This window comes from Amblyomma mixtum, chromosome 1, assembly GCF_055824585.1.
Source record: "Amblyomma mixtum isolate Tamu chromosome 1, ASM5582458v1, whole genome shotgun sequence".
Taxonomy (NCBI): domain Eukaryota; kingdom Metazoa; phylum Arthropoda; class Arachnida; order Ixodida; family Ixodidae; genus Amblyomma; species Amblyomma mixtum.
In genome coordinates this window covers 55,553,911-55,698,089 of record NC_143012.1, presented here as the reverse complement: position 1 = coordinate 55,698,089, position 144,179 = coordinate 55,553,911, and the positions used below count along the sequence as shown (strand labels likewise).

Sequence of the window (144,179 nt, the reverse complement as noted above, 5' to 3'; positions counted from 1 at the left end):
TATGTATGTATGTATGTATGTATGTATGTATGTATGTATGTATGTATGTATGTATGTATGTATGTATGTATGTATGTATGTATGTATGTATGTATGTATGTATGTATGTATGTATGTATGTATGCATGCATGCATGTGTGTGTGTGTGTGTACTGTTACGCCGCGCTGCATTGGAGTAAGAAGAAGATTGACACGATAGGCGACAGGACTAAGCTATGGGGCCTGAAAAACGCTGACCGTTCCGTGAAGTCCCCGGCCCTTGTTTTGGCCTTGTAGACAAACCCGTTCCTGTATTCGCAAAGATGTATCAATATTGACCAAATATTTAGGGGAATCCCCCAAGGTAGAGTAGATTTGTAATAAGGGAGTAATTACTCATTGACGTCCACCCGAGCGCAGCCATACGGCTACAAAGGAAAGCTATACAGCTTTCTCAGAAAATTCGTTCTGTGCGATAAAATATGTATTTATGTATGTATGTATGTATGTATGTATGTATGTATGTATGTATGTATGTATGTATGTATGTATGTATGTATGTATGTATGTATGTATGTATGTATGTATGTATGTATGTATGTATGTATGTATGTATGTATGTATGTATGTATGCATGCATGTGTGTGTGTGTGTGTACTGTTACGCCGCGCTGCATTGGAGTAAGAAGAAGATTGACACGATTGGCGACAGGACTAAGCTATGGGGCCTGAAAAACGCTGACCGTTGCGTCAAGTCCCCGGTCCTTGTTTTGGCCTTGTAAACAAACCCGTTCCCATATTCGCAAAGATGTATCAATATTGACCAAATATTTAGGGGAATCCCCCAAGGTAGAGTAGATTTGTAATAAGGGAGTAATTACTCATTGACGTCCACCCGAGCGCAGCCATACGGCTACAAAGGAAAGCTATACAGCTTTCTCAGAAAATTCGTTCTTCGCGATAAAATATGTATGTATGTATGTATGTATGTATGTATGTATGTATGTATGTATGTATGTATGTATGTATGTATGTATGTATGTATGTATGTATGTATGTATGTATGTATGTATGTATGTATGTATGCATGCATGTGTGTGTGTGTGTGTACTGTTACGCCGCGCTGCATTGGAGTAAGAAGAATATTGACACGATAGGCGACAGGACTAAGCTATGGGGCCTGAAAAACGCTGACCGTTCCGTGAAGTCCCCAGTCCTTGTTTTGGCCTTGTAAACAAACCCGTTCCCATATTCGCAAAGATGTATCAATATTGACCAAATATTTAGGGGAATCCCCTAAGGTAGAGTAGATTTGTAATAAGGGAGTAATTACTCATTGACGTCCACCCGAGCGCAGCCATACGGCTACAAAAGAAAGCTATACAGCTTTCTCAGAAAATTCGTTCTTTGCGATAAAATATGTATGTATGTATGTATGTATGTATGTATGTATGTATGTATGTATGTATGTATGTATGTATGTATGTATGTATGTATGTATGTATGTATGTATGCATGCATGCATGTGTGTGTGTGTGTGTGTACTGTTACGCCGCGCTGCATTGGAGTAAGAAGATTGACACGATAGGCGACAGGACTAAGCTATGGGGCCTGAAAAACGCTGACCGTTCCGTGAAGTCCCCGGTCCTTGTTTTGGCCTTGTAAACAAACCCGTTCCCATATTCGCAAAGATGTATCAATATTGACGAAATATTTAGGGGAATCCTCCAAGGTAGAGTAGATTTGTAATAAGGGAGTAATTACTCATTGACGTCCACCCGAGCGCAGCCATACGGCTACAAAGGAAAGCTATACAGCTTTCTCAGAAAATTCGTTCTTTGCGATAAAATATGTATTTATGTATGTATGTATGTATGTATGTATGTATGTATGTATGTATGTATGTATGTATGTATGTATGTATGTATGTATGTATGTATGTATGTATGTATGTATGTATGTATGTATGTATGTATGTATGTATGTATGTATGTATGCATGTGTGTGTGTGTGTGTGTGTACTGTTACGCCGCGCTGCATTGGAGTAAGAAGAAGATTGACACGATAGGCGACAGGACTAAGCTATGGGGCCTGAAAAACGCTGACCGTTCCGTGAAGTCCCCGGTCCTTGTTTTGGCCTGGTAAACAAACCCGTTCCCATATTCGCAAAGATGTATCAATATTGACCAAATATTTAGGGGAATCCCCCAAGGTAGAGTAGATTTGTAATAAGGGAGTAATTACTCATTGACGTCCACCCGAGCGCAGCCATACGGCCACAAAGGAAAGCTATACAGCTTTCACAGAAACTTCATAGTTAAAGAAAAATTCGTCCTGGTCCGGGGTTCGAACCCGGGACCACCGCTACACCGGAGCAGTCGCTCTACTAATTGAGCTAACCGGGACGGCAAGCTTATGGTAGCTTTCCTTTGTGGCCGTATGGCTGCGCTCGGGTGGACGTCAATGAGTAATTACTCCCTTATTATGTATCAATATTGCCACGTTGTAGTGACGGCAGTCCAGCGGTCAGGAAGACCGCAACATGACTTGCAAACGAAGCTCTTTATTTGGGCTGACTTGCACCCGCAAAAGAACTAAACAGCACGGCAGCGGCGTAAGCAACAAATGTGCTCGTCACTCGTCGAACTACGAATACCCGCCGCTAGTGGCATCGCTCAATTTAAAGGCGGCAAGGAAACTTCGAGATAACAGGTCAAGATCATCTACACGAATCTGGAAAAACGTAGATGCAGCTCTTCACGGCTGTGATCAATCGAGATTAGTCCGTTCGCTTCTCGCCTCATGAACAAAAATGATAACACCCATTTCCTGCGGCCTTGAGCGCGATCGAACGGACACTAGAATGATACATGTCAATATATTGGGTCGGTTTGGTTTATTGAGGTTTAACGTTCCGGAGAAGCTCAGGCTACGAGGGACGCCGTGGTGAAGGGCGCTGGAAATTTCGTCCACCTGGGGTTCTTTAACGTTCGCTGACATCGCACAGTACACGAGCCTCTAGAATTTCGCCTTCATCGAAATTCGACCACCGCGGCTGAGATCGAACCCGCGTGTTTCGGATCAGCAGCCAAAGGCCTGCTGACCAGAAGGCGAATACCGCAACGAGGTATTCTACGGGAACAGGTCGGATTTCTTATTCTTACTCTTTTCAGAGAAGTATACAGGCCCGCGTACACGACAGCGATTACCGGCAAATTTATGAAAGCTTTACGTTCATTTTCGAAGTCAGGTTGGGAAAATTCATCTTTTTATAACACTCCTTATGAGGTAAATGTTTGCCAACACTTGTTGTTGGGCTAGTTGGTAATACATACTTCTGAAGGAACCAGCGCACAAAACACAACGGACAAGAAAAAGGTGGTACACGACGGACAGGAGCGCTGAACTTACAACTTTATTTCGGAAGTAAAGATGCAACGTATATATACAGCCATGTCAGGGAGGCGTGTCACACAGCGAAAGCATAATAAAGCATAATAAATAAATAAAGTTGTAAGTTCAGCGCTCCTGTCCGTCGTGTACCACCTTTTTCTTGTCCGTTGTGTTTTGTGCGCTGGTTCCTTCAGAAAAATGTTTGCCGTTTTTCGTCAAGTCTTTACAGCTGCCTGTAGCTCCATGTGTCATTGCAATTTCCGGGTGCTTTTCATAGCTGCTTTTCCTTGGACGGATAGCATTGCTCTCTCTATAAATGTTGGCGCTTGTGCACCGTATTGTTGATATCAAGTCGATGAAATGTTCGCCTGTATGCAGCACCAAGCCAACGACTCACCCATAATTCGTTGGCCGCGTTTTGCCCCTCTTCAACAGTTACGTGGAGTGAAAGGAGCTTATGCTTTGTAATCAGAAGTTTTATATCGTACTTTTCCTCTGAAAAAGAAAAAAGACAAACAAAATAAATGAGAAGATGAACTCTTCCATCTCAGGCGAGGGAACAGGCGAGCAGTGCTTGCTGTTCAGAGACATGCAGAAGCAAGATAGTCATGAGTAAAGATTTCCTGTAGATGTCAGCGGAAGAATGCATATGAAGGAAGCGATCGCGGAATGGATGGAACTGGTACAAATATATAAATAAAACAAGCAACGTTTACACCCGGTCTCTCCGAGTATCGCGCTTGACGCGGCACAGCCTGCGCAGGCTCTGGTGTTCCCTAATTGCATTTGTCCTGAAAGCTCACTGAAGTGAACACCAGCTGAAATGTTTCGATGCAACAGCACTGGAGCTGTCGTCGACTACCCTCCCCCCCCCCCCCCCCCCCCGCCCCGATGTGGGAGTCGAAATTGTCTGATTGGTCGAGAGAGGTTATATGGCCTTGTAACGTCGTCACAACTTGCCTTTGGGGTTGAGAGCAAACTAGTTTTGTTGTGAGAGCTACGTTCGCCACAGTTGCTCCGTTTCGCGTACCACCGACAGGTGCAGTTCTTAGCATGCGCGAGGAGCTCAGTGACGTCACAGCGCGCAGCCGGCGCGCGCCTCGCCGCCGCTCCGGCCGCCTCGGTTCGCCAGCTGTGCGCATGCGCGAGGAGCCGAGGGACGTCAATACGCGCGCCGCCGCCTCGCCAGCTGTGCGCATGCATGATGCATGGCGCGCTCTTCAGCGCATCCGCGAGGCGGCTGCGTTGCCGTACAAATGCAGGGTGATACAGCCGGGGGTATAGCCGCTTGCCATGGAGAATGAGAGTCGGGCCGCTGCCGAGCGGAGCTGGAACAGTAGCCTGGTTTGGGCTAGTTGATTACAGTTCTTCGAAAACATAGCGCAAAAAGGACACGGGCGACACAGAAGCGGAGAGTACAGGCGCTAACTTGCAACTTTATTTTCGAAATGACACCACGTCTAATATACAGGAGCCGATCACCACCATCAAGCGATGAGCATGCGCAAAGAAGAGCACAATAAAGATTACAGCGTTTGGAAAATAAGCAAAAATTACGATAAAATAAGAAAAGGAAAACATGGTGCCGGGGGAACACCGAAAGAGACATCGCGTACTAAAACTTACTTCAAAGGGCGCTTTTCAAGCTTGTCAAGGTGAAGAGCCAAACAAATAACGCGGCAAAAGGGAGATACAAATCGATCGACTAAAAGATGAAGGGACATAGAAGTAGACATAGAAGACATAAACATTTCAGTAGACATAGAAGACCTTTATTATTCAGTGCCTCACGGAGAGTTGCTCTCGGTGATCCGAGAAACAATATGTGAAAGCGGGGAAATAGCCTTCCAGAACGGCGCGGGAACCAGCAGCGATTCTTTCCTGTCTTTGCTGGAATTCTACCTTGCGTCCGCCGCTATCTTTTCAGAAGGACATTTCTATATCTAAAAGAGAGGCATTTGTATCGGTTCTTCTGTTGCGCCTTTGTTATGTGACCTATTTTTATCCGCGATTGACAAACGCATTCAAGCCAATCTTTCTGACCCTCCTGTTTTAAAAGTGGTCAGATACGTTGATGATTTCCTTATTATTTTTAGCAAAGGTCATGGAAGAGAATGCGACGTTGTCAGGGAAGTGTTGAGCATTTTTTCGCAGCACGGTGCCGGGTTAAATTTCATTTGGGAATCACCTACGGATGGCCGTATTCAGTTCTTAGATATTGAATTAGATTTCACCAACCTTAATATCTGCTGGATGTACCATACACGAATCAAAAAACGTCTGTTACGCTTTGACAGCGTGCATTCTAAAGTTGTTAAGCGGGGTATCGTGTCTTCCTGTCTCCACGGAGCAGCTACAAAATCCAGGCGGCTGCAAGAGGCTGGATTCCCCGTAGACCTTATACTGGCAGTGTGTGAAAGCCTTTTGCAAAAGCTGAAAGCCTCCAAGGTTTCCTGTAGTGAGCAGGGGAGTGAAGAGATCAAAAGCAAGACTGCTGTCCAGGTAATACCATATTATCATAGGTTTTCACATAATTTCAAGAAGCTGGCAGCGCGTTATAATGTACAAGTGGTTATCTCTGCCCCTTGTAAGCTTTCCAAGGTCTGCACCAAGAAAATGGTAAAACGAGATGACTGCACGACGAAACATCAAACGAAGTTTACGGAATGTAAGGCGAACGTTGTGTACAGAATTCCTATCAGTTGCGGGCGTCATTACATTGGGCAGGCAGGAAGATGCTTTAATGAGAGGGCGAGAGAACATAGATTATGCGTACGCAACAAATCAGGAAGCAACCTAGCCGACCATTGCAAAGCATGTGAAACAGAGCAAGAGAACGGATGCTATCCAAAAATAGATAAAACAGAATTCTTAACATCAGCTACAGGAAAAAATGGCTGAGGCTTAGCTAAGGTTAAGCCTAGTCAGATACGAAGCATATTGATGGCTAGGCTTGGTAATACATGGCTTTCCTTGGTTGAATACTTGGTCATTTTAATACAACCACTAGAAGTGTAGCAAGGATTTCCGTGGCAGCTATATACGGGATCATCGGTGAATTCAATGCAGAGTGTACAACCGCTGCCCCAGCACCGGCTACAACAGCATTCTTGGCACCCATGGAAAGTACATTGGAAACACCCTTAGTTATTCCACCACCGCCACCATTCCCTATAGACTGTATTGATGTACCCCCAGCAGCAGCAGGCAGCGCCTCTGATGTGGAGCCTCCCCCGCCGCGGCCAACCGCGCGAGCCGGCAGCCCATCTCTCCTCTGCTGTGACGTCATGTTGTCACGTGGTCAGCCGCCGCGCCTCTGATGTGGAGCCTCCACCGCCGCGGCTGACCGCGCGATCCGGCAGCCCATCTCTCCTCTGCTGTGACGTCATGTTGTCACGTGGTCACGGTGGTAGCTCCACCGCCGCGCTCGACGGGCTGTAGTGTAGCTCTAGTAATATGCTTCGCATAAAAGAGAGCGTGAAGTCATGGAGGCGTATTTTATAAGAAAAGCTGGGAAAAAGTGCGTCAGCGCACCTTCTATTCAATTACTCGACAGTGAAGTTGAATTCCTTGACGGCTATCTGTAGGTGTGAACCATGTCTTAAGACTGCTTACCGTAAGCACCCTTTCTAGTTGTGAATTGGAATGGTCCCGCTTTTCCTTTGCGTTTCCTTGCTTTTAATTCCTTGGCGTTTTATTGGCTTTTACTTCATTTCTTATTTCCATATTCCATTTCTCATATCTGCATATCCCATCCCCCCCCCCCCCCCCCTCGTTGTTTTAGCGTGGAGCCCTCTACACTCGTGTTTTATACTTCTCGTCTTATCCTTTCCTGTACTTTTCATATACATATACTTTATAGTTTCCTAGTTTTTGAAATTTTTTAATTTCATTATATAGAGTATCACACCCCTTATCTGTTTTCGGCCTAATTTTCTGCTATCTTTTATTTCCATTGCCATTCCCACAAATGTAATTTCCCCATTGTCATTCCGTCTTTCTTCACCACGTGTTTGTCTTAGAGTGGAGCCTTGTACACTCCCTTCATCTTTTAGTCGATCGATTTTTATCTCCCTTTTTGCCGCGTTATTTGCTTGGCTCTTAACCTTGACAAGCTTGAAAAGCACTTTTTGCAGTAAGTTTCAGTACGCGATGTCTCTTTTCTTTCGGTGTTCCCCCGACACCGTGTTTTCCTTTTGTTATTTTATCGTAATTTTTGCTTATTTTCCAAACGCTGTAATCCTAATTGCGCTCTTCTTTGCGCATGCTCATCGCTTGATGGTGGTGATCGGCTCCTATATATTAGACGTGGTGGCATTTCGAAAATAAAGTTGCAAGTTAGCGCCTGTCCTGTCCACTTCTGTGTCGTCCGTGTCCTTTTTGCGCTATGTTTTCGAAGAGCGGAGCTGGAGACTGGAGAATCTCAACTCGTTCGACTCCGAAGTTGCGGCCTGGCGGCTGGCCGCCGGGAACAGGAAGAACGAACGGCGTAAGAACAAGCGAGAGGCAGAGACGCCGGAGCAGAGAGAGGAGTGCCTGGCCAAGAGACGGCGTCGGGACGTAGAGCGGCGTGCCCTGGCCTCGCTGGAACGCAATGCGGCGATGGAGGACGACGTAAGGCCCGCTGTCCTTAACGTAGCCACAGTTAGACGAACAGGGTGGGAAAGACCAAAGCTAAACAATTACACGAAACCGGGGGCAGAAACCAAAGCTAAACGACACGGTGTAACCAAGTTAAACCTGCACCTATGGCTACGTATATCCTGGCATAGCTGAGCTAAGCCACTGCCAATTTTCGATACAGCAGCCCAGAAATGTCGGCACTGTCACAGCATAGCCGATACCTACTACTGCAGCTAGCAGACCAATAGAGCAGCTGATGGACCGAGAATGGCCGCTGGATGGATGGATGGATGGATGGATAGGAGCGCCCCTTTGAAACGGGGTGGTGGCAATGGCCACCATGCTCAGCTTTTCTTTCTTTGTTATTTTTTTGTTTACTGTGTTGGCAATTCTCATTAAGAATCGCCATCATCTTTACCTACGGTTTCCTACAATTATAACCTTATGCCACATCTCTGCTTTTCAGCCACCAATCCTCCAATCGCTTTTTGCTAACTTCCACTGCAGATTTATTTACATGACCATTGTTATCTTTAAACCCTAGGGCCTCAGGAAGAGTGAATGCGCCTGCATCGACATCCGGATGGATACCATCACATTTGATTATGAGGCGTTCAATTGTTTCCACAGATCTACCACACACTGCACATGTGTCGTCTTCTTCGTTAAATTTCTTTTTGTAGCTGCGCGTTCTTAGACACCCTGACCTAGCTTCAAAAAGTAGGGCACTTCCTCTTGAGTTATCATAGAAAAGTTCTTTCCGAGAACTAGGCTCACCATGTTGGTTCGGTCTAGCCTGCTACCGAGCACTAAGCAAAGATTCCTAACACGGTGTGAGAGGCAGAAAGCCGATGCACTATTTCGCTACGCTTTGCAATCTGCGAGGATACTATGATGCTTGCGGGAAGCTGGTATATATTTCTGCTTCTCGTTTGCTATTTTTTTATTATGGGCGAACGTTTCAATAACATCAAATGCAATGCAAAGCTTCATGTATTTGAGTAGGGAGGCCGGCGTTCGACACGGGGGGTGATCATTCACAAAGCTTCATAGGTGGTTAGGCTTCTAATTACCATATAATCATCATCATCAACATCATCGCTGACTGCGCCCACTGCAGGGCAAACGCCCTTTGAGGATATGGGTCGATTACAGCTTACTTATCTACGTTTTCAGTTGTGTTTTCCTACCGTGCAGGCATTCGCTTGGTAGTGTCGCGCGATTACACCGGCATGTTATACGCATTCAGCCGTCACTCTGATGTATTACACAATATGTAGAAAAAACTTGGCTGTGGCTTAGCTAACGTTAAGCCTGTCTCTTAATATTTCAAAGACCTCACTGATTTCTTTTCACCGTCGCCCCAACTTCATCGCGCCAGTGTACACTATTAATAACTGCCCAATTTCTTCGGTCAGTCATTACAAATACTTAGGCGTCCATATCTCTCGTGATCTAACTTGGACTCTCCATATCACCAACATAACTAACTCCGCAAACAGTGTCCTTGGGTATCTTCGGCGCAACCTTGCTCTAGCACCAAGTTATCTCAAATCGCTCGCTTACAAGACTTTCGTCAGACCTAAACTTGAATATGCTAACTCTGTCTGGGATCCCCATCAGACTAACCTAATTAATACCATTGAGTCTGTTCAGAATCGTGCCGCGAGGTTCATCTCATCTGACTACTCCTATCATACCAGCATCTCAGGTCTGAAATCACGATTGCAATTGCCTACACTAGTCACCCGTCGGAACACAGCACGTCTCTGCTTATTTCATAAATTCTTCCACAACTTTACAGAAGCCAACCAATTAATTCCACGTGTCCATCGCATTTCCCGCCATAACCACCCGAACGCTGTTTACCCTAAACGTGCCCATACCACCACATTCCAGCAATAATTTTTCTTAAAGACTGCCCGTGACTGGAATAACCTCCCTGCTGAAGTGGCCACCATCATGATTCACCGACTTTTCAAGACCACCATCGAGGAAGCCCTTTCATCAATGTAATATTTGTCCATTTCTTATTAATGTATAATATTTTTGTTTTCCCGTGTTATCCCCACCCCTCATGTAATGTCCCGAAAGGGACCTTTGAGGAATAATAAATAAATAAAATAAAAATATCTCGAAGCGAAAAGCTGCGGTGATGCTTGTGGTTTAGCTAAAGGTCATACTTACGGTTACACTTAGGGTATAGCTCGCTGGCTTTTCCGAAACGTACTGTCTTAGCTATACAAAGTTTGTACGGAGGCGGAGGAGGAGACGCATGTGTAGTGAATACGGTGCTGTCTTAGAAGGTTGCTTTAGAGACATGTACTGTGGTGCGCATTCCTTTCGGGTGTAAACCAAGATATGAGAGACAGGCATTTGCTTTCCTTAAAAGCAATTTTCATTTCATTTCATTTTCTTTAAGGCCCTTACGGCACGGTTCGGGTATCCACCGAGATATGATAGAGACAGGCGTCGTTTCCTTCCCTTACGGCGCGGTTCGGGTGTCCACCGAGATATGAGTTTCCTTGCGCACTGTTTGTCTTTCATTTATTTTTTATTTGGGATATTTTATTTCAGCCATGTGTTTTTTTATTTTTGTTTGTGTCAGCGGCGGTGGCGGCGACGGCGGCCATGCGCCATGCGTGACGTCACTCGTTTTCACGCAAGCGCAGAAGCGGCAAATATGGGCTGCGGCTCACGGGAAGCGCGGTGTTGACTAGCCTAGCGAAGGTTTTTGCTTGAAAACTGATTTTCAAATGTTTTATTCCTTGAGGCTTCCTGCAATCGGTATCCACGCGATGCAAGTTTTTGTTTTTTTTATGTAGTCAGGTGTGCAAGGAAGGTCGTTACAACATTGAAAGTAATGGTGAATTCCAATGGCAGATCGGGATCAAGTTTTTCTGCTCGGTTTGGATCAGTCGTATTCCAATGGTAAAATGGGAGCGCGAGTTGTATGTTCCAATGGCAGATCGGGATCAGGCGTAAATCCCGGATCGCTCCGTGGAGCAGCGATTCTTGATCTGCCGAAATCGGCGGATTTGACCGGAACCTCGCGTGACGTTTTCTTTTCCGCCGCGTCTACTTCCTGTCGCGACCGGCAGCAGACGCTTCGTTCCTGTCGTCGCTACGTGATGAGCCGGGCGAGCCGGGACAGACGGGCACTTTCCAGTCAACAGTGGACGGCAATGATCTTGCTTCGAGCCGTGCGGCACTAATTTTGCTTCATGGAAGTGACAGTTCCGACTCGGGCACTGAAAGCTCAGAGTCCAGCGGGTACGTCTCACGAAACTCTGCCGGCGGCTGGCCTGCTGTCTGCTAGCTCCGCTGTTGGAGGCGTCGCAGAAATCGATCATGTCTTTATTTTATTATGAGACGAGGAACACAGTAAAACGGTGACGCGAGTAGCACCTTTACTACAGCGCTGGCCAATTCCGAGGCGCCCTCAGCTGCGGCATCGATGAAAAACAGTTAGGCTTAGCGACGACTACGGCAGCCAGGGAGAAACGTTGGCCGGGGGGCAGCGCAGTTCGTCGCTCGGCGTGTCCGCGGGCGGCGTCGTTGCCGAAAGCTCGACTGTCTCGCTGATTGGTTCAGCGGCTTGCGTCTCGCAGTCGCAAGGCTGGAAAATCGAGCAGCGAGCAACTTGCCTGCGCGTCGTCCGCCACTTCTTTCGTGAACGGTAGGGACAGGCTCACCGGCTCTCCGAAGACCGCGGCCGCATACTCGCGTGTTCACGGAGAGTGGACCATCCTGTACATACGCTTTGGTTTTGGTTTTACATTACGGCCTTCGTACTACCTCCTTTTTGTTTCGCCGAGACGGCGTCTGTCAACGCGGAGATCGCGCCTCGCGCAACTCCTGTCGCACTCGAACACGAAGCTAGCAGGGCGTCCGCTCCGGCGGCGCGCCTAGTTTCCGCGGTCGCCGCTGCGGCGCTGGCGTCGCGCTCCCGAGGGATCACTGGCATTCCAATCGCAAACTGGGAGGTGGCAAATCTACGCGCTCCGACGCGCTCCGTACGCGATCCGACGGAGCGGTCTCGATCTGCCATTGGAATTCAGCATAAGAAATAAAAAATGGCGGGTTTTTTAGCCTGTTTAGGCCAAAGACGGGTTAGGTAAGCTAGCACTTCGGTTACAGTTCGGTTCGAAGCGTGGTGTTCAAGGCCAAGGAGGTTGAGACAAAAGTGTGTCATCTGAAGAACTACACCAAAAGAGGGGCGAAGACAAGCAAAGCTGATGAAGCCGTAAACAGACGCCATCCTTATGGAGACGTTGCTGCACAGCGCACTCTTCTAGATGTGCAGAAGAACCAACGGACTGAGCAGAAGCAAAAGACGGCGCAGAAGAACGAGACTAAGCACGAGCACAAGACTGAACATCGACCCAGGAATGAGCATCGGCCCAAATTGAACCAAACACAAGTCGACCGGCCGGGAGAACGGCAAGAATATAGCAGCAGCACAGCACTGCCCACGAAAGAGAATCAGAAGAACGCTCCAAACAAGGCACTCACCGTCCATCCAAAGAAACCTTGGCACCGAAACACAGAACAATGGCCACCCCTCCCACCACTGAGGAAGGAAAACCCAGTGGCCACCACGGCTGCACAGACACCTTTGGAGCAGGCCATGGAGACCGAGAGCCCAGAACTATCGGACAAACAAGATAGGAAAAACCACACGGAAAAGCACAGAGTGGACTCCGTGAACACCGGACATAAGAATATGGAACGCGATTTCGCACAACTTCAACCTCTTCGGGGGCCCAGTGGTAGCGAGATAGACGCCACCGAGCCACGGGCCTGTACATCGAAAGCCAGTGATTGCGCAGCCCACATCCAGGAGACGCAGTCACTCCGGAACGCTACACCCGAGAAAGGAGCCGGCCCTGCTGAAAAGGGTGAGCTCTCCGTCCAAGCAGCCTCCACTTCTACCTCTTTTCCAAACACTGACCCCCCTATTACACCTCAAGAGGCGGTGAGACAGTACATACGTTCCGCTCATACTAGCCCAGGCACAGCTGATACAGACCATGACTGACAGGATAGAAGCCACGATTAACACACGCTTGGAAAAACATGAAGCCCGCATCAACAAGCTTTTCGAACTTGTACCTCATAAGGAATTGCCTCGTAAGCAGCGCGCAGTTCAACCCGCTGCTTGTCCTCATCCAATATCTCCAGACCAGCAACATGGCGCAGAACAATAGCACGCGAAAAGGTCGGCGGCGACGCCAAACTACTGCACCAACAGAAACAATTATATGGTAATGGAACTGTCGCAGCATACGCCGAAAACAAACACAACTAGCCGCATATATCGCAAACTCCCCAAATTCCCCCCCATGTCATTGCTCTGCAAGAGACGGAAACAAATAGCATTCATATCCGCGGTTATCACACGGCAGCCCTTACACCACGTACGGCAATCCTGACACTCGCATCCATGCCGGTGCTAGACCGCACACCAACAAACACACCCGACAGCAAGGGCACTCAGTATACCGCAATAGAGCTCAGCTCACCGGGACACACATATGGCCTCACTATTCTAAACATATACAGCAATCGTAAAGATAAAGGCAAAGTTATTCCGGGCATTCTGGGCTTCTTTCGTTCCTCAAAGCTCCTTGTGGTGGGTGATTTTAATGCACGTGACACGCACTGGGGATACACCTCGGATACCCCCGAAGGTAACCTCATTTCTGCCGCAATGGCTGATTACAACCTCAGCCTGATCACAAACCCCACCGTACCCACTCGCATTGGCACAAGTGTCACCCGCGACACCACACCTGATCTCACATGGGCCACACCGAACATAATCGTTAAATATTGCACGGTGCTCCAAGACAGCCTTGGAAGTGACCACTTTCTAGTCTCCACTATTATTGCTTATGATTCCAAGATTTTCAACTCTCGTTCGCAGCTTCTAAGTGACTGGGACAAATTGCGCTCATATTTGGCAGCTGATTCTACAGAACCCTGTACTCTTACTGACTGGACAGACCGTCTGGTGAAGGCCATCGAGGTGAACAGCAAAAGCATTAAAAATACCCCTAAGGCACCGCAGGTTGATCCGCATCTGGCTCATCTATGGGAGGCCCGACAGGGACTTCTCAAGCGCTGGCGTCACAAGCGACACAATCGCAAATTGAGACTCCGCATGGCCGCTCTCACCCGCGAGGCAGAAGAATACGCGAACACGCTACCCCGTGCAAACTGGGCAACCTTTTGTAACGATCTCAAGGGTACATTAAGCACAAAACGCACGTGGTCCCTCCTACGCGCTCTCTTAGATCCAACAACCACTAAATCTCAGACACAAGTAAACACACAACGTCTAATACAACTAGAGCTCCAAAAGGGCACCGACTTAATTGGCCAACTACGGGACACTTATATACCCACACCCCTTCAGTCAGCACATCCACCCAATCTACCTCCACCTAACCCAGAACTTGACGCCGACATCACCTTAAACGAAGTCCGCCTAGCACTCTTCAGTATTCGCCGCTCTACGGCGCCGGGGCATAACGTACAAGGCACTACTCAATCTGGACGAAGTCTCCCTCCAGGAACTCACGGAGCTCTTTAATAACCACTGGCAAGCTGGGACGCTCCCATCAGCCTGGACCCATACCAGCATGCGATTTATACTCAAACCGGGCAAACCCTTCAAAATTTGCGCCCCATCTCCTTAAAGGGATACTGATACTGAGGCGGTTTTCGAATCAGCTAATTTTTTAGGGTTTTGAAGTAGTGTCATTGCTGATCACGTCTGTGAAATTAGTTTTTCGATTTTGGCAAAAACAGTGGCGCAATCACCAATTGAAAACGCGATGTTTAAATCTCCCGCGCCCCGCGCGAGCGCTGGGGAGGAGAACAGCGGAGAGGGAAACCTCGTCCATGTCGGCCAACGTGACGTCACGTTGAGGAGCCGGGGATACTTCGGCGCACCCGAGCGAGCTTTCAGCGCGCGTTGTTTCTCGTGCTGCATGCGTTGTTCCTCGTACTGCGTGTGTTGTGACGTACAAAGCGTGCCAGCCGACCTTGAAAATCATATTCAACACAAGGTACTACTCTGCGGTCGTGTCCACGAACAACTATGGCCGCGACTGTGTCGTCTTCCACTGTTTTCCGCAAGATTATAAGCCCGCAGCGCAAGCGCTCGCTGCTGTGACGAAGAATTCAAGCCGGCCAAAGCAAGCCTACTCTGCACTTACGTAAGAGCGGCTACGTGCAGAGCTTGTCCCTAATGTGATCTCTGGAGATCTCTATCTAAAAGGCGCGGCTGAACTATGACTCAGTTCCTTCGATTTTCTCGCGCATGAGAGGCGTGTCACCATTCGCAAGAAGCGCCTCTTCTAAAAGTAGAAACATGCTCACTTAGCCCCTGCAGAAACCTTATAGAGGCTCAAGCATGTGTCGCTCTCCTCAGCTTAGGTGCGGCCAGACCACCTGAGGCGTGCTCAGCAAGGGTTGATTAGTGATTTTATTCTCGGTTCGACGTGTCCAAGCAAGCAAGCAATGAAAAGCACAATAAAGCAAAGCAAACAAGCATCGAAGTTCTTCACATGCGGCATCTCGTTTAATCGTAGCTAAGCGATTAAAATGAAAGCGTTCTACGTTCTGATTTCTGATGCAAATTTAAGAGAGAAATGAATGCCAACCGAGTTTTTGCAAGAAAACACCGCAACCTTACTCGGTTTCTTCATCAATTAAGTTGTGGCAGCGGGCGAGTTGCAGCTAGCTTGGCTTTTAAACACACATATAGTTGGCAACTACTTCACTGAACCTAAACTGCAAATCTAGGAAGGGCGAACGTTTCCGAGGCAGCGATTAATATTTTCTGGCATCTGCTGAACGCGCCACTAGTGAAGCAGCAGCCTTGTGCGCGTATTTGGCTTGGTTTCCAGCGCACTATGATTGCGTCACTATCTTGTGGTCACATGCCTCGCAGTGCTTGGCCACTGCGCTTCGCTAATTTTGACACCAACTTTGTGCTCCTTCATCGTTTCCTTGAAATACTTTCTTGCCCCAACCTGCAACGCCGGGTACTGAGAACAGGATTTTTTGTACACAGTGCTTTGGGCCTTTTCTTTAGGATGACGCTCTTCCGGGAGAGCCAGGAGGTGTCCGGTGGTGGTAATTGACTTGAGTATTGTTCGCACCCCTTCCTTTCCGAGAATACGAGCCAAGGTTGTGCTGGCACCTTTTACGCGTGGTCTGCATCGCGTCTTTGACGCTGGCGTATGCTTGTGCTAGGCGTAGAATTTTTTGCTTGTGTCTTTTTTAGTTTCAGGCGATACGTGGAATGAGCAAACTGTAGTATCCTTTTCTTCGGAGGTCAGTAAAAAAAAATAGTCGCCGTATTCGCTTTTACAACGACACGCAAAGCTGCGATCTGCACTCAACGCAGCGCCGGATCCGCATCGCCAGCTTCTCCAGTCCTCAAAGTGACGTCACGACCTTTCTTGACCAATCACGGGCGGCGGCACAGGCCGCATATTTCGGCTAAAAAAGGCAATTCGCGCTTGTTTTTGCCTTATTTGGATGCGATATTCCAGTATACAGCATCAAAAACTATCCGATGCTGCTGCCAGCCTGATTTTCGAAAAAAGTGCTTCATTAACGAGCTGTTTCGGCAAGCTCTTCGAGCATGTCATTCTCAATCGCCTGCAACCTTTTCTAGAAACAACAGGCTTTCTCTCCAACGTTCAAATTCGGCTTCCGCCCAACCATCTCGGCGCAAGACGGATTTCTTGCCCTTAAAGAGTCCCTCTTTTGCACCAAGCGCCGTACAGCCAGTACGCGAGCCATACTGGCCCTGGATATTCATACGGCTTTCGACACAATAAGTCATGGCCATATCCTCACAACATTAGCCACCATTGGATGGGCCTTCCTTCAGGGACGCACGGCAGAACTCCACCTTGGGGATATTGCCTCCCAGCCTTTCCCCCTGCCTAACCGTGGTACCCCACAAGGGGCGGTTCTGTCACCTTTACTTTTTAACATTGCCCTAGCACCACTGGCAGAGGCCGTTGCTGCTATCCCAGGGCTCCACACAGCCATATACGCAGATGATATAACCCTCTGCACAACGGATGATCCCTTGGAACAGCCCAGGATATCCTGCAATCTGCCATAGATATCACCACCACTCATTTAGCAAACACAGGCCTCCGTTGTTCTCCAAATAAATCGGAACTCCTGCAGCTGAACCTCCTCCCCAGTGACCCCCAGACTGAACTGCACATATACGGGAATCGAGTGCCCATTGTGCCTCAGGTGAAGATTCTCAGCCTTCTCATTAACAACACACTCGATGCAACCGCCACCCTTCAGCTCTTGCAAAGACAGTCCAAACAGGTCGCTGCACTTATCAGGCGGGTGGCAGCCCGCAATCACGGGCTGTCTCAACGCGAGACCCTCAATATGACAAATGCACTAATCATTAGCCGCATTACATACCACCTCCCATACCACATACTCAGCGGCAAACACAACAGGCAGACATCCTAATACGCACGGCTGTCACCTCCGCCCTACGCCTTCCACGGACGGTTAGCACGAAACGTCTCCTGGCTACTGGTACCCACAATACAGTGATCGGATTAATAGAGGCTCAACGCACCAACCAATTAGTCCGCCTGACTCGCACAGAAAGAGGACAACGCCTACTGCGATAGCTACGTATCAATCCACCCATTCCCACCCCAACAAGTCCTACACCTTACATGATTTCTCTGCGCACTCAGGATCGCATATATCAGAAGCCCCTACCGCGCAATATGAGCGCTAGTCTCCATCAGGGTAGCCGGCAGGTGCGAGCGAGCTATTACACGAAAACATACAGCAACCGCTCCGATATCCTTTATGTCGACGCGGCACAAAATTCTAAACCAGGATATTTCACGGCAGTCGCAGCCTATGAAGACGGCACAGTGGGGGCCGCCGCCACCATCCGGACTAGGAGGAGCGATAGCCGGCCGCGTCTCGAGCGGACGCGCCTCATTTCGGCTCCGACAATTTTCGTCCGGATTACCGAAAAATTCCCTACGACCGCGAAAATTTTGCTTGTGCTCGACGGTTAACATCACCCGGCACCCGAAGACATCGCTCTCGACCGGGTGGGCCAATTTTTGGGCCTTTTAGGCCCATTTATGTCTTCATCCCGTGGGAGCCCTAGCCAGGCCTAAAGTCAAGCAGCCTGTCTCCAGCGTTCTCCGCGGACGCCATGGCGGCCTCCGCTCGCCGCGGGTACGATCCCGAGACGATGGCATGGACTGAAGTCGTCGCAGAAGCCCCGTCTTCTCCTGAAACCTCCACTCCGACGCAGGAGATCGTGGATGAAGGCCTCTTCTCGTTGGTGGCACTTCGCAAACGCCAACAGCGCCTGAACACCTCGGCAGTGGGCGGACCCTCCGTGAGTGCCCCTGCTTCTGTGGATCAAAATACTCCAAGTTCAAACCATCAGCTCTCGCAAACAGCTGGATCGACGAAATGGCGGCCTACCGCTATGCCTCGACTCCGCAAAGAAGACTTCACGATCGTCATCAAGCCCAGAATGACGGTCTCCCTGAAGACGGTTCTGCAGAACGGTGAGCTTGGTGCTTTGCTCTCCGCCTATGTTAATGCCTCCTCGGTGGACACTCTTAGTATCTGGCCCATCTGGGACCAGAATATCGTTATCGCCACCACGCAAGACATGAATGCGGCGAACGCGCTCGCTCGTGAATTTACTCTGAAAGCTTCCAAAGGCCCCATCCCGATGGTCGGTCACGCCAAAGTCAACGGTGAAGTCTGCAGGGGGATCATTACCGGCCATGAGCAGGAAACTTCTACCACCCTGAAATCGAAAGTCCAGTGGCGCGGAGGAGAGATAGCCTTCATCCGCAAGCTGGGGAAGTCGACGATTGCCCTGCTCACCTTCGTGGGGCATAAAGTGCCACGTTACGTGCACTATAACAGTGTGGTGACCTTGGTACGCGAATACAAGCGGACTATTCCCGCGTGTTTCCGATGCGGCACCATCGGCCACCGTGTGGACTTATGCCCGGATCCTCAACGCAATCGCTGCGGACACTGCGGCCAAACGGTCGCAGTCCTCGAAGACGGCAACTTGGAGACCCACGAGTGCACCCCTTCCTGCATCGTCTGCGGTGGCGGCCACCTTACGGGCTCGCAAGACTGCAAAGCGAAATTCCGGAGGCTGCAACGACCGGGAAACCCAACCGGTCAACGAAAGTAGCGTCAGTGTGCAGTGCCCCCAGGAGCTGACACCACTCCAAAAGTTCCCCCGCCTGGCAACAAGCTGGTGCAAGGCACATCCGGACCAGCGCCACCGGCGGGCGCGTTGCCCGGGCGTGTCTCCAAGTCCCCTCCATCAACAAGCCAAAAGTCGTCACGTGGTCCAGGCGCACCCGTATTCCAGAACGGAGATTTTCCGCCTCTCGAGGGCCGTCCGCTTGGCACACCAAAGAAGACATCACAGCCAAAGGTAGGCAGCCGAGACGGGCCTCCTCCGTCCCCCCGCACTCCCCTACCTTCTTCCCCACCAACCCTTCCTCCTCCTCCCCCCCCTTAACTCTGAGGTTGCGGACCTCCGCCGTGAGCTCGAGACTCTCCGGGCTCAAAATGCTCAACTCCAGGCCAAAATTCATGCGCTAGAAACGGCTCGGTCCTCCCCGCCTATTGCCCAGGCAGCTCCGGAACCGATGCAACAAGTGCCGGTGGACCCGACATCATCTAGCTCTGACGCGCGTTTCACCGCCCTCGAAAACGCCCTTGCCGCATTAGCGACTCAGATGTCAAATTTCGGCCAAATTCAAGAAAACCTGTTCAAGTCAGTCACGGCCACGGTTACGGCCACCGTGACGGCCAATATTAAGACGTGGCTGGAGTCAAACCCCAGGCTTCTACGCCGAATGGGGCCCCTCAAAGACGCAAACCGCCCATCAATATTCAACCGCCCCATCGATCTAACCGAACTCAAGGAAGAGCCGGAACCGATCCAGCCGCAGGTGACGGAACCTGTGCCGGCTCTCCAAGGCAGTCTCCCTTCAAATCAACATGGCTGCGTCCCCTCCCAAGCAACTCCCTAAAGGGCGCCGCCCCCCGCAAAGACAGCAGGTTTTTTCCCTTGTGCAATGGAATTGTCGGGGTTTCAAAAACAGGACCAAACGCGCCCACTTAAGGGCGTACATTGACAACCTTGAACACCCCGCCGCAGTCCTTGCGTTGCAAGAAACCGGAGATGCGGTTAAGCTCACGGGCTATAACGCTTTTCAACGAGACCCGTTCACCTGTATCCTAGTCCATAAGGGTTACACAGCGCAGGAGGTTGATCTCGATCTAAATTTGGAATATTCGTACGTGATGGTCTCTGTCCTCCCCCTGCGGCGAACAGATAGCCCTGCACACATACTTAATATCTACTGCCCCCCGAAACTCAAAAACATCACTTTTTCTAACATCTTTAGCGCAGCGCTAAGGATCGCGGGTCGCGACCCCCTCATGATAGTGGGCGATTTTAACGCGCCCCGTCCCATGTGGGGCTATTGCAAGGAAGAGACGCGTGGTCGTAAGTTGGCGGAACTTATATCTACGCTGGGCATCACTCTTCTAACCGACCCGTTCCACCCAACACGTGTAGGGAACTCTGTCACTCGGGACACTTGCCCCGACCTTACCCTCGTGAAACACATCCAACACGCAGAGTGGATCAACACCGAGGACACCCTCGGTAGCGACCACTGCATACTGAACACTGTCATTTACACTCGGCCCTTACGTCGCCCGCTTGCGCAAGCCAAACTTCCCGACTGGAACGCTTTCCGCCAGGCCCTCCCAGTAACTTCTCTCATGGAACAGGACTACTCCACTTGGGCACAAGGACTCATGCAAACACTCCGTTCGCACGAAAACCATATCCAGCTTACGGAGCGTGCACCTGACGTGGATAACCACCTGATGCACCTCTGGGAAGCTCGCCGCAGCCTCACTAAGCGATGGCGGCGGCAGAAACACAACCGTAAACTCCGCGCTCGCATCTCTGACCTCACCCGGCAAGCTGCCGAGTATGCTGCCCAGCTCGTAGACACTAACTGGGTAGATCGATGCAACAGCGCAGCAAGACATATGTCCAGCCGCAACACTTGGCGGCTCTTCAGGACTCTCATAGACCCCACACAAACACGCTCGGAAACACAGAAACACATCAATCGCGCGATACACAACTTTCAAGGAAACACGAAGCAGCTAGCGAACACCTTGCGCTCACAATACCTCAATCAGGATCAAGACCCGCGTAGGCAGGATTATTCGTATGCAGGCTGCGATAATCCGGAACTGGATCAACTTTTCCAGCTTCACGACCTTCGCGCGGCTCTTGCCAAAATGCGCAGGGGGACGGCGCCCGGGAGGGATAAGGTCACAGTCAAATTATTGGCGAACCTTCCTGATCGGGCATACGAAACCCTACTCGAATATATTAACGCCATTTGGACCGGGGACACTTCGTTGCCACCGGATTGGAAGACATCATTGGTAACCTTTATCCCAAAGGCGGGGAAACCGGTAGACACAGACAACCTCCGGCCCATCTCCCTCACTTCATGCGTAGGAAAACTGATGGAAACGATGGTCCGTGACCGCCTCTCAGAATATCTCGAGAGCAAGAACTCGTTTGCCGACACCATGTTCGGTTTCCGACCCAGTAAGTCCGCACAAGACATCCTTTTACAGCTTCATCACGAGGTTCTCGAACCCATAGAACACCCACACAACGACAAAATAGTCCTAGCACTCGATCTCAAGGGTGCGTTTGACAATGTTAAACACGGCGTCATACTAAAACACCTTAGCGAGATTAACTGTGGTCCTCGTGCATTCAATTACATCAAAGATTTCTTAACAGACCGCACGTATACAAGAGACCGAGTACGGCCCGTTTGAGATGGGAACGCGGGGCACACCACAAGGCGCTGTGTTGTCCCCGCTTCTCTTTAACATTGCTATGATGTATCTCCCGGCACAGCTGGCGGCTGTCGGCGGTGTTCAGCATGCGCTGTACGCCGATGACATCACCATCTGGGCCACTACGGGAAATATAGGAGAGATGGAGGAATGCCTGCAAGCAGCGGCGAGCATAGTTGACCACTATGCCACGTACTGCGGCCTCCAGTGCTCCCCGTCCAAGTCTGAATTTGTGCATATTCGATCTTCTCCGAAATGCAAAATCTCCGTTCAGCTTTCTCTCGCAAGCGGCCCCATCCGTGAAGCGAAGGAGCTACGAATACTCGGTCTCTTCATTAATCAACATCGTAAGGCAGACACAACTCTTGCCAAACTCCGCAAAGTCGGCGACCAGGTGGGCCGAATGGTTCGCCGCGTTTCCAACAAGCGAGGAGGGTTGCGAAGTAAGGATGCGATGCGGCTCGCGCATGCCTTCGTAACAAGTCGAGTACTGTACTCGACTCCTTACCTCCGCTTACGGAAACATGACGAAGATCACTTGGAGATTGTACTCCGCAAAAAATTTCAAGAGAGCCCTCGACCTCCCGATATCCACTTCCAACGCGCGACTTCTCGCGTTGGGGGTGGTGAACACCTATCGAGAACTCCGCGAGGCGCATCTCGTTAACCAATACACGCGTCTCGCCCAGACCGTGTCCGGTCGCCGCCTCTTGGACCGGTTACATATCAGACATGATCACCATACCATGGAACGGGTTCGAGTGCCAGAACTGTGGAGAAGCGCCCTCTACGTTCGACCCCTTCCGACTAAGATGAACAAGGAGGACCATAATGGCCGGCGCCAGGCGCGGGCGAATGCCCTGCACCGCCACTATGACTCAAAGAAACACGTCTTCTACGTCGACATTGCAGGCCCCTACCGCTCCAGGGGGGAATGGTACACGGCTGCGTCATACACGAGGGAAAACAGGTGGACGGCCTCTCGTTCAGAGCACCCAACTCAACGCATGCGGAGGAGGTGGCGATCGCCCTCGCAGCCTCCCATCCCGACTCTAAATTCATCCTCACAGACTCTCGAGGAGCCTGTCGTAACTTTGAGTTCGGTTGGATCACTCCACTCGCTCACCAAATTTTGCACCGCAGTACTCGCGACGGCGATCCAACTCATCGCTCAATCATATGGGTCCCCGGCCACCAAGGCATGCCAGGTAACGAAGCCGCCCATGAGGCAGCCCGCGCACTCACTCACCGGGCACCAGGCGTCCCTTGGGAGGAGCTTAAACCAGATCACAGCCCTCTCCTTTCTTTTAAAGAAATTACTGAGCACTATCGTGCCGAACACCGGCGATACCCAGTTCCTATGAAAGGACTGGGTAAAGCTGGCGAAGGAATTCTCCTCAGGCTCTTTACAAACACCCTGCTGTGCCCGGCGGTTCTCAAGCACTTTAATCCTTCTTTTGACGGCCGCTGCTCATTCTGTGGGGAGGTGGCCGACACCTTCCACATGGTTTGGGCATGCAGAAAAAATCCTTCTCTCCACCCAATCACCCCTTCCCTTACCCGAGTGGACTGGCAGGCGGCCCTACTCAGCTGCCAGGAACTATCGGCCCAGCAGGCCCTGGTTCGGCGGACTTGTGTAGCGGTCTCGACCAACGGGATCCCGGAATGAGGGACTCCGACTAGTATTGTAAGGGGTGAGACCCACTAGGGGCCTCTCCCCGAGCACCTCTCTGTACATTACCAAATAAATGCTTTTCTCCTCCTCCTCTCCGGACTAATTCGCCTGCAGAAGCAGGAGACGCCATCGCACTTGCTCTGGCCATCTCCACCATTGACAAAAACGTAACCGAAATTTGCACAGATTCCCAGGCCACGTACCGCCACTACCTAAAGGGCGTGGCGACGCCGGCAACACATCGTATTCTTGCCACTGTCACCTCTCTCGACCGAACGGTTACTCTGTCGTGGGTCCCTGGGCATGCCTCGATCCCCAGTAATGAGCGCGTTCATGCGCTGGCCCGAGAACTCTCCTCCCGGACCCCGGATGATCAGGCACTCAACCCTGCACAAGAAGCCCCATCGGTCCTCTCTACATATCATCAAATCACAACATACTACAAAATCAGCCGCATGACACTGCCACCACCCCACAGTACCTTGTCGCCCTCATCCAGTGCCACATGGCGACAATTACAGACAGGCTGTTTTATTTCCCCCCACCGTCTCTCATACTTTCACCCCACCTTTCCTCCTGATTGTACCACCTGTGGCGTGCCCAGATCCACACTTTTCCACTACCTTTGGGAATGTCCTTGCCCAAAGGCAGTACCCCCCATCCCCAATCCCACTCATTCTTCCTGGGAGGCTGCTTTACGGACCGCTCAACCCGCCGGCCAGAAATGGCTGGTGGATCGGGCTTTACGCGAATCACAAGACCGTGGACTCCTGGACCAGTAGGGGACCACCCTGGAAGATTTTTTTTTCTTTTGTGTAATAAAGTTGTTTCCATCCATCCATCCACTTAAGGTCTGCCTAAGCGGTCTTATCGCTCCTGGGAATTGAAAATGAAAATTGGTTTTGAGAGAAGGAAGTGACGCAGTAACTGTCCCATATATGCAGGTGGACACCCGAACCGCGCCATGAGGGAAGGAATAAATGAGGGAAAGAAGAAAGAGGCGCCGTAGTGGAGATGTCAGCTGGCAACCGGAAGCTACGGATACAGTTTGCTAGACCTCAAAGCAGATTATCATATGCTCTATGGCAAAACGACTGAAGCAAACGAACACAGAAGCAGCAAAAAAAGCTGTGACAATTGCGAAACATGTCGGATTCTACAATTACGGCGACTTAATAGTCCCCGTAGTTTTTGATTTGAAGAGGACTATCAGCCAGACATTGGCGACTTATGTGCAGAGCAGAACCTTGTCGGTCTTGCTACTCCCTCCTTAAGGCGCCCTGATATGTAGCCATGCAATGCACTTATGTGAACAGTATCATCTTGCGCTGTCTTTTTTTCCCCAGGAACTTGTGGCTGGCTGCAACAAAATTTATTATTCCACGTAGGACTGTGGCTGATATGTACAGTCTTTGTCAAAAGTAACCAGGCTGCATGTTTTGCTTCTAGCTTGTATAATGGAGCCCTTGTGGCTTGTCTAGAGATTGACAGGTGTTGGAACGTAAGAAGACCCCCAGTCATTAACTTTAACGACCGTTTCAGCTTCAGGGAAGCTGTAAGGGCTCCACTGTACGAGCTAGAAGCAAACCATGCAGCCTGGTTACTTTTGACAAAGACTGTACGTAAAAGGTCTGTCACAGTGATAGCCGGCAGAGAAAAGACCTCTTCTGAGCGAGCCTCTGAGAAATTGCGTACCCAAAAATACTGGTTTAGGTTAAGGAGGGTTTAACTTCCCAAACCGACTCAGGCTATGAGCGACACCGTAGTGGAGGGCTCCGGAAATTTCGACCACCTGGGGATCGTTAACGTGCACTGACATCGCACAGTACACGGGCCTTTAGAATTTCGCCTCCATAGAAATTCGACCGCCGCGGCCGGGATCGAACCCGCGTGTTTCGGGCCAGCAGCCGAGCCCCATAACCACTTAGCCACAGCTGCGGCCGAACAACTTTCGGCAAAAGCATTTTTGAGCGGGCAACAGTTTATGATCGCATTTTGGCATATAATGAAAGATTTCGCTACATCAGCCGGTATATCAGCAGACCATCCGACAACAGTCTTGCATTTTTTTTTCTATTAACGTTTTCGATATCTTCGAAAGCGTTCCTTATTGGTTTCTATAGGAGTCCTTACTATTTGATGTGATTGATGGAAATGCTTTGATGGAAATTGATGGAAATGAAGAATTTTGTTACATATAAGAAGAATGGACTATTACCTTCAATATTTCCATAACAGTATCTCACTATTTTCTAATTTTCTAATTTTTTTGCCGTAGAATGATGGAAATTTTCAGAGCGCACCGTCGAATTGAACATATTACTGCGGCACGACGCCGACCGCCGCTTACACAATTCCGTCATGAACAACCCAGTTCACATGAATGTCATCACAATATCGCCAATAAGTATTCTCGATTTTTCTAGAGAAACTGAATTTCTTTCGCAATACGTTTATTTTTGTACATGATAATTCCGAAGTCTAAAACGCAGTTTTTTTTTGCCGCAACAAGCCAGCCTAATGCATCTGTTGCTTTTTCAGTCAGCAAAAGAATTCTCGAGAGCATCAATTGACGCAATGAAGGAACCGACTGGTCACTGACTGGTCACCCCGCACCCCGACTAAAGGGTTGGAACAAGCTCTGCTCGGTAAGTGCAATGCTTGCCAATGCTTTGCTGATGCAAGAACGATAGGTCGCGCCATTGTCTTTCAGGCCTGCCTATGAGCCACGGATAAGCTTTCAAGTCGACCGCAACAAAGCACTAAAAAGAAAAAAAAAGCTAGGTGCACGCCTCGGTGGCTCGGTGGTTAGGGCGCTTGTGTATTAAGCCGGAATACATGGTCCGAACCCGACCGCCGCGGCCGCGTTTCCACGGAGGCGATACGCAAAAGGTGCCCGAGTACTGTGCGATCTCAGTGCGCGTTAAAAATCCCCAGGTGGTCGAAATTATTCTGGAGACCCCCACTATGGTACACAAAGAGAAGTTTATTGTGTACAAACAAACCAAACGAACAAGTCAGTACATAATACACACACATGCACACTGAGGAGCCGGCTCCCAGCAAAAGGTCACAAAGTAAGACACAAATTACCCTTGTGGGGCTGTAACATAGCCCTCTGCACAAAATCATTAGAAGGCACAGTATGGTGCCTACACACAAAGAGAAAACGTCCTCTCAATGTACATGTATGTACATGGTTGAGGCCGCCTACAGAAAGTTGCATCGGAAGGTAGCAAAGTGCACCTACAAAACGGTGCAAAATTCGAAGAAACCCAAAGGAATAGGTGCTACAAAAATGGGGGGGGGGGGGGGGGGGGGGTGTATCAATTTCCCCGGTCCCAATACGAGACCCTCAGCCAGGGTCTACAAAATTATACAATGTGAAAAGAAATATGTTCACCGACATCCGCACTAAAAGAGGGGGGTTGGCATTGCCAGCCTTCCGTTACGAATAACAAAGAAACGTGTGTGCCAGCGCTGCAGAAACCTTGCTTCTCCATCTTGTTCTAAAGGGTCAGACAGGTACATCTTTGTCCGTTTTTTTCCTTCCTTTACGGCGTGGTTCGGGCGTATACAACATCCGTCGCCGCCACGGAGGACCACCTAGCTGTTGACAATCACCTCCTACATCTTTGGGAAGCTAGACGTGGTCTTATAAAACGGCGTAAAAAACAAAGGCACAATCGGAAACTCAGTATTCGAATCGCCAAGCTTACTATTCAAGCGGAACAATACGCATGGGACCTCGCTCGCACCAACAGGCTAACAAAGTTCGAATTCCTCAAAGGCCTCCTAGACACCGAAGGCACGTGGAACCTTCTGCGATGCCTAATTGACCCTCCGAAAGCGAAGAGTGAACAACACAGAAATTTGCATCGAGCCCTACACAGCTTTCAAGGCACGGATCACGAACTCGTGGATGAACTCACGCGTCGCTATATCTGCACCGCGAGTGACCCACAACCCTACAGTAAGGAGTACCGGGGCCAACCGAACGAACACCTAGATAGAGACTTCACTTTGGAGGAAATCATTGCAGCACTAGCAGATATGCGCCGAGGCACAGCCTCGGGACAAGACAAAATTGCGGTCGGACTTCTGGCCAACTTCGGCACAGAGGCTCTGCAGCAACTCACGGATTACATAGACGAATGCTGGTGCACCGGTACCATTTCACAAGCATGGAAAACAGCCAATGCACACTTTATCCCGAAGCCCGGTAAGAAAATCAGCATCGAAAACCTGCGCCTCATATCTCTCACGTCGTGCGCAGTCAAACTCATGGAAAAGGCAGTCCACACCCGTCTCTCCAACTATCTTGAGGACGAGGAGCTACTGCCACACACGATGTTTGGGTTCAGGGAACACTTGTCCACCCATGATGTGCTTCTGCAAATCAAACGCAAAGTCATTGGTCCCGCACGCACAAACAGTAACCGAGCGCTTCTAACACTCGACCTGAAGGGAGCGTTTGACAATGTCAAACACTCCACAATCCTCAACAACTTCCACAGCACGAACTGTGGCCAGAGAGTCTACGCGTACATCTGCGATTTCCTTACGGACAGAACCGTCAACATCAGCACCGGCACAAAACACACAACGCAAGTGAAGATGGGCACGAGAGGCCCTCTGCAAGGGGCAGTACTATCCCCACTTCTCTTCAACATTGCCCTCCTAAATCTCCCACCTCTTCTCAATCAGGTACAGGGCATACGTCGCGCCCTGTACACTGATGATATAACCATCTGAACAACCACGGGAAGTATGGGAATGATTGAAGACCCACTACAAACAGCGGCGACAACAGTTCAAAATTATGCACGGGCGTGTGGACTAACGTGCTCACCCGAAAAATCCGAACTCATAGTCTTCCTCCAACGCAAGAATCAGGACACCATCAACATCCGCGTAGACAATTCACCCATCAAGGAAGTTCAGACCCTCAAGATACCGGGTCTGCGCATAAATAATAACGGCAACAACCTTCTCACCGTCCTTAAAGTACGGCTCGTGAGCGAGCAAGTCGCCATGGATGATCGCCAGTACAACAACGCGCAAATCAGGGATGCAAGAAGACGATACTCTGCGACTAGCGCAGGCTTTCGTTGTAAGCCGCGTCGTCTACGCAGCGCCCTACCTCCTCCTCATGAAGCGTGACATCAAAAACCTCGACATCATAATCAGAACAGCCTAGAAGAAGGCCGTGGGACTCCCTCTTGCGACATCGACGGACCGGCTTTCGCGACTGGGTGTGCACAACACGATAGATGAGCTGATCGAGGCAAACCTTACGGCGCAGGTGGTACAGCTCTCCACAACTCGGACCGGCCGACAAGTCCTGAGTGATTTAAACATCAATTTCCTCCGACAGCCAGACACCAAAATCGACATCCCAGCCTCATGGAGAGGACAACTCAAGGCAGCTCCACTACCCTGGAATATGCACCCAGATTTTCACCAGTCAAGACGACAACCACGAGCCGAAGCCATGAAAAGACACTACGGCGGGCGCGCGGGCGTGTTCTATGTCGATGCTGCGGGCCGCGAGCAGGGAATGTCGGCCGTCGGGGTAGTGCACCAAAATACAACATTCGACGGACTAGTACTGGTGGTGGTGGTGAAAAACTTTTATTTACAAAGAGAGTTTGAGGGTCAAGAAACCCTGCTACATGGTCGGTATCCTTAGTACGGGACACCGCATGACGAGGCCCCGTCTCGCGCCCGCTTTACTAGAGCCCTTTGAGACTCCAGTGTGGAGCAGTTGAGGAGGGCAGTCTCCCATGCCTCTCGGGTGGGGGTGGGGGAAGGGGGAAGGTGAGGATTCCGAGTACATGCCCACACCATGTGAAAGATATTGCAGATCTCTCCACAGTGCGGGCAGCGCCCATCTGTGTTCGGATCGAAGTGTTTTGCTATGACAGGACAGAGAAGAGTTCCTGTCTGCAGGCGCCGCAGAGTTCGTTCCTCCGCCTTACTCAGCCCCTTGGCAGGTACTGGGTAGAGACGGTGGCTGTCGCAATAATGAATTAGGATTTCGCGGAACCGCAGAAGCGGTTTATGAGCTTCTGAGCCAGGAGAGCTAGGATGAGGAGCCCGGTGTGTGAGCGCTCGGGCGGCCGCATCAGCGGCCTCATTGCCTCGTAGATCCTGGTGGCCAGGAGCCCAGATCACTTTTGTGCGAGTTGGATCGGCGGGAGCGCATCTTAGAACTTGGGAGGCAAGAGGGGATATTTCGCCTGCAAGATAATGTTCACAGGCCCGGGGAGAGTCCGTGTTAACTGTTCTCGATTTTGGATCGGCGGCAGCGAGAGCTATTGCGACTTCCTCCGCTCGCGTTGAATTTGGGGCCCGAAAAGATAGGCCATCGACATTCATTCCCCGGTGGACTACGGCAGCCGTGAAGAATCCCGTGGGCGACGGCCCTGTGATGTCCACGTAATAAACGCCCTCTTTATATCCATACTGCCTCTCAAGCGTGCGAACCCGCGCTTGTCGTCTGCCTTCATGTGAAGCCATGTCCATGTTACGAGGGAGCGGAGCGACCAATAGCATGTGGCGCCACAGCACCGGGATGTTCTCCGTCCCCTCTGGTATGCATGTGTGTTGGATGTGTAAGCGGTTTAGCAGGCGGCGCCCAGGAACCGTCTGCGATAGCCGCGTATATTGGTTCACGAGGTGGGCCTCCCGCAACTCCTGATAGGAGTTTACCACTCCCAACGCCTTCAGTTTGGCGTTGGAGGTAGCCACCGGGAGGTCCAATGCTCGCTTTGTTGCCTTCCTGATGATGGCGTCAATGCGCTCGTCTTCTTGTTTGGTGGTGCGTAGGTACGGCACGGCGTAGAGGATCGGGCTGGTCACAAAGGCATGGGCGAGCCGTAGCGCGTCCCTGCCCCGCAGACCACCCCGCTTGTTGGAAACACGGTGGATCATGCGCCCTACCTGTTCACATATGCTCTTGAGTTTTGCTATAGTAGAGTCCGGCTTAAGTTTGTTATTGATGAAAAGACCCAGGATCCGGAGCTCTGCCACTTCTCTGATGGGACCGCCCGACAGAGATATGTGTAGAAACGTGTTGTCCTTGTGGTTTGTCCTGACGTGTAGAAGCTCTGATTTGGCGGGAGCACATTGGAGACCACAGTCGGCAGCATATGCATCGACTATGGAGGCGGCCTGCTGAAGGCGGTCCTCCATCTCCCCAAGGCTGCCCTCGGTGGTCCAGATTGTAATATCGTCTGCGTAGAGTGCGTGGTTTATGCCCTCCACCTGAGCCAGTCGGCCGGGCAGGTGCAGCATGGCGATGTTGAAAAGGAGCGGTGATAACACCGCCCCCTGTGGTGTACCTCGTGTACCCATAGAGTACGGGCCGTATTCCTCGTCCTCGATCCGGAGGAGTGCCTGACGCGCAGAGAGGAAGTCTCTGACATAGGCGAAGGCCTTCGCCCCGCAGTTAGTGGTGTTCAAGTTAGAGAGTATGGTGGCATGTTTAACATTGTCAAACGCCCCCTTAAGATCGAGGGCGAGAATGGCCTTGTCGTTTTGTGGCATGGCTGTGGGTCGTATTATGTCCCTGTGTAGTTGGAGTAGGACATCCTGTGCAGACATGTGCGGGCGGAACCCGAACATAGTGTCTGCAAAGAGGCCCTTACCCTCCATGTATGGAGAGAGGCGATCCCGAACCATCGTCTCCATGAGTTTTCCCACACACGAGGTCAATGAGATGGGTCTTAAGTTGTCCGTAGTCACGGATTTACCTGCTTTGGGGATGAACGTTACAAGCGATGTTTTCCATTCGGGTGGGAGTGGACACCCATCCCAGATCTGATTTATGTATTGTAGCAAGTGGAGGTATGCAGAGTCGGAGAGGTTCGCCAACAGTTTCACTGTTATGCGATCCCGACCCGGTACTGGCTAGCCAGGGCATATTGGCTGCGGAAGAAGTGGCGACTGCTTTAGTTGCAACACACACTAGCTCAGAATACATTCTCACAGATTCTCAGACAGCGTATCGCAATTACCGCAGGGGCAGGGTCGCACCGCTAGCAGCTAAAATCTTGCAAGATAGCTACACCTGTGGCTACCAACCCACACACAAACACTTAATATGGATACCAGGTCACCAGGGCATCCCAGGGAAGGAGAGCGCACATGCCTCAGCCCGAGCATTTCTCCCCTGGGCACCCAGTGCGGATGCCGTGGAACCTCCTACCCCACTACTAACTTGCAATGACATACTTCAGCACTTCAGATTACCCCGTCGGGTCTACCCTCCGCCGGCTAAGACACTAGATAAAGGGAAGGAACAACACCGAAAGAAACAAACACTTACAACCCACGAAGACTACACGCAATAGACCCGGAGTCATTTGACTCACAATGCAAATTCTACAGGGAGAAGGCGGACCTGTACCATATGGTATGGGCCTGCCAACGAAATCAGGCGATCACTGTTAATAACCAGCCAACGCAGGAGGGGTGGGAGGCAGCTCTGACCAGCTCGGATGAAGAGTCAAAAGCAACTCATTAAAAGAGCCCGGACAGCAGCCTACGCCAATGGGGTTCCGGACGGAGAGCTCGAACCACCGCTGCAACCTCCTAAACTACTTCATTAAAATATTTTCACCACCATCGGGCGTATACGGAGATAAGTGAGACAGTTGCTGCGTCATTTCCTTTCCTCAAAAACCAATCTTTATTTTCATTTGACACGCTTAATTCATCGTAAGAGTGGAATGCGACATCAATAATTTCACATTCGACGCAGCTTTAGTTAAAACTTCTTTGTTCGCTTGCACGCCATTCATATCGCACTTTTTTCTGGATTTTGATTTCGATTCCCTGTCGACGTTGCCGTCTAGAAAGTAGAATTCTCACAACACTGTAGGCAAGTTGTGATAACGATACGAGGTCGCTTGACCTCTTTCGACCAATCATTAATTTGATTGCCACCTGGGCAGGTTGATTACAATTCAAAGGCCAGGTTCAGAGGTCGTCACACGGTCACGTGACCTCTCGAACAATACGCGGTTTTTGTCTCGGACATAAACGGTGTTTTGGTGGGACGACAGCTTTAGCGCCATCGCAGTAAAAGCGTTAGAGACCACTGCGGCACACGTATTGGAGAAATGCGTAAGCATAAGTTGCCAAACTTTGCGCCATGCTTCGCTTTCAGATTTGGCGCCACGTGTTGACTCCGCCCCCACTTGCGGTTTTTTCAAATTTGGCGCCCTTTTGCTGCGGCCGCGTCCACTTTTTGGACATTCTTGGCGCTAATTAATTAACCAATTAACCCACCTCAATCGCCGCGATTTGCCGTGCGAGATTTTTTGATGCTGTACCCGATGGTACCATTCTTTTTCGCACACACCCATTCGTTCGGACGTAATCGTGCGGACAAGCTTGTGATGACGCGAAACGGCAAACATAGCCATACAGTGCTTGCGCCTTAAAATAAAAGAGGAAACAGACTAGATCGTTCGGGCCGTTCCGAACGAACCGTCGCGAGCGCCAAGGGCGGCAGCGGCTGGAGCGAAACAGGAAGCTTCGTTGACACCACTGCCTGGTTACGTACCGTTTCTGGTAGTGTTGCCAACTTCTTCTGTATTCATCGGTGTACGACCAAAGTAAGTCTGGAATAAAGCAAGAAAACAGTGTGGCAAAACATCATAATCAGCAAAGTTTGTGTTGCGTTGAACTGAGCACAAAAGAAACATTGAGGAATGATCGTTACTGATCACGTGGTGGTGCTCTTATCAGCAGCGTTGCCTCTGCCAGGACTCCGCTGACTCGCTTCGATTCCATCCTATGCCCCGCTTCTTGAGTTGTTCTTTACCATTTACCCTCGGTTTCGTTGATGTGCAGTAAAATGGGGGGGATCGCGGCACCCGTCACATTCTTTGTTACAGGGAAGTTGACATTGTTTCTTAGGAACTCGGGGTGACTCGAGAATTTGAGTGTATCAAGCTTATCGGAAAAGTGTGTTAATTAGACTTGCACCACCATTTAAAATTGTAACGTAACGGCTGATTAAGAAAAATGGCTGAGGCTTAACTTGGTTAACCCTGGTCAGATGCGAAGCGTATTGATGGCTAGGCTTGGTAATCCATGGCTTTCCTTGGTTGAATACTTGGTCATTTTAATACAACCACTAGAAGCCTTCGTCGTGGGGGAAGACAACGGCATGGCTACAGCGGAACGCCGACTAACCCCGAGACGCGCGTTGGGTGGGCGCCTGGATTGCCACGGAAGCCGCGTCCGCCTGCCCGGTGGAGCGAGCGTTTCATCTACACCGAGTGTGAACGCGCGTTCGAAATGCGCGGGAATGCCGCTCGAGGACATTCCGGTGTCTGGGCGATGGCATCGTTCTCCCTCTCCCAGCGCGTGACGGCGATCTGTCGTGACGTCATGTGTCACGTGGTATGTCACGTAGTGTGTCGTCACTGTACCACGTGGTCTGCACGGCGTGCAACCACAGCGACGGCGCGAGGTGGACCCACATCTTCCTCTGTCGTGACGTCATGTGTCACGTGGTATGTCACGTGGTGTGACGTCACTGTACCACGTTGTGTGCACGGCGTGTAACCACGGCGAAGGGCTGTAGTGTACCTCCCTCTTCCTCTGTCGTGATGTCATGTGTCACGTGGTATGTCACGTGGTGTGCACGGCGTGTAACCACGGCGAAGGGCTGTAGTGTACCTCCGTCTTCCTCTGTCGTGACGTCATGTGTCACGTGGTATGTCACGTGGAGTGACGTCACTGTACCACGTGGTGTGCACGGCGCATAACCACGGCGAAGGGCTGTAGTGTACATGGTGGAAAAAACAGCGCAAACTTAGACAGAAAACACAGAAAAGAGGGGAGACACTACAAGCGCTGTAGTGTACCTCCGTCTTCCTCTGTCGTGACGTCATGTGTCACGTGGTGTGACGTCACTGTACCACGTAGTGTGCACGGCGCGTAACCACGGCGAAGGGCTGTAGTGTACCTCTGTCTTCCTCTGTCGTGACGTCATGTGTCACGTGGTATGTCACGTGGAGTGACGTCAATGTACCACGTGGTGTGCCTCTACCTCTAGTACCTCTAGTAATGTACCTCTAGTAATATGCTTCGCATAAAAATTCAAGGGGCACGTTAGCTCTCTAAGGTGTTGCAAGGCGAAAGCCTTTCCTGGCGCACTGTTTTGGCATTGACTGCGAGACGGTTTGTGCTGTGCTAATGTTTTATTTGCACACTTTGGCTACGCATTACAACTACATACTCTGACTGCTTCTTTAGCACGACTGTCCCTCTGCTTCGATGAGTGCGGTTGTATCCATGGCTCTGTTCGCAGTAATGAGGTGTGTAACGTGGTCACTCAAGGACGCCTTACGGCCCCTGTCGGTGCGGCAGACAACTATTTTATTAGTTGTCGTGCGCTCCAAAAGGGGGCGTCAGGCATCCGTAGGAGACCTCATTACTTCGAATCCGCGCACTCTGACGTCATAACCATTGCGACCAAGCGAAAAGCGTGACACCTCTGCTGACAACCTTCTGTCGAGAACGATGAGGCATTAAAGGTTTTCGCCTTAAAATGCGCCTGTGTTCAGACTTCTCCTCATTGCCAGTGAGGAGTGAGAAAAAGCTTGTGATGACACGCCGAAATTCTACATGTCCGCTGCCTTGTCTGCAAGCTGCCATGCGTCATCCGATGCCGCCAGACATAATGCTTCGTAGGCTTCACATTCGGTGACGGCGGTTTACTTGATTGAAGTAACAGTTCCTTCTCTGAAGCCCCGCCGCGGTGGCTCAGTGGTTACGGCGCTCGGCTGCTGACCCGAAAGACGCGGGTTCGATCCCGGCCGCGGCGGCTGAATTTCTTGAAGGCGAAATTCTAGAGGCCCGTGTGCTGTGCGATGTCAGTGCACGTTAAAGAACCCCAGATAGTCGAAATTTCCGGAGCCCTTCACTACGGCGTCTCTCATAGCCTCAGTCGCTTTGGGACGTTAAACCCCAATAAACCATAAACCATCCTTCTCTGAAAAGCAGCGTCGCCATACATGACGTCATCATTGCAGCCAATGCCCCTCGCTGTCCACTGCAGAGAAGCCTGAACGCCGACGCTGCTTTGCTACACGAATTCGTCACCACTTAAAATGCGAGCACAATAAGATTTCGCGTCCTTTAACTTGAAGTTTCGCACATTCAATCTCTTAGAATTCTTCGAATTCTTAAACCTTTTCAGTTGCCTTTTATATAGCTACAAGACAGTGAGATTAGCCGTCATATTACTAATATTTTCCCACTACTGGCGGTACTGCATTGCCAGCTCGAAATTGCTTCGATTCTCAGAATTTGAATTGGGAGTTTGGTGGTCTTCAAACAACTTATTGCCGCAATTTTCAGCACTTCACTTCGTAATAAAATCTTGTTTCTATTGGTGTGCTTTGGATTGTTAGTTGAGTCGTCTTATTCATAATTTATTCCTAAAACTTACAGTACTTCACTACCTAATGAAAATTTTTCGCGTTCCGGGCACTGGAGTGTTATTTTTGTCGTCCAAATCATAATTTAGTGCCACCATTTCTAATACCTCACTATGCAATGAAAAACGTGTTTTGAGTCCTGAGTCTTGGAATGTTATTTTTGTCGTCTAATTAATAATTTACTACCATTTTCTAGTACTGAATTCACAATGTACTGAAATCATATTTCTAATCCTGGGCTTTGCCATGTTAGTTTCAGCGCCATAGTAATAACGAATAACTGCCAGAATGTCCATTATATCTCTGCGTACTGAAAACTTTGTGTGCATTTCCGGGCTTTGGAACGTTTCTTCAGTCGTGTTAATTAAATATCCCCGCTACTTCTTGTACTCCACTGTCTCTTGAAGTTCTTATCTCAGTCCTGGACTTTAGAAGATCTGTTTAGTTGCCATAGCAAAATTTTTTCCAACAATTTCCGGTACTTGGCTGTCGACTGAAAATCGCGTTTCCATTCCTTTGCTTTCGAATGTTAGTTTAGTTGGCTTAATACTTGGTTAATCCCGCAATTTCCTGTACTTAACTAAATACTAAAATCTGTGTTGTCATGTATAGGCCCCTGAGCGTTAGTTTAGTCTTTTTGATAATAATTTATTCGCACAACTATCGTTGCTTCATTGTCTAATGAAAAGCGTGTTGCTATTCATGGGCTTAGGAACGTTACCATAGTTTTGTTTGGTTTAGTTTGGTTTAAGGGGGTTTAACGTCCCAGAGCGACTCAGGCTATGAGGGACGCCGTAGTGAAGGGCTCAGAAAATTTCGACCACCTGGGGTTCTTTAACGTGCACTGACATCGCACAATACACGGGCCTCTAGAATTTCGCCTTCATCGAAATTCAGCCGCTGCGGCCCGGATTGAACACGCGTCTTTCGGGTCAGCAGCCGAGCGCCGTAACCACTGAGCCACCGCGGCGGGGTCGTAGTTTTGTGGTCATTAATTTATTTGCATTGTTTTAAGTGCAGCGTTATGGACCAGCGTCGATCATTCGCAGAAATTTCTTATGCGGTTATCTTAGGAGTGGAATTACACCAGTAATCCAGCGTTTCCCAAGCTGCCTTGGGTCATTTAATCACTGGTCTCCTTAATCTAATCCTCCAGATACCTGTCGTAAGCAAAGGGTGAATATGCGGGGAAGAGTCGGCATCTTCATCCACATTTCTCGTTATTCTTATTGCATAGCGTTGTGCGAATATGAAAGTGTCAGAATATGAAATGAGTTCAGAATGTAGAAGTAATGTTCGAATATTCAATACAGCACGAAAAAAAATCACAAAATGTAGCTAGTGAAAATTTGCAGTGTTCAACTTACTCGTAATATTTAATGGTTTTTCAACGCAACTGAAACGAAACTAGACCAATTGAGCACTGTACATAAAAATTTTCGATGTGGGCAAAAATGTATGTTCCGGTATGTGGTAGTTACTTGGTTTTGACATAAGCTGTTGATTTCTTCATTTCACAACTGACGCCATTTGATGTATGTCTCGCATGGCTGTAGGTTGTCCGACAGCATGGAGACAGAAAGTCTGATTTTTTTTTTTAATTGAAAGAGACTCACGAATATTCCTCAAAATGATGTCGAAGCGCCAACGCGCAGTGTAAAAAAATGATTACAAGTGCATCGGCGGCTTCGGTCGCGGTCTCTGTGCCAGCACCGAAGTGCACTTTGACGCAAATGTTTACCGGTCAACCTGGGCACTCGTGATGACGTCGGCGTAGTCAGCAAGTACTGGGTTTTCCTATAAAGAACCACAGGGTTCGGTGACGTTACAACTATTGGAGCACGTGCACCTTGACGTCACTCGAAGTGAAAGTCATATTACAATACGTTCCACTCAACACCTGCGGCGGAAACTTGCTGGAAGGCGTCTCTGTAAGCCCACAAAACAAAACATTTGTTTGCGCAGAATATTTTTGATCTGTACACCTTTAAAGGGCACCGTCGCACAAACACGCCTTTAGAATCTTCCGAACGGAGGACGTGTATCTTTTTGATTAGGGGGAGGAGGAGGAGGAGGAGGAGGAAAAACATGTTTTAAGAGCATGAGTACTAGGCGGCTTTGGTAGAAACGATTGGTCGCCATCATAATCCGGACCCTCTAAGCCAAAGATTGCTGGTCGAGGGGACTGCGGCTATGAAGGCTTGCCTCCCAGAGCTGATATTGCCACGTTGGTAATCAGCGGCCGAGGGTCAACAGCGGCATAGCCCAGACGTGCGCTTCCAGATCACTTTCACACACACACTTACTCTTCTTCTTGAAAGGCGCTTTCGTCTGCACGAGCGCTGGCTTCAATATGTCAGTCAGGGAATGTATTCGAAGTCTGGGGTTTCTTGACATGCCCAAACTGTGTAAAATAGTGTGGCAAGTGCTCCACAGAAAAGACAGGGTGAATTGTATGTATCTGGATAGCAGTTACTAATATATAGGGATTGGGCTAAATTAGTTTGTTCACAGAAAATTGTGCCCAAGTATTTCACCAGGCAAGATAGCCGCTGGTCCTGAAGGGGAACGGAGAGGATTCTAAGAGAAGGCAAGCGTTGCAAGCGGCGCCGGAAAGTTAGGTCGTTTGTTAGTTAACTTTGCCAGGATACGGTGGCTGCAACTGGCAAAGGACAAGGTTAATTGGAGAGACGTGGGAGAGGCGTTTCCCCTGTGGTGGGCGTAGTCGGGCTGATGACGTTGATGAGAGATTTGGCAGAGTATTAGTTTGTAGTCGCCTGATTATGGGTTCTTCAGATTTGTTTAAGGCTTTTGTGAGGAAGTATACTTCCTTCTTTTGATCCTATAGCACTGCGTAATTTCTGCGTATTCTTAATGTTGTAAAAGAAAGGATGCTTGTCAGTTGCTGAGAGAAGGAGAGCTCGAGCAGCTGTGCTCGCCGCCCCATTTCCCGTCGTTTAGAGGTGCCCTGGTGTCGAGAAGATCTGGATATTCCAGGTGTATGGCGTCTCCAAATATTTCCAGCACAGAGAATCCACGTGACCCCAGATTTATTTGCGTAACGCTTCTTTGCGTCGGACATAATCGTTGCCTCGCTATTCTTGGATATCGCCAGTGTGATAGGTGCTTCTTCATCCGATGTGGCATCCAATGCTTGGATAGGGCTGCTTGCGATTATATTCCCCGAGGTGAAACTGCTGCAACTGCCGGGACCTCGTTTACGTATTTCCTGTCCTCGCTTCCACCTCAACGCTCATAGAAGTGTCTAGCTCTGGCTGGTATGCGTCTTTTGTGGTGTTCCTCGTCCATGTGATTTGATATGGGGTGGGTCGTTATGTGTGATCTCATCTGCATGGGCAAGTCGATCATATCGGAGGCAATTCACCGGGTGGCCTGATTGTGAGGTTTTTTTTAATATTCTCTTGCCAGGTTTAGATGCTGAGAGCGAGGCAAATGGATAGACTCGGTGGGCCTCTATTCTTGTGGTGGATCCCCAACTGTAACAGGCACTCCGCGTGTATGCATAAAGGGAATCCAAGCGCCTTGTTAACTGTCTTTCGTATAACAACATCCTGTTGGTCTCTCCTTTTTGCGAGGCCCTTACAAAAAAAGTTTTAGACAATCTATAGAGTGTCTATAGACTTCTCTATAGTTTATAGACTGTCTATAGACAAGTCTTTAGGCAATGCAAATGCCACAGTCTATAGACAATGTATAGATTTATGGCCATACACTTTTAGTAGACTTTTTGTCTATCGACAGTCTATAGACTATGAATAGACAAAAAGCAATATCTATAGGAAGTCAATAGAGTCAATAAGAAGTGTATAGGCTGTCTATAGATCATTTTTATAAGGGGGCATTGGCGTACGTTATCTCAGAGAGCATGAAAGCCTCAACTAGTCTTAGGGCCAACTTCTCTATTAGCTCATTTCTTTGTTTGATTAGCAGCGTAGCATTTTGGAGACTAGCTCGGAATAGGCTTGCAGCTTTCTGATTGTTGTGGCGTTAGTGTTGCCGCAGGGTATGATGCCTCTCAGGATCTCGATTTCTTTCTTGGTAGGAATGCTCCTTCCCTGGATCGTAATAGCAATTAAATTTTAAAGTCGGAACGGTCCCTGGGTCGGACATTAACTTAACATTCATTTTTGTCAAAATCAGGAAGTCCAGACGGCCTTTTTCGGCTCGTCGGAACCTCCTCCATTGACTTCTGGGCATGTTGGTTCGCCTCCAGAGTCGTGGGTCTATACGCATGCTGCCCTGTCATGAGGCTTATAGCCTTCCATCCAGGTTCTGGCTTTGAATTATTAAAGTTAGTCTCGCCTTTTTTTTCCTTCCACTCTGAACATTCCGAATCCTTAAGAATCGGCATCGTAGCAGTGGGTGTGGTCCACATCCATCGTCGAAGCCGTTGCGGAGTAGCTGCTGGACGGTAAGGCCGATCGCGGCGGTGGTGGCTGTGGCCGGTGCCGAAGCGCTGGCGAGGCTTAGCTAATGCAAGTGTTCGGGTGGGCTTCAAAGTTCCGCACAGTGCCAAAAAAGTCACTCACTGGGATACACGTGTCAATTAGATGTCGAACTTAAGCTTGTGATCCGCACAAACGTTTGGATGCGGGAATAGAGTTTCCGCCCACAGGACGAGAATTCCACGGAACGCTGACTACCAGCGACCGCTCAAAACCTAGGAGCGGTGTCCATTTTTTCGATCAAAAAACCATTGCGACCATACTTTTAAGGCGAAAGCCTTTAATGGCTCATACTCCCGTCCGTCCTTCGGCGTTACGTAACATCCAGCCCCTGGGGTGACTCATGGACGATGAAGGGTGCCCATCGAGATATGGAGACAGTTACTGTGTAATTTACTTTCCTGAATTACAACTTTCATTTTGTTCATTACGGCCCCTTTTTCTTTCTTCTTTCACGCCCCCTTCCCCCCTTTGCGTACAGTGCGGTTCGGATGTCCACCGAGATGACAGAGAATTACTGCGCCATCTCCTTTGCTCAAAAAGCGTTGCTTTCAAAGGGAAAGGCATCGCGCCGAACGAGTGGTGGCGTTCCGTGGTGACAGCGCTACAACACGCTGTCGCGATCCACTCCTAAAGGCGAAGCTGAAGCGGCGATAATTAGCAGTTAATTAGTATTTAGTCATTAATCAGTAATTAGCCATTAATTAACAATTTGTCGTTACTTAGTAATTAGGCATTATGCGTGACGCCATCCAGTGGTGACGTCACCAGTGACACAGAGGCAGTCAAAGTGGTGCGGAAAACGCTTTCGCCTCTACGCAGTTTAGATAAAGTGCCCCCTGAATTTTTTTGTGGTATACGAGGGGGTACCCAAAAGAAACCGGAATAATTTTTTGAATCGGCAAAGCTTCTGTGGTACCGCGTTTTGCCGCTAGGAGCGCATAGAACGAACATTTCAGAGTCAGTAAGCCGAGTGCCGTCGCTGAAGGAGGTCAGACTAGTTTAGGCAGAGTTTTAGAGCGAGGACTGTTTTGTGTGAGCGTCGTTTTTGCAATGGCTGATGTTCGTGAACAGCGTGCGCCGGTGAAATTCTGATTTTTTGTCGGAAAAAGTGGAACGGAAACTCTTGAAATATTCAGAAAGACGTTCAAGGACGATGCTATGGGGACAACTTAAGTGTTCCTGAATTAAATCCTGAACAAAGCAACAGTCATGCCAATGGAAAACTCCAAATTCACCTCGCCTCAAGAAAGCTCGTCAGGTGAAACGAAACCTCGAAACAATGCTGATTTGTTTTTTGACGTGAGAGGAGTCGTCCATTCAGAATTTGTTCCGCAGGGTCAGACAGTTAACCAGGCTTTCTCCTTGGATGTTTTGAAAAGATTGGGCAACAGTGTTCGGTGGAAGCGGCCTGATTTGTGGCAGACGGGTGACTGGTTTTTCCACCATGGCAATGCCCCTACTCACACAGCCCTGTCTGTACGACAAATTCGGACCAAAAATGGCATGACCTCTGTTCCTCAACCCTCATACTCACTCGACCTTGCCACGTGCTACTTTCTTTGTTTCGTAGAATGAAAAGACAGGTGAATGGAAAGCGTTTCGCTGATGTTGCTGAGGTGAAGAAAAAAACGACGGAGGGACTGTCAAGCATCACAAAAGATGAATTTAAACAATGTTTTGAAAAATGGAACGAAAGATTCGACAAACGTATTATTGTAAGTGGAGAGTACTTTGAAGGATATTAAAGGTCTGTGCTTAAAATGTGAACAAATAAGTTCAAACAAAAATAAGTCCGGTTTCTTTTGGGTACCCCCTCGTATAGTATAGATGGTTCGCTGCACCCACACGATGCAAATACTGTAAAAAGATAAGTTGAATGAACTTGCCTGCATGAACGCTGTTCCTTCAATTTTGACCGCAATGGAAAAGAAGTCTCCTGCGTTTACTGGCACTGGGGGCTGTGGCTCTATCTGCACTTTATTATAGTGGTTGTGGCCAACCGGTTCAGAAAGGAATCTGCCGTCCCTTATTTCCGCAGTGTTGCCAAAGTGTCTGCCGCTGCCGTATCTAACAACTTCAAGTTCACTAAAGCCCCTGAAAAGAGTGAAAAAAATAGAAGCACGCATTGGGATCAAATATGGGCACATTAGATTGACCGCGACAGTCTGATGCTGAAAAAACGTGGGTTCTTCCTATCCGCGGCATTGAATAAAATGAGATTACGTTCGCCGGTTCACGCACTCCCAAATATTAAAAAAAAAAACACCTCATATATTTTGGAAGCAGGCTGACCTCAGAAAATGGAATAACGTTGACTATGTTGGTTTGGTTTTGTTTATAGGGTTTAACGGCCCAAAGCGACTCAGGCTATGAGACGCCGTAGTGATGGGCTCCGGAATGTTCGACCACGTGGGGTTCTTTAACGTGCGTTGAGTATGTTGGATTAGCGGGTGGAATTGAGAAGATAATTGGGCGCAATAATGGGGCTTAAAGGGAAACTGCATAAGCATTAAAAAGCAACGAGCTTCAGAGGGTCGAATGTGTTAAAGCATGCGAAGTATTTTTAGGCTAGCGCTTGAAATAGTGAATTAATCACCGATTAAAATCCGGACGGCCTTCAAGCTTCAAGTGGAAGGCGCATGGTGACGTCATTGAAGGTATCGGTACATTTCCAACGCACAAACGCCTGCTTTGAATAAAAAAACCATCGCTACCAATGGCAAACCCTGCGAGGGTTGTTTGGCAGCGTCTCACGAGTCAGGGCAGGACGTGGCTGACGACAGCGGTAATTTCAAATAATACCTTCCGTGACGTCACATTGAATTTCGCTACACTGCCCGGGTGCATTCAGAAGAAGCGCGAAGTTCAATCGTAGATTACGTCACTATTCTAAATGCCAGCGCAAAAACACTTGGCATGATATATCTACAGCCTATGTAGATTTGAATCTTTGAATATCGCAAAATTCTCAAAAAAGTGCTGCAGCTGCCCTTTAATGGCTATTAGTAGTTGATGTAAGGTGGAAGAGTAGGTCAGGTTAGTATAATCCCAGGTGATAATGCATTCGAAACTACTGGAACATTCTAGTCCTCGTATTAACCAATTTGGCGTTGCTGATCGTGTCAGAACCCTCTTGATCAACCAGAGAATTTCGTCAAAAAGAAGGCGGGTGGTTCTTGCAAAATAATGTAAATGCTATCCCATAAGAGATACGTTCACTTCTGGAAACGGCACTTCCTTAAAGGGAAACTGCATAGGTTTTAGAAATCAACGAGCTTAAGAGGGTCGAATGTGTGAAACTTCGAGTAAAAGCATGCGAAGGCTTTTTGGGCTAGCGCTTGAAATAGTGAAGTAGTCGCCACGGTGAAACAATATTCGCCGATCAAAATCCGGACGCCCTTCAAGCTTCTCCGCAGCGCACAACGCCAAGTGGGAGGCGCCTGATGACGTCATTGAAGGTATCGGTATACATTTCCAACGCGCAAACGCCTGCTTTAAAGGAAAAAAGCAACGCCACTGAAGGCAAACCCTGCGAGAGTTGCTTGGCAGCGTCTAACGAGTCAAGGTGTGGCTGACGACAGCGGCAATTTGAAATCATACCTTCCATGACGTCACGCTGAACTTTCCTGCACACCTCCAGTGCATTGAGCAGAAGCGCAAAATTCAATCGTCGATTACGTCACTATTTCAAATGCTAGTGCAAAAACACTGGGCATGCTTTACCTACAGTGTATATAGATTTGGGTCCTTGAATATTGCGAAATTCTCAAAAAAGTACTGCAATTGCCCCCCAAAAATAACAGGGTGTTTATCAGCAACAGTTTTTCAAATCTCAAAACGTTGTGGCACATTAAAATTAATTACATGACAGGAAGGAAAATGCGAATTACGAGAGCAGGAATGCTCAGGTAAGGAATTGCTTTTAAACAGGGGTTTGCATATTCCACGGGTGAGTATTTTCGAAGTGCGCTGTGCCTTCAGGTAGCGCCTTTGTGAAAGCAATAAGCAGTAATGCCTAATGAAGACGGATGGCAGTAAAATATTTGTAAACAGCCAGCTGGGACCTGGTGCCCACTGTCAATAAAATGACGAAAAGAATACAGCACTAGAGGTAGTAATTATTAGACTTTTGAAACGAGAAACTTCATTATGGATCAAAATAGTAAGCTAATTTGCTGTTCATACAATTCCAGACAGTTCTTTCTTTCTCTCTCTCTCTCTCTTTCCTTCTTCCTTTCTTTCTTTCTTTCCTTCCTTCTTTCCTTCCTTCTTTCCTTCCTTCTTTCCTTCCTTCTTTCCTTCCTTCTTTCCTTCCTTCTTTCCTTCCTTCTTTCCTTCCTTCTTTCCTTCCTTCTTTCCTTCCTTCTTTCCTTCCTTCTTTCCTTCCTTCTTTCCTTCCTTCTTTCCTTCCTTCTTTCCTTCCTTCTTTCCTTCCTTCTTTCCTTCCTTCTTTCCTTCCTTCTTTCCTTCCTTCTTTCCTTCCTTCTTTCCTTCCTTCTTTCCTTCCTTCTTTCCTTCCTTCTTTCCTTCCTTCTTTCCTTCCTTCTTTCCTTCCTTCTTTCCTTCCTTCTTTCCTTCCTTCCTTCCTTCCTTCCTTCCTTCTTTCCTTCCTTCTTTCCTTCCTTCTTTCCTTCCTTCTTTCCTTCCTTCTTTCCTTCCTTCTTTCCTTCCTTCTTTCCTTCCTTCTTTCCTTCCTTCTTTCCTTCCTTCTTTCCTTCCTTCTTTCCTTCCTTCTTTCCTTCCTTCTTTCCTTCCTTCTTTCCTTCCTTCTTTCCTTCCTTCTTTCCTTCCTTCTTTCCTTCTTTCCTTCTTTCCTTCCTTCTTTCCTTCCTTCTTTCTTTCCTTCTTTCCTTCCTTCTTTCTTTCCTTCTTTCTTTCCTCCTTTCTTTCCTCCTTTCTTTCCTTCTTTCCTTCTTTCCTCCTTTCTTTCTTTCCTTCTTTCCTTCTTTCCTTCTTTCCTTCTTTCCTTCTTTCTTTCTTTCCTTCTTTCTTTCTTTCCTTCTTTCTTTCTTTCCTTCTTTCTTTCTTTCCTTCTTTCTTCCTTTCCTTCTTTCTTCCTTTCCTTCTTTCTTCCTTTCCTTCTTTCTTCCTTTCCTTCCTTCTTCCTTTCCTTCCTTTCCTTCCTTCTTCCTTTCCTTCTTCCTTTCCTTCTTCCTTTCCTTCTTCCTTTCCTTCCTTCCTTTCCTTCTTCCTTTCCTTCCTTCCTTTCTTTCTTTCTTTCTTTCTCTCTTTCTTTCTTTCTTTCTTTCTTTCTGTCATGTCTGGCATCCAAGAACTGGGCGGCGTAGACGTAGCATCGAAGGAACGTTTATTCCTGCTACTTGGCAGGAAGCCAACAGGTTACATACTGAGCGCGGTGGGCCCGTGCGAGCGGTCTTTTAAAGCCAGCACGGGCTACCCGATAAGAGATAGCCGGGCAGTGAGCATGCGCAGACAGTACGCGATAACACGAGTGCTTGGTTTCGCGCGCACACAACATCTCCTTCCTCCTAATGAGCACAAAGTATTTTTGCTACATTATACAATGCAACTAATGCTATGGCTGATATCTGTCAGGAGGTCGCCGGTCCCTCTGTGGATAGCGTCGCTCCCCTGGAGGGTCGGTCGTTGCCGCAGGGGCCGCAGCTGGAAGTGGCTCGTTGGCGCTCTCAGGATCCCCGAAATCTGGAATAAAATCTTCCATGATGCTCTGCTTTGAGCTGTCGATGCTGAGCAGTAGCTGGTCTTGATGACGACGCCAAATGAGCACCCCACGATTCGTCTTAACTCGAACCTTGAATGAAACGGGGCCAGACTGCTGAATGATAGTGCCAGGGACCCATTTCTCAGGACCTCTGTAATTCCTCACGAGGACCTCATCGTTGATGTTGAAAAGTCGCTCACGTGCCTTGCGTCGCACCATATCGGAGAGCTGTTGCTGAGCCACTCTTCCCCCCACAGAAGGCTTGACTGCGTCGAGTCTCGTGCGCAGTCGTCTACCTATGAAAAGGTTTGCTGGAGTTTCTCTTGTAGTCGCATGCGGCGTGTTGCGGTACGTCATCAGGAACGTCTGTAAGGTTGCCTGCAAGGAGTCTTGGGGTCGTCCTTTCCGCAACGCAGATTTCATTGTCTGTACAAATCTCTCTGCAAGGCCATTCGTGCTTGGATGGTACGCTGCACTCACGATATGACGACCACCGAAGCCTTTGACGAAGCTCTTGAATTCTTCGGAAACGAACTGTGGTCCGTTGTCGGTCACGATGGTCTCGGGTACGCCAAAACGCGAGAACAGGTCTTGGAGACACTGAATTGTGTGGTACGCCGTAGTCTTCTGCATGACATAAACTTCCGGCCATTTTGAGTGTGCGTCCACAGCAACAAGGAACATTTTGTCTTTCATGGGTCCAGCAAAGTCCAAGTGAACTCTTTGCCACGGCGAAGTCGGCCATGACCATGGATGAAGCGGAGCCGGTGCTGGTTCGTTCCGTTGCTGTTGACACTATTCACATTTCTTCACGTGTTGCTCTAGGTCCGCGTCGATACCAGGCCACCAGACGTAGCTCCTCGCGAGTTCTTTGCATCTTACGATACCGGGATGACCCTGATGAAGTTCCTCAAGCAAGAAGGCTCGGTGTTTTGGAGGCACGACTACTCTCATGCCGTACATTAAACACCCTTGATGAACTGTGAGCTCCAAACGCTTGTCGAAGAAAAGTTTCAACTCCTTCTCAGCGACATGCGACGGCCAGCCAGCACTTGTGAAGTTCAGTACCTTGCTTAGTAAAGGATCACGCCTCGTTTCACGAGCGATGTCTTGGCCTGTGACAGGCAGCGTTTCCAAACGAAGCGAATAAAAAGTTTCGCTTTCTTCTGCCGATTGCTTTTCGCTGCTGTCGAGCGGCAAGCGCGATAAACAGTCTGCTTCCGCATTATCGGTAGATTTCTTGAATTCAAGAGCATAGTTGTAGGCTGACAGCGTCAGCGCCCAACGCTGCATGCGGGCAGCTGCCATCGCGGGAATGCCTGTTTTCGGGCCGAAAATTGTTTGCAGTGGTTTATGGTCAGTCACAAGCGTGAAGAACCTTCCGTAGACGTAGAAGTGAAACTTCTTTACGCCGAATACGAGGGCAAGGGCTTCTTTCTCGATCTGACTGTAGTTCTTTTCGGCACTTGACAATGTGCGGGATGCGTAGGCAACCGGTCGAACTGATCCATTGATCATTTTCTGCGAAAGAACTGCGCCTATGCCGTACTGAGATGCGTCGCAGGCAAGTTGAAGCGGTCGCTTCGGATCATAATGGGCAAGAACTGGAGGGGAAGCCATAGCTGCTTTTATCTCCGTGAAAGCAAGCTGGCATGACGCATCCCACGTCCACTCTGTTTGCTTTAGCAGCCTGTACAACGGCTGTGCCAAAGTCGACAGACGCTGAACAAACTTGCCGTAATAATTGACCATCCCAAGGAATGACTGCAGTTGCTGCTTGTCTTTTGGAGCAGGCGCATTAAGCAGTGCCAATACCTTTTCAGGCGATGCGCAAACACCCTCGGCGTTGATGACGTGGCCCAGATAACGGAGCTCTCGTTGAAAGAACGAGCACTTATCGCGCCGGATGCGCACACCGCGTTCCTGCAATCTTGACAAGACGGCTTCCAAGTTATGGAAATGCTCTTGCTTGGTCTTGCCTGTGACCAGGATGTCGTCAAGGTAGCAACTGACTCCTTCCAAACCTTTCAGCATGTTGTCCATAATTCTTTGAAATATGCTTGGGGCGGACGAAATGCCGAAAGCCAGACGGTTCATAGTATACAATCCCTTATGCGTGTTTATCGTCAGTAGTTTCCGGGAGCTTTCCGCCATAACTACCTGCTGGTAGGCCCTACTCAAGTCGATCTTCGAAAATTCCTCTCCTCCTGCAAGCGCTGCTAGAAGGTCATCTATCCGAGGTAGCGGGTACCGGTCTACTTCCAGACAGGGATTGACGGTGGTTTTATAATCGCCACACAGCCGGAGGCTTCCATCCCTCTTCACTACCGGTACCAAGGGCGTTGCGTATTCGCTTCTAGCAACAGGCGTTATGATGCCCAGCTTCTCCATTTTCACAAGTTCCGCTTCTACTGCACCTTGCAGAGCAAAGGGAACGCTTCTTGCCTTTACAAACTTCGGCTGTGACCCTTCGCGAAGGACAAGCTCGGCCTGCTCTTCCGTGATGGTACCTAGCTCATCCTTGAAAAGTTCGGAATGGCTGTCTAGCATGGCTTCCAGCTTTTCTTGCCAGTGCTTTGACATTTCTCGAGAGAGACCAAGGTGATTAAAAAAAACTAGGTTTTTCCAATCCAGACGAATATCTTGCAACCATTCTCTGCCGAGGAGTGCCGGTCCTGTAGTGTCCACGACGTACAGGGGAAGCTCCACGCTCTGGTCGTTGTGGTGCACGACGACTTTCGCCAGACCCTTCGGTTTTACCATAGCCCCAGTATACGTGCGCAGCTTTAACGATGCTGGCTGAAGTCGCTTACGTGGAAACAGCCTCTGGTATTCGCGCCATGATATGACGGATACGGCTGCGCCGGTGTCAAGCTCCATCGTCAGTAGGACACCGTCAACGTTCACGGGTACAGTAAATGGGTCTGCGTTGACTGATTTAAGTGGGACAGACGACTCGTTTCGGACGGACGTGAGCATCTTCACACGTTTCCGGGGCTTTGCCTCCCTAGCTTTCTTTCCTTTCCTGCAGGCGCGTTGAATATGCCCTTTTCGGTTACAATTATAACATGTATCGCCGATATGAGGGCATGCTTCGCTAGAATGATTGGGTGACCCGCAACGGAAGCAGCTTGGCGACATCACAGACTGCTTTTCGCCTCGAACCTTATTCACTTCGTACGCCGGGGATGCGCTGTTATGCGTGAACGCCGCGCTTTTAGTTGCAGTTTCCATGGCAAGAGCTCTATCTACGGCCTTCTGGAAGGTTAGCTTCTTGTCTTCTGTGAATAATACACGCTGAATGTCCTCGCGGAGCAGGCCGCAAACGAAACAGTCCCGGAGCGCTTCATCCAAGAAACTTCCGAATTCGCAACTCTGCACCAGCCTTCGAAGTTCCGCGACAAATTCTGTAATGGACTCACCGCTTCGCTGTGACCGCTTGTAAAATTTCGCACGCTCTGCGATGACGGACGACTGCGGCGCCAGGTGATCGCTCAGGAGTTTCAGAAGACTGTCAAACTCTCGTGACGACGGTGCGTCCGGTGCCGTCAGCGACTTGAGCAGCGCATAGGTCTTCGCGCCGATGAGACTTAGGAAAGCAGGAACCTTCTTTGCTACTGGAACATCATTGACCAAAAGATAGGCTTTCAACCTTTCCTCGTACGAGCGCCAGTCACTCGTGGTCTCGTCGAAAGGTTCAATGTGGCCGATGCGACTCATGACTCACTTGGAAGTTTCGGCTGCCGTGATGCCAGTTTCAGGAATTTCACCGCAGGGAAATCTTCGTGGCGGGAAGCTTTTACACAGAGGCCAGGTTCTTCACACTGCGAATTCCGTACGGCGGTCATCCCATCCTCGTCGCCAATATGTCATGTCTGGCATCCAAGAACTGGGCGGCGTAGACGTAGCATCGAAGGAACGTTTATTCCTGCTACTTGGCAGGAAGCCAACAGGTTACATACTGAGCGCGGTGGGCCCGTGCGAGCGGTCTTTTAAAGCCAGCACGGGCTACCCGATAAGAGATAGCCGGGCAGTGAGCATGCGCAGACAGTACGCGATAACACGAGTGCTTGGTTTCGCGCGCACACAACACTTTCTATCTTTCTTTCTTTCTTTCTTTCTTTCTTTCTTTCTTTCTTTCTTTCTTTCTTTCTTTCTTTCTTTCTTTCTTTCTTTCTTTCTTTCAAAGTACACATGAAATTACATAAAGACACTCGAGGATCCTCAGCCAGAGGCTAGTCGTGGATCCCAAAATGAATACAAATAAGTCTAGTGACGATTCAAGTTGGCTGTGGTTTAGCCGTGGTTAAACCTGGAGGTTTGGGAAAGCAACATCTGCGCGTAACCATTTATTGTTGCGTCCCCGGCGGCCCCTGCACGCTATCTGTGTGGCGCTACTGTGCATGCGCAACTGGTGATCGCGGCGGCGGCGGCACCTCTGGGAAAGGGTGGGTATGGGCGCGCAGATGTGTGCAAACTTGGTGAGCACCAATTTCTTTTTTTTTTGCCTGCTGCCTTGGTCACTAAAATTCTCTTTTGAGTTGAGATTATTAATAAGGAATTGGGTACTATTAAACTATTAATTTTTTTTAAAACTGAGAAATGTTTGGTGTGGAGACTTTTACAAAGCGTTCAGAATTGCGTTTTCTGAGAACAAAGTACGGTGTTTTTTATGCATTACATTAAGAATCGCTACTTAAAGTTGAACTGTAGTGCAGAAATATTTACTCCATATAGAGTGTTTAATCTATCTGTTCGTGCAAATGCGGTTTAAAAAAATGGCATTCAGTGAAGAGGCATGCTGTTTAGCAATAAAATGCGGGAGTAGAGGTATCTAAAAAAAGAAGGATTATTTGTGAGCTACACCGAAATAAACAAAGGCCAGAGAGCCTCGAATACGAGAGTCACACTTCCGTGGAATCACTGGTTCTCTGTTTAGCCGACCTATTCACATCTGCTGTCTAAAGTCAAAATTTACGCATTTAGAAAAATTATCTTAATTGCTATTTCATTAATTGCAAAACAAAAAATGGCCTATGGCGCGCAAGCCGGTTGGTAGCTGTATCTAAGTGGTTTCCCTGGCCTATCTCAAATATCCTACTTCTTTTAACACTTGGCTAGAGTTAGCGTGGACACCATGTATAACGCGTGTCAGAAAGGCTATCGAAGAGGTGATTTAAATAAAATATGTTTGGTAAGCTCAGGAAGTTAGATAGATCCAGTGCACCCACGAGGCTCTCGATGGTTGGGGGATAGGCGGTGGAGGGGTTTTCACATATTTTCGTTCCATGTAGTAAGAATGGTGAGGGGGGGGGGGGGCGGAAGGGGGGATGACTGGCGAATTGGTTTGGGGGCGACGGAAAGGTTCTTGTGTGTATATAGGTGCCGATAGATGAGAGCTCCGTTTCTAAATAGTGCGCGGGAACGTTGAGGCCGCGTGCGGCGGTCATGTCGGCGCCCGCGTAAGTGCACTGCGTACAGGTGCGGCCAGAATAATACGGAGCACAGGAAGGGTCGCGGAGCAGCGGAAACGTGCTTATGCGCGCTGCCTAGTAGTGGCGACAGGAACTATCTTAATTTGGACGCGGCGAGATGGCGCCGGTAGCACGGACCCACTTTTTCCGCAGGCCTATCAACATCACAGCATATAGCATGCAATCCCTTGCTCTACGATCGACTGATACTCTGGTGACAGCGTCATATCGCTTCGTTGCATCATTTCTCGTATCGAGGAGCGGCGAGCGCTGTAAACGGGCGCAAGACGGCCGTTTTGGCATTACGTGTCATCTCGTCCCTCCAGTGATAACGGCAGGGTTGCAGCAAAGAGGGGGGGCTCGGCGGCAGGCACTCTCGCTGCGCGCGGATAGCCGGGGGTGTCTTTGTTGTGTTGATAGGTGGCGCTTAGATGCAGGTTCTGCTAGCTTGGCCGCCTTTCGCGTGCTCCGTATTATTCTGGCCGCACCTGTACATGAAACTCCCGACTGACTCGAGCTTCAGGAGAGACCATTTACTCGTGCGACGGGGCCTCCAAAAATGCTCAAGCTTCAGGGTTTTGTAAATTCCAAATCCACTGGCTTTTCGCCTTATATCTCCTCACATAGATTATAGCGTTAGCATAGCCGATTTACATTGATTTCGAGTTCATTTCATTTTGTGGCTATTGTCGTAAATTCTTCTTTTTGCCGCGGACAATAAACAAAGTGAGTTAGGTGAGAACAGCTCGCATTAAAGAAATTTTTGGACTTTTATTTTATATAACAAGGTTGAATGAAACACATCCACGTTCTATTTTTTTTTTTTTTGTCGTGAATCCGTTTGAACCCGTTACAATACGGTCCGGACCGGTTCGAACCAGAACAGAATGTCGCTCTGGAGCCGATCGGAACTGAGCTCGAAAGGCGTCAACCCGAACCTGAACCGAACCCGAAAAATTCCGGGTACGACACCCTGGTTGCGCCATGTTCGGGTTAAAAGCAAAAGCGCTTCTTCCTTACGTGGTGTCGGAGCAGAATTCAAATAGGCGGACCGCGTATCCAGGCCTCTTCGGCAGTGGTGTCTCGTGGTAACGCTTGTCGGGTAACTCTATCCCATTCTGAAAAGAAGAAAAGAAAGTTGGAGGCTTATCAAGGTTAAGCCCAGTGGATGCGAAGCAGCCTTCGTTTTGCATTCTTATTATTAACGTCCTTAGCGTTTGGAGGCATCTTGACCGCATACACGCCCGGCGCAAATACGCTGGCGCGGTTGCGGACACAGAGACTGACGCGACGGCGGGCGCGCGCCGCTTCATCCCTGGCGTGACGTCACATATCACGTGATGCAGCGATGGTGGCGCCGCCGCCGCGTCGCGCGCGACGGCGCGAACCGAAGCGTGGAGGCCTCCGCCGGGCGACGTCCGACGGCGCGATATGAGGCCCCATCTGCAGCCGGTGTGATGTCATCACGTGACGTCACATCATGTGATCTCACTTCAAGGTCAATGGTGGCCACTGCCGGGCGTAGCGCGAAGGCCCGAAACCCACGTTAATATGCTTCGCATAAAAACACTCAGAGGGAAAATGAGGCTGCTTACCAGCTGTGAAGAAAGCATTATTGCGTCATCGTGAACGTTGGACCTGGACGCCCGTTGCGCCCTGAGAAATGAAACGAAAATGCGCCTCCAAACGCTGATTCCATAAAATTCGAATCCAAAAAGGTCGGAGTGAAACAAACACTAGGTTTGAATACCTCTCGCGAGCTAGCCTTCAACCTGAGAACCCATGCAATATAGAACGAGACACTGTAAGACACCACCCGCAAAGATGTACGACGAATGCATGCGTCACAATTTTCGTACGGAAATTTGTTTTTTTTTTTTTTTTTTGCGGAAAGGATATGGGCCAGTAACTGCCTCGCTTCTCGGTGAAAAGGGGTGTCTGAGAAGGCATACAATTGGAAGTGCATATGTGGTCAGTTCGAATCCCTGTAGCAAGCTAGCCTCCAACTTAACTAGAATATAATTGACGGAACCCGATAGTCACCGAAAAGAGGGAGCATAGGGGATGCTTTTTAATATGTAGTTTTCATCAATGTGAGATTAATAAAAGCAGAAGAAAAAATTCATAGCGGCTTAACGTAGTTAATCCAGGTAGACCTTCGAAAGCAGATGTTCATTCTTCAATTGGAGGGGGCACTTAAACTCCGTCTTAGGGGTGTGGCATGATATCTTTAGTGTGTCAATGCCCATGTATGCTGAAATGGTAATTCCTACTTAAGATTCATAGATGGCGGCGAGTCCTCATATACCACTACCAGAACAGCGGTTAAGAGATGCGCCACTGCACTGGCAGGTGGCTGTTTCTATCCCAGCCACCCGTCGGGATTCTGCGACCCATGTTGCTCCTCCCGAGCAACCTCTCGGTCAGATGGCACGACGCTCGTCCGTCGTGCCATCTTATCTGAGTTTAAGCGAGTAACTCGTGTAAGCTCAGGTAGTAACTCGAGTTTCTAGGCAACGGCACAAGATCGTACGTGCCGTTTTTGCCAATACGCTTGTGTTTAAGCGTTTAGCTCGTGCCGGCTCCCTGGCCGGCAAGACGCCGTCATGAGCTGTGAAACGCAGCGCCTGTGCGAGGGTGGTGCCCTCTGGGTGTGTAGGCGACATACGGCCATGGAGGAAAAAAAACTGAGGAGGGAGCGTCCGGCGACAACCTTGAAGCCTTGTCTTAACAAGTAAAGATATAGCAAAAAAAAGAGAGTGTGTCCCCCCGTGATCGCACCACGTGATAGCGTGCGGTAAAGTCTAGCCCCGCTGCGCGCGCGCATGCGCCGATTAGCGCGGCAGACTAACTGTAGACCAACTTCCTTGCTGTAGACGCCCGCGCCGCGGGTCGCGCCAAAACGTTGGGTCGCGCATACGCGCGCACTAAAACATACCGGAATCAAAACATAAAGGACCGGCTCGGAGAGCGAAAAACTGAGGGAGAAAACGACTTCAAAACACTCGGCTTGCGAACGCTGGCCGCGTGACGTCATGCCCCCTCCTTAGTTTTTTTTCCTCCGTGCATACGGATAAGGTGCCTCGATGCCAGAGCTGCTTTTCAGGGTGGGGACACCCACTCCTTTCGGCGCCATCTTGGTTCTTTCGAATGCGCTGGGTCACGGCCGGTCTCGAGGGGGGCAAAAGAGCGAGCGCGCCCCCCTCGAGACCGGCCGTGGCTGGGTGTGTTGCGGCGGCAGGTTATCTATCGGTCAGAGAGAAGGGGACGGGCGTGTAAAGCCAATACCACCGTGATGTAAATGTGAATTTTCTTCTCTGCCGTCTGGTTAGCAGTCTGCTTACATAAAGAGTTGGTTTCCAAAGGTGTGAGACACATGTCCCGTGTACCATAACCTGAAGGTGGCAATATTTTCTTGCGAGGTTACCCCTTTTTTATGAACATTTTTCACTCGTATGCTTCCCACAAGCATCACTAGAATTATTATTACAATTATTATTACACTTGGATGGAATTTCGTGTTCGCAGCACTTAATAATTTTGTTTCTTATTATAGATTTCTAATCATATTTATGTGACTACAAGAAAAATGACACGTTGCATAAGTAGGCCGACAGTAGTTGAAGTGCCTATTGAAGAGGAAAAAAATTACTAAGAACATTTTTCAGCAATCAAATAATTTATTTGCAATATTAAGTTTATTTCAATAAACTGCAATAAACTGCAATATTTCAATGCAATATTAAGTCATTTCTCTCTATAAGCTCTCAGGAAGGTTATCTGGTTAAAATGTGCTTGCCTTACTGTAGGCTCGTACCTGCTACAGTCTTGCTAGCGTAACACTCGGCTGGTTTTTCAGTAGTGTTAAGCCATCGCAGATAGATGCGAAGCCGTGTGGAGACAAAGCGCTCAAGAAGTTTTCCAATCACATCTTTGTGGAGGCAACATGGGTTTTCTTGCAAGGTTACATGCTTTTCAATAATTTTCTTCAGTGCTTTCAAAGGCGTTCTCAGACGGGTCAGAACTTGAGCTTCAGCAAAGGACTTGAAAGCACTCGCACACTGAAAGACAAGTCCAACACTTGTCTGCTTGCATAAATTAAATTTCTGCCACCTTGGACATATTGTTTTAGTTGAGTAAACAATTACTAAGAACATTTTTAATCAATCAAACACAATTTGTTTAAAATATTAAGTAGTCATTTCACTTTATAAGCTCTCAGAAAGGTTGCCGCAAGTAAAACGCGACAACTGGGCACCAACGGGCACAACAAAAATATCCGAGGTCGAGTGTTACGCTAGTAAGACTGTAGCAGGTACGAGCCTACAGTAAGGCAAGTACATTTTAATCACTACAATTTGGCAATAAGGAGTGCATGCTGTGCTTGCAGAGAACATTAAGTAGCAACTTCGTGCTAACCCTCGGAAGATCATGAAACGAATGCACTTACCTTAAAAAAGTAGTGGTAGCCACTGCGTTCCGTTGTTTCTTTGTGGAGTGCCATGAGGTCGAAAGGCATGTCCTTAAAGGTACTGTAGCTTGCCATCATCGTCGAGCTGCGGGCGGATTACCAACCTTCTGCGTTGACGGAAGCAAACTGTTCGCGGCTTCGCCTCGGTGAGGGAATATAAGACGCTCAGAATGTTCTAGAACCGCACCTGCTGTTCCATGGGCTCGAAGAATGAGGCAGTCTTTCAGTTCTGCCCCCGGAATCCTCATGCCAAAGTGTGAATAAGGTGATCTGCGGAGGCTATATATTAGCCAGGCAGTGCGGTTGTGAAGATAAGCCTAACTCCTATATGCTTGGCCGTGAAATTTTTTGTACAAAGAAACAGGGAGTAGCCCTGTTAGCGTGCAACATTGGAAGACTTGAAATTGAAAAAGTAAAAGTAGCAATCAAACTCTAATGAATAATAAAGATTGGAAAGCAATTTCCGTCTTGTTGGACATGCTGGCGGTGTGCCGACTAACTGTGCAAGAGTAATTAAGCAGACACGGAAAGGGAAACGAGGGGCTCGTTATAAATATGAGGGAAGCCAACAGCCACAGAAACCAAGGGGCACAGTGGATTTTTAATTTATTTATTTATTTTGTGGTGTTGATCAATTTATATTACTGAATATGTTATCGCTTAAAGCTAACTGATTAGAAAAGCAGAAGAAAAAACAACCACATGCCGCCGATGGGATCCGAACCCACGACCTCCGAATTACGCGTCCGGTGCTCTACCGCTGAGCTACGGCGACGGCTGTCAAACCTTCTGCTTTCGGGGGTATTGTATGATTACAAATAACCTAACCTTGGGAGTGTTCACCAGCGCCACCCACGTTCTTAAGTGGAGTAAGCGAGGCGTGGTCTGTGCCAGTACATCTTTGGTAGCCGCGAGAACTGGTTTTGTACACTTCGCAATAATCGATGGCTGTATTCTGATGACGGCAGGCTCAGGAGGCGCGTCTTTTACATTTGAGCGCGGACAGCGCTCAAATGTCCCGAAGGTACTGAGGACAGCTCAGGTGGTTGCAGCTTCGGTTAATACCTACGAAGCGCGAGGCATTCGCTTCCCTATCTCCGACACAATTATGAAGCGGTCATACATGCCATCTGATTTCAAAGGTGCGCCTTTTTGACACTGGCACCTTTCTCTTCTGTGGAAAAACTGGTGTGATATCGTTCCCTGACCGGGCTATTTGCTGGTGATCTCTGATTTGGTGACTGCTGTCCTGCTGAAAACAGGGATCTGTTGGCTGAAATGGGCATAAACAAAGCTTCATTGGATAAATGTATCTTGCTTATTTTTTGGTCTTCTCATCTGAGAAGCCAGGAAGCTCTAGAAGTGTGTGCAGTACGTCTTACCGTACTCTCCTGAAGACTTCCGTCGCATTAAGCATTCGTGAATAAATGCCATATCATCCCTACTAAGGTTAGGCCTGTAAAATAATACTACGCTTTAAAAGCAACCTGATTTGTGGTTCTGTAGTCCTAGGATTCTGACGTTATTAATCAGCATTGTATATACAAGACAGCAGTTATGGTTTTACAGCCATAGCTGCGGCTAATGACGTTCCCTCGACCGAGGGTCCACCGTCTGAAACAAAAACCAAAATGCCCAACTGGTGCTGCAGCGCGAAGAAACTGAGTTGGAGATAAAGGGCTGACAGCGCGACGGGCACCGCTGTCGCAGCGTGAAGGAATACGTAGGTTAGCGGAAGGGAGGCTGAAGTTCAAAATTGCGACATGGATGCATTGAAGGTACTATCGTGCCCAAAAGTGGAGAGACCACGGCTTCGACGGCAGGAGCAGCTGCGGGGCCGCACCGCGGCGCTGCTATCTCGCGCTGCGCGCTCGCTGCGAGATTGCCTCGCGTGACGCGAAACTTTTCCCTCGCTCTCGGGCTGGTGCTTATCATGACTGACAAACTTCTAGTGCGACGTTCGGCTCTTCTGCTGCTGACGATCGCGTCGAAGGGGAGCCATAGAGTAACATAAAAGTAAAGAGCGGACACTCGGGCCCTTTCGCGGCCGAGTTCGGCGCTTCCCCGTTTCCGCCAGATGGCACTGAACGTGCAAATAAAAAAAGAAAAAGAGTATGGTCTTGGCATATCTTGGCTTGCAGTGACGTGCGCTGCGCGCCTACGGTCGCAGTTACGTCAGCAACAGCGGCGTCTTTTAAGTGCGTCAAGCCAACGGGCAAGCACGCCCAGGCGGCAGTGTGCGACGGACCGACGGTGTGAGCGGCTGTATTTTTTTGCGGCGTCTGCAAGCTTCGTGGGCACGTCCGTTTTGTGTACTGCTGTGGTGCTGCGACGGTTGTTTCTTCCACCCCGTGAACTGTCCAACAAGAAGCTGCAGCTGTCGGCCTTAAAGGCGGCGGCGGCGGCTCTTCCTAAGCACTTCCAAAGAGGCAACAAAGCTGCGTCAAGGGCAGATGCCCACCACCAGGTTTTGACAGTAAAGCCTCCAAGATTCCTGTTTACGCCTATCATCTCTGAGGCCAGTGCGTTTCCCCGGGTCCGCTAGGTGCGCTGTGCACAAAAGTCGGCCGCTGGGGCCTACGGGAGTGTCCGCTCTTTACTTCTATATTACTCTATGGGGGAGCGCGCATCGCAAGGAATTCAGGAATAGCGCAGTGGCGCTTTAGTGAAGCAAGCGGCCGGTGAAGGTTGCGTCCACTCACTTCACTCCGCAGCGGCAAAGGCCATTCTAATTGTAGTTGCAGCGACGTTTCGTATTTTCTCCCCGCAGAAAGAAGAGTGGTTTATTTTAAAGCAATACCGTTAATAACCCCACGTCGAAAATAATGGTCATCGGCGTGGGTCGTGTCGAGCGTTTCAAGCCTCGCAGCCTTCAAAAATTTACCAACCCTGGTACCTTTGCAACCCCACGTCCCCTGTTCGAAGCTTCGCAGCCACGTAAAATCACCAGCATGTCTCTGGGAGATGGCATGGAAATCCCCACTTCTGTTACCAAACGGTTATGATGACCATTCAGCTCTAAAGCTTCACCTTAAATTTCGACGGTGACAGGATATCCCGTGTGGCCTAGGTCACCCAAAAAGAAATCTCCACCACACACGAAATGAGTCAGAAAAAAGCAATAACTTCGCTGTCATTTCCTTGCGTAGGGGATAACGTATCCATGTAGCATGATACAGAAAAGTAGCGCTCTCGCGTATGTGTAATATAAGTGCAATTGATCATCTGATAATTTTTTCCTTAATTTGAGAAGTCATCTACACGATAGTTTCCTCTTTTAAAGGGGCTGATAGCTCATTCCTGTCGAAAATTTCGAACAAGATTTCTTGCTCCATAAACAGGAGAGCGCAGTTCAAAGGATGATCTGAATTAAGATGCTGAGTTTTGATTGGCAACCGCGACGCCATGATGTATTTTTTGCTGTATTGTTCAGCCACCGAGCTCCTCCAGAGCGCAGGTACGAAAAAATGGAGACCACGCGAAGTATGATGAACTGCTTGTTGGTGCAATATGACGACGCTTCGGTGAACAGGCCAGCAAGTTTAGGAGAGACGCATTGCACATTCAGGCACACGCCGTCCTATCGCGCTGACTAAAGACCTGATCACAGCGCGTGGGATCTCTCCACTTTTCCGTACTTCCGATCTGGAGGAACTCACCCACCGAATGACACAGCGCAAAATGCAACGCTGCCTCACGGTAGCCATTCATGACTGAAGACCTTAATAGAAATCATCTTTTGAAATGTGCTTTCCGGTTCATGGAGAAAAAGCTTGTTCCACATTGCCGATTTGACTACGCTAGCACCTCGATTAGAAGGGGAAAATATCGTGCAGTCGTGTTCGCAAATGAACACAAAAACACACAACTCTTCTTTCTCCGGGGAGAAAATACGAAACGTCGCTGCAACTACAATTAGAATGGCCTTTGCCGCCGCGGAGTGAAGTGAGTGGACGCAACGTCACCGGCCGCTTGCTTCACTAAAGCGCCACTGCGCTATTCCTGAATTCCTTGCGATGCGCGCTCACCTTCGACGCGATCATCAGCAGCAGAAGAGCCGAACGTCGCACTAGAAGTTTGTCAGTCATGATAAGCACCAGCCCGAGAGCGAGGGAAAAGTTTTGCGTCACGCGAGGCAATCTCGCAGCGAGCGCGCAGCGCGAGATAGCAGCGCCGCGGTGCCGCCCCGCAGCCGCTCCTGCCGTCGAAGCCGTGGTCTCTCCACTTTTGCGCACGATAGTACATTAGAAAGCAACACTCACATTCTGGGGTCACGTGTCTGACGCTATAACATCGCGGAATCAATTTATTTGGGCTTCGAAGTCTTTAGTATTCTACATGACGTCATTTCACGTCTGGGTTCTGAGCAGGTGGTACGTAGCATGGACTGCGTAAGGTATATGGGTGTAGGGAGGGGATGCACGGCACAAAAGGCTTTCCTACTGGTCACTTGGCTAAGACCACTTGAGCCTGTGCAGTGTGTATTATCATCATTGTTCCACTTTGGTTTAAAGTGGGAAAAATCATTTCCATTTGATCTCCTGTAGCCGTTCCCTGCGAAAAGCGCGGCATCTCTCACCCGGAAAACTTCTCCCTCACCTTTCACCCTAGATCTGTGTCGTCTTCTGTTATGGTTATCTTTCCCTTAGAATCCATCCTGGTATACCGGGTATTTGAGCTAACACTTTCAAACATTTTCAAAAATAGCCTTTTAGTGTAAAACTATGGCATTGGCGGCATGGTATTGCGAGGCCTGGCGGACACCAGAAAACCCGTGGATCATCTTAACTAGTAAGCTGGTTAACTAATTTCGAATAATTAACTTTGTAATTATTAGAGTTAGGCGCCTTGTTGCAATTAGAGATATGTAGCCGGGCGTTAGTAGTAGCCATATTAGTTTTTAGAATCTCAAAAACGCGATTACCCTGGCTCTGCGGCTCGACAAAATTTGGCTTTTTTGGTTAGTTACGTGCACTGGAGGGGTTGCTTTTCCCGCACGCTTTCAAAAGCGCATGTATTTTCGCACGATGCAGCCAAAACTTTGTCGAGCCACAGCGGCGAGGGTAATTGCATTTTCAAAATTCTAAAAACTGATACCAGTATTACTAATGACCGGCTAGAAATCTCTACCTAAAACTCGGCGTCTAACTCTAGTCGTTAAAAAGTTAATGATTACAAATTTGTTAACCAGCTTTCTACCGGAGACCATTAACCGATTTTCCCGATTAAGATGCTAGACATCGACAAGTACCGAAAAGGAATCAAAGGGAGCTTTACACGCAATCAATATTGGGAAAGGCCGCAGGTGAGCATGAAGTAACTGTTGGTTTCTAGAAGAACAGAGGTTTCATTGTTCTAATCAAGCTTGCTACTTGTGTATGAAGTGCGTCATAACTTCTAGTGCACATGAAACTTGGATGAATGCCGACATCATCTTAATCCTACCGCCGCCGCGGTGGCTCAGTGGCTATGGTGCTCGGCTGCTGACCCAAAAGACGCGGGTTCGATCCCGGCCGCGGCGGCTAGAATTTCTTTGGAGGAGAAATTCTAGAGGCCCGTGTACTGTGCGATGTCAGTGCACGTTAAAGAACCCCAGGTGGTCGAAATTTCCGGAGCCCTTCACTACGGCGTCTCTCATAGCCTTAGTCGCTTTGGGACGTTAAACCCCACAAAACCAAACCAATCATCTTAATCCAGAAATAAGAACATCCAGGATATCTAAATATGCAGACCGATTTTCAAAAGTATTTACTAAAGTCTTGCTAATAGAATTATGCCAACCTGAGACACACATCTTGCTCAAGTTCATGCAATCTGGCTCTCGGTAGGGCTGCTAGATAGTTTTCAAGCATTGCAAGAGTGCATTTGATTCAGAGGAGCTGTTCTGCAGATATTGCTTAACTAGGGTGTAGGAGAGGAATTATAAGTAGAGATTGTGCTAAATAACTATCTTGGCGGCACCACGACATTTGTTGTCCACATTGAAAGTGGTACATTTCAAATCAGGAATTCAGTCCCGTAAAGATACACGATCTGTCCACTGATATTCACCGTGTGCATACATTAGGTGTTTAGAGACCTTGACTTGAGTGAGTTGGGGATAAAATGTAAGGGAGAATAGATTAGTGATGCCAGGTTCCCTGATGTCCTTGCCTTCCTGAGTAACTCAGTGGACAAACGGCAGAAACTGATTGAAGATATAGGCAGGCAAGAAAAAATGGTTAATGAAAAAATTAATATGCGGAAAACAAAAGCATTGTTCAACAGCATGGCAAGAAAAGAACATCTTAGTGTAGTCACTGTCTCATAGGAAGTGGTAAGGAAATATAAGTCCTTATTGCAAGTAGTGACTGCAGACCCAGACATCATCATCATCAGCCTGACTACGCCCACTGCAGGGCAAAGGCCTCTCCCATGTCTCTCCAATTAATGCTGTCCTTTGCCAGTGGCGGGCACCGTATCCCCGCAAACTTCTTAATCTCATCCGCCCACTTAACTTTCTGCCGCCCCCTGCTACGTTTGCGTTCTTTTGGAATCCATTGCGTTGCCCTTAAGTACCATCGGTTATCTTGCCTTCGCATTACATGCCCTGCCCAAGCCCGTTTCTTGCTCTTGATTTCGACTAGGATGTCATTAACCCGCGTTTGTTCCCTCACCCACTCCGCCCGCTTCCCAGGCAACAACAGTGAAATAACTAGGAGAGTAAGAACGAGAAGGGTGTTTGGAAGGTACTCTCAGAAAATCAAAAAGATTAGAAGTATATCAGAAGACGAAAGTACATTACATTTTTGTGGTATCTGCATTCATTTACTGGGAAGAAACTTGGAGGCTAACGACAAAGGTTGTACTTACTTAAATTCAGGATAGTGCAGTGGACTATGGAAAAGAAAATATGTGCAGCCTTAAGAGACAGTGAGAAAGCAGAGTTGGTCTTGTAATGAAAGCTAGGTAATCTATCGTACTTTATACCCAGAAAAAAAGTGAGCATCATCATGGCATGCAATGCGAAGGAAAAACAACGGGTGCGACCTTAAGGTCACACCTTCAGGCCATACCATGGATTTCAAGAAGAGGCAAGCGAAGCAGGAGGCATGAAAGACTCAGGTGAGCGGTTGAGATTAGGATCTTTGTGGGGACAGGACCGGGTTTATTGGTGAGAACTGGGTGAGCCTTCTGTCGAGCAATGATCGCAGTGAAGCTATTGATGATGAAATACTGCACCAGTTCCCCGACTGTTACCACGCTCACTTGCAAGGGGGAAGGAAGCATTGTGAAACACTAAAGCTCCGAATGGCAGCGTGCTTTCCTCCTCTCCTCCCGGCGGAGAACATCCTCTGCTCCTGCGCCTTTCCGGTCTCCGCCCCCTACCGCCATCAAGGGGGACTGCAGTGGAGGCCGGATGTGTGCCCGTCGATTAGAAGTAACCTATTTTTCGTCCGCAAATGCTTTGTTACTGACATGGCTGACATAACAGTCAGATGTTGATAGACTCGAGAAAACTACAAAAAAATTATTATAGCGTGGGCGACCTGGGGGAATCGTCAAGAATACGGAATGATTTGCTTCGAAGAATGGACCCGGTTTGCACTGCAGTCTAGCTGAATTCAGTTCACAAAGGCAGCAAATTGAAGGCAGTGATGAAGACTGTTCCACGATCGCAGCTCTAAACCACTCAACTGTGGAAAAGCAAGGACTTAAAAACAAATTTATTTTCAAAATGTTACATACAGTCTAGTTCAACTAAAATCGTTATTAACAGCATGTACCTAGAAAAGACACGAATGAAAGCCCTGCAAAATTTGAGTTTATTTGACCAAATATTTGAAACCAGCCTCTAACCTGATTGTTGTGTTTACAAAGTTGCTTGCCATAGCATCCAACCGCTTCGTAAGGGTGCGCTAAAAGTAAAAATTTACCCCAAAGATTTGTAATGTTTATTTGTTCATGCTGAATGCCGTCGGGCATGCTTTTATCGCTTTTTTCTGTGATGCCAGACGCGACCAGACTTATCTCGGTTGATAGCACCCAGGCAGAGCCGACTATGCGTTCTTTCAGACGGTTGTGTTTACTTTGCGCATCATATCTTGCAAGGTCACTATCAGATTTAAACTGAGCACGGCTGAGAGCTGCTGGCATTCTGTTCGACGACCGCCGAGCACGCTTGTTTCTACGCCGGCGTCGAGTCATGCTGTTTGCGGGTGTGGAGTCAGCCCGATAGAGAGTTTCGTTAGGAGGCCTTAGTGCTATCTTCCTGCTCGCCGGACTACCGTCACTACTACGTGACACTATATAACTCGAGAAAGAACTTACGCTTGACCATCTTACAGCTCGGAAACGCAGCAGGGGTGTTTTCTGTGCAAAAAGTTCTTTGTTACAGATAACTGCTAGATAATTAAAAATTGAGTCCCTACTTTGCTCCCCTTTTAAACCAACCTACAAAATAACGGGTGGCGTTACGTCATCTCCATGATTGGTAGACTTCCTGTCGACCAGAGTAAACGACGTGTCTGAGAACAAAACGCTTTGCTTGCTGGACAGCCTATTGCTTGAAACGAAGCTGCCGAAACTGAAAGCAGTTAACTGACATATTTATTTGGTAATGACTCTACCGTAATACTTTCCCGGAAGCTCTGTTTGCCATACTTATACTTAAAAAGGCCTCGCCATTATTAAAAAAATTACAGAGGGCAAATTAGACTGTTCCCGTGCGTTAAATGCGAATGCATTGTTGCTTCACTAAGGCGAAAGTCTTTAATGGCTCATACTGTCGTCCGTTTACAAAGCGTGTCACACGCGTTTAACTTGGGAACTAAAAAAGATAGAAAAAAACAATGGATGCTTGAATAGAGGAGTAAAAAATGAACCTAGAAGCTAAGTTTTGTGACTGCAGATTAATTGGTTAATTAATTATAGGCAAAAATGTCGAAATTGCGTCGAAATAGCGCGGACGTCGATATAGCCACGGGAACGGTGTGACGTCACATCCACCGGAAGTCGTCACGGCATAGCTATGATTTTCAGAGAATGGTCGGAGAAACGTCGGATTGGCGTCAAATTAGATGAAAAAATGTGTAATTAAGAGCAATTAACACAACATCCCCGAAATATCTATAATCTTGGTATCGATACAGCCACGGGAACGGTGTGACGTTGCACGCACCGGAAGTCGTCATGGCATAGTGTGCACGGCTTACGCCTCTCAACATTTTAGTTGCCAATGTGTCCTCACAATTTTTTTTTTTGTTTCGTCTTACTTATTTGTTGCCACTTATTTTCTTTCCAATGGTATGCTCACTCAGTAGCATACAGTCCTAAGGCAACGCACTTAATAGGTTAACCTTTGTTCGCTATGAAGCAATGCTGTTCTGTGGCCTATGAATTGCTTGTTCACCTCGCATTCAGAAAGTTCTGGTTTGAATTGCCCGCACATTCGAAAGGAATTTTATTTTTCTTTGATATCCTGGTGACATCATACGAGATTTTTCGTGACTGGTGTTGGGGCCAATGACGACAACGCAAGGTTTCGTTGTTGAAGAGCCATACATTAATTTCGCATTAAAAAGATTAAAAAGTGTGCACGAGCCTGAGAGACGGTGCTGGGCTTGCGCATGTGAAGTTGATGCTCTTGTCTGTTTCACACGAATGGGAGCACGACATGGGAATGAAACGACCTCCTTCATAAGAATGTCAGCAGCACTCGTCGTTCTGGTTACGCAAGCGACACCGCTACCGCCTTTCATTCTTTCGCTTTATTGTCCAAGCTGTGTTGTCGGCAATGTATAGATGTGTAATCATGTGGCACCAAACACTCAATCCCCCTTTATTAGTGTTTCATGTTAATGCGCTTACATTTTTTACCGGCACAACGGCGCTTCACAGCGTGAGCACTAGTCTACGCGCCTTAATGAAGTAGTGCATTTCTTTCGGGGGAAATAAAGAAATTTTGTGAAAAAGAAACACGAACAGAAATGTTTGACTTTTTCATATAGTTATGAATATACGAGTACACAGGGTGTTTCACCTAAAACGTAGCACGGTTTTTAAAAATAGGTTTTTGAGTTAGAACAGCGCATTTTTCGGCATAGCATAGCTTTGCAGTACATCAGAATGCAGAAAAGAATGCTAAATAACAGGCTGCTAAACTAATACTGAGTAGTTCACTTACTAACTATTACTGTTAGACTCCTTAATTATTCACAGACTAGTAGCCCACCGCAAGTGATATCCACATTTGTTTTTAGAATTTCGAAAACGCAGTTACTCTCAGCACTTTGGCCCTACATATTTTGCCTGCATCACGGCAAAATACATGCACTTTCGAGAAGACTGCAGCCAAAGCAACCTCTCCAGTGCACGTAACTTGTAGAAATAGTCAAAATTTGTTGGGCCACAGAGCTGAGAACAACCGCGTTTTCAAAATTATAAAAACTGATATAGAAATTAATTACGGTGCGCTACATGCCTCTCAACGAATAAGAAGCCTAACAGTAAGAGTTAAAAAGTTAAGTATTCAACATTAGTTAACCGGCATCCTAGTCAGCGCATCTTTGCTGTATTCTGACGATCTACAGCGCTGACAATGCTAAGTCGAAAAAAAGTGCCCTTCTAACTCAAAGAGCCCGTCCTTAAAAATTGAGTAAAATCTTGGGTGAAACACCCGGTATATATTAGAGGCGCCATAACGAAATAGGACCTTATGTTGAAATTCACTGTTGTTGAATAGACCACAGACGACATCGTTTCGGACGACCTTAGTTCTAAGAGGAAACAAGTCATGCCTATCATGCAAATGCACTTTGACCTTAAAGGGCAACGGCATCACTTTTTTGAGAATTTTGCGATATTCAAGGATTTAAATCTATATAGGCCGTAGGTAAAGCATGCTAAGTGTTTTTGCAGTAGCATTTAAAATAGTGACGTAATCGAAAATTGAATTTCGCGCTTCTCCTCACTGGTCCGGAGGAGCGCGAGAAAATTCAGCATGACGCCACGGAAGGTGTGATTTCAAATTACCACTGTCGTCAGCCACACCCTGCCCTTACTCGTTAGACGATGCCAAACAACTCTCGGCAGGGTTCGCCTTCGATGGCGTTGTTTTTTTTCCTTCAAAGCAGGCGTTTGTGGGTTGGAAATGTACCGATACCTTCGATGACGTCATCATGCGCCCCCCACTTGGCGTTGTGCGCTGCGGAGAAGCTTGAAGGGCGTCTGGATTTTAATCGGCGAATACTTCACTATTTGAAGTGCTTGCCCAAAAAGACTTCGCACGCTTTACCTGCAAGTTTCACACATTCGACCCTCTGAAGCTCGTTGATTTCTAAAACCTATGCAGTTTCCCTTTAAGCGCCCATCTGTCAGCCGAAAACGCGAATTCGCATTCATCGTTTTCGATTTTAAACCCTTGGCAAAATATAACGGCTTATGAGAAGACTAATAGGAAGCTGGTTAATTCGTGTACTTAAAATATTCCTTTCCAAAACTTCTTTGACTGCAGTCAACACACCGGGAGCAACTACGACCTTACTGCACTCTGCACGAGCAGACCCATCGCCGAGCCACAGCTTCAGTGTGGTATTTTATGTACAGCCTTTTTCAAAAGTTTAGAGCCCAGGGGGTTTGCTTCTGGGCCACATTGCTTTGCTCGTATGCGTCCTCAGCGTCCCAAATCTCCTGAAGGTAAGAAGATATTTGGTCCTGCTCCCTGCGACGCGTATGACTTCCATTAGTGCTACAGGAGCGCCATAATAGTGCTTAGAAGCAATCATCCTGGGCTCTAAACTTTTGACAAAGACTGTACTTAACGGGACAGCGCTAAAGCAGAACTGCCTTGAAAAGGCACATCCTTTTACCACATTTCCCTTCGTCGTCATAGGCGATACTAAAGTTCCTAGTTCGCAACGAAAGAAAGGCACAAGCAGATATCGCCCCGACATCCGTGTATCGTGTTCCGCACAGAGGCGGTTTCGTCACTCAAAAAAGAGCGTCGCCAAGTGGCAGAGTCGACATTGGGAGCGGAAAAGCGCGACTTCCGGTGCGGCTAGAAAAACCCAGAGCGTTTTGTCGTCGCCGTCGTCTTTGAGGAACTGTTTCGCACCCTTGCAAGACGCTGTGAGTCGAGAAGAGGCCAATGATTCGTCCGCGATCACGTCATGCTCTGCTGACAGTTCCTTCCCTTCGATGACGCCCTCGTAAGTTGCAACGGGCGTTGCCGCCATCATCAGTGGCCTGCGACGTGAGGGAGCTGGACACACTGGTTTCCTTTGAGAAGCATGCATGAAGGAAGTGGAGTCCGTTACCCTTGTGCAACAGTTATCGTTTGGCTCTAGCTCGCATCCTCTGCAGTCAGCGAACGTCATCAGCATCTGCCTGCTCTGTGTAGAGCTCGTTCAGTCACGCTGACCAGTAGAGGTGGCACCTGGCGGCTGATGCATTGTCTCAACTTGTTTAGTGTTGCTGGAAGCCTACCGAAGACGAATTTTTGCGCGACATCGTGCGAAGGTATTAAGAGGCATGTCAACGTCATCGCCACTGATGCATCTCCTCACAGATATCACAGTTCCAAGCCATGTCCCCTTCCAGAGGTCGATTCCATCTGGGTCACTGCTGTTGAAGGCCATTGTTGTGGTCTTTTTCGCCGTGTGTTTTACGGGTAAGTCGAAACAGATTTAAATATTTTCCCAGATATAACTTTGTTGTTGCAACCAATAATTCTATGAACTGAGGTATTGTATCTTAAACATTATTAGAGGTATGGTTCATCAGTAACCGATCAAAGTTTATTTAAGATGCCTCAAACGCCCTTAAACCGAACAGTTTACTTGGGGAGTGAGCTGATCAAAAGCAATACATCGGTCTCGTACGAAGGACAGCGTTTTCTGACTTGGCAGATTTTGTTGCTTACCGGACATGAGACCAGCAATTCGATCTTCTATCGTCATGCATTGCATTCAGGGAAGTCGTGGCAGCGAGCTCCTTAGCCGAGAATTCGCAGAGAACCGTGCACCTGAGCGGGATCCTTGCCTTTAACATAAAAATATGCAGTTCTGGCAGATTTGTTCAGCCCTAATTGTGCATGTGATAGTAATTGGAAATTATCGCCTTTCCTGCCACTCATGAATGCAAGATACGGGCATTTCGCTTAACGAGAAAACGCTCCGCAATCGTACGTGGCACTGGATTCATGGTGTCGGGCTGCTTTTGCACGCGACTACCAGCAAATATGATGGCAAAAGTTTTTGGTGAGGGAAAGACTGCTGTCGCTAGCTCACTATAAGCTCATTTGATGCTCATGCCTTCGTTAAGATCAATTTTCGCAGTTTATACAACTGAGAACGTGCCATGCCAGTGAATATTTAAAAAAAACACAGCGCAAAAAAGAGCGCGTATGAGATCGGGGACAAGACAGGCGCAGGCTAGAAATTTTTTTTATTTGCGAGCAAACATACACTGATATCTTGAAATCCAAGCTGAAAAAACTCATAGTTTATTCAAACTGAATTTCATTATTATTTTTTATTTGTTAGGTTTAACGTTTCGAAGTGACATGTTCTTTTAGGGACGCCATAGTATGTGACTCGATTAATTTCGAGCACATGGGGCTCTTATTCAACTTTTGCATTTCGCCTCCACCCAAACATGGCCCCCGCGGCCTGGATTGAGCCCTGGTCCTCTGGCCCAGTAGCCGAACGCGCTAACCACTTAACCACTGCGGCGGAGGAAGTTCATAATAGATTTCTGACATAATCTCATTAGGGCTTGTGACCAAGGCTGGTGACAAAGAAATTTCGGACATGAACTTGCATGCAGTATGGCGGCTTCTATCAAGCAAGGGCTGTCCAGTCGGTCGCTCAAAATGTAAGGCTCAGTTGGCGCGAGAGCCAACACAGGGAGCCCTGTACCGTTCCGCGCCGAATAGTTGAAGTCGGCAATCCACGCTAGCAATTCCCTCTGAGTACGACATAACAGCTAGACATTCAAGCTCATGAAGGTTGTAAAGTCTCCTCAGTGCCTGCTTCTCTTGAGCTTTTTTAGAGTACGACCCTATCGTACCGATCTAAATGGCTGCGCCTCAGACTTCTTGCTCTGCCTACGCCTCGCTACCGAGGAGATTTTGTACCGTGAGCTACACCGGCCACAGTCTCACCGTTTCACGGGCGCTCTTGTTCGACCAGACTGCGCATGCGCGAGGAGCAAGTGACGTCACTACGCACAGATGGCGTGCCTGGCCGCGCGCGCTCGCCGCTGCGGGCTACTGCGCATGCGCGAGGAGATTGCGCCGTGTGTATAAATGTGGAGAGATACACAACTACTGCGCCATGTTCCATGGAGGAAAAACACCAATGGCAATGAACACAAATGAACGCCGATGGCCTATGGCTTCACCAACAAGGAGAACAAGAAGAGAAACCACAAGAAATAAATAAATAAGCACTTCACAATTGATACTGCACATTGCCTCGTCTTTAATTTAGTCATAGTTACACGTGCCGGAATTTCAAGGTATAGCAGGGGGAAAACCAAGCTAATAGCAACAAGCTTAACCAAGATATGCTAATACTTCACGCTACGTATATCCTGGCATAGCAGAGCTAAGCCACTGCTTATTTTTTCCCTGGAGAAACAAGATTGAAAAGCTGAACTCCCGCGTGTTTTAAAATCCTTATCGGTTATCAATGCAGCAGTGAGCAGGGGACGGAGTGCTCGCGCTAGGTGAACGGAAAATGTGAACAGACAACGTGAACAGACAGCGGACGATTTTGCTCGGGGTTGGTAGCCATCGGTTTAGTGCTTGCACACTTATAATAAGCTATCCCTTGAACACATGTTAAGGAGGAGCATCATAACTATCCTGTACACCTTCGAAGACAGGCTTATGCTTGTGTTGAAAAATTTTCATGAAATTTCTTGGCGCCAAATAAGTAAACTGAGTTACTGCTGCTTACACTGCATGTGTACACAATGTGACAAGGCTGTTGTTATGTGTATTTCTATTGTTTTGGTTTTTCAAGGTTATATTCATTGAGCGTTAAAACACTGCTGTGAGCATTGTTTATTCAAACTATGCGAATTTATTTTACGCCGTTCGAACCTGAAGCTCTCTAGTGGACACTGGGCGCAGGGTGCCCTTCAAGCAGGATTTTGGCAACTTTTGTTTCCCTGCGTCCCCTCTCTCCCTGTGATACTTTGTGCCATTGTGAGACAAATGCACCAGCCTTGAAAACCAAACCAAAACCTCCAAAACAATGCATGCTGCGGTTGCTAACACTGGGCCGCGGTCCGCGGCGTCTTGTATTACACTGCTGCCCAGTCGCAACAGTAAAAGAAATCTGCTTTTTAATATTTGGCTATGTCAAACAGTCCATGTATCACAATTCTAGGGCCCATAATTTTTTTTTGTGGTAAGCTACTTGTTTAGGTAACAAGAAACGTCTGAGCAGGGACTACTTTTTTGTCGTGGAGGAATTCTGTGCTCGAAGGCTGAATGTGGGCGGAGCTTCACTGCAGACATAGGTTGTATCCGACTATAGGAGCTTTCAGCAGCCAGGGCCTTGGCCTCTACCGTCAACCTCCACTATGAGCGTCTTATATGGGTTGCGTCTTTCCTGCTATGCATTTAATTCTTATACCCCCTTTCGAAGAAGAAATAGTTAACAATTTATTTTAGACTGTAAGCCTATATAAATTGCCTATATAAGCCTATATAATGCGGTTTTCTGAGGCAGCCTTCGAACTCCCGAGAGCATGGAAAATGCCGGAGCCGGAAGGGAAGGACGCGTTTAGAGACCACTTTAACTAGTGTGTTTGGCCCAACTCCACGCAACTACACGCAGAACTTTCCCAAACTCAAGCAGCACATATAGTCGAGACGCCAAGAAGACTGCAACAATGCACGCTAGGGCTTGCCAGCATAACTTTTTGCAAACAGCGCGTCTCCGCCATGACATTGAATGAGAAACGGTCGAGTGGACTCGCATTTGCACAGATAATGCCTGCTGCTAGGCTCCGTAGGATTAAAGCTGTACAGATGCGGCAAGGGTCCATTCTTGTTTATCACTTCAAGTTAGACTTGAACGCCGTCCAAGAACGCCTGCGTCGATATTTGTCTCAAAAGTCTCAACAGCGCCGTCTGCATGGGGGGGGGGGGGGGGGGCAGGGGGGGGGCGGGGGGGGGGGGGGGGGGAGATTCAATTTTTGTGGCAGTGTTGAGGTAAAATTTCAATAGAAAGGAAGTTATATCATCTTGTAACTTCTCTCGTAAGTATAGAAGGGGATTAACTATACAGACGTATGCAGCGCGTATTTTTCATTTGTCCACTAGTGCGACATTTTTTACTGTTCAAAAGTCACGCGTCGGCTCAGGTTACTGTGAAAAAACTTTTTTGTGAGAGTGTTGGTCATTAACGGCACAGTTATTTTTCAAATGCTTCAAGTTTGATGCACTGTAAGCCTATATAAATCAGCTCATACTTATGTGCTTTCTGATCAGACATTTCTAATCCCACACACTGTTGTGTTTTCCTGTGCGTGGTTTTCCTTGCGTTGTAAACGAATTCAAAATAAAATGCTTTCTTGTAATGTACACAAACCTCTCGTCTTGCTTAAGTAGCATTAAAAAATTCGACAATTTAGAATGTATTTAGAAAAAAAATTAAATGATGCTAACTCCGTCCTCTGTCTGGCATGTCAGAAAATTAAACTGCCTTCCAAACAAAAAATATTAAAAAAAATACGCTGGTATGTTCTTGCTTTAAGCATGCGGAACTCGTGCTGATGAATTCTTTGGTGGCCAAGAATATGGTGGATCTCTTGGTGTGAGATCATAATCAGCTTGACCATGGCTACTTCATCTCGCTTAGTTTACTAAAGCTATCTCTGTGCTTCACTTTCGGCTGCTCCTTACACGTTCGTTTTCGCTTAGAATCCACTGCATTACATTTACAGACTCTCGATGTAATATCGGGGACAAAATTGGTATACTCCACGCGGAGGGAGTCGGAGCAACGGAAAACTGCGTTGCAATGCCATCTACAGGTGGCATCTCGGACGCAGATAGCCAATCTGTTACCTTTATAATCAGCAGGCATGTCGCTTGGCTCGTTTCAATGTTTCAAAAATGCGCTGCTTCCACGACCAGTAAGCCACGCGCGCGGGCATTTGATCGCATCATGACGGTGAGCGCGCCGGCTCTCAAGCCATATCCCGAACGCGCGTTCAAAGAAAGAAGACATAAAATGAAAAGAGGGCCACCAGATTGATACTGCTGCGGCGCCGCTCGGCATTTTGGCGAGCAAAGGCACGAAACATTGAAACGAGCCAAGCGACATGACTGCTGATAATAAAGGTCACAGATTGGCTGCCTGGGTCCGAGATGCCGCCTGCAGATGGCGTTGAAACGCAGTTTTCCGTTCTCCGGCTCCCGCCGCGTGGATTATACCACTTTTTTCCCCGACAGTGTATATGTTTACATGCCGAACACAGTAGAATTTCTCGTCAATTTCGGTTGGATCAGCAATGTGTTTACATTAAACTCAGTCTGTGAAGTTTTTAGCTTATCTATCTTTACTGTGCGCATGTGGTGTCCCCTTTCTTGTTAGCGTCCTTGTTGCGCCGCCGTTCATTTCATCTTTACTGCGCTCTTTTAATGGCAGGAACCTCAGTCATGCTGCAGCCAACTATGTTGGTGTTTTCTGGTCTTTATTTTATATATCGTATCACTAAGCAAAGTTTTCCCTCTAATCGACAATGACGTCTTTTTCTTTGCAGCTACCTCTAGCGTATTTCTGAGCTCGCTGGCCGCGTTTTTCTGAATAATATTTAAGGCCTTTCAGTAGCGTTGATATTCCCGCCGTATAGCTGAGTTCTGCTGGCTGCAGCTCTTTTGTTCCCTTCTGTTCGAGAGATATGAACAAGCTGCGGCTCATAACTTCGGAGTACCTGATGAATACGTGCGAACCCATCAATATCCTTGTAGAAACCTCTCTCATAGTTCACATCTGCGCTCCTTACCGTGCCAACATTGATGAAAATCTTTACGTCGAGTACGTCACTAAAAATTGTGAAATGTTGCTTTTCCAGCCTGTTCAACATTACTAATTTTTTACGATAATTTCCAAGTTTATCGCTGTATAATGCTTGCTTACTCAATGAGCTCTGCAATCGACACTTTAAAATAAATAAAGCACAGTACGAAATCACTAGTAAATCAGGGTGTACTAGAGGGTTCGCCACGAACTATATACCTTGTCTTTCTCAATCCAGTCGTCTTGTGCGTCACGCGAGCATGCAGCAAACAGCACAACACAGACCTCATATTCCTTCCGACCACCCTATCTTATGGCTCTTCCCTACTCCTCGTGTTGAAGGATGACAGTTTACGGATCTGCTTTCTTTTACCTTGACATGCCTCTTCATCCTCTCAGCGCAAAACAAACAGAAGAAAGGACAAGGGGGATCTTCAATCCCCTAACCAGTGTTTCTAGATTGAAACTTGTCTTTGCTAAAGAAGACAAGCCTTTTATCGAAATGTCGTCTAGGAGACTGAGGCTGCCCCTCGACCTTCCTTCCTTCCTTCCTTCCTTCCTTCCTTCCTTCCTTCCTTCCTTCCTTCCTTCCTTCCTTCCTTCCTTCCTTCCTTCCTTCCTTCCTTCCTTCCTTCCTTCCGTCCTTCCTTTCTCTCTTTCTTTCTTTCTCTTTCTTTCTTTCTTTCTTTCTTTCTTTCTTTCTTTCTTTCTTTCTCTCTCTCTCTTTCTTCCTTTCATTCTTTCATTCTTTCTTTCCTCCTTTCCTTCTTTCTTTCTTTCTTTCTCTCTTTCTATCTTTCTTCCTTTCTTTCTTTTCCTTTCCTTTCCTTTCCTTTCCTTTCCTTCCTTCCTTCCTTCCTTCCTTCCTTCCTTCCTTCCTTCCTTCCTTCCTTCCATCCTTCCATCCTTCCTTCCTTCCTTCCTTCCTTCCTTCCTTCCTTCCTTCCTTCCTTCCTTCCTTCCTTCCTTCCTTCCTTCCTTCTTTATCCATTTCTTTCTTCCTTTCTCTCTTTCTTTCCCTCCTTATTTCTTTCTCTCTTTCTTTCTCTCTCTCTTTCTTCCTTTCTTTCATTCTTTCTTTCCTTCTTTCTTTCTTTCTTTCTTCCTTTCCTTCTGTCCTTCTCTCTCTTTCTTTGTGTTTTATATTTCTAAGAATTTTATTTCACCCCTCCTCTGCCGTTCATCCTCATACTGTTAACGTACTATACGCCTGCATGATTGCTGTGTATCAGCTGAATCATTCATTTTTTGGTAACGTACGACGGCTTTATACTTTTCGATTTGTCCCATTCGGCATACTTGTCTGTGATTGGGTAGACTGGCTGAATATTGAAGATTCTCGAGTATCCTCACGCAGCTGTTAGCGAGGGGACAAAACGCTGCCCAGCCCTCAATGACTGATGAGTGGGAAGACAATGCATTATGCATAGGGAGTGGTCCCGCTGCTGACTTCGCATTGTATATACCCGGTGTCCCAGCTAAATGTAACCAAACTTTTAAAAAAGGCGAAGTGTCCTAGTCTAGTTAAACCAACTCAGGGTTGTTCATAGTCGCGTGGCCTAGTCTTGACTATTTTTTTCGCTCTTCAAAGCTAATTAATTAGTTAAGCTCAATTAGCTAGCTTTTTAATTATTAACTTAAGGAAGAAAGTGTCAATGCAATAGTTTTAGATCACCTCGAAAAACCGCTAGTAGTGCTGTTTCCGTCAAGTTTCGATTTACGTAGCTTCATTTATTGGCCTTAAAAGAAAGTTGTCACATGACCAGCTACTCGCTCACTTCTCTGCCCCAATGTGCACCCAAAGTCTCATCGAGGAGAGGACTGCAGAAAAAATGGATTTTATTCTTTAAGGCGCGTCTTGGGACGTTGAAGTGGCACAGTTGTCATGTGGAAGCTTTTTCTTATTGTGCGAGTTATGGTTAAAGGCCGCTAAAAAAACTACTTTACGTAAATATTACTTCGCTGCAAATGTCTCAGTAAGCTGTTTCTCAAAGCGATCTACAACTTTTCCTTTGGCACTTTGTTCCTCAATTCAATAATTAAAAAGTTAGTTAATTAAGCTTAACTAATTAGTCAACCTTGAAGAACGAAAAAAATACTGCAGACTAGGTCACGCGACTCTAAACAACCCTCATTTGCCTTCAGACGGCTAGGACATCCCGTGCTTTTTAAAACCTTGGTTACATTTAGCTGGGACACCTGGTATATCCTGCCGCAGTAGGCAGCAATAGTGGCAGTCGTTCGATGCGAGACAAGGTAGATGATAAGAAGGCGAGGTCTCAAAATTTAGGCTCCAAGAAATGAAGTCGCAAGACTGCGTGCACTTTAGAAGTTTAGTGTAGTTTAGGATTGTTTGCGGAATTATTTTGTTTCTCCTTAGTGTAGCCCTCACCTATTCATACAAACAGCCGTACTTGACAGTTTACTTTTAGTGGCATCACAGGTCATGTACAGGCGTCGCTACTTGCTGGGATAACTTTCTTTCGCAAGCAACACTTGATTAAAAGTTACTTCCTAAATACAAGCAGCTAATACAATTTGTCATACTCGGAAGCATGATATCCGTCTAATAGATTTGTTTTCTTCAATACGGCGTCTTTATTATACTTCCAAGTGGGCTAAATTATTTCGGAGACTTACATTACGGCCTCCCTCATAAAATATGTGCCACTTTAGGATGAAAAACCTGCATGCCACTACCCATTCTTCTATTCGAATGTGCCCCACCTTAAAACTATTACTTCATCCAAATGTCTAACATAAAAATCTTTGGGAATCTCCTTTAGCACTTAAACGACCTAGCTGCACGAGGACGTCGAACCACAAAGATTAGCTCTTGAAATTCATTGAAGGGGAAAAAATCATTCCGACACGCGTTGTTATTCTTCTTACACGCAACGGATAAAGAATGGGTGCTAAGAACGCTAGATATAATCGAGAAGTTTGTTTTTTAGGTGCTGAAAAATATACGTTGTCTTATATTCAGAAAGAAACCCACAGTGAAAGGAAAAACACTCAGAACAAATGGGAAACATTTTTTTTCCTCACTGACGCGCATGTGTCCTGTAAAACATAACAGTCCCTAACAAAACATAACAGGATTCGCCTAACATACCATAGCATAAACATAACAGCATTCCCACAATAGTGCCATTTCCGTTTCGATGAGTGGGACACACGGGACACCTAATATATGTCCCCTTGCCCCTGCGACCCGTTACGTGCACTGACAAATAAGTGGACACAGTAGTTTTATCGCACGAATTACTGTGTTTTAGCATCCCTAGGTAGATAGATGCAAGGCACTGTCATCCCTCTGCCTGCAAACGACCTTTCTGCACAGTAATCGACGGCAAAGACTGCCCCTAAGGTGCTCGAAAAGTGTTTGCCGTTACAGTCTTGCTGCAATCGTGGCACAAAACTCATCCTATTTTGATGCTTATCTATTTTGCACTTGCAGGCAGACCCGCGAACAGTGACGTGGTAAGCAGCGCTCGCGACGCCGTCGTCAGCTGGAGCAGTCCCAGTGAAGAACGTCGCGTCCTCTTCCACGAAGTCACTTACACTCCGCTCAAGAACCTCCTGCGAAACTGCACCTTCAAAGAGGGGGACACCAAGAGGGTCACCCAAGGTGGAGTAGATTTGTAATAAGGGAGTAATTACTCATTGGCATCCACCCGAGCGCAGCCATACGGCTACAAAGGAAAGCTATACAGCTTTCTCAGAAACTTCGTAGTTAAAGAAAAATTTGTCCTGGTCCGGGGTTCGAACCCAGGACCACCGCTACACCGGAGCAGTCGCTCTACCAATTGAGCTAACCAGGACGGCAAGCTTATGGTAGGGCGAGAGCGAATTGATCAATAACTCGAAGTGGGAACTGTGTTGGTCAAATGTTTAGGGGAATCCCCCAAGGTGGAGTAGATTTGTAATAAGGGAGTAATTACTCATTGGCATCCACCGTGGCATGGCTGCGCTTGGGTGGATGCCAATGAGTAATTACTCCCTTATTACAAATCTACTCCACCTTGGGGGATTCCCCTAAACATTTGACCAACACTCTTCCCACTTCGAGTTAATGATCAATTCGCTCTCGCCCTACCATAAGCTTGCCGTCCCGGTTAGCTCAATTGGTAGAGCGACTGCTCCGGTGTGGCGGTGGTTCCGGGTTCGAACCCCGGACCAGGACGAAGAGGGTCACAGTGGAACCGGAGAAAACCAGGGTTGAGCTCCACGACCTTCGTCCCTTCGCCTTATACAGAGCTGTGACAACGACATTGGCTGCTCCGCCGGTTCCAAGAAGAAACATTTTTAAAACCAAGGAAGCAGGTCAGCATCGAGAGGATGATGGATAGTGCATTCAGTGGGTCCCAGAACAACTTTCACCGCTGTTGTTTCTGCCTTTATAGCTTTCTCCTCATCTCTTGAGATTGTTGCATAAATGCTTAGGCAATCTTCCCGGTGACTCCCCGCAGCTTCTTCATTTCTTGACCAGTTGAATTACAGCACGGAAGAGTCTTTGCAGCGTCCTGCCGCTTCACCTGCTTCTACTTCTCTCTACCTGTTCCCTGTTTATACTCTCCCTTTTTGTACGCATGCTGGCATGCTAGTGCAGCCGCAAACTAATTTTTTAGTAATGAACAGACTGTTTGCGATATTACAGTAAGTGACTGTTCTTTTTTCATGTTTTCTTTTAGTATGCGCGTATGAACACCATTTTAGACTTGGGGTGTTTTCCGGTTTAAACATCGATTCTACTCTAATTTCTCTGGTTGCAATTCACATCCCCTGCTTACTCTCATCTTTTTTTTTCTCACTCACGTCTCCTCGAAACCAAAGAACGCAAGTGATTCATTCGTCACTCCCACAAAATATACCTCTTTGTGCCGTGTTCTAAGCTATACTTTAAGCCAAGTATTCTTCACAGCTGATTCTTGACTGTCGACCTATACCGAACATCAACCGAATGCACTTTGAGTTCAAGAGCAACAGCACAGTTTCTCTCGTCTGGGTCTTACAACGAAACCAGCGAATGGTGGCATTTGATGTTCGAGGGGAATGAAAAGCAATTTAAATGCAGTGTGTGTGTACAATTCAAGGTATGTTTGGAAATTGCGCAAGACAATCCAAATGAGAGGCTCAGGGAGACCACTTATCCCATATTTTAAATTAGTGTGGAGAAAAAAACCTTGAAGATGGCAGCATGCTAGTTGCTCAATCTGGTCTGTTATTCCTTGAAAACCATGTGGTTGTCACATGTGCCCATCACAGACGGTGTGCTCAGACGGCGAGTGACTATACAGCGTATACACCTACATCTTGCCTCGCACTCTGTTGGCGTCGGACTAGAAGGTTAACTGCAGTACAAATTCGCTGAGTATTACAATCACAACACGAGACACGACTGTACGAAGCCAATCGTGTCTCGTGTTGTGATTGTAATACTCAGCGCATTTGTACGGGAGCTGTGGATTACCAACTAGCCCCAGTTGTCGCATTGTTAGAAGGTTAAACTGCGTGAGCAAAGCAGCAGTCAATCAAAAAAGGCGTTGAAGCCGGTCTGTGGAAATTCAATTCGACTATCGTTATAGCAATTCGTAAAATGACGATGTTGCGGGTGGTTCACGCTTGGTTGTTATTTTTCCCGATAATGTCTGTGACATGCACCTCTAATTTAAGGTCAAGAACTATGTAGTATCAGTAACGTAATTTTTTCTCCAGAGCAGTAGGATTAGTTCGACCAAATATCAAATAGCTCGGACAAGTGTACTAATTTCTTTCTTGTAACGTAAGACTTACTATCAGAATTAAAAGGTAAGGACGGAAAGTGAGCCGTCCTTGTAGGGAGCTCGTTCTTCGCCATTGCCCTTTATCATTGTTTTGGCATGTGTCATTATGAAAGACATAGAGCTACCCAGTCGGAATGACACCGCGCTCTAGGTGGTATTTTTTCGGGCTCAAACTTGAGACGTTGCCTGTGATGTATGGCTACTGAAGTACTGAAGTACTGAAGTACTCATGCTTGTACTAATTGTAAGAAGTGGTAGAAGCTCAATCTTCTCATTTAGACCTGTCCTGGCTGTTAACGCACAGATGGTGAGACTAGTTTTTGCAACATTTCTCAGTAAACAAAGTCGATAGTTCTGTTACTGGCCAACGAATGAAAATCATACTTGTGGTGGTGAAAAACAATTTGCTCTTTCACCTCCACAACTGTGGTCTTCAGCTGGCGGCTAATTATAGATCCATGGTTTCATTTACAGAGCATGTAGCATAAGGACTTGTGTTCCCGACTGTAAAACTGCCTTAATAATATAACTATGAATTGTTTCTGGGAGCAGTATTAAAACCTAGCTGTTAGCTGATCATTCACGCTCTGTCCGTCGGCGTTGGTGCAGTAACCCGGCTTGTCACTTAAACAGCTGTGAGGGTGGCACGTGACTGTCACTGTGCTGTCACTCACGCGAGCCTCCCAACTGTCCCAGTGGCACCCACGTGATCCTACACCGTGACGTCATCGCAAGCGGAATGGTCCAGCATAGCGTCTTCCGAGTCGCCCCCATGAACCCCGGGCAGTGACGTCAACGCCGAGCATGCCGAGAAAAGAATACGAGGTGTTATTGTTAACCGAAAGCGGAGAAATCCCAAAACACAAAAGCATATAACAACTGCTCGAAATTGACGCTTAATGAATTATAGTTGCAGTTCGGCCGCCGCGGTGGCTCAGTGGCTATGGTGCTCGGCTGCTGACCCAAAAGACGCGGGTTCGATCTCGGCCGCGGCGGCTGGAATTTCTTTGGAGGAGAAATTCTAGAGGCCCGTGTACTGTGCGATGTCAGTGCACGTTAAAGAACCCCAGGTGGTCGAAATTTCCGGAGTCCTCCACTACGGCGTCTCTCATAGCCTTAGTCGCTTTGGGACGTTAAACCCCATAAACCAACCAACCAGTTGCAGTTCGCCCAGCACGAATTTCGAATTACTTTTATGACCGGATAAGCTCATGTATGCGCTATTACTATCGAACACGACAGCTTGCGGGGTGAAAATTGTTAGGAAAAAAATTATTGTAGCGCCGCCTCGCAACCCAAGAGCCTAGTAATGTTACCAGTTGATGATGCAGGCTCGTTATCGTACACTTTTAAACATTACAGTCGATTAGTTTGCGTGACTGCGGCACAATAAATCTTTTCCTGTTCAGCCGCACGGCGTAAACTTCTGGAGTTGGTAGTACACATCTGCATTGTTTTATTCTTTCTCCCTATTCACCCATCGTAACTCCTTTATACTCATATTCTTCCACAGGGCAGAGTAGGGAGCGTGATAGTGATCCCTGAGACCGACCGCTCTGTCTTTCATTAAATAAAGCTCTCTCCCTCACTCTCCTCTACCGCGTGCGCAGTTCCCGACGGTCCGCCGACCAATCTACGACACGCTGTCTCCGCGGATGGGCTGGACTTGCTCTCGTGGTCCGAGGTAGCTTGTGACCAGGCGAACGGTCGGATACACAGCTACCTGCTACGCCTCAACAGCAGCGACCCCTGGGAGACGGAAGTTAGAGAGGAAAACGTCTCGTCCACCAACCACGCCTACGCCAACCTGTATCCATTTACACGCTACAGGGTGAAAGTGTTCGCTGAGAACGGCGCTGGACTGTCACCTTACTTTGCTTCCTTGAACTTCACCTCCGTCCCATCCCGTGAGACTCATACACTGTCGCTCGCTACTAGTTGCCTGCGTTCAAGATGCTTTTGCCATTGTGAGGACTGAAGTTTCCCCAAATCGATATGACACTATAGACTACAAACTAATATGTTTTGCTTTAATTTGATATAATTTTTGCTCATTCTAAGCGGCTGAAAGGACCCCAGAATCAGAGATCCTTCTTATTCATTCAGTTAAATCATTGTAAAATGGGGTTGTCGCTTTGGTTGAGGCAATTGTAGATGGAAAACAATGAACGCGACAGAATCGAACAAGCCTAGTTAAACTATACATGCACGAAACCATTTCACAGAAGCCTTGGACCGTATTTTATCAAAGCCTATTCGTTGTCAGCGCATTTTTTTCTCTATTATGTCGTATCTGATAACATGCGAGTGACGTCTTCCTATTAGTCTAGTATGAAAGGCATGACAAAGAAATGAGGATGTGTATGGCGACGCGAATGCAAGGAAAGTGCAGCACCTTCTGAATATTTAGATTTTCAGTCGACGCGCATATCATTCGGACTGTCCCTAAGCCGCGCGGCGGAACTCGGCATAAACTGGCTAGGCGTGCACTGGAGAACGTCATGCCCTTCCCGTGCCCAAGGCTCTTAGACATTAAGGACAATACTTTTTGTCGTGAAAAATGATTTTATCACATCATGAGTTGCAAAAGAAACCCAGCCTTTCTTTAAACAACTACTCTTTCCACGTAGGAGCTTTGAGGAAAAGGAAGAAATTTGTCGTGGCTGACGAAAAATCTCAGGCTGTACTTGTGTTCACGAGAGGAAACGTCTAGAGATTACAGTCCTAGAGTTTGTGTTGAGCTCTACGAAAGAAACAGCTGCCTTGTGAATAGCCTATTGAATTACTGGAAAGAAATAAATGATTTGGTAAGGAGCAATTCGTCGGCAAGTTGAACAGAAACTATAAACATGTTATTGATGTGTAATCAATAGGCGTGATTTGATTCTATACCTAGGCTTCAGCAATATGTCTATGACAAACACGTGAGGAAGTGTATGGCGACGGAAATGCAGGGAAAGTACAGCGTACAGCGTCGTCTCTAAACATTTCGACTGGTTCATATGCTTTCGCCGCGTAAACAGCATTCATTTGATGTTTCTATGACACTTATATAAACATGGGAACATGGGAATCATCTTAAAGAACATTTGGGAAATGACGCGGAATTATATTTGGCAATAATTAATCGGCATAATTTTGTAGCATTACCATCGTGGTCGCCAGCAAAGGAGCTCCGGGTTGTCGCAGTTTTTAAGGCGAAAGCCTTTAACGGCTTATACTGTCTTCCGTTAACAAAGCGTGTCACAGGCGTGTAACTCAGGAACTAAAAAAGGTAGAAGAAAAGCAATCGCTGCTTCAGATAGAAGAGGAAAAAATGAACCTAGAAGGCAAGTTTGATGACTGTACAATAGGTTTGGTTAAGTTTATTGGGGTTTAACGTCCCAAAACAACTCAGGCTATGAGGGACGCCGCAGTGAAGGGCTCCGGAAATTTCGACCACCTGGGGTTCTTTAACGTGCACTGAAATCGCACGGTACACGGGCCTCTAGAATTTCGCCTCCGCCGAAATTCAGCCGCCGCGGCCGGGAGATGACTGTACAATAATTAGTTAATTATCTTTCGGGGATCTTAAGTGTTAATTATGCTTAATTACACATTTTTCCATGTAATTTGACAGAAAACCCAGGTTTTTCTGACCATTTTGTGACAATTTTCACATACCGTGACGACTTCCGGTGGATGTGACGTCACAGCGTTCCCGTTGCTATATCGACGTCCTGTGCTATTCTGACGCATTTTCAACATTTTGCCTATAATTAATTAACTGATGACTGTACAATAATTAGTTAATTAATAGTAGGCAAAAATGTTGAAAATGCGTCAAAATAGCCCAGGACGTCGATATAGCCACGGGAACGGTGTGACGTCACATCCACCGGAAGTCGTCACGGTGTAGAGAAAATTGTCACAAAATGGTCGGAGAAACATCGGATGTCAAATTAGATGGAAAAATGTGTAATTAAGCGTAATTAACACTTAAGATTCCCGAAAGATGTATAATTTGGGTATCGACATAGCCACGGGAACAGTGTGACGTCACATCCACCGGAAGTCGTCACGGCAGTGTCCTTGACTTTCACCTCTCAACAATTTAGTTGTCAAAGTGTCCTCCCAATTTTGCGTTTAGGAGAGTTTAGCTTTTACATCGAAAGTGACTGCTCGCTATACCCCGCGCTCATTCGGCTCTGGCACTACAGTCCCGCCGCAGCCGATGGATCTTCTGGCTTCCGAGGTGACCCAGGAAAGCGTGCGGGTGTCCTGGAACGCCCCTTACCCTCCGCACGGTGTCCTCGATCAGTACCGGCTTCGTTACTGGCGAGACCAGGACTCTAACGCCACGGAGATCACCGTGGCCCATGAGGAGTGCCGGCGCAGAAGGCGCTTCCATACGCCGCGCCACTGCTACACGGTGAAAGGCCTGGACCATGGCACCGTCTACCACTTTAAGGTAGGACATATCCTGCGCATTGACTCGTCTAGCAGCACGCCACCGGCAGGTGGCATGTAAAGAGCTGCACTCAGATTTCGCTTTACCGACTATCGCAATCGCCTTTCTTTTTTAAGGTCAAAGCCTTTAATGCCTCATCGTTGTCAACAGAAGGTTGTCAGCAGAAGCTTGTCAACAGAGGTGCCACGCTTTTCGGCTGGTCGAAATGGTTATGACGTCAGAGTGCGCGGGTTCAAAGTAATGAGGTCACCCACGGATGCCTGACGCCCCCTTTTGGAGGAGACGACAACTAATAAAACAGTTGTCGTCCGCTCCGACAGGGAGCGTAAGGCGTGCGCGGGTGACCACATTACATACCTCATTACTGCGAACAGAGCCATGGATACAACCGACCTCATCGATGCAGAGAGAGAGTCGTGCTAAAGAAGCAGTCGAAGTCGGCAGTCAAAGTGCGTAGTAAAAGTGTGTAGTCAAATAAAGCACTAGTACAGCACAAACAGACTCGCAGTCAATACCAAACAGTGCGCCAGGAAAGTCTTTTGCCTCGCTGCAATTTAGAGAGCCAATGTTGCCCACTGAATTTTTTTAGGCGTTTTTATCATCTTGTACACCCACGGACTAATGCACTTCAGAACGCGACAAAACAGTTACCCTGCTGAACTTTAACTCCATGTGATTTGAAGTGCAGTAAGTGCATAGCACCTTTTGGTATACACCCGCTCCTGAGTTGTAAATAAGTTGTTGATCTACTTAGTCGCTAAATTCTCGGGAACTGTCTCGGCTACTTCCTATTTCTGCAGTTTGGTGAACTTGAAGCACCTTTTTATTTCAGAAACACTGCTTGCTTTGGCGGTAAGCGATATGTGACGAGGAGCACATAGGTATATTTTTGAGTTGATGTTTTCGTAAAATGCCGAAAAAGATTACATGGGACGGAGCACTGATTGCATTAATAAAGAAAGGCAGCATTACTAGTGTTTAAAACAAGATTTAAATAATTCTTATTACCTAATTACTGCTTGAGTGATTTATTCATTCATTTTCTCAGGTGAAGGCAAGGAATGTGGGAACGCCATTCTCACCCTATTCCGCGGAACTGAAGGTGACAACGAGTTCAGGCGAGTACAATAAACCCACATCTTACCTACGTCTTGACATTGTGGTACCATCCATCCTGTTTCTATCCGTCCACCCACTTTCTTGAGTGCGGCTTAGCACCGCTGCATCCCTGCTTTATGACTGCCATGTGGACAGCTGTAATGATTTGCAGAGTGGCGACCTAGTGCCGAGAAACTGAATCCAAATCACTCGAACCGCAGCGACATCGGCCAGTATTGCAAGAAACACACGAGCGGAGGTCGGCTGCGATGTGTGTGCACTGCTTCCATAACTTGTGGCCCAGTGTCTGTGGTGTTGTCAAGCTTTTAAAAAAATCTATTATCGTAGTTATCCTGCCATCCCATATTATAGATCGTTATTATGACTGAATTGTCATAATTACTATTCACATCCTACAATCACGTTCTTGGAGCCAAAATAACAAAAAATAATAATTTTTTCATTGACTCTAGCGCCTGCTTATCGTTTACTATGCTAAATAGACAATGGTGACAAAAGGTCTGTAGGTACAGTTCAGCGAATCACAGTTAGAAAACTTATAATAAAATTGGTTGGTTGGTTTATGGGGGTTTAACGCCCCAAAGCGACTGAGGCTTTGAGGGACGCCGTAGTGAAGGACTCCGGAAATTTCGACCACTCGGGGATCTTTAACGTGCACTGACATCGCACAGTACACAGGCCTCTAGAATTTCGCATTCTTCGAAATTCGGCCGCCGCGGATGGAATCAATAAAATATAATTTCACTAATATAATTGTATCACCTGAGCTCAGGTTGTGCGCACAAAACTGAGATTACTCGTCAGGAAAGAAGAAAACTAGCGATAAGCTCTTTTTTCATGGTTCGATGTTTTGGTAGGATGCACATCGCATTAAAGCGTAAGTGAACACGGAGAAACACTATTCAGCATTGCTCACTAGGATTCACTAGGAAACACTATTCAGTACACTCTTGTGGACTTTGCGCATATACTGTGATGAGGTTTTCGGGTGGGATAACACATCAGAGGACCGCTCATGTTTACTGACTTTTAGCCAACTCAACAGCGAGATTAATAGCATTTAATTGATGTACTGGATCGCTTGTGGGCATACCATGTAATCAGGATTCATGGTTGTTTAAGTTCACTGGTCACTGACCATGCTTAAAAAGTAATGATGATAAGGCAGCGCTACAGTTCCAATGTTCACAGTGTCGATGTTTTGACGGTCTACCGTTTTGTCAGAAGTTATGGTTGATGAAGTTTACTCGTCACTGACCACAGTCTAAAAACGAATGACGTTTTGAGAGTGCTACGGCTCCTGCGTTTACAATTGTGAACAAGGGAGCCGTAGGGCTCCCGAAATCTCATTATTTGTTCGGCCATGTTCAGCGATTAGTGCACTTCATCTAGCATTGAAGTAATTGTGATATCATTGCTCGGATTTGTTCACTGCTGAACTGCAGGGCGTCCTCAGAACCTCCACACTTCAGAACGCACCGCGGACAGCCTGAAGATCCTGTGGCATGCGCCGGACGTCACCAAGCAAGAACCTACTGCCTATATGGTTAGAATAAAGACTGCATTCTCTTCCGTGCAGCCAAAGCAAAAGTCATGATAACATGACTCACCTCGCATTTGCGTTCAACCGGATGATGTGCTGTCTGAACGGAATTTGTTAGTACCCAAACAGCACAGGTAATTAGCCCATTATTGCAAATGGATGCTTCTACTCTGGTCCTTTGAAGGACCGATGTTTTACAATACGTTTCCAATATTGAGCCGATTATCTACGCTGCATCGGTAATGGAAATATATCGATAATTTATGACGAATCGCAACAGTTTTTTGCTTTCAACTTTTCCGCGAAGGTGTGTTCTGTTTTGCCGCAATCTTATTCCTTTGTCACCGCTCGGAGCTCAGTCTTTATATTTCAAGCAACTAGGATGCTAGATATGCTCCCGAAAGATGCAGGTGAGGTGTGTAGAAAGCACTCAGCCAGATTTAGACGGAGCAGAGGTGGAAGCTGTAGCCCTGTAGCGAAAGACTCTCGATCTTGTTAATATCAGGAATATGGCAGCGAACGATTGCAACTCCATAACAAAAATTTTGCTGCACTAGCTATAGCAAAGGGCCTTCGCACATACTTTGAGCGACCGCTACCACGTGATAATCCTGTCTATAGACCTCGTACCCTATGAATGGCGGTGACTTCGTCGTCTTCAGGTGGAGTCTACTGTCACCACAAGACGTACTCAACGCCTTGTAACTCCTCTAAACGAAGCATCCTCAAATGACTGAAAGCATTCTGAAAGCATCTTCTAGGCTTGCTCACTTATGACATCCGCCAGCGGCGACCTGGCACTTCAGTCATATTTCGTCAGGGCCATGTGTGCAGCCGAGATAGAGTCAATGGACAAGTTCCTTTTCCAGTGATAATAAGTCGAGATGAAGCATTGTGCTCTAAATGGCACATGTATGTCTCAGGCCAAAGACACGAACGGTTGCCTGGTCGAACAAAGGAAGACAAAACGTAAGAAGTTTCCTGCAAACGTGCAACACTTCAAGATGCACCGTACGAACGCAATTCTCACAGCGTAAAGCAGTATCTCTAATTCTCCACAAATAAAGATGCAATCACCACAGGCTGACGCACGGCAGCAGCCTTCAAAACGAATACAGTAACTGCGAAGGCAGAAGTGGACCAGTTAACTCGGAGCACCTGCATACCATGGGTGTGTCATTTTCTTTTTAGCTACCGTATCGAACCTGACAAAGATATGGTGGGATCATGTATCCGGAGTTACTTCGGAAAGAGGAATTGTGCTTCGAACTAATGCAGGGACCTATTCCTTACTGCCATTTACCTGCTTGTTCGGCTTGCATGATTGCTAAGCCTACCAAAATATCACGTGACCAGTGTTTTAGTTTTATATACGCAGTGCGATTACGGTGGAATGATGTCTGTTATCTTATTTTTTTGCGCACGAAGACATGTGGTGACATAGTGCTAGTCCGTGCAGTGAACCTACCGCCACGCCTGAGTTCGATTGCTCTTTGGGAACAAGTTAGACTATAAAGTTTAGTTTAGGTTTAGCGTGACGTACGGCATGCTAGAAAAAGTACGTGGTTTCTCCGTCTTCTGAGAACTGTCTACAACCGAGCTCAATGAAAGGAAATGAGCTTGTTTGCTCAGTTGAGTTATAGTTGTTCGTATACGTGTTACCCGCGTTGGCTAAGGCCTTCTCTCTCGAATGCAGGTGAACGCATCATTGGTCCACTCGTACAACGAAAGTTTGGTGCAAGTTTGGTCGCCAAAGTCATTCGTCTTCAACAGCTCCCTAGATCGGCAGTTTCATCTGAAGTATCTTTTTCCCGGATCCACCTACCTCATTTGTGTACAGGAAACCACAGATGATGGTGTCGGTGAAGCAAGCTGCGGGAACTTCAGCACAAAGGCTTCAAGTGAGCTCGCAAAGTTAATTATTGTCACTCTGAACTTGCGGTACCTGAGATTCCAAAATAAAATTCCAAATCAAGGAAAACGGCCATTGCGCAGAATAATCTATGACCACAGGAGATGAAGACTCCTTTTTGAGGAAGTAACCAGACAAATATACGAATGAATGATTCTTAAAAGATATAAGCACTTAAAAGTATTCAAACATGCTAAATTATGCAAATATTCTAAATATTGAGCACCCGCCTCACGCCCAGCATTGCTCAAGTAAGATAGATTTTGCGAGTTACTAAAGCTTGGTGAGTCAAGCTTGTCAAAAGATGGGCGGCAATGAAACCAATGTAGCTTTTGGGCAGACGCCATTAGAGCGAGTAGCAGTGTACAAGGTTTTGGTACCCACGCACGCATGCGTACATATCCATGCACATACGCATATACTGTCAAGGTCAAATTTCTATAAGCCTCTTCAAGTTCCGAACGATGCCACGCTGCAGAGCCCTTGTGTGTGAATGCGAGGGATTTATTTTAATTAAATATTGGGCATGGAGAGCACAGAGAAGTCGAACATATTTTTTCCATCAACAGTTACAACTAAAAAGCAAGTGCATGATTCATTGTAGCCTGAATCAGAAAGATCGTCGGCTATTCTGTCAATTTACATTTATCCTCAATACAAGCCAATAACTGTGTTAGGGTTGAGGATTACGTATGCAAACTAGTGACGGATAAGAATTTGCAGGAGAGCCATTCTTATTGCTTGTCTGAAAACCGTCCATGAGACCTTACTGTCATTACGATTGCAGTGCCTGTGGTCAAGAGAGCACCAAGAGTGGACGCTGTGGACGAAGACAAGGTCAACCTCTCGCTCAGTGCAGTAGAGTTCCAGAAAGGTCCACTGACGTGAGCAATTTTTTTACCCTATATTAGACCAATATAAGACATGTCAGTGACAACTGTTTTTCTTGATTACTCCTCCAGAGCCTATTACCTCCTCGTGGTCAAGAAGATGCATGAAGTAGTGGAGCCTATCAGTCTGTTGAACTTCCACTCAGCGGAAGACGCGGGACTCGGCTACTACGTGGCTGCCCGTTTCACACCGGATGAAATCTGGAGCCGACCGCGATTTGTCGTGGGTGCTGGAGATGTTGTCGGCGGTTTCGAGAACCCACCTCTCGAAGCCGGTGCTCCATACTGCTTCGGATTGGTCGCCGAATCAAACTTCTGGGGCGTAAGTTAGCATCGTCACCTGGTTGCGTCCCTAATAGTCTGTACAGGAGTATTAACTTTTGCTTAAGTTTACATGTTATAAAAGACACGAGAATTCCAACCGTTCAAGGAAGCGCTTGACTTCAAAGGATTCCAAGTTACAGCTTTGTCGAAAGGCTGAAGGGGATTTTACTGGCTGTTAGTTTTATAGATAGAAGTACCGGACTTCGTGCATTTCTTAGATTAGTAATATATTCGTTAATGTGTTTGGGTCAGATACTTAAGTGGCGTAGTCGCTGAACCTCTCGGCTACTGCGCTTCAAACAGTTCGGCTATTGCCGCAACGAACTTATACTTGTTTCCAGGAGTCATATTCTTTTGAAAACAATGCGAACAGTTCAGGGCAATGAAGAAGGGTACGCAAACGTAAAGGAAGCTATCACACAGAAATGCTGGACATACGCTGCATGAACCACAAGAAAAGTCGCCTCATCAGTGAAAAAAAGGCGAAACAAAATAGCCCCAGAAATAATCAGTTGAGGCGAAAAGCGATTAACGGGGCGAACTCGTCTTATCGATTCACACATCAGATACTTCACGGTGAGGACTTTCTACGGTACATAAAAGCCAGAAGGACATCGCGTAGTTGTTGTCGAGCAGTCTAGCTTCGACGCCTAGCAAAGGCTGTGGTTAGAGAGTTCATGGATGACTTCACCGTTTCACAATAGCATACAATACACCAAAAACGACCACATGAAAAGGTAGCATCCAAGACTACGTCTTCGTGCGACAAGCGAATGTGGCCAGCATGAATTATGCGTCGTACTCTGTCACAAGCCTCGAAATGTCATCCTGGGTGACGGCACTAAAGACATGCGCAACGAATCGAGTGCATAGTAGTTCCTTGATTGACAACAGTTGGTTAGTATGCGTTGCAGCAGAACACAGCGCAGCACACTTTCACTTCTGCGCGCGTATCATTGATTAGACGTCAACTTTAGAAAAGGCCGACGGTTCACGGAACATGCGCAAGAAAAGAGTATGCTCAGTGAAATTCGCAGGGCCGTCTATGTCCGAAAGCAGCTAAACTGTATCCTTGAACATCTAGATATATAGCTGTTGCATCTACCCAATACCTACTTATGGGAATAAAACGTTAAAGTTTAGGATAAAATCTGAAATTACATTGCACAATACCGAGAAGGAATAGAAAAGAAAGTATTAAAGCGTGAGGTGCTCTATAACGGTGTGTGGAGGATTACAAGTTTCTCCCGAAGAGCAATGACGTCGCTTATCTGATTAGCAGATATTTCGTGTTGTTTTTCTGTACTTCCCATCTTGCTTTCCTCATTAGAAACCTGTCCTTTTTAGTTAGAACCAGAACATTGAATCTTTCGTCGCACAGTTTTTAGAGGCAATGCTATGCTTAGCTTGCCTATTGCAAGAAAGTTTTCTTTTGCTTCAGTTTCTAAATAATGCTGGCAGTGGAGCGTTTTGTCGGACGTGTACTTTTGTGCCCTGTCTGCCTGAAATAAACATTCAATTAAAAAATTAAAAAAATTCAAGTACACCTAATCTTGCAGGGCCTAGTTAATTCCTTCCTTGTTACAGGTTTTCTTTTCTGTAATGCGCACGAAATATTTGCTCGATAGGCGCAATTACACTTCCGTACTTTCCTGGTGTTCCTCTTTATGTCAGCTTGAAAAGTTTGCGAGTAGTTGAGCCTCATTCATGACGCTCAAGATCCTCATTCTCAGAGATGTTTTATAACTGATTCATCTTTTCTTTCTTCGGTGGAAGTTGTGATCACGCCTCCTAGCTGCCTTCTTTTACGAATAGTTAGGTTTTGCGCTGGGCATCCGATTTGTTAACTCCAAGTATGTCTGGGGTTTTAAACCGACTCGCGGTTTCACAGTTTCACTGATGTCTCCACACGTGCCTTCGTTTCCGCTTTTTTTTTTGCGCTTATCAGCGGATGTGGCTGACATAAGCGGTTCTCCGGATGGTCGTATCATGCGGGCATCCTGGAGTGACGCGGTTTCAAGAGATAAAGCACTTCTCAGAGCCCTGCGTAGTTATCAAGACCGAATGAGCGCTAGGGAATGTCAGAGCATCTAAGCTCACCCCAACGGCCTGCCACTGTTTTTTTTTTCGTTTTTCGAGATGGTGACTAATTTGAGTCTACTGTTTTCAAGCCTCTGTGACATTGCGAGTGAACTATTTAAGTAGATATGCTGTTAAAAAAAATGACGCGTAGAAGAACGCAAACCTAGGCATAATCAAACAGCCTCTTTTTATTCACCGAAACTTCTTACAATGGTTCGATACGGCTTAATAGAGACTATCAGTCTATTGTAATGTATTACTGAACTTCAAAGTATTTACAGAGCACCATCGCAATGTAGTATCAGCGTGCAAGCGTGCACTAAAACGGCATTTGCCATCCATGCAAACCATTAGACGCCGTGGTGGGCTGCAAGCTTTTACAAAAGACGGCACTTCTTGCACCACCGGCCATGAGAACGTCTATTGCAATCAGCGTATTGAACGACGCATTGTTGTGAGAGGTGCGTTGGTTTCAGAGCGAAGTGAATCAAGCATACGTCTCCTGAGAGTCTGCTGAAGCGAATACTTATTCTTGCCGCTGAATGACTCCTCATATCGAAGAGCCGACGTACTTCGCTGTGTATATCTCGCGTAATTATTATATTGATTACACAAATCTCACAATCATATTTGTGGAAAGGTGGTCCAAACAAGGTGTTCTTCTCTTACGAAAAAGTAAACAGGAGCCAAATGTGCACCTGTTATATGGTTGCTGTTCGTTCGCATAAATTCACAACAGGTAGGAATACAAGGTTCGAACCCTGCGGCACAGTCTTCCTTTCATTGGAGGTGAATTGTGGGCTAGTGAAGCAAGCTTATCAGTCACCAATCACCAACAGTCAGTCAAGGAATTAATGAAGTCGTTTGCTCATTGAAATGCGTAGAAGTTGCACACCTCTGATGCCAAACATTGCTCCACAGGAGGTGACTTACGGATACCGATTGAGCGCACCTGTTACTGGTGAGTATGCTAAGACTTGCCCCCCTCCTAACATTGCTACTGCTTAGTAAACTTGACTTAATGCGGTGAAGTAATAATCTTGCGTCAGTTGAGGCTAGCGAGTGCTTTCCTAGTTGGTTAAGACCATTTACATCTTCGCGAAAACATTACCTTGAGCTTTGAAGGAGGGGAGGGTGAAGTAGTTAGTAGTAGTAGTAATACTCTGTCCTTGGTGTGGGTGTATGTGCTGAAGTAAGTAAGAACGCCTTCATGATTGCATATATAACGTTCTTGATGCGTTGGTTATAAGTTAGCAGTCATGGCCGGTGGCAAGTGGCGAAGCAAACTATCGGGTCTTTTGGGTGGTCAATGCACCTTAGTGCTAGTCTTCTTTTGGAATGTTTCAAATAAAATAAGAAGTTGCGTTGTACGTAATAGAAATCACAAAGCGATGATACTCATCTCCATATGTGTTAAGTCCGCTGATCGAATTTGTTTCTAAGGTAGTCCCGTGGTCTCCCCGTGTTTTGAATTTTTTAATTGGCCCAGGAACGCTGGCACATTTTGCCAGGACGCTGAATCTAGTTTATTTTGTACTTCTCAGGAAATGATGTGGAAGGGCGAGACATATATAATGGTGGAGTGCTTACAGCATCCAAATTAAGCGATTTAGAGATCTCAATTATAAATTCCACTGATCATACCGGAGCCCAGTTTGATGGGAGCGAAAAATGTAAGAATGTAATGAAAGAAGAATAAAAGAACTATCAGTACTAAAATGCTTGGAGGAGAAGTTTGAGCAGTTCGAAGTAAGTGTTCTGAATTATGTACGGCGAAGCATGCCATGTTGAGGAATAAGGATATTCAAGCAAAGTGGTTAAGTAAGCTGCGCTGTTCTTTAAGCGGGAAAACATAACACTGCAGCCAGAACCAAAAAGTGGCCGATAAAGTGGAATAAAATTTACCTAAAACTGTGATTTCACGGCGCTAGAAACATGAGCTGAGCCGTGAAGTTTTAATTGCAGAAATTTCACTCCAACTTTTAACGGCGCGGTAAGACACGGAAGCGGTAAATGGGGAAGTTGCACTTGATGCTTGATGGAAGAAAAAAACTCCATCGGTCGGTATCTTAACCTTGTGCCTCTGCATTGTGTAGGTAAAGAGGTGTATTACGACAGGAATTAGGAATAATAAAAGCTTCCATCCAATTTTTTTAGACAACTGTGATTTCGCTTGAAAGCGTTGAGTTCAACACCAAGCAGAAACCTCTATAACCTAGTGCACATACGATTCAAGTGTGTTTCATCATAAGCGGTGAAGAGAACGATGTAAATAGGGCCTAGATTTTTAGACAGAACAGGCTTTCGTAGAGTATAGATAGATTTCTCTTTTAGTGTTATATTTCGATACGTATATAGAACTGCACTTAAAAGATGTTCTCTAAGAAAGCTTCCCAAATGCAATAATAATTTCGCTGTACACGTTTTTCAGTTGGCACCAGCGTCTTCGGAAGCGAGCACCCAAGTGCTGCTAGCATTACACACTGGCCCGTTATTGCTGCGTGTTCAGTTGGCCTATTAGTTTTGTTAGCACTGGCAACTGGGCTGACATGCTATTGTCGACGGTAAGCTACACGAAAATTTTACGTTACAGTTGCTTTGTAGAAACCTTCCCTTTTGATTGCCCTCAAGGAATGAATATCAGTCAGAGGGACCACACAACTACACTTGCGTGGGTTGGCTACGGCTCACTGCTAGTGCTTTACGTAGAGGCGTGAAATTAGAGCAAGCACACATGCGGGTCGTAATTATGAAAGCTGGCATTTGATTGCAGTTGCAACGCGGAAATTTGGGCGAGTTGAATTCAGTTCATGGCGAAAGGTAGGGCGAAAAGAACAAAGAACAAAGGAAGAGGTAAAGCACGACACGAGCGCTTTTTCGCGACTAAACCTTTATTGAAAAGAACACAAAATATATACCCGCCTCGTAAAAAGATAGCGAAAATGGCAACACCATGAAAAGCGCAGAGAAAAATTTCAAAAGATGAGAGTGCTGAGTGACAAGAGATACGATACAAAAAGCAGAAGACGCTATTGTCACAATCAATGAAGACGAAAATAAATTGATAAGAAAAATCATTAGCATGTAGTTCAGGCATGCTAGTTCCCTTGCAGTTAAAGAAATCGATGGTGTGCTACTACAAGAACTTCCCTCTCTGCATATGAAAAAAAGCCCATCTTTCTCGTGAGAGACGCTTCTTATGCATTGCTAAAATTTCAGCTTGTTTATAGAGGGACTTACAATATTTACATTCACGGCAGCGGTCAACCAAACTCGTGGATTTGTTATTTGGAATCAACTTCCAGCGTTTTACGAGTTTAACCACGGCGGAAAACTTTGGTGAAATTTTGTCATCTGGCTGCAACAGCGAAATATGTGCTAGCTGAGAAGGAACACCGTAAGCGCCTATTACAGAGGAATTAGTGCGACTCGCTGCTGATAGGAAACAACTTACCACCGAAAAGCAATATACTTAAGAAGCCTGGAATCACGCCATCTGACTATCATGGAGCAAGTCACAGGCAACTGCGGGAGCCTTGAACCATGACCGCAGAGCAACAAAGAACTTAAAATGTCATGGGTTTGAATGAACTGAGTAGCCAACACAAAGCGCGGACGGAATCTGAGCCCATATGCTAACGCTGTCCCCAGGTATCACTCACATTGATCGCCTGTGTTTTTTTTCTGTTGGTCACTTGGCGAGAACGGATTGAAAATTAAATTGGTGGGGAAGACTTCAATGTTTGCCTCTCAGTGCCATAATCAAACACGAAGAGTGCCTCTCTAGGATATGCCTGGATAAGCATGGAGTGCTGTGTACTTCTTGTTATCGATTTTATATTTCAGGAAAAGAACACGAGGTCGTCACTGTCCTGATCTTTCGACAGTCACAATTTTCGAAGAACATTTTATGGAAAACTTCAAGCGCTGTGAGTTTGCACAGTTTTGAATATCATCTGCAACGAGGTGCGAGAGTTTCTTTTTTCGCGATGAATTTTGCAGAGAACACTACATAGGGCCCGCAAAATATAGGCACAAATAGATTTTTACCTTGAAATAAAGTAAGCAAAATGAACATTTCTTTTTACTAAGCTAGGAAAGTAGAGGAGCTTTTTAGCTATTTTTAAAAATATTTCACCTTTTCTCACAGTTGATTTTGATTGATTTCCCGCGCATTATATCGCTACCTGTCTCGCTCATTCCTACTTCTAGCGCTTTGAGCATTAGACATTTTATTTTTCTAGTCAGAAACTTTTATATCAAGCTTGGTGCTAACGATTCCTAAGCACGTCCCAGGGGTATTATTTGCTGATTAACGCGGAAAGGAAGCTGCGTCATAATTTTAGCCACACAAAGATTCAAGGTTGACAAGTGGCCACGGCGTACATGTCTTTACGCAGCGGCAAGATGAAGAACGAGACAACATGATAGATGGGATAACATATTTGTAAACTGTTAGCAATCCTAGCACGAGAGATTCGCGCCCCGCCACAGCCCGGTTCATCGCTTCGTAATAATGTCATAAAAAAGTGACACACTTCCTGCTTTGTCATTTCCATGGGTTCGATTTTGTTTTATAGTAAAAACATCAGTCTTGAAGCATGTTACTGTAGGTTATTGTGAGGCATCCAATGATATGCCACACTTTGGAACAAAAGTCACAAAAATTAACTCAGAGAAACTTTTTTGCGTTCTTTGTTGTCGTCATCTCGTTTTTTGTGCGCCCCGTCCTAAAATACAATGTTAACATATTCAGGCACCACCAAGTGTTAAATAGCTTCTCCAAGGTGGAAACCTTTTGGGTCCTCAGAAGCAATTTTTGAGCCGATTTGCGTTCTCTTGTTCAGATTTTTATGTTTTATTCTGTAGTGCAGAAAAGTGGATTGCGAAGTGCCAGTCATGCAGTTTGCTCTCTGTTCTAAGTGAACTGTAGAGGTTTGGTATCCTGGAACAAAAATACTTTATCCTAGAGCGACATACCTTTCGTTTGTATATGTGACGTTGTTAAACTTTTGGCGTGTTTTTGCATTCTCGTCAAATATTTAGCCTCCGGGAAGCCGGTGCCAGAATTTTCTGAGCATTCGAAGCGTGCCAAAATGAATGAGTACGTTTGTACGGCGATCAGTCCTGCCGCCTGCGCCACATCCATTGCCACCACCACTGATACTACCGCTACAGCGGCCAGCAGACCATCGAACCCGGTGGCCATAAAGCTCCTTGAAGAATACTTGACCAAAGCTTTGGATTGTGGCTTTCTGCTACAGGAATATACGGTAAACGAAAGTGATTTGATATCAGTTTCATGTTTTCAGTGCAGATAATTATGCCTGTTATTTACAACCCTTACTGCTGTGGCCGTTAAAAAACGACGGAAAGTGTCCGAAAAAGAGCATGCGAGTATGGTGTCTCCTTATTTTATTTCCGGGCTTTTAATTGATTCAGTAGAGCAACATATTGGCTTCCCATTCAGTCTAAGCAACAGAGTGATAAATATCCGCATTGCCTAAAAAAAATTGAGGAAAAGAGCAGAAGAAACGATCACTGAGATGTTTTATTTTTTGTTTGTTTTCTCCGAACTCGTAAAGTAGCTTTGGCCATTTTGCACTGCTGCCCGAAGTGAGGCACTTGCGATAACTAATAGACATTGACTTAGATTGACAGTCGATGCAAATAATTCCTCAGACTTCCTTCCATTAATTCTATTCTCTTTTTATCCCTTGTCTTATTATTTGTTTACCTCAAAAATATCTACCAACTAGCTCAGATTTCGACTCCCTTGCTCGGTTTGATTTTCGTGTAAAGGCTTCATGTAAAAAACCTCTAGAACTTGTAATACATGCCTACACCGAGCGCGTAATGCAGGCCTCAACTGTGGTTCAGGAGATTTGTCGTCAGTCTTCTGCTTGCGGCTGATACCACTGTCACATGGGCATTTTCGATCGTGACTTGATAAGTTTATGGTTGCAGTTTATAGCCAGCACTACAAGGAGCGCTGCTGCGCATGTCCATTGAATCCTATCGGCCTGGTAGATACCGCATGGACTGCATGTACCCGTAGTCGCTCAAGCTGCAACACGAAAATTGGCGTGTAATTAAGTAAAAACTAACAAACAAATGCGCCTTTGACATAGGTCTTGCCACATGAATTTAAAATTGGTCGCAAACACGCAGTTTGGCTGCTAAATTGATCTGGATGCTTCCTAAGCACGAAGGCTTCCAGCGACTGCTCTTGAAGCGGGTGTAATCCTTACAAACATTTTTTACACAGACTATGGACTGTCCATACACATCTGTCTATGAAGCCTATAGACTCTGCATAGACCAATCCTAGAGAACACTCTATAGGTAATACAAATGCCATAGACAGTCGATAGACAATCTATAGATATTTCGCCCAACACTTTTAGTACACTTTTGTCTAAAGACAGTCTCTAGGCTATGAATAGACAAAAAGAATTATCTATAGGAAAGCATTAGTGTCTGTAAGAAATCTAGAGACTGTCTATAGATCATTTTTTTAAGGGTCAATTACCATCGCCTTTGGCAAGCGTCTTGAGCGAGATCGTGACAGATCGCTTCCAGAGCTGAGCGTTCTGTATAGCTCTAATTGCTCTGAGTCCGATCGTAGTCGACTCGATCGAAATTTAGTGTGTCTGTGTGACATTAGTATAACGGGATCCCTAAGATTAAGCCAAGAATAGGTGTGGTAAGAGTACGGTTTGAGAAATGATAGTCGCGTCCGCTGCGACTTTTGTCTCCGATCACGAGGATTTCGTTAATCAAAAGGCTGCCAGCCAAAACTACTTGCCTCTAGCTCTTCGAAAGAAGCTTTTTGAGCTGATGTGCATCTCGCCCCTGCTCTTAGACGCGGCTGTATGCATACTCTGTGAGCCCGCAGCGAAGTTCGCCTCTGGAACTACATCGCTGTGGAGTTGTCCACCGGGTTTATTATCCCTATTGTAACGCCTGCAACCTACCGCTACTGTTTGTTCCTTCGGAAGCTGTCGTGCAATGCGTTTATTTGGCGGCATATTGCTGCTAGCTCCACGGGATATTGGGAAACAGTTGGAATTGATGCAATCACAGCCTTACAGCCGCGCTCGTAATATTGTACACCCGGGAGAATTCATAAGATGAGAAAGAAGTCCTGTTTTTTAATGCGCATACTTTTCGCTATATTATCCAACAGAAGATCGTTTTCGTGTTTGCAGAATCTGCCTAGCGGGAAGCTATATCCGACCAACATTGCAGAAGCTAAGGAGAATAGGTCAAAAAACATCCACGAAGAAGTTCTGCCTTGTAAGTGGGTCGAGTTTGTTTTGAATATTGTTATTGTGTGTTTTTGATGAAATGCTAAGCCTAATAAAATTCCTCTCCGGCATTCTGACTTTATAATGCGTTCGTAGAAGTCAGCCGGCAAAATTAAGACCTACGTTTAAAATTTCAATTCTGAGCATGAGTGCGGATAGGTGCAGAGGAACAAAGATGTGCCGGATTCGAATTATTAATATGAATACGTTTTAAGGATTATTATTTTAGGGGCTGTTTTTGATGCAAAAGGCATGTGGAAAACTATTGGGCATCGTGACTGGTCTGGTTTAGCATTGTAACCTTTGTTTGGCGATCTCCTTAAATGTTTCTTTTTACGAACCCTCTATCACAGCATGAAATGATAGCACGCCCATTCTGGCTACCAACGGAATTTTCTTTTTGGTAGTTTCTTCACTCACATTGTTGTTGACGTGATTAGGACCTTTCGAGAATAAATAATACCATGCCTTGCAAATACTGAGAACACATCTAAATGTTAAAAAGTAACCAGTTTAAAAAATTTTGCACTGAAATATTTCGTTTGCTGTGTTTTCTTTTGCCATGTGTACATCACCAGCAGGCTTTTAAGCCCATGTTTGGTACTCGACGTTAATTCTGTGCTCCTTTTTTACCCTCAAATTCCCTGTGCGGCTTCGAAGTAGTAGAGTGTCACTCTAACAGTCGGGTTCCAAGTTTTCTTATACTATATATTCCTTGTAGGCATAAAAAGTAGTTTTTTTCAGCGTAGCATTATCTCTACGTTCTCCTCAGCCGCATTGTGGCGATTAAATCTCTGACTTTTCTTGGTTCTAGTTCTTCCATTTTATCTTTGCATAACTTTTTTCCTTGTAGGGTCCTGAAGTAACGCGGTGCTTCTTCCGCTCTGCGTTTGTGCATTCTTCTCTGTCGAGCAGTATCAAACCTCTACGCCATCTTTTTTTTTGCATTCATCCGTATTTTCTTTAGTTTTGCTGCGAAGGCCGCACCCGACCTTTCTCTAGGGAATCTGTATATTTGCTCCAAGTGCTTTAAACACTCATAAACTTGTAGACATGTTACAAGAATGAAAGGGTAAGCAAGAAAACGTTATGCGCAAGTGGACGGTCTTTTCCTATATCATATCTGAAGGTTGAGAAATGCCTGCCAATGCTCCGCGTGACACGACAAAGCAGGTATATTTCTTTCACGACTTCAGTGTTGGTTTCCGGGAGCTCTTACATGAATGTATAACACTTCTCGCGGTGAAGTTTCCATCACTGAAAACAGTATCGTTTTCTCCCCTTATAGACGACCATTCACGAGTGGTTCTAACATGCACAGACGGAACCCAGGCCGAAGACTACATCAACGCAAGCTATATCCCAGTGAGTCTAAGTTGTCTTATAATTCTTCCAATCAAGCAACTTGTTGCTGGCTTCAGAAGCGATGAATACACAAACAGTGTATTGCATGACAAAGCTGTAACGGGGTTCTCGATCGTTAAATTAGAAAAAAAATTACGAACACGATGAAAAAGAACCTGCTTTTGTTGCACTATTGTATAGAAAAATAGAGGAACAATATTAGATGCATACGAAGGTAAATACTGAGTATGTACTAGGGTTTGCAAAAAACAACTATTCAAGTTCAAAATAACTATTGTAAGATGCACATTGACGGAAATACAAAATCTACTATACAAATACAGTACAGTGGCTGGGGTACAAAGATTCATAAGTAAGTTAATAAAATTTAGAAACGGAAAGCTAAGCAGGAATATTAAGATTATGTTGGTGAAAAATACATGCAGCCTGTAAAACGAAGCAACTGAAAATACTAAGAAAAAAACTAGAAAATGAAAATTTTTATGGCCAGGGATTCCGACCACTGGCTGTGCTGTTCGCCAAAAGAATCAGCTAAACGTACAAGTAAACGTTATTAGGCGATCACAAAAAGCAATTCTAACCACTCAACTCCTTTTGCAAACTAAAAAGTGTGTTTTCACCGGAACAGCGCGCACTAAGACACGGACAAAAAGGGAGACACGACACACACGAGCGCTGACTTTCAACTGGTGTTTATTGTTTGGAACGAGGCATATATACACAGTTCCAACAACACAAGGAAAACAACCATCCATTCATAGATTCATAGTCAATTCATGCATGTCACACTGAACAAGAACGATAACAACATTATCATTTTCCCTTCACTAAAAATGCCAATTCTTTTGAACTGATCGATAAAGAGGGGCTACTGACGCATGCGTCTTTAGACCAGGCGATGTGCGCTGCTTCGATTATTTCGCGTGTTAATTGGTCACTGTGTTTACTTAAAATTCGTGTGCTAGTGAAGTCAGGGTGGCAAGTTTTGTTTTCACAGTCTCTACAATGAATCCCGAGATGCCCTTTTACTGTGTGCCTTTAGCGGCACTGATTTGACTTTTTGACAGATTTTTTATGCGTGCCTTCTGATTTTATCCTGTGAACGATTTATGCGGCGGAAAATGAATGTTTCGTGGAAAATAATTGAGCCCTTGTATATACCTGTGCTTCTTGAGATTTAATGTCAGAAATATTTCGAGAGGGATACAGTTAGAAGAGAGGTAAAACAGGCTGTTTAAGGTTATTTCAATGTAAAACAGACAGCCCATTTGGAAATCTATAGAAGGTAATTAAATTCCTTGCGGCCATTCTAGAATCTCTTATAAAAGTCATAGCTGCCTTGCGCTCTGAAGCCTGAACACGGATTTCTTTTCCATGTAGGGCCGTGGTAATCCGCGCAAGTACATCGCAGCTCAAGGTAATGTACAATTTTTGTTCTGCAGAAATTAGTTTTAAACGCGCATGCATATTTCTTTTTTGCTGCTGCTTGAAAAGAACCTATTTTCTAGGTCCCATTCAAGGAACAGTTTGCGACTTTTGGAGTATGATTTGGCAGGAAAATGTCTCAAAGGTCGTTATGCTATCGGGCCAGGGCGATCAGGACGAGGTGAGTACGTTCAAGGTGTCTCTAATTACGACTGCCTTGATCTGGATTGTTTAAATAGAACGTTATACTTCTCGAAATACAGCACCACTTTTATCTAAAATTCAGGAACGCACTTTCATGTGCCTACTCGAACCGGCATCCAGATTAAAAACCAGCTCCTCTTGCTTGCCATAAAATTTCGTTCAACTGTTTCGGGTCGTTAAGTGCGTTTGCTTCACACCATTCCGTGTTTAATTTTGTAGGAGTATGCTGCCAAAAATATATCGGCCACTGAGTTTGCCGTAAAGAAATTCCGACATGCTCTTAGTATTCACTGGCATTGTGGCAGTTTACTCTGAGTTTAATGTTCACTGTTCTTTCGAGGGACAGGTGCTACATAGTGACGGGAAATGACGTCAGAAAGGTTGTTTAGAAGAATGCTGCAGGAATGAAGGAGGAAAAAGAAATTCTCCCACAAATGGTCGCACATCAGATTATCGTTACTTGTTTCGTAGCAGAAATACGTTCGCCGGTGAATGTTATCCACGGTAATAGGATGGACAGTTTAGCTAGTTGTTAGTTTGGTTTATGGTTTGGTTTTATGGAGGGTTTAACGTCCCAAAGCGATTCAGGCTATGAGGGACGCCGTAGTGAGTTAACCAGTCATTAACCATCAATTAACGTGCAAATGGTAGTATTTAGACCTGTACTTGTAGAAAAAATTGCTACTCTCATTAAAAAAGTAACTGAAGTGAGATGATAGCCGACAGACAGAGACGGAAGTAAAAGTTTACCTCTCGAATGTTTAGGCTTAGGTTTATTGGAGTTTAACGACCCAAAGCGTCTCAGACTATGAGGGACGTCGTAGTGGAGGGCTCCGGAAATTTCGACCACCTGTGGTTCTTTAGCGTGCACTGACATCGCACAGTACACGGGCCTCAAGAATTTCGCCTCCATGAAAATTTCGCCTCCATCGATCCTGCCCGCGGCCAGGATCGAACCCGCGTCTTCGGGTCAGGCTAGTTGCCAGTAGTTCAATTTTGGGTGAAACAATACACGCGGACGAAATACGGGACACGAACAAGGAACAGAGAGATGAGCTCTTGGTCGTAGCTACATTTTTTAATAAGTAAAAGCAAACATATTTATAGCTACTTTCACAAGACGCAACAGCTCTCGCGCACATGGTCAGAATTTTGCGTCTGTGCGTTAACTCTTTCATACATTCCGTCGGCTTGCGCTGTTACACAAAAAAAAAATCACTTGTCATAAGTATCTCTATCCCACTGTTTTTTACAAAATTAAAATTGGTTTAATAAATTATTGCCACGGTGTCTTAGTACCGAAATGAAATATGAAGGTTAAAAAAAAAGATTGTCAATGTGTACGGTTTGCTTTGATGAGAGTGAGTGAGTGAGTGTGTGAGCGAGTGAGCGATTGAGTGAGTGAGTGACAGTGAGTGAGTGAGTGAGTGAGTGACAGTGAGTGAGTGAGTGAGTGACAGTGAGTGAGTGAGTGAGTGACAGTGAGTGAGTGAGTGAGTGAGTGACAGTGAGTGAGTGAGTGAGTGAGCGAGTGAGTGATTGAGTGAGTGAGTGACAGTGAGTGAGTGAGTGAGTGAGTGAGTGAGTGAGTGAGTGAGTGAGTGAGTGAGTAAACATTTATCGAAGAGGATGATGCCTATAGCGCATGTGGGTGGGCCTTCAGTCCAGGGCTCCACAGGCTTCTGCCGACCTTCTGGAGATGAGAAGGAGGGCGCTGCCTGGTCGCCGAGGTGTGTGCTGCTATGGTTCATCTCCCACAGCTCCAAGGCCTGTACAGGGCTTTACATGGCTTTAGATGGTGGCGTTTTTGGTGCAATGTCCATGTGATATGTGCTAGGGTTGAGGTGTCGCCACACAATGAACTTTTATCTTCGTAAAGTGTTGGGCGTGGACAATGTAAATAGTATAGGTTGAGATAGGTGTCTGTTTCATAGCCCCGTAGGAGGCAGGAGTCTTCAGAGGAGGGGGAGGGATGAGGAAGAGGTTTCTGTTCAGTTCATAGTGAGCGACGTTAGTAAAAGACGAAGACATCGCGCACATGCAAAATGCGTCTAATGTCCGCGGACGTGCATCGCTGCAGTACTTTTGCGGTGGTGTTGGCTGTACTACTTGAATCTCTTTGCAGATGCCGTACTGGCCCGAGTCAAGTCAAAAGTACGGTGCCGTATCCGTGACCTTGAAAAAGACGAACTTGAAGGCGGACTTCGTAATCCGGCACCTTGAACTTTCAGTGGTAAGTGATTTGCGCTGCGATTTTCAGTGCAGTGAGGGCGTGTTATTGCAGGGCTTGTCATTGCAGTTCACCGTAAAAGCCTTGAGAGCCTCGCAGTTGGGTTAGCACGCTTCCAGAAAGCAGTGTGGCACATACTTCAAGTTTCTTCGGGTAGATACACAGGGGAAGTTGAGACTAAAAGAAAGGACACTAAAGTTTGCTTGTGTTGCTGGGTATATATGAGAAAGCGCTCGGTTTTTGCAACCCCAGTTTTTAGACCACTGCCTCCAGCCTCAAGCTCCTCCGCCTTGCAAACGTGGGATCAGTGGTGTGCAAGGTAGTTTGAAGGTCTGGTTCTATGTCAGTTGAGAACCAATGCAGCAGCTAAATCCAACTTTCAACGGAATCCGTACACTGTGCGGTTTAGTCGGCAAACGTCATCGAATCTAATGGGATCGGCCCATTTGTATTTTAGTTGAAAGAAGGGAGCGAAAGTTTGCAGGTGTGCTGAAGATCCTGGGTTGGCCTAAGTGATGGCTGAGGGGTACAGACGACGTTTTAATTTGTCGAAACAAAGTTTCTTCGAATGTAGGACCAAAGGGGCGGAAAGCAGTCAGGTTATGACGGTCTTTAGAATCCGTTATTTTTCACCCTTTATTTGGGTGTAGGTTAGAAAGGGCGCTCTTGGGAGAGGGCATATGGATACAGCTTATCCTGAAACCTCTTCACACCGAGATTAAAACTCCAAGGGGGGGGGGGGGATGAGGGCAGAGAGTTTGGGAGTAACGCCTTCTTGTTAATTGCGAACTGCTGCACAGACACTTACGGGATACAAGTAATCTCACTATAGGACACTTCGTAAGCTGGACATTCGGTCAAAGCTGCCCATTGAGGAAGGTCCAATGCAATCTTTCAAAGGACAGTCTGCGCTTTGTAAAAGGGGATTAATGCAGTTGGCGATCAGCTAGGCATTATTTATGGAGCAAGGACGGATAGATTACCTAACTATACGTCTTCAATTGAATTTCTCAGTTTCTGCTCAAGCAAACATTTTAAATCGGTCCGGTTAGATCCATTCTTCTAGACTTCTATTGTCTTGGGATATATATTTTACTTTTTTTCATTGTCTCTTTAACAGACAAATAGAATAGTGCGTTTTTTATAAGTACAGAAATAAAAACGAAATAAACATGTTTACAAACAGTGTTTTCAAAGCACACTGCGAATTCAGCTTCATCAGTCAATTTTTACTTTCATCATCGCCGGCCGTTGGTACTTGATGCCCAGGCATCGTGAATTCAAAAAAGAATAACGCAGCGGACTTTTTAAGGCGAGAGCGTTTAATGCCTCATCCATGTCGACAGAAGGTTGTCAGCAGTGATGTCACGCTGTTCGGTTGGTCGAAATGGTTATGACGTGGTCGAAATGGTTACGAACGGTTATTGAAAGAATGAGGTCGCCCACGGATGCCTGACGCCCTCTTTTGGAGCACACGACAAATAATAAAATAGTTGTCGTCCGCTCCGACAGGGGGCGTAAGGCGTCCGTGGGTGACCACATTACATACCTCATTACTGCCAACAGAGCCATGGACACAACCGAACTCATCGAAGCAGAGAGAGAGTCGTGCTAAAGAAGCAGTCAAAGTCTGCAGTCAAAGTGTGTAGTCAAACAAAGCACTAGTACAGCACAGACAGACTCGCAGTTAATGCCAAACAGTGCGCCAGGAGAGGCTTTCGCCCTGCAGCACTTTAGAGAGCCAAAGTGACCCCAAAATTTTTTATAGCTTTTTGTGGGCAGAAAAATTTCCTTTTTTAACAGCGAATGCCAACTCGGAGTCATGATCGACTGCTTAATACAAAAACCCACCCAGATCACCTACACAGAGACCAGGTACATAACTTCCACCTGCGCTATATTAGGAACTGCAGGGCTTTTGCGTGTACTTTCCCCACTGGCATGGAAATCAGGAGGACTGAAAATAACTAAAAGTTGATCAGCTCGTTGTGCTGGTTCATTATAGTCTTTATATCGTTATTCTTCCACAGGAAGATGAAATACGGAGCGTCGTTCACTTCCACTACAAAGCGTGGCCCCGTCAGAACGTGCCATGGTGCACCGACTCTCTGCAGTCGTTTATCACCGCTGTGAGGAGCTTCCATGCGAAAGGCACCCACCCAACTCTGGTACATGGCAGGTAAGAAAGTGAAGTTTCGGAAAACACAACTAATCTTCTCTCACTAGCGCAAGCTAATATAGATTTCAATAAATTCTGATGCCACGACATTTTACGCTCGCTCCAAGATAATATGCCGGGAAACTTTTTTTTTATCATGGCCAGTTTTTATTTGCATAAACAATGAGAGGTGCATGAATTCTGTCGGTAGATATGAATTGTAAAATAAGGCGGGCATTATCTAAGTGTTATAACTCAGATGAAAGCCTGCTAATTAACTAAAACTAATTGACCAACTTTTTAATTTTCCTTTTAGATCGCAAGATTATTTTCAGAAGTTTAATGTTGTCAGTGTCTATAGGAAGACCTGTTTATAAACTTTCTAAATCAGCCTTATGGTTCGAAATATCGAAAGTGAAAATTGCTGCTCTGAAAGCTCCTTAAGCTGGGTTTTTCATGCTGCAGGAATAGAAAATTGCGCTTCTTTCTTTTATAATGCAGCAAAAAGAGATTGCGTTTGTGTATTTTATGATGTAGCAGATAGCGTGATTTCAGCGGCGATGCTAAGCGAGTCGATGCTTCTTTATTCATGTGCAGCGCGAAGAAGGCAGCTGCTCAGCGATTATAAAAAGCGCATTTTTACGACTGCCGCTGAGAGGAAATCCCGGCGATCCCGGCGTCGTCCCAACGGCGTTGTTTTGAGAAACCCGCGTCACGCATGACGTCACGCTTGTATGTCTGGAATAAAAATAATAAAAAGAAAACGTAATCTGAATTCAAGGTCGGTGCATGTCCGAAACGGCTTCAATTGGTGAAGTAATTGAAATTACGGAGAGAAAATATGTGTAATTTTTGGTCGGACCACGAGCCCACGATACCTGAGTCACCAGCCCGGTATGCTACCGACTAGCCTACGCAGACACGTTGGCATGGCTGAGGTGCGAGGGGGAGGGGGGGGGGCGAGCTGTGGAAAATGTTGGCTTAATTTGAAGCCTAGGTAGCATTTAGTCTATTGAACGTGACACTTACTAATTTGTGAGATACTCATTACAATGACTTTAGAGCGTAAACTGCAGTGTGGAAGGGTTGGAATGCAAGAATGCGGAACCTGTACTGTGAAAACTGTTGTTGTTGCGAAAGCAACACTACGCGAGTAGCCGAGCAATTCGCGGAGCTGAGGCAAGACCACCCTGCGCATGCGCGAGGAGCAGTGACGTCACCCGGCGCACAGCTGGCGCGCCGCCGCCGTCACTGCGCGGGTGACTCAGAGGTGCCGCTGCCGCGCTCGCCAGTTGCGCATGCGCAGTAGCAGCGCACAACTATCTAGCGTGCCGGGGCCGCCGCCGCTGCCGCGCACTCTTCATCGCCTCTCTCTCTCCTCGTTGCTTTCGCAATCCTGCAGGTTTAGCCAGAGCTAAACCACTGCCAATTTTTAACGTGATTGTGAACACAGAACATTCAAAGTGTGAAGAGAAAGCGCTGAAGGGAGCCGTTAGCGCAGTCGCTCATGCATACTCTTAAAGCCGGAGGTTAAGTGTCCCCCTAATGTTTACCTATCGATTCTTGGAAGCGCAATGGCCATTAAGAAATTTCAAAAACTGAACTCGCCTTCAGTGTTGAGGGCCTTAAATGTTGAAATATAACATTTTGCTTTAAAACCAAACATTACAGATGTGATTAGCTATTTCTCGGCAATTAATCAGTCTATAGTCAATCACGATCACATGCGTAATGCCCGCCTTGCTGTACCGTTCAGCGACTACAGCGACTACAGCGTGGAGTGGTGGTCCCGGGTTCAAGATCCGGATGAGGACGAATTTTTCTTTATTTTGTTTAGCTACGAAGCTTCTTTGGAGGTAGTATAGCTTTCCTCTGTAGCCGTATGGTTACGCTTGGGCGGATGCCATTGAGTAATTACTTCCTTGTCACTCTTTTGTTTTCGGCAGAGAGAGCGTCGGCAGGACTGGGACGTTCATACTAATTGACAGCATGATATCCCAAGCAGAAGCCGACGGTGAAGTGGATTTCGTGAAGCAGCTTCAAACCATGCGGCTAAGCAGGATGAACATGGTGGAAACAGCCGTAAGAAATCTTGTTGATTCTTTTTGGGTGGTTCACAATAGAGGGAACTAAACCGTAGTGATCCCGGTGTCTTAGGAAAAAAATGGAATACCCCTGTCAAGCGCACAAGTTAGCTGCACTTACGGGGAGTGCGCTTCGGCATCCCGAGTGACACTTTGGGCTACGCGGTGCTAAACGAGAAAGCAAAGTGCAGTCATAGTAAAAAAAAATGGCGACAAAAAATGAGCGGAATATGTGAAGAGGTCGATGGAAAAGGAAAAAAAGACTCATAATAATTGATTGCTTAATGTGATAGCGCAAATAAAACAAAGTTCACCAGTTTTTAACGATACAAAGATAGAAAAAGAAGAGAGGCCAAAATCAGCCAAGACTATCCAGAATTTCGGCAACCAACAAGATGGCGGCGGCAGCGATGTTGCGTCTGATCTCGTTTCTTTGTTTTGTTTTGCTAGTAGCTATAAGGAACGAATTTTTTATGAAAACAGTCTTATAGCATGTAAAATAAAGTTGTATTTTTTATGCACTATGCATATTGTGCCTTTGAACTCGCTGCTGGCGAGGCTACGCATTCGGCCAGCAAAGTGTGGTCCGTGAACGTACTTCTAGCGGTGTGCACTCTTCCGCGAGTGACACTCCACTTGCGCCGTTTAGATGTGGCGAAGTGTGCTTACAGCGAGTGACACTCTCCGTATGTACACTTAACTTGCCCGCTTGACAGGGGTATAACTTTCCACTCAAATATCGAAAACTGCTAAATTTCCTGTCACCTCTTATTCCTTTAAGAGACTATTGTTCTTAATACTACGCAAAGAACATGTTTAAACGGCTTTACCAACTTACCTCATCTGCTGTTCAGTAAGAGAGGTCAGCCTTTGCATTACGGCGGAGTTGTTTCTAGGCTAGGACAAATCAGTATGAACGTTTCTTTTATTTCGAGCGCCACCGAAAAACCTGCCCCAGTTTTAGTTGGGCCTGTAGTCTAAAAGCGACACATTAGCTTTGTGTGCATGGGTCACGAACATAATCTTTCAAAGCCAGGTGGCCGCCTTGCAGTTTTTATGTTACTCGCGGCGGCACAGTGAGAAAATTGCTTCATGCCTTGCTTTCTCGGCTGTGTTTTTGTAATTTTGGAAAGCTCTTTTCTTCATAGTAGAGCGTCCATCGATGTTGAAGAGGAAGCAGTCCTGTGTCCTGAACTTAGCAATGCCGTCTAATTTTGCGCAAGAAAAAATTTGAGGCGTCCTTTTTGCTAAAGAAGGTTGAAAATATATTTTCTTCAACTCAACAATCCTCAGCTTTGTGTCAGGAAAAACACTCATAAAAAAAGGCAAAAGAAGAACCTTGTATTCCGTTCTCCAAAGGCAGAATTCAAGCTCTGTGGTAACGGCAGAGAAGAAAATATTGTTTGAAGCTTTTTGATGACTTTATGTGTGCAAGCCATGTTTCTAAAGTCAAACGAAGATATGACCAAACTTCTAACTTTTCCAGGAGCAGTACATCTTTGCCCACAAGATGCTTGTTGCGATGTTTTGTACAAAGAGCTACAAGTTGACGGTGGACGAGTTCTTGCACTTGTATCATCACTTGAAGGCAAAACATCCCGCCACAGGAAAAACTCTTATCTGCAAGGAATTCGAAGTAAGTGACTTGAAACGGTTGACAGGAGCATAGCTCTTAATTTTGATCTTCTAAAGATGCAAGCTGTTCACGATGGGAACAGTGAGTCGAAGAATTTTGGCTGATTTTGCCCGAACTTTAAATTTTGTTCTTGTATAGTAAAGCTGCCTTTCTGTTCTGCTAAGAGAAAAATACGGGACCGAACGGCTTAAAAGGTAACAAAGCATAAAGAAACAAAACTCCCTTCTTTGGCCCCTCTCAAGCGCCAATTATGCGGTATTCACATCGATACTAAAACTGGAGCATTCTCAGTTGAAGTCCATATAAAATCACCGTGTTGTTTCATGAATTTTAAGCACTGCTCTGGATATTGTGAAGAAACGATTGGGTGTCAACATTGTGCGCTCTCGTAATTAGCGAATATGCCGGTTTATTGCTCATTTCTTAAGGTTATGCTTATAGCTGTGAAGGTAAGAGCGCTTTAATTGCCACAGTGCTGTAGAAGTAACTCGAAAATAGGAAAAGCTATGAGACAATCATTTACGCAGGGCGCCTTATCTCCCTTATTTGCACGGATAATAATTCAAGTTCTAGAGGTTAGAAGAAACGATGAAGCATTGATACAAGTTTCTGTAGACCTATCTCTCATAGATCCATGTTATTCTTGTAACTACGAAGGATCTTGGACGAACACGTCCGCATCCGGGTGCCGCGGACTACAAAGCTGCCCGGGACGAAATGAATGCTTGCAAGAACAGGACTTTGAAGATTTTGGCTGGTAAGAATATAGCTTTAACAGCGCGTATTTTGGCGCAGTCCTGCCATACTCTTCGCCCTTCCGAGCGTGCGGTAGACGAGAAGCCAGTGATCCCACAGGCAGACGTCTGTGTCTCTCTGTCTTAAAAAAATCTTTCTACGTCAACCCGACAAGGAGAACTCTGTTTTCATGCAGCTTTTTCATTACCTTCAACGATGCGAAGCGTTGCCAAACATTGCGTGCATTCTTTCGTCCCTCTAATAATAAATTGGACATTTACTAGTCGCGTCTAGCTTCTAAATCCTTTTTCAAGGCCATCATCAAGATGGTGTCTTCTCACAAGATTAAGAGGTAGAGTTATGGAAGATACGGAAATAAATAAAGATGTTTGAATATATGGCAAGAAGCGGTAACTTTAGGTACTATAGGGCGCGTGAGCTGCTAAGGCGAATGGCACAGGCTCATATATTTTATTTTTTGAAGGTCAATTCTCAAGGCTGAAAGGGGCGTGGCGGGTGTTTTGCTTTCCATTTATTTTGCGAAGTTGGCAGCCTGAAATTCGTGCTATATACGCTAACAGTTGCTGTCATGTAGCTCTTTCCTGTAATATAAGAGTTGCGCTGCAAGATATTTCACCTCCCACCGTTAGGACTTGAAAAAAAAAACGCTTTAGTGAAAAAGGCGTTTTCTTCGCTATAGCATTGTCAGCGGTTCTGGAGACCAGAAAAGAAAATTAGACGCGTAATTACAAATTTAAATACCTAAATTGTATTAACTCTTAAGTTTGAGCGCCGACTACATTGTAGAGCGCGAGGGTTCGTCGTTATAATATATTTTTTTATTTATCAGGTGAATGCAAGATTCTCGCTTACGCCATTCATTGACGCTGACGCCTGCGTAACAGTATATACCGGGCGTCCCAGCTAAATGTAACCAAACTTTTAAAAAAGGCGAAGTGTCCTAGTTCAATGAAACCAACTCAGGGTTGTTCATAGTCGCGTGGCCTAGTCTTGAGTTCTTTTTCGCTCTTCAAGGTTAATTGATTAGTTAAGTTTAATTAACTAAATTTTTAATTATTAACTTCAGGAAGAAAGTGTCAATGCAAACGTTTTATATCACCTCGAAAAACCGCTAGTAGTGCGGTTTTCGTCAAGTTACGATTTACGTAGCTTCATTTATTGGCCTTAAAAGAAAGTTGTCACGTGACCAGCTGCTCGCTCACTTCTCTGCCCCAGTGTGCACCCGAAGTCTCATCGAGGAGAGGACTTCAGAAAAAATGGATTTTATTCTTTAAGGCGCGTCTTGGGACGTTGAAGTGGCACAGTTGTCATGTGGAAGCTTTTTCTTATTGTGCGGGTTATGGTTAAGGCCGGTAAAAAAACTACTTTACGTAAATATTACTTTGCTGCAAATGTCTCAGTAAGCTGTTTCTGAAAGCGATCTACAACATTTCCATTGACACTTTGCTCCTCAAGTCAATAGTTAAAAAGTTAGTTAATTAAGCTTGACTAATTAGTCAACCTTCCAGAACGAAAAAATACTGCAGACTAGGTCACGTGACTCTAAACAACCCTCATTTGGTTTCAGACTGCTAAGACACCTCGTGTTTTTTAAAAGCTTGGTTACATTTAGCTGGGACACCTGGTAGATTCCTTATATGGGGCGCGAAGTTTGCCATTGACGCCAACGGCTTTAGCGTCGGCATTGCCCTTCAGGTAGTGTCACGTGTGCCCTCCTTCGGCAGTAGTGTGTACTCGACAGAAGTTCAGCACTTTAGCAGGCACAGATCATGTTATTCCCATCATCTTTTTCCAGTAGCAAGTGCTCCATTACGCAATGTGATCATTTGTCGTCGCGGTAAGAGTTGGAAGTTATGTATGCTTCTGCCGCAGAGGTTTATTGGTGTCTCAATGACAGACAAGCAACGAAACTGGTTTCAAGTTCCATTTTGACCCGAACGATAAGATGCAACGTGAGGCATGGTGAGTTGTGCTGAAAATGTGCCAGGAGACATATATCTACTGGCTTGTGAAAGGAAATATTTAAGGGTGAAAGACTGTGTTTATAGAGCTAAGACCAAACTGGATGTTAAGTAGTAGCTGGCACCGCAGGAGCTGACTGATACGTGCCTCTACAGAATTTAATCGCACTTAATCGCCTTGAATAAAATAGTTAAAGCCACCATCACGGCGGCAAATCCGGCGGCTCAGACTGCAGCGGACTGTCCCGCTTCAGATTTGTATTGCTTCGATTTATGGTAGCGTTCTGCGCAGCTACCCACGTGTCATGTAGAAAGCGTCTTTTTATCAGGATGCAGTGAACGGTTGAATCTGACGGGCGGCCTAGACTCGTCAATGCGGTCCTAGCAGCGGGAAAACCTGCGAGGAATTACGGCTTTTGCACGTTCGTTGTGGGATTCTTATAGCGGCTGGTAGAACTGCTAGGCTGCGACAGTTCGCTTAATGTGTGAACTCCCTTGTTGCTGAGAAAGTTGTGCTGTTGCCTGTAACAACTAAACGTAACAAAAAATGTAACAATGTAAAAATGTAACAATGTAAAAATGTAACAACTAAACGATTTGAGACACGCACAATGGACGACCGACGCGCCATTTAAATCTCCCGCTCGTCACTCGGCAGCTGCCGTGAAGTGGCGCCACTCTATGTCCGGGAGTCCAAAACCTTCCATCTAAGCACTGGCTGTCAGAAGGCTGACATTTTCGCCCTCTCACATGCAGAACCTTTTCATTGGCGACTACATGACCGCGCCACTTTTCGGTATTACGCTGGTCAACCTTGCAAAAACTACTGTACACGTGTTCTTGCTAAATGACAACGCTGTTTTGCTGCTTACCAGAGCTGAGTCCGCAACGGAACGCGGAGGTCTCTGAAAAAATTTGTTTGCTGATTCGAAGCCCCCCACCCTAGATCCGCAAATTCCAGGTTGTCTCACTACATCTAGCAAATTGTTTTATTGTTTTTGGAGGGTGGTGACACCACTGTCATGATGCGCTGCTTTTAGTCGTCTCAGCAGAATATGTGAACCAAATTTTGTGCATGCGGGCTTCGAAGTTGGCTTCTGTTTTCGCTGCTGCTATTTTTTTATGGCAGTTTGTTTCTTGTGTGTAGCTAGGGATAACGGTATTTCTTTAATATAGATGGGCGCGCGTATTCTCGCTTTCTTTTTGTGGCTTTACGATAGAACATTATTGTTTGTTTTCTTTTAATTTTAAGCTTCCTATTCTAAGGATTCTTTATTATGCATTGCACTGCTACAAAAATGTGGTTACGGTAAAGTTGCGTTGCTTCACGCTGTAGCTAAGCTTACTTTACGCGGAATATGTTCGCTCTCGCCTTTCACATCAGCTAACTTTGCGCAATCGTTCCTTTAGCTGACAGAAGGAGGCCTCTGCTAAGCGTGAAGAACGACGGCAGCAAGACTGACTACATCAACGCCGTTTATGTGGATGTGAGTGACTACGATGTTTATAGCACTATATTTACAGCAGCGAAGTCTCTGCCCTCTTCTGTTTCTACGAAGAGCAGCCGCAGTAAAGGTGTAGGCGTTTTCTTCGCTGAGTACTGTCACATTTATTGCATCCAAAATTCCGTAAGTAGTCTAATATGAGCAAGGTCCTGGCTGCGTCGAAACGAAAGTTATTGAGACGCATTTGTCTTCCCAAAATGGGCTGGGAAAAAAAATGGGTGTTCTACGTGTTGCACTCTGTAGTGGCAAAAATTTCTGGACAGCAAGCCGCACAAGGCTGTCTTTTTTTCTTGGTGCAATAATTGAATGCGATAGAATGTTTTTTTGCTCACCATTGGGACCGCACTTAAGACAGAAGATCACAGTTTCAACATTATTACTATAGCCAGTATTTTTGTTTAAGGCATCAGTTGTAGCAATCATCAGGCAGTTGCTGTCGCAAGGGAGACAGTGGGAGGGCAGTAAACACTTATTTCACACTTGTCAGCTTGACTGTCGCTGGGAAAGGATTGCAAGTATACGCGGAAGACAAGAAAAATAAATGTGATGGGGCAGTTGCGGCAACGCTTAATGCACGGTGAGTCGGCAATTCATGTTGTCGATGAACAGGCGTAGGACTATGCACAACATAATGCGGCCAGCATTAACACATGGATCTAAGGCAGCACAGACGTCGGAAAAAAAAACTCATCTGAACCCAGCCTTTTATATTTCATAGTTGCAGAAACGGAGCGACTTAATAGCTCTCCAGTCGCATAATTACGCAGTATTTGGGTCAAGCCCGAGTGGCTTACCTCAGTTTCTGTCGTGGCAGAATATTCTAGGAATGAGTCAACACATGTTTGTTTATCAACTTTAAGCCAACGAATGCGACTGCGGTGGCTTCCACTGTGCGAGGGTGAAAGAACAGCCGGGACCTTTACGGCGGAAAAAGCAACAGAAAAGAACATAAATAAGCAATGCGCAGTCAGTCTGTGTGTGGCTGGCTCTACTAATAGTAGAAAAATGTCGGCAATACGTTAGATCTTGAGGCATGCTTGTCTCTAACCTGATGAACCGCTCTGGTAAAAAAAAAAAGATTGATCAAATTAGTTACGCACACATTTACGGATACGAAACATGTTCCGCTTCGCAGGGATACAAGAAGGAAAATGCTTACCTGGTGACACAGATGCCCTTGCCAGAGACTGTGGACGATTTTTGGGAAATGGTTGCCAGCACCGGTTCGATTACTGTGGTCACATTGGGTCCTCTTGTGGACGAGGTGCGTATGAAAGAAAAAAAAGTATGGATTTTGTGTCCGATGAAGCGAATATGTCTTATTCGAGACCGGCGCTCTAGTGCATTTATCGCATTAAATCGTGAAATTATAAATATTCTCAAATTCAGATATTTCGACAAAATGCGATTGTTCCTTCGTGCTGCGCGTCCATTTATCTATTTACTTATCTTTCTCTTTATTTATTTATTCTTTATTTCTCTTTATTTAACAGTCTCTAGGCACCTGCGTGGGTTTCAGCCCAGAGCCATATTCTCGTGCGAGCTGTGATTTACGTCTGCTTTTGTACTTGTAGGAATGACGCGAAATGTTTAACATTCACACGTATTAGGAAAGTAGCTTTGGGTAACACGATACTCTGCGACTACGCCAATATTGCTACCGGAGTGAATCGAGATAATGAATAACGGAAAATTCTTTTTAGGATTTCTTTTGTTATTAGTGCTCCGAGCTAAAAGTGTGGCTTTCAGTTACATTTCAGCTAAATTTTCTTACATGTAATATTAAAAAAAGAAAGAAACGTTGTATTTGCATGCATTCGAGATATCGAAGAAACTTTCGGAAATTTTGCCCCCCAATATGCTTTTCATTTTAGTGCCTAGTGCCGGGGAGTTTTTCGACGATGTAGCACTGAATCGAGTTTGTGATGGATAAGATTGCCGACTGAAGGCGTACAATTACGGTATTTATGCAATTTCCAATAGTGAGGAGAGATGCCGAATAACGTTCCAAGATTTTCAAACAACCAATAAAAGTTTGGCTGTTAAAGAAACAATATAAGTCCCTAAAGTAACTGCAAATACGGATTGTTCCGAATGAAACAGGTTTCTTGAAAACACGAGCAGGCAAAGTGTGTGAATCTTTTAGGGGTTGGCCACGTATTGTAATGGGCATGCTGGAGGTTACGATTGACCTCGAGTGGGTGTAGTGTCCTTAACAAACGTAGGGTTCAGGGCGAGCAGTTGCCCAGGTAAAGTTTTCCTAAGCTGCAAACATCTATTCCGGCCAAAACAAACTGCTGACTAACAGATCACCGCGCCGCAAATGGCGACGGTTGAGTTTTAGAGGAATCAGTTCTTGCTATACGCCATACGTTCTTGCTATACGCCATAGCTAATCACCGTTCTGCTTACTGGGCAACCCTCCAGGTGCGCACAGATGACAAGTTTTCACCTCGATAAAGGCCTTCAAGGTAAATGCTTTCAGGATAAAGACTCTCAGTTTAAAGACCTTATGGTGAAGGACTTTAGGGTGAAAGGTAAACATGGTAAACGTTTTTGTGGCGAAGACCGTTACCATAAAAGCCATTAGTATGCCCTTGTCACGTAAGTTTATATAAACAAAAAAGCGACGGTCGTAGTCGCAGCTGTGACAAGTGGTTTGTATCATACCGGCGGACTCATCACCTTTGTCCGTCCCTGCAATACCCCCTTCCATTTCGCCTGAGTGACTGTGAATAGCGGTAAATATATTTTGAGACCTTCTATAGAAACCAATTGCGACAGTATTTTGTTATCGGTTAAACTATTTGCAATAGCTATGTTCACATTGTGATTAGAGTCAGAGTGAAGCGCATGAATTCCGCAATATTTTATAGTCTTCATTGTGAATTGAGGTAAAAGGCTAATTACTTGGAATGTTCATGCATAACTATTGTTGTGTTTAATATTGTGTTCTGGATTTGTTTCAAATATTGCGTGAAGAACTGAACTTGCACTGTAATTTATTCTGAGACCACTGCTGCCTTGTATGGGACCCCAGGCACTTTTCAAGCTGCCACAAAGCTTTTTCACCTGGAGGCCTTGAGCATCATCATCATCAGCCTGACTACGCCCACTGCAGGGCAAAGGCCTCTCCCATGTCTCTCCAATTAACCCTGTCCTTGGCCACCCGCAAACTTCTTAATCTCATCCGCCCACCTAATTTTCTGCCGCCCCATGCTACGCTTGCCTTCTCTTGGAATCCACTCCGTTACCCTTAAGGATCAGCGGTTATCTTGTCTTCGCATTACATGCCCTGCCCAAGCCCATTTCTTCCTCTTGATTTCGACTAGGATGTCATTAACCCGCGTTTCTTCCCTCACCCACTCCGTCGCTTCCGATCTCTTAACGTTAGACCTATCATTTTTCTTTCCATAGCTCGCTGCGTTGAACCAGGAGTTGAAAATAAACGAAGTGAATTGAAGTGTCCACCTTAACTAGTGCTATTGCACGATATCCAGCGCTTAGTCATGCTGAACCGGCTGCTACATTTTGTTTTGCGTAGAATTACTGTGCCCTTTTCCGTTCCAGAAAACTCCGCAGTTTTGGCCGGAGCTGAGCCGCAGCTTGCAACTGGGAACAATGGAAGTGTCCCACACTGAGAGCGCAGAGCTTCCAACGTTGGCTGTGCGGTCCTTCACTCTCAGCCAGCAGATGGTATGACCGCATGAGTGATATGGATTTGATTAAAAAGGCTTTTTTTTTACTCGTGATGCGATAGTGGTTACAACCGGAGAGAAAGGTTAAAATCATGTGCCCGTCTTTAGCCGCAACTGTAAAGCCATTAAGGGATGACAAATTTATGTTCAAATTCCTGGTAAAACGTTAAATTGCAGGATGCATGTAATCCCATATGCTTCCCTCGCATCCTGCATGGAGACGTTGAAGATCATATGGAGTCGTTACGCCCTATACACGGGCAGCGCATTCGGAAAAATTGAAATACCTACGAATTCCGCATGATGTCGCACGCGTGATATTGAAATTGTGCGGTCGCCACATCGGAAGGATACAGAAACGAAAAGGAAAGGGTAAGCGTGCAGATTTTCGCATAATTTTTGTGTCTTATGGCCTCTTTCTCCTGTCCTTTTGATGCGCAGCTTGTGAGGAACGATTTATTACCCATCATGGAGTCTAGTTGGTTCACGAGTACAAGCTCCCAATCTGGAAAATAGTTTTTTTTTGTGGGATATTCTGCCATCAGTTGCGTGTGGAGGTGGTCTAAGTAAAAATATGAAAGCTAGTACCGTGCAGGGTACCATTCAATTGCATTTACTTGGGGAGGATTATTCGGAAAAATTTTTCTGTTAGGAGAAAAAATACTTTCTTAAGCTGATCACCCACACCCAACTCCAAAGATACACCGTAAGCGACCTTTGCTGAAATGCACGCTGTCGCAGGAGCTAACAGGAGACTTAAGCAGCTGAACGGTGCTTCAAGTGGATGCTCTAGATGTTCAGTTGTTCAAAAATGGGTTGCAGTGCTCATTCATGCTCCTTCACTTTAAACTCTTGGGTAACCGCTTAAGTCCAGCATCGAAGTTCACAGTGCTGACGCCTTGAAGGGACGAAAAGCCCGTGTTTGTTTCTAAGCCAACTCTCTTCGAAACCACCCAGTCAGTTGAATATATATTGCTTGAAAACTTCTCATGGCACCCAGAGGACTACGGTAACACTTAGATTTTTTTACCCGCTCATGGAAAGAGCCGACGAGGGAGTTAATCTTTTCATTTGTATGGAGGTGCGTAAAAGAAGAAAATAAAGCATTCCTCGGCGTTGGCAAAATTTTTAGGCGTTCCTCACAGAATATATGATGAATATGAAGATATGATGGCTCACCAGTGGCATGGGCTAACTTGTGTATAAAATACACACTCATTTTGGCTAGGTAAGGCGTGACTGAAGTTTGATTGTCGAAGCGCACTCCGCAATAGTACCGCCCGGACTGTCCAAATACCTGCTTTCATGCACACTGACAAAGTAGATTTCACTCTGACTCATGTCATACCACATGATCCCTCGCAACAATTTCCATTCTGCGTGCTACGTGCTATTGACTTCCGGTCAGAATGGCAGGTTAGTATGTTGCTATTACGGGCTCTGTACTGTTTGTCATGGATAAGCGCTGGCAACTGCGTTGCTGCTCCGGCAGAAAGCAGCTTCTGAACACACAGTGCTCTCGGTAAGTGAGCGTTAAAAAGCGAGGGTGCAGCAAGGCTTGGTCACCCTCTCCTGTTACGGCGCGATAAGTTATGCCACGTGACGGCTTAGTTTTTTTTTTTTTTTGCAACCGTAACGGTGAGAAGATCGTCGAAACCCCGCTCACAATAGCAGCGTCTGGGCAATCGAGCGCTGGAATATCTCACAAGAGCGCTGGTTCAGTGTGTTCTTATATGCGGCGGCTCATCGCAGTGCAGTTAAGTGTGATTGAGGTTTATCACCGCGAGTGGGAGGGGTCCTGAACCTTGGATTTTTTTTTCTCGCTTTATGTAAAAAGTGTTCCGCTTAGACATCCTGGAATAAAATTCTTTGAAGGGTACTGTGCAACATTTTGCCTTTTATGTTTTTACCCACAACATTTCAATATGAAAATGAAACCTCAGTACGCCGCAAAAAACAATACTTATCAGGTTTGGAATTTTTAGCTGTTTTCTAGCGGCTCAGAGCACTTCCGCTGCGGAGCGTGTTATCCGCTTTGTTTCATTTCTGAAATTTGCGAGAGAATAGTTGGAGTGATGTCCGTCCGAAGAAAACATAGTAGACTCTCAGTACGACGGCCTCGCGCCTTTTGTGAACGTTTGGGGGAAAATAAAATAAATTGATTTAAGATCATTGTATATGACACCGCAGTTTCTTACTCACATGAAAAAAAATTTCGTAGCCATGAGTTAAAAGTATAAACTTCCAAAACTTTTTTTAAAATTGATTTTTCTATCATTCTTAAGTCACAAATGAAGGACACGGCTTTAAAAAAAAGTTTTCCCACCGAAAAATGTTTACAGAATGACCACCATGCGCCATAACGTTTTTAAAGAAATCTCTGACGTTCGATAGCAGTCCGGGTCAGTTGACGTGGAATGCCTGTTGTATGGCTTTCCGTTGTTTCTGGGAGCATGTGCAAGTATTCCCGAACCTACTAGTTTTACCGATATTAGACTATTTTTTATACATACGTGCTCTCGCTGGCAGAAACTGAATAACTAAATAGTAACTGCCAGCAAATTATAAACGTTTAGTACATGGTATGTAGTGCTCTTAACACGGAGAATTTATATATGATAATATTCTTAAACAAAGCGCAAACTGCGTGGAGTGTTCTGTGTTCGATGAATTCGCCCATTATTTACGCTACCGATTTCTCTCAAAATATCACACATCTCGTTTTTTTTTCCCTTCACTAGAAACCACCACGGGTCGTGAAGCAGTTCCACTGCAGCGCATGGCAGAAAATAGAGAAGACACCAGGGTCCTGTTGGATCGCACTGGAGACGCTTCGCCACGTGGAGCAATGGCAGATGCGAGCGGATGGTGCACCAATAGTAGTGCAGTGCCTGTGAGTAATCGAATATGGAGTACGAACAAACGCAGAAAATTAGATTCCACGACGTTAAAAGCAGCCTCGCTGGCATCACAGTCAGGGCGCGCCATTAGGGTGTACGTATCGTAAAAAAATGATAGGTGTAACGTTAAGAGATCGGAAGAGGGCGGAGTGTGTGAGCGGACAAAACACGGTTTAATGAAATCTTCTCTCACAAAAAAAGTTTTAGTCAGTCTATAGAGTGTCTATAGACTTCTGTCTATAAAGTCTATAGACTGTCTATAGACTAATCTTAGACAACAGTCTGCAGGCAATACAAGTGCCGTATAGACAATCTATTGATTTACGGCCATACACTTTTAGCCTATAGAGTATGAATAAACAAAAAGCAATATCTATAGGAAGTCAATAGAGTCAATAAGATGTCTATAGACTGTCTACAGACCATTTTTATATGGGCTAGTCGAAATAAAGAGAAATGAACGGGCTTGGGCAGGACAAGTAGTACGAAGGCAAGATAACCGCTGGTCCTTAAGGGTAACGGGGGAGATTCCAAGAGAAGGCAAGCGTAGCAGGGTGTGGTAGAAAGGTGGGTGGGCCGATGAGGTGGGTGGATGAAGTTAGCGGGGATAGTCGCAATTGGCAGAGGACATGGTTAATAGGAGAGACATGGGAGGGACCTTTACCATGCAGTAGGTGTAATCTGGCTGATGATGATGATTATCGTTGAAATGCTGAGGTGCAGTTTTTGAGAGCCAGGGATCTTTAATAAATACAAGGTGTTTCACCTAACACTTTACGCACTTTTAATAATAGGCTTTCTGATTTAGGAGAACGCTTTTTTTGGTATACTATTGTCAGCTGTGTAGTGCGACAGAATACAGCTAATACAGGCTCACCAACAGGATAGTTAACTAACACTGCATAGTCAACTTAATAACTTTAGCCGTTAGGCTTCTTAATGTTTGAGAGTCATATAGCCCCCCATCAGAAATATCCATATCAGTGTTTTGAAATTCGAAAACGCCGTTAGCCTCGCCGCTGTGGCCGGGCTACATCTTGCTTAAATACCTGCACTTTCGAGAACCTTGCAGGCAAAGTAACCTCTCCAGTACGCGTAACTCGTCGAAATAACCGAAATTTGTTGGGTCACAGCATCAAAGTTACCGCGGTTTCAAAATTCTGGAAACAAATATGTATATTACTCAGGGTGGGCTACACGCGTCCAGTTAAGGAGCATAACGGTAACAGTTAAAAAGTTACCTGTTCAATGTTAGTTCACCAGCCTTGTAGTTAGCACGTCTTAGCTGTATTCTGGTTTGATGCTTAGTTGAAAATGCTATCCCACAAGAAGGGATATTCTAACTCGAAATGCTTATTTTTAAAAATTATAGACTGTATTAGATGAAACAGCCTGTTCCAGGGTGAGTTCTGTAAGCCTTCACAGATTTTTATCTTTAAAAACTGTGGGGTATAGCACACTGCTTTCTGTTGACCTTGAATGAACATCAAAGCGGACATTATGTAGTATGGGAGACAAAACTGGTATATACTCCACGCGGCGGGAGCCGGAGCGACGGAAAACTGTAGCACTTTGGCGAGCTAAAGCACTAAACAACGAAACGAGCCAAGTTGCATGCTTGCTGATGATAAAGGTCACGCATTTGCTGTCTCGATCCCGGATGCCGCCTGTAGATGGCGTTGCAACGCAGTTATTCGTTGCTTCGGCTCCCGCCGTGTGGAGTATACCTTTTTTTGTCCCCGATAGTACAACACAGGGATCGATTGTTAACCTTTTCAGCCCTGAATTTTTTTTGCTAGTTCGGGAATTTTTCTAAAGTGTTATTTTGCTTCACTGCCACCCAAGGAACACACTAAAGCAAAAAATTTCTCTAGGACTCCCTTGGTTTTAAATATGGCGTCGTGTCCTAGTAGTAGTAGTAGTAGTAGTAGTAGTAGTAGTAAAAGACTTTTAATCAACCATAATTTACAGGCCGAGCATTTCGACCGCCTGGGCGACCAGAAGCCGCTGTTCTTCTTCCCCTTCAGCGCCAAGCCAGTCGAGCCAGGTGGTGATGGATAGAGAGGGTGGGGGGAAGGAACCCGACTGCTGAGCAGCCGGGCAATAGAATAGGCAATGGGCCAGGTCCGCATAGATACAGGGGCAGTTGGGACAGGAAGGGTCCGATCGATAGCGATAGAGGAAGAGGCGGGACGGGGTGATAACTGCATTCATCTGAATGTGCCGAAGAAGGCGAGACTCCGGCACCGTGAGTGATGGATGAGGGGGAGGGTAAAGGCGTTTGTCGAGGCGGAGCTCAAGGTAGACCTCTTTTATGGTGCGGCGAAGAGTGAGTCTCCCACCGTCCTCCGAGGGCTTGGGCCAGGGGATCAACGGTGCCCGGAAAAGTGTGTCGCGGGCGAGCTGATGGGCCAGCTCATTGCCGTCAATCCCTGAATGCCCAGGGACCCAGCGGAGGAAAACGATGGAAGGCTGCAGTGCGGAGACCGCTCGTTCGACCTCCTGTTGGAGAGAAGGGGTCAGGGTGCGTTTCTGTATGTGGTGTATAGCGGCTTGTGAGTCCGAATAGACTGTGTACTCTTGGAGAGAGGGAAGGAGGGAAAATGACTGGAGGGCATGCGCAATGGCGAGGACCTCGAGGGACAATGCGTCTGGAGGGTGTAGATACGGCCCGCTGGTGTGGGTTTCAGAAGCAGGGAGGTGTGGATGGTACAGGGCGTAGCCGCAGGAACCTCGAGGAGCCACGAAGGAGGCATCCGTGTAAGCTACACCCTGGGTATCAAAGAGAGGGGAATGGTGCTGTGCGGCCGCATGACGACGTCCGGCGTGCAGGACGGGGGACATGTTGGTCGGAAGGGGAAGGATACGGAGATTGGGGGCGGGGGTGGGAATAGGAGAGGTAAACGGGGAGATTGGAATGGGCGAGATACCCGCTTGAGTCAATAACCACTGACCCTGACGGGTAAGGGAAAGCCGGGCAAGCTGCGAGTCACGATGGAGACTGAGAAGAGAACGCAGAGGATGGAAGAGGCCTGTGGCAAAGAGCTTAGTGGTAGAGGTAGTGATAGGGAGGTTGAGAGCTGCCTTGTAGAGGCCCACAAGGGCAGTCTCGAGAGCGTTAAGTTGAGTCTGAGTGAAGGAAGCGTAGGGTGCAAAGTACAAGACCTTGTTGAGGGCCAGCGCGTGGGCAACTCGGCACGCGTGAGCCTCGTGGAGACCTGAGCGTCGAGTGACCACGCGCCGCAGGAGGTGAGTTACAGAGTGGCAGGTGGTGACAGCGCGGTGAAGGGATTGCACATTCTTAGCCGCATGCAAAGGGAAGCCAAGAACTTTGCACTGTGTGACGACAGGAATGGGAGAGCCAGAAAGGTGGAGAGAGACGAAGTGGTTGTGTGAGCGCTGGTAGGAGGAATGGCTGAGAAGGAGAAGCTCGGATTTCTCAGGAGCAGGAGAGAGGCCAGCGGTGGTGAGAAAGGAGTCGATGAGATCTAGGCCACGTTGCAGGGTGTCCTGTACGTGACCGGGAGAGCCAGATGAACACCAGAGAGTGATGTCATCGGCGTAAAATATATGATGCAGGTCGGGAATTTCAGCTAGCTGGGAGGCGAGAGGGGCCATAGCAAGATTGAAAAGGGTAGGAGAGAGAACAGCACCTTGAGGAGTGCCTCGGGTGAGGTTGTGGGGGTCGGACAGATAGGTGTCGACTCGAAAGCGAGCGACACGTTTAGAGAGGAATGAGCGGATATAACAGTACATGCGGGAGCCACAGTCTAGGGAGGCGAGTTGGGAAAGGATGTGGTCGTGGCAAACACCGTCGAAGGCCTTGCGAACATCGACGGTCACAAGTGCGTGAATTTGAGTGGGGGTAGGTGACAGAAACGTGTGCTGGAGAACCAGAAACATGTCCTGTGCACAGACGTGGCGTCGGAAGCCGATGAGAGAATGAGGGAAGAACTCCCTCGTCTCGAGAAAATTAGAGAGGCGAGTCAGGGCCATTCGCTCAAGGGTCTTACCAACACATGATGTCAGGGAGATTGGGCGGAGGTTAGAGAGAGAGGGAGGCTTGCCCGGCTTTGGAATCATAGAAATGAGGGAGGAGGTCCAGGAGCTGGGCAGGCAGCCGCTGTCCCATGCATCATTGTAGGTTTTAAGGAGGAATTCTTTGGCGCAGTCAGGAAGGTTGCGAAGTGTGGTGTATGTAATGGCATCCTCACCGGGAGCCGAGCGTGTAGCATTAGCAGCCAGAGCCGATTCGAGCTCCCGGAGAGTGAAGGATTGGTCCAGATCGGGGTTAGGTCCACCGCAGTACACCGGGTAGGAGGGTGTCAGAGGGGGCGGGAGATAGAGAGAGGCGAGCTGATCAAAAACATCGGAGGGAGTTCCTTGAGTGAGGGCTTTAGCTAGAGTGGGAGCAAGGGCAGGCTTAGTGCCAAGGAGGGATTTGAAGAGAGACCATGTGGATCGTGAGTGCAATGCAGAGTCAAGACGGTCACAAAGAGCACTCCAACGAGAGTGCTCGAGGGAGGCGCAGTGGGCGACGATCTCGGCCCGCAAAGCAGTGATCCGGGAGGAAAGTTGGGCATTGTGTGGTTGGGAGCGAAAGGAGCGTTGAAGACGTTTACGGCGACGCCATAAACGGAGAAGGTGAGGATCTGGGTCTTGGATTGGGTAACGAGAGCGAACGCGACGGCTACTGGACGTGAGCGCTGCAGAGATGCGCGACGTCCAGTCGTCGTAGGATTGAAAGGAGTCGGAGGCGAGATTAGTGCGGAAAGCATGCCAGTCAGTGTGAATAATAGGATGACAGCGAGGGATGTGGGAGAGAGAGGTGGTGATATGGATGAGAAAGTGGTCACTTAGAAGAGTTTCGGCTGTCACCTGCCAGTGAAAGGAAAGTGAACCCCGAGAGAAAGTGAGGTCGGGTGTCGTAGGGCGTTGTGAGGCAGTGCCCGCTCGAGTAGGAGAGCCAGGAGTATTAAGAAGGGTGAGGTGGCGTTCCTGGGCCAGACAATGGAGGAGGCGGCCGGGTTTGAGGGTTTGTGGGTAGCCCCAGAGTGTGTGAGGGGCATTAAAGTCACCACCAAAGAGGAGATGGGAGGTAGAAGAAAGAGAGTGAAGGAATTTGCCCAGAGCAGAGAATAAAGAGGAAGTGACAGGGGGGTTGTAAAAAGACAAAAGGACGAGTGAGATGCGGGAAGAAGGGTGGTAATAAACCACACCAACTAAATATTTAAGGAGGGTGGAGGGGATGTCAATTTGCTCTACGAGCACGTCACTGCGTACATAAATAGACGCAAGTGGTGTGGCCGTAGTGGCATGGTAGGCGCGGTAGCCTGGGACATTGCGGGCCGTCCGGGTCTCCTGGAGAAGGAAGAAATGAGGTAGGGAGGGGCGGTTGAGTAGATACTGGTGGAGGGGGGTCTTATTGTGGCAAAGATTTCGGCAGTTCCACTGCACAATCTCGAGGTCCTCGCCAAACGCCATTATGATAGTGGAGAGGAACGCGATGGTACGCGTTCCTTCTTTTTTGCCGGGGGCAGTGACTCATGGACGGATTGGAGCATAGATGCGAAGGATTCCAATTGCTTTGATTGTGCTTGGAGGGTGGTAAGGATCTGGAGAACCGAAGTTTCCAGCTGAACCAAGCGAGTGTGATGTGCCTGTGTGGTGGTTTCTACAAGGTCAGCCAAAGGGGCGACCTGGGCGCTGGAGGAAGGAGTGGTGAACGTGGCAAGGTGCTCATTTAGCTTGCTAAGCTGGGAGGTAAGAGATGAGGTGGTTGTCTGGAGGGTTTGAGTCAAGGCATGTATCTGCTGTTGTAGATCGTGGGAAATGCGCTGCTGCTCTCGCTGCTGGCGTTCCAGCATTGCGAGCCGGAGGTCGAAGGAGCGGCTCTCGTCAGTCAAGGATGGAGAGGGTGGTGTAGTGGAAGAGAGGGACGCTGGCACCGAGGATCCTTTAACTATGGCGGCGTAGGAGCCTGGTGGTGACGTGATCGGAGATGATGGAGATTCATGATTAGAGGAGGAGGAGGAGGAGGCGGGGGAGGTGGGAGGGTTGGTGGGTTGAGTGGCCCGGCGCAAAGCTAGGCGTCGGAGGTATGCAGCTTTAGCACACTCGCGTTGCTTAGCAAGGATGAAGGGGCAAGTGGGGTCGAGGGAGGGGTGGGTGTTCACCTGGCAATGAACGCACCAGGGCTGGGCACACACATGAGCGGAAGAGTCAGCGGGTAGAGGAGCAGCACAGCGACGGCACTTGGCCGGAACGCTGTGCTGGGGGCATTGGTGGGCGCGATGGCCTAGAGTGAGACAACGGGTGCAGGTGGGAGGCTTAGGTTTATGAGGACGGCACCGGAAGGCAACGCGTTTGAAATAAACAAAGTGGGGGATGACGGTGCCAGCGAACGTTATGAGCACTGATTGAGTGGATCCCATCATGCGAGCAGCGAGAATATCTGTTTTGAAAGATTCCAGGTCATGCATGAGGTCATCAGGAGTGAAGTGGCCCCCGACGTTATGGATGACGCCGAGGCATGAGATGGGAGGATGGGGGGTGTAAGTTTTGATGGTGACAGGCTTACCATGAAGCTGAAGATGCGTGACAGAGAGTAGGAGGTGGGCGGTGAGAGGAGAATGAGTCTTTAGAAACACAAGGCTTTGGGCTGGCTTGGCCTGAAGGGTGATGTCGGCACTGGTCTTCGAGGAAAGTTGTGCAGCGGAGGCGGCTGCGGCGAGTACGTCGTAGAGAGGTAGCTTGGGGGTGAGGGTTCCAGGGGGAAGCTGGATGGCAACTGTGATGAGCTCGGCGCGGGGTCGGGCTGCGGTGGCAGGCTTACGGTTGGCACCGATGGTGGTCCAGCCGATTTCCTGGGAAGGAGTGTCGTCTGCCGGGGACGTCGTAAGGTCCATGTCTGATTCCTCAGCCGGAGTCTCAGTGTGCGACGCGGGTGCCGGGCTGGAGGTCTTGGTGTCAGTGGGACCTTTGGCTGGAGTAGGTGCAGCGGCTCCAGCGGCGGCGACGAACGCAGCCGGCTGCGACGCGTCTATGGCCCCGAAGCTCTTGGCGTCCCTTGTAGCGTGGAGTTGGCTAGGTGTGGACGCTGCGCCGACGACGAACGCTGCCGGCTGCGCCGCGGCCGTCGATCCGGTGCTCCCAGCGTCGCTCAAGGCGTGCAGTGCGGCAGGAATGTGCTCGGTTGCGTGGGCGGCGTTGAACGTACCCGTTTGAGAGACGGCTGTCGACGTGGTTGGAACAGGCCTCGCGGTGGCGGCATCGGTGGGTCTGGGCTGCAGGGGCTTGGTCAGACGCTGCATTGCGGCGGTGGAGGCGCGGCGCGTTAGGTTTAGCGAGGCGCCGCGCCGCTTCACAGTTTTGGAGACGCTTGGAGGGCCAGTTCGGCAGCGGGCCGTGATGCCGATGATTTCCACGTGCTTCGGGAGCCTTCCTGAAGCGATGGAGTGTAAATCCAGGGGCGGGCGAGGCCCTGGACCTATATAGGACACCAGGGCTTAGTGGTTGCAAGAACAAAAAAAGCAAAGTTTGACGTTACTCTTGATTTCAAGACTTTCACAAAAATTCAAATATTGAGAACAAACATGGTGGTTGCCTTGAGGTGCAGCTAATACTCGACGTTGATTAATCCATGTGAAAAAATTTGAAACAGGTGGAATGAGTTCAGTGGATGAACCATGATAAACGAGGAAGTCGTAGAAAATCCCCAAGGCGCCGCACAGCATGAAAACTTGCACTTCCCACGTATTTGGTTTCCCTTTTATTTATTGTTTTATGTCTCGTTGTCCTTTGAACGGAATGATTTGCTCATCGCTGTAAAGATGCTCCTCGAAAGAGAGGTTTAGGCATCTTTCACGAAATGTGTCCAAATCTGTCCTGACCTTCCAGAAAGGATCATTGCTGGTGTGGTCTTGTTACAAAGCTTGCACGCCATTGCGCGTGCCGTGCTCCCATGGAACACAAACGGACGCTCGGAATAGAAAGAGCGTTTATTCATCCCGATCAGCCAGCTTACGTAGCGTGACCGAGCGAGGGTAAGGGGAGGAAGGGACGAGGGAAAACGTCAGGAGCATGCGCTTGGCGTTCGCCGTAGTGAGGCATAGCGTTCGCCGTAGTGAAGGCGTAGCGTTCGCCGTAGTGAAGGCATAGCGTTCGCCGTAGTGAAGGCATAGCGTTCGCCGTAGTGAAGGCATAGCGTTCGCCGTAGTGAAGGCATAGCGTTCGCCGTAGCGAAGGCAGAGCGTTCACAACAGGTCTCCGTTCACGTCTACAATGTGCAAGCAGATTCTAGCCGTGGCTAGCGAAAGACACCCATCGATAAATGCTGTGAAATCAGCTTTCTGATTTCTTCTTCGTCATCTCAACGGATTTTCCTTCTTGATAAATAGAATACATGCTTGTTTCCTCGGCAAGAACGCTAAAAACACTCTTCGGCACGTACCGAGAAAAATACGCACATGGGGTCGGTAGACCATCAAATCATTCTCATTCTCGTCACCAGATTATTGAGGGTGATACGTGGCTGCTAACTTATTGAAAGCTCTCCTCCACCACGACCTGTCCTCCGGTGTTGCTTTGTCAACTTCATCACCGCTGGAGGCAGCCGAGAGCTCAAATCCACGTCCTCCTCAGCGTCTTCAACCTCCGACACGTAACCATCCTTCAGTGCAGCAAACATGACATCTGGATCCTCGAGACGCAAATGTCTTAATTGAGGCCGCTTTGCCGTTGAGTAAGGTCACAGTTTTTGTCTCTGCAATAAAACAAAAACAAAAATTAGACATTACCAAAAAAAAAAAATGTTCCGCACTTGCATGCAACACGCGCCGGTGGTTTATAACCACTGAAGCCTGGTGTCCTATATATAGGACACACATATTGCGGCGTGCTGTGACAAATGTACTAACCGCACAGAAAACGTTCTGCAACTGTTAAGGCCTTTAGTGTCTTTGAAACAACCTGCAAAATTCTAATCGCGAACACTCTCTTAGGTATGGAGTAAAAAAATTACCGACGATTACGTTACTTCCTAATGCGAAATTTGAGCGCAGCAAATAAGCTGTTTCACCTTTTCGATAGATTGAGGCAAAGAAATCGAGCAACACATGTATGCGCTATCACAGAATTTTTTTTTTATTTTTCACACGTATTCGCAATTTCGGCTCGGGCGGTGCACATATACAGATCCGCCGCCACCGATCTGGCTCTCTGATTGCCACCGCACAGGGGTTGCATTGGAGGAGGAGCGAAGAAAGGAATTAAGTTCGAGCCGGCGCTTTGACAACCGGAGACTCGCAGGAAGAGGGGGGAGGGGGGCGGCGTGTACACCCAGCGGCAAACGATGGGGGCAGAAGCGCGCGCAGCAAGCGGACAACACGATAAAGGGAGGAGGGAAGAGATAGCAGCGACTGACTGATGCCGCTGACGCCGATAGCGCTGGGGGGATGAAAGGGGGGCGGAGCTGGTTACGAGGCCGACGCCGACGACGACGCGAAACCCAGGAACGGACGCCAAAGAGCTGCGCTCTAAAAAAATGGCAAAATAGCACTTACATTTGCAGCCGCCGTTCCCATCTTCCGCCATTTTGTTTGTTTACTCTCGGCGCTACGATGAGGAAGACGAAGGAGAAAGTGATGTCTGTGCATATAGGGATGCCTTGGGAGTCGGCTCAGTTCTTGTTTCATATTATTGGGCATTTTAATCATGACTTATAGCCGTTTTGCTTCGTGTCCTTTTTATAGGACACCAGGGCCGAAAGGGTTAAACAATAACAAATAAAATAATGACTAAAATTTTTATTTGTTAGGGGGGGGGGGGCGAGGTTGTATTTAGAAATTGACGCTCGTCAACATGGAATTTGAGCTCTGTTTTTAAACTATCTGAATCAGCCACGTGGTTCGAAATATAAAACATCCTAAAGAAGCATTTGAAAGCTCTGTTGCGGTAGCTTTGACAGAGTTCAAATTAATAAAACTGTTTCTCTAGTAGCCCGTACGCATCAAATACGAGCGCAGCGGGCGTATTTAATGATATAGAAGAAGTTGACCTGCTTTAGGAGAGATACCAAGCGGAACGATGCCTTTCTATCATTATGTAATCAAAGTCAAGTAAACAAGCTTTGAATCCTTATTTTTGATGTTTCATATTTCTAAGCACATTGCTGATAAAGAAAACTTAGAAACCGGGCTCACCTTCGATACTGACGGCAATCAATTCTGAAATATAACCTTGCCTCTAGAATCAAAATTAAAATAAGTTTAAACGTTAATTGAAGGTAATTAATGGGCCAGTGATTTATTCTTACAGGCTGCGTAATGTCCGCCTTGTTGTGCAATCAACCTGAAAGGACCGCACCGACGTATCTCTCCCAATTTTAAAAATAAAAATCTGTAAAGGTTGAGAAATAACCCTGTATGGAAATTCTGTTTAATATAAAACGTATTTGAAATACTATGCAGTGCCATTTGCGTGGCGCTGTTTTCTATAGAGGGAGCCTGCTTGGTTCTCAGCAACGACGACTCTAGGCTTCTTGTAAACCATTCTTCCAAACTTTCCATTACCCATGTCACTTTTAGCATTGCATGTGTTACACTATTTGGTAGTCCTTGTTGAGATTTAAGGAGTTAAGCGTATAGTATTTACAAGAAATAAATGCCTTTCCTCCAGGTGAGTCTTGAAGGTGTCTATATATTTTAAGCGACGAATGGTCTAAAAACGACCGTCCCTCATTCGGCAGTGACTCTTTCATTCTCCTGTGCCGCATTTTACGGGAACAGTCTTTTCCCTGATAAACGAATTCGTCAAAGCCGATCTAAGCAAGATTCCGAAGCTATTTTCAGTCTACAGTTAAAGAAATATGAGTATCTGCGACTTCAAGACTTTTTGTAGCGAACTATGACGCGTAAGATGCAGAAGGCAGGCAGCATAACGCGATAAGAGTTATATTTGTGGGAAATAGCGGTGCAGCTAAGTTGCTGTTGTACGTTTCATCGGTAGCGTTATTTTCTTGAATGACGTAGTTCATTTGTGCCATTCTATTTACCCATAAGAGACGAATCCTAGCACTTCATACGCTACTTGAAAGTTCTGTTTATTCATTTTTTTTTCCAGTGACGGTTGCAAAGAGAGCGGGCTGTTCTGTGTTCTGGCCTCCGTCTGCGACCAGCTGAAGAACGAGCATGAGCTCGACGTCTTCCGATGGGTGCAAAGAGTTCGCGCCAGCCGACCGGAATTCATCACCGATGCGGTGAGACGGCTTTTATGCACATAATTCCTCTTTGAAAATAAACTATTGAACTACTCTGATAATCCCGGCTACAAACGGCGTGCTTGCGAAGCGGCAATGTCAAGAGGGGTTGCCGGAATATTTCAGGAAGGAAGTATTAAAAAAAGGCTGAAACACAACCGTAATAAGAGAACAGCTCACTTCATTCAGGCTGAGAGGAGCCTTATTCCTCTTTGCGTGGTCTTAAACAGAATGTGGGTTGTGTACTTCATGCGCCCCAAATTTATTTATTGGAATAGTTTAGGCGGCTGTACATGCACTGACTGCCCGCCATTCCAGCATTGGTTTAGGCGCAAGGACATGTCCATTGATGAAACAATACTCCACTATTGTTTAAAGAGTACCGTGATGTTGTTCCTAAAATTTCCACTACCACATTCATAGTTTGATTTTGTACGTAGACGCCTGTTGACATTTTTCAAGGCACACCTGAAAGTAACGCGGGTGTTGAATAAGCACCCCATGCACAGATTAGGCTAGTGCCAAGAAATCGGTTGAAAAGTTTAGATTGTACTGCACTACTCAGCATGCTTTCAATAAGAGCCAATTGGTTTTAACAAGTTATTCTGCCGATACTATGCAAGACCATGTACAAAGGCACAAGTTTTAAACAATGTTCACTAAAAAACGGTATGACTGATTTTCTGTCAGTCCGCCGCGGTGGCTGAGTGATTATGGCGCTCGGCTGCTGACCCGGAAGACGCGGGTTCGATCCCAGCCTGGGCGTTCGAATTTCTATGGGGGCGTAATTCTAGAGGCCCGCGTACTGTGCGGTGTCAGTGCGCGTTAATGAACCTCAGCTGGTGGATATTTCCGGAACCCTTCACTTCGGCGTCTCTCAGAGCCCGAGTGGCTTTGGGATGTTAAACCCCCATAAACCAAACAAATTTAACTGATTTTCTGCCTGTCTTCTATTCCAGGAACAGTACGCCTTTTGCTACGAAGTTGCGCACGCGTTTGTGGAATCTTTCGGCAACTACTCCAACTTCACCTGACCTGCTTTCCTCAGATAGAGGTTATATAATCTGCATGTCTTTACCGTCTGAAGGGCACGTTCTGCGGCGCCATTAGACGCTGGAGGGTACGGCGGTACCAGCCTCTGTCTCACCCCATTCTTCTTGAAGGATGTTGCATGTATGTTACTAATGAACCCTGGCCCATTGTCGGAAACAACAATGTCGGGTTAGCCCTAACTTGAGCTCTTTTACACGGAAAAAATATTTCTGCATATTTAGCATTGTCCCGAATGTTGCGGTGGTGCTTAGTGCAAAGCGAATATAATACGTTTTACATGAACGTGGCAATAAAGTGCACTTTTTCTATCGCCTATTTTGTTTTTATTTTTCCGCCTTAAGGTTGTTTTTTTTGTACCGTAACGGAGAATGAAGTTATTGTTCAAGCGTTGTCACTGAGCATTGCCGTGCAAAACGCATGCAGTAATTTCATTACAAGGACACGATTTCAACTAAACATAGGTGTCCACTAATCCCTGATGACGAACGCATTATTCAGGGACATTCACTAAACAACGAAACAAGAGCTTGCATGTGCTTCCACGAGAAGGACAGCAGGGTGGGAGGGGGTATATATAAAAAACGCTGTCTTTGTCAAATACAGCCGAGTCCGCGTAAAAGAACACAAGTTTTAAAGAACTTCCGCTTATTACGTACAACACTGGTGCTTCCATCGAAATATATATATATATATATATATATGCAAAATGGCATCGCGTCCAACATGAAAAATAACCATGCACGTATCAGTCGGCAACAGCGAGCGAGGCACCGCTGTGTGCTTGCCCCAGTAGTCGAAAGTGCCATTTCGTGGACAACGAAAAGGGTCCCCGCACTTCCGTGACCGCGCCCCTCCCTCTCCCTCGAAAGAACATGGCGGGCACCAAAAAGCACTGAAAAGGCGGCACTGAAACTAAAGCTGTATGTCTGCCCGTCATGTGCCGATGACAGACATGGACGAATCCATACGTGCGCAACGAAGGGGAGACGGGATGCAGCTCCTGGGTTCTTCGCGGTGTTTGAGCACACCGGCCACTCGCGCCGGCAACGAATTTTATTCACCCATCACACTATAAGCACTCCTCCAGCGCCGCTTGACTACAACTTTGAAAAACGTATCGCGCTGCAGTCGATAGCGTTACAAGACACTTTTGCTGAAACGTCGGCGTCCACAACGCGCACCGAGCGAGCGTCCACACGTAGCAAGCAATGCAGACCTCAAAAAGAACAGCACTCTAGGGTCCAGACAGGTGATAACACGAAGATTAGAAAATAAATGTAATCTACCAGAGAACGAGAGTGTATGTAAGTACGTTTTCGGAGGTGCAAAGTAAATTGAGCTCACACGGCGCTAACTAACGCACAGTTTCATTTCGGTCGTCATTCACACGCTAAACGATATTTCTGGCCGCGCATCTACCTTGAAACACGAAAAATCTAGTAGACAGCTCGCGTGGAGCGCCTTATCATCAAGGGTATCTCACAGACTGCCCTTCCGCGCGTTATTAAAGACAGCGGCAAAGAGATAAGCGGAATTAGTCGAGAACCCGATGGCTTCCACCTTAGAAACGAAAATAGGACGTTTGTCGCTGCCGACATAATCTGTTCTGCACGCCCAGCTCTGCTTAGAATGGTTTAGGAGATCAAATGAATAAAATATAAACGTGTAGACTTACCGTAAGCTGACGATGAAGTTGGATTTTGAGGAAAACGTAATCCGCGAGAAAACACGCCAGCGCCAGCGATACATCCACGCACAGGGTTGTTTGCAGCCCGAATGATTTTCCGCCGTCTCGCGGTAAAACGGGTCAGAACATTTCACGATCGTATCTTTATCGCTCGCACTCTTGCCGTGTGCAGCTTGATCTGATATCTAAGGCCACAGAAGGCAATTGGTTTATAAGCTTAAATTCTTTGCTTACCCTCTAAAAACCTTATTGTTTTCGTGAAAACAGAACCGAAATCTAAGTGCTTGTCCGCAGACGCGCCGCATCTCCCGCCGAATACCATGTGTTGCAATTCTCAAATAATAATTATAATGTTGCATAGCATAACGTCTTTTTTTTGCGTGTGTTCGTGTTTAGAAAACTGATATGCGCGACATCAGGGTGTCATCGGCTCCGAAGCAACAGGTGCGAGGCTAGGAACGAAAAATTACTGGCTTTGTGATTGTTGCGTCGCAGCACTTATTCACGTGAATACAAACTGCAAAGCTATAAATGGCAGATGTTAATCGTACAGAGGACCAGGCTCTTTGGGACTATTCTAAGGTGTTTCTAAGGGATGGGCGCTTCCTTGAATTCTCACATCCGTCTTTCCCCGTTTATTTTCAGGACGTTTCAAAGAGAAATGTAGAACCGCTGATGAAATGTGTCTGATTTCAGCGCGTTGGACAGTAACGATCGAAAGATGGCATGGAATTGTGTCGAGCGATTCCTTTAAGGGACAGAGTATTTGTTCGATGTAGTACAGTTTGCGGGCGCCCTTACTTCAAGAACGGCTGCCTTTCCTCGGCTTACTTGTTAGCATTAAATATTTAATTGTATTAACAATATACATCACGGTATAACGAAAACGAGCTTATCAAGGCTCTTGAAAAGAATGTACAGGAGGGTGTTGTAATGTCCTCACGCAATACTTTTTTAATTTCCGTAATAGCGAAGGAAGTGGAGGACTCCCGACATGGTTGCGGTCACCTGATGCAGGTCCCCTCAGCATGCAGTGCAAAAAGAAATTGACATTGTTCTGGACTTAGCCGAAAGTCAGTGTATAGAACATTGTTAGAAAAAATTAGGATTGTTATAGACTGGTCTACGAGGGGGTACCCAAAAGAAACCGGAATAAATATTTTGGTCGGCAAAGCTTCTGTGGTACCGCGTTTTGCCACTAGGAGCGCATAGAACGAACATTCCAGAGTCAGTAAGCCGAGTGCCGTCGTTGAAGGAGGTCAGACTAGTTTAGGTAGAGTTTTAGAGTGACGACTGTTTTTTGTGAATGGCGTTTTTGCAATGGCTGATTTTCGTGAACAGCGTGCGCCGGTGAAATTCTGATTTGTGCTCGGAAAAAGTTGAATGGAAACTCTTGAAATATTAAGAAAGACGTACAAGGACGATTCTATGGGGACAACTCAAGTGTTCCTGAATCGAATCCTGAATTAAAGCAACAATCATGCCAATGGAAAACTTCAAATTCACCTCGCCTCAAGAAAGCTCGTCAGGTGAAACCAAACCTAAAAACAATGCTGATTTGCTTTTTGGACGTGAGAGGAGTCGTCCATTGAGAATTTGTTCCGCAGGGTCAGACAGTTAGTCAGGCTTTCTACTTGGATGTTTTGAAAAGATTGGGCAACAGTGTGCGGTGGAAGCGGCCAGATTTGTGGCGGTCGGGTGACTGGTTTTTCCATCATGGCTATGCCCCTGGTCACACAGCCCTGTCTCTACGACAATTTTGGACCAAAAATGGCATGACCCCTATTCCTCAACCCTCATACTCTCCCGACATTGCACCGTGCTACTTTCTTTGTTTCCTAGAATGAAAAAATAGGTGAATGGAAAGCGTTTCGCTGATGTTGCTGAGGTGAAGAAAAAAACGACGTAGGCACCGTCGAGCATCACAAAAGATGAATTTAAACAATTTTTTGAAAAATGGAATTGAAGATTTGACAAGCGTATCATTGCAAGTGGGGAATACTTTGAAGGAGATTGAAGGTCTGTGCTGAAAATGTGAACAAATAAGTTCAAACAAAAATAAGTCCGGTTTCTTTTGGGTACCCCCTCGTATAGACAGTAGACTATCTATAGTGTACAGTCTATAGACGAAATGAAATTGAGGTAGTTGTAGACTGTAGTCTATAGAGAGTCTATAGACCGTCTATAGACGAAAGGAAACTGAAGCAGTTATGGACTTTATTCGATAGAGAGTCTGTAGACAAAAGGAAATTGAGGCAGCTATAGACCTTAGTCTATAGCGAGTCTATAGACCGTCTGTAGGCGAAAGGAAATTGAAGCAGTTATAGACTTTAGTCTACAGAGAGTCTATAGACAAAAAGAAATTGAGGCAGCTATAGACCTTAGTCTATAGGGAGTCTATAGGCCGTTTATGGACTAAAGGAAATTGAGGCAGCTATAGTCCTTATTCTATAGAGAGTCTACAGACCGTCTATAGACGAAAAGAAATTGAAGCAGCTATCGAATTTAATCTATAGATTTTCTATAGAATGTCTATAGACAAAGGGAAAAGTGTAAAGGATGACTATAGAGTCTATAAAAAGTCTATAGAAAGTCTACAGACCATTTTTATAAGGGTGTGCAAAGTGCACCCCAGTCCGCTCAAGGGCCTCTTTAACGCTATCGCCTCATGCTCTTTATAAGGAGCTTCAGTGTCCCCCTGATATTAGTTCACAAAATATGCTAATTAGAAACGATAATTTAGCCATTCTATTTTTAGCTTTAGAGCTGAGGTCTCTCAACTATTGCTCGCGGCGCGACCCACCGGCCACAATGGCATCCGGAGCCCAGCCCGCTGTGATCACTATGGCTGGTCTTACAGGCACATAGCATCGGGGCACTTATGAATAGTCCTTTTCAAATCGAACGTTGACATCCAAGACGTGCTATTTGCTCTTACGTATGTATCACGTCTGTAATCCTAACTCGAGCGCCATGAGTTGCCAGCTGTAGAATTGAAAGTTGCGCGATCTGAATCAGATTCATGGTGAAGGTAGCGTGAATGACGAGGATGAAAGGCAGAAGCTAGACTGGACACAACCGCATTTTCATCACTAAATCTTTATTGGAAGAACAGGAAATATAAACCCACCTCGCCAAAAATTTCTGGAAAGAAAAAGAGGAAAATGTGAGAAGGAAAAAGATCACATGGATAGCGCTGGGCGATATATTCAACACAGGAAAAAGCTGGGAAACAAGACACATATTACGCTATCAAAAAAAAACATTGTTGCCACAAGCAACGAACAGTAAAAGTAAACTTGTTCCATGTGTGGTCGAAATGTGTTATTTCTTCCGCAGTCACAGCAGTTGATGGTGCGCGAAAGTTTAGTGGCGAAATGGGTCTCGTGTCGTGTCTTGCTTCTTCCTTTCGTCCTTTTCTTGAGCGCTACCTTCACTATAGCAGCCTTGATTAAGACTTTGCGCAATTTTTTTTGGATGGAGACCTCTTGCTCTGTTTCATTGGACCTCTGCATGAGTGTTTACTTCGTATTTTTTAACCTTGCTAACCAGCAGAATGCAAACCACTTACAACCCAGGTAGATCAAAAAGGGCACTCAAACGCGACTGTGGTTCATGCTGCTCATTATTACGTGCTTTCTGCGTCATAGCACAAGCACACGCAAATAATGCACGCAAGAAGACCACCAAGCACACAAAAACATTTGCTCTGTAATCCGTGCTAGTATCGATGTGAAGCATACAAAAGGAAGAATGCAAGGTATGTCACTGAAGCAATTTTGATGCATTTTTTTTCGTCATTTGTAAGCACAAACGAATCAGCAGCGATGATGTGTGCACAAATTGTCTACTTATGATTCACACTTGTTATTGACGCCTCGGCGCAAGAATTTCGTTGTAATTTAATTTATTCGTCCTAGTGTCACGAGCTTCAGGCGAGGCCGGTCTGGTGGAAGAAATTTTTTTATCAAATTTGTGTTTGAAGAAATGAAAGCTGCAGTAACTCTCTAACTTCTGGGTGGATACCTCTACCAGTAAAACTTGGGTTGGGCCTAGTTCGTACATGATGTTGTGAAGGTATAGCGCGTGGCTATTCCAGCCAGGATGCGATTGATGAAGTTTTAGAAGTTTATAAGCAACACGGACAAGGTCTTGGTTTTACACATGAGTTACCCCACAGGAGTGTTCTGCAGTTCCTGGACCTCGAACTAAAGTTCTGCGTGCGGCATGTATGTTGGTCTTACCAACCTCGTGCAAAAAAGGAACTTTTGCCGTACAAATCAGAGCATTCCAAAATTGTGAAAAGAGGCATTGCTTCCCTTTGCATGGAATCGGCTCTAAAAAAGTCGTGTGTGCATCAATTGCAGGCAAGTTTTGACAATCAGGTCCGCCGGCTTTCGGCAGCAGGTTTCCCTATGTCGCTCTTGACGACGGTTGCCGAGGCCCTGATACGAAAGATGAAGACCGGTACGCCAAGTATGAGAGGGACGAGTGAACGCAAAGCGTTCAGGCCTGTGGTGGTGCCATATCTGCATAAGGTGTCTCATCACCTCAAGAGAGTTGCAGGCAGGCATGGTGTCCCTCTGGTGTTTTCTGCGCCGAATAAACTGGCGAAGCTGTGCGCCCGCACGTGCGGTGATAGAAGGAGTGGATGCCTAATCAGGCACGGGTCTACCTACATCCCTTGCGCCACCGGGGTGGTATACTCCTTCCCTCTTTCATGTGGTATGACCTACATCGGGCAGACAGGGCGGTGCATAAACTAGCGATTCAGGGAGCATGCGAATAAAGTTAGGAAACCCACAGACAAAGGGGCACACCTTGTGTCCCATCTTAGTTCTAGCCGCAATTGCGCACCGCGACTTGACGAGACCGTGATACTGGGAAAAAGCAAAAATGAACAAGCGCGGCTGGCTTTGGAAGCTTTCCACATAAAGGAAAACGCTGTAGACTGTATCAGTGACACGTCCGTGGCTCTGTACGTAGCCGAAATCAACTTTTTGCGTTCGCGTCTGCGTTAACAGCCCTTGGCATGACTACTGTGGTTAAAGATTGCATTTGAGCATGCGTGGCCAGGTGTATAAGTAAGCGTTCCAAGGAAGAAATAAACAGTTGTTAGTGCGCTTGTGTGTGTCTCTGTGTCTTTCTTCGTGGTTCGTCCTTTGATTGCACAACCTATACCTTTACAACCTCTACCAGGCTGCGAGGAAAGCGATGAAGGCGAGAGTGGAAAAAAAAGAGAGAAAGAGGTGTTGTTGTGAAATTCTCCAGAATAATTTCGGCCACCTGAGGCCACTTGCACTGCCAGCGCACAGCACACGGGTGTTTTTTGGACTTCGCTTCCATCGAACGAAACGCGGCTGCCGCCACAGTGTTTGAACCCGGGTACACCGGCACAAGCGCCGAGACCACTGAGGGCGCTCGCGTTGAAACGAGCTTAGTTAGAGACCCTCTATGCATGCGACGAGCGAACCAGGTAAACAGAAATCATAAGACACCGCGACAACGAACGTGTGTGTGTTATGGTTTTGTTTATGGACATACTCTTTTTTTTTGTGCTATCTCTGTACACTAACACACACCCCCGGGTTTTCTCGTAATGGGGCTAGTGAGGCTTTCGCCCCAAACCGGCCATGTTACCGTGCGCCACGCCTCGCGTGACAGCGCTTTCAAACACGCTATGATTGAGGGAACTCGGTCTCGTGAAACCTCAACGTCTAAACAGGCGAAAAGACACTTCTGTTGTTCCGGAATGCGCATGAGGAGTTCATTTATTAGGCAAGTGAGGCTGCAACGGCTGCGCAACGATGCTGTAGAAGTCTTACGGCGTAGGATACATAAATTGTTGGAATCGAACGTGGTCGTACATAAGTTGAAGCATCATAAATGCTCTGAAGATGATAATTCCCGTGAATGTATTCAAGATGGCGTTCCACGTCGCTATTCAACTCGTTTTTCTGTGCGGGAATCCGGAGAACAAGTGGCCGCCGCCGCTCCTGCCATCCTATCCGACAGTAGATACATGCCATTAACGTCCCGGACTAGATAGTCAGACAGTAATAGCCTTGTCGCGAAGAACACGTTGCAGCACCGTCAAGGAATCATCGTCATATACAGCAAAGTGATATGACTACTTCCCTGAAAGCACTGGTAATGTTGTGTTTTAATCTTCTGGAGTTTTTTCACGTTTAGTGATGCGTTTGATTTTCTTCTGAAGATTGGCTATCAATAGTACTCAGAAGTCGGTATCTCTAGCTGCTCTGCATACCACCTCACTGCCGGCGTGTAATCGTTGCTGCATTTTTGCCTGCAACAACAGCAGAAAGAGCTGTCGAGGCTCCAGCGCCACCTGTTGGATTTGCCGAGGTCCATATCAAGAACAGATACTCGTTGACAGATACAAAGTTGACAACGCTGCGAATTTGCTTCAACATATCAGAGCTATTTCATCGTCTGGCCAGAACCACACGAAGCTCGTCCGAAACAAAATTCTCGGATCTAGAACTTCAGCGCTGCTTGTACGAAGTTGTCAACTGTTTGAGCATGGGCTCTGATCATGCCTTCTGGCTTCAAGCAAACACCCCAGCGTCGGTGCTTGAGAGGTACCTGGACACCGAGGGCACGGCTCTCACGGCGCTGTACTTCACGAACTGCCTCATCGAGGACCCGGTGAAACTGGCCCGCCTGGCTGCCCGCTGCGAGAAGCTGCGTATCCTGAAGTGCGTCGCCTCCCGTATGCAGGCCGCTGACCTCCTGAGCCTCATGCTGGGGCCGGCCCAGCATCTGACGCACCTGGAGTTCTCGATGGTGGATGAAAGCAAGGAATCGCACGTGCAGCTAGTGGAAGTAATAAGGTTGAGCGGGGGTGCCTTAACCGAAGCCGTGGCAAGGAACCTTCGTCTCTTGTACGTAGAGGTTGTCGGAGACGCCAATTTTGACCTTCTCGAAATGTTCCTTGAGCGCTGCCCGTGCGTGGCAAACTTGCACGTGCACTTGATGGGAGGTTGCTTTGTCAATGCCATCTTGCGGTGCTCTAAAATCTTGACCATTCGGCTCTTCATGGAGACATTTACGTTCACTTCCGAGGTGCCGCCACCAGACCTTCCAGACCCACCCGAGGAGCTCCAGTTCAGACACTACGCTGCCGTGTGCGGGAATGTTCTCTACCGACGCCAGGAGCGACCCTGGAATATCGCCTTGCTCGGCGACCTGGCGACGTCCACCGAACCAGTGCATCTGTCCGAACCCCTGACTGTGGTTGCCGTCAACCAGCTCAATCTCGACGAACAGATCCGCCAGGCTTGCTCACTTAACAACTGGAGCGATGTGCGCACCTTCTGCCTGGTAATGCGGGGAGCGATGGACGTTGGAGAGATTCCACGTGCAGGCGTTATTTGCCGCACTGCCCTGTTGGAGCTGTTACAGGGATTCAGGAACCTCACCGAGCTTAACGTGAATTCATTCCACTTCGACCTAGGTCTCGATCTAACGGAACTGCTGGACCCGCTTCGAGGTATCCAGGCGCTTTCCCTCCCTCCCTGCGGTCTCTGCCACAACGGGGCGCTACAAAGGCTTGCCCAGAAGTGTCCCAGAATCGAGGACCTGGACGTTCGCTCTGGGTGCGACGGGTGGGGCAGGGCTTGCGACCTTTGCCTGCTGAGGCTCAACTTAGACGCCGCTGGTATGGCCGCGTTGAGCGTCAGCACATCGGACGGCCGCCTAACGCTCAACATTCCAACGGTGAGCTCTCTTATGTTCTGCGCAACCTGTCAGTTGGCCGAGCTGCGGATCTTCGACCACAGCGAGTATCCTCTGCAAGACTACAAGCGAATTGGGAATTTCCTATCTCACAACAAGAGACTGCGCGTCCTCGTTCTCATGTACAAGGGGCTCAACTTCGGCACCGCCGCCTTCAAGGTATTCACTATGCTGTACTAACTTGGAACGTCAATGTAAGGAAAAAGGCTAAATTAGGAGGGCACTTAAGCTCCCCCTTAAGTGTCGCACACGGGGGTGCAAATGGGTACGTGCAACTTATTTTTTAATTTGTACTTCCTTTAATTTCACTTACATTAGCATGCATCAGTAGGCATATTAGACCACGTGATGCACCCCAAGAAAAGCAAGGTGTTCGTTTAACAAATCCACAAGAACGGTTGTCAACGGCATAGTGGTAGCGTGTCTGACTGAGAACCTAAAGGCCGTTGGTGCGATTCTAAACGAATTACCTCAACTTCCTTTTTCAGCGTCAAAGGTTGACTCGACATTCTTACGTGTCATTAATTGAATTTGATTCATGCTACAATTATGGCCGCAATTTAACTGGAGTTTCAATCATTTTCTTTCCGAAATTGAACATGTGACGTCAGAACCTTCTCGACCAATCGTGAATTGGTGTGACTTCCGCTCTAGCGCTGTCGCGTTATTAACGGCCTGAGTGCTCGGCCTCTTCATTTCATGCCTTGCATATAGCGTGGCAGGCTTCATATGGGGGACCACCTATAGCTTCCACAGCGCAAATTGGAGACCTGGGGGATAAGGGAGCCTTTAAGCGTGGTACTGGTGGAAAAAAGTGGAACCGCTATGACGTTACCGCCACCCGTTGATATGA

The 144,179-nt window shown here is 46.8% G+C and overlaps 2 protein-coding genes across 4 annotated transcripts in view; one reads left to right on the top strand and one right to left on the bottom strand.

Moving 5' to 3' along the window:
* Positions 1 to 56,444, bottom strand: part of LOC149366340 (uncharacterized) — a 68,917-nt gene extending 12,473 nt beyond the window's left edge. The window contains exons 1-5 of the mRNA XM_089570356.1: positions 56,193 to 56,444; positions 52,763 to 52,860; positions 42,472 to 42,679; positions 33,227 to 33,284; positions 3,769 to 3,866 (exon numbers count right to left, since the gene is read on the bottom strand). Coding sequence (XP_089426482.1) covers positions 3,769 to 3,866; positions 33,227 to 33,284; positions 42,472 to 42,679; positions 52,763 to 52,860; positions 56,193 to 56,291 — 561 coding nt within the window. The 5' untranslated portion in view covers positions 56,292 to 56,444. The remainder of the gene's footprint in view (positions 1 to 3,768; positions 3,867 to 33,226; positions 33,285 to 42,471; positions 42,680 to 52,762; positions 52,861 to 56,192) is intronic.
* Positions 56,445 to 68,269: 11,825 nt separating this feature from the next.
* Positions 68,270 to 134,194, top strand: LOC149366339 (receptor-type tyrosine-protein phosphatase epsilon-like). Of its 3 annotated transcripts, none has more exons than XM_089550211.1 (27): positions 68,270 to 68,862; positions 77,694 to 77,864; positions 84,219 to 84,469; positions 85,518 to 85,587; positions 87,034 to 87,134; positions 88,828 to 89,032; positions 89,831 to 89,927; positions 90,006 to 90,255; positions 93,261 to 93,300; positions 94,771 to 94,903; positions 96,186 to 96,268; positions 97,386 to 97,612; positions 99,551 to 99,638; positions 100,938 to 101,014; positions 102,395 to 102,431; positions 102,523 to 102,620; positions 104,769 to 104,876; positions 106,904 to 107,052; positions 108,978 to 109,113; positions 110,602 to 110,751; positions 111,409 to 111,508; positions 114,879 to 114,955; positions 116,109 to 116,237; positions 118,544 to 118,669; positions 121,413 to 121,564; positions 132,693 to 132,828; positions 133,788 to 134,194. In XM_089550211.1, the coding sequence occupies exons 1-27, from the start codon at positions 68,724 to 68,726 to the stop codon at positions 133,860 to 133,862; spliced, it is 3,405 nt and encodes a 1,134-aa protein (XP_089406337.1). In that variant the 5' UTR covers positions 68,270 to 68,723; the 3' UTR covers positions 133,863 to 134,194. The 3 variants fall into 3 exon arrangements, with proteins under 3 accessions (XP_089406337.1, XP_089406344.1, XP_089406352.1); XM_089550218.1 differs by having other exon boundaries at positions 68,303 to 68,401; XM_089550226.1 differs by lacking the exons at positions 68,270 to 68,862; positions 77,694 to 77,864 and adding an exon at positions 81,632 to 81,926.
* The last annotated feature ends 9,985 nt before the right edge of the window (positions 134,195 to 144,179 follow it).

Excerpts from the sequence above, each read along its gene's own strand:
- LOC149366339 (XM_089550211.1), top strand. The coding sequence starts at position 68,724 with ATGTCAACGTCATCGCCACTGATGCATCTCCTCACAGATATCACAGTT. Across the intron at positions 110,752-111,408 it reads TTATCTGCAAGGAATTCGAA|GATCTTGGACGAACACGTCC; the intron begins GTAAGTGACTTG and ends GTAACTACGAAG. Across the intron at positions 116,238-118,543 it reads TGGGTCCTCTTGTGGACGAG|AAAACTCCGCAGTTTTGGCC; the intron begins GTGCGTATGAAA and ends TTTCCGTTCCAG.